General features: G+C 37.2%; 3 protein-coding genes across 3 annotated transcripts; 2 read left to right on the top strand and 1 right to left on the bottom strand.

Moving 5' to 3' along the window:
- Positions 1-39230: 39230 nt before the first annotated feature.
- Positions 39231-60219, bottom strand: LOC140146764 (cytochrome P450 27C1-like). The gene is made up of 12 exons (XM_072168640.1): positions 60144-60219; positions 57691-57969; positions 51216-51468; positions 49451-49606; positions 48220-48410; positions 45641-45844; positions 44589-44755; positions 43849-44015; positions 42309-42387; positions 41734-41887; positions 41073-41116; positions 39231-39987 (listed from the first exon to the last, which is right to left on the bottom strand). Exons 2-12 carry the CDS (start codon positions 57797-57799, stop codon positions 39880-39882), a joined length of 1632 nt encoding a protein of 543 aa, XP_072024741.1. The 5' UTR covers positions 57800-57969; positions 60144-60219; the 3' UTR covers positions 39231-39879.
- Positions 60220-74830: 14611 nt separating this feature from the next.
- Positions 74831-94747, top strand: LOC140146760 (origin recognition complex subunit 6-like). Its single transcript, XM_072168636.1, has 7 exons — positions 74831-74994; positions 80995-81133; positions 83976-84139; positions 84595-84690; positions 89186-89298; positions 92087-92155; positions 93984-94747. The coding sequence occupies exons 1-7, from the start codon at positions 74930-74932 to the stop codon at positions 94112-94114; spliced, it is 777 nt and encodes a 258-aa protein (XP_072024737.1). The 5' UTR covers positions 74831-74929; the 3' UTR covers positions 94115-94747.
- Positions 94748-101735: 6988 nt separating this feature from the next.
- On the top strand, positions 101736-140344 carry LOC140146759 (uncharacterized). The gene is made up of 13 exons (XM_072168635.1): positions 101736-101921; positions 107649-107903; positions 112286-112372; positions 113497-113636; positions 114033-114158; positions 122230-122352; positions 128921-129086; positions 129769-129864; positions 130635-130802; positions 132541-132713; positions 134635-134837; positions 136914-137146; positions 138579-140344. Exons 1-13 carry the CDS (start codon positions 101816-101818, stop codon positions 140225-140227), a joined length of 3525 nt encoding a protein of 1174 aa, XP_072024736.1. The 5' UTR covers positions 101736-101815; the 3' UTR covers positions 140228-140344.
- Positions 140345-144179: the final 3835 nt, after the last annotated feature.

Below are 144179 nucleotides of genomic sequence, written 5' to 3'. Positions count from 1 at the left end.
AGCCAGTGCTAAACCGGGGCTTGGTCATAGAGTGACAAGGGCCATAGCTGAAAAAAGAATAAGATATCATATCACAGAGACATCAGGTCCGAAAGGGCTTGAGCAAGTCTAGTATTCAGTAGGTAGAAGAAAAAACCACATGCAATCAAAATTATAAAGCAAAACAAAATGTAGCAACATTTGACATTTTAATTTGATCTTCAGAAGATAGCAGTAACATGATTCTATAAAATATCGCTTTTGGGATCATATACCACTAAATCCGCCTGCGAAGCGGTTTCCGGTAAAAGTTTATCACGCCTATAGTCCCAAACTTCATTGCATAAAAATTCTAGAAAATCGGTACAATATTAACAATTTTAGTGTTGAAAATCGTGTTTTACTAGAACTTGTGAATGTGATCTCTACAACCCGGGGGGGCACTCAAACTTTGGAGGTGACGCGTATGTAGGGCTGTTAAGACCCCCTTTTTCAGCATCGCTGTCACCCAAAGACCCCATATTTTTTTACGAACACATGCTCTGTCACCTAAAGACCCCCTATTTTTCCATTTGATCTGTCACCCAAAGACCCTTACAAGTTCAATTTGAACAGCAACTTTCATTTATCACTGATTTTGTTACTTATTTTGAAAAAAACGATAAAATTTGAAGCCATTTAGACCTAGAAATTCGTTTTTCGAGGTTTTTGCGGCGCTGTTTCGGCTCTCACCCAAAGATTCCATTTAAAAAAAAGGTCATGTTCTCACCCAATGACCCCATATTTTTTACATTTTGCTCTCACTGAATGCCAAAATCATGCTCTCACCCAATGACCCCATATTTTTTACATTTTGCTCTCACCGAATGCCCCTTAGTGCGAAAGTGCCAGCCCTACACCTATATCCATTTCATATTGAAGTGCCCCCCGGGCTCTACAAATTTGTAAAGAAAATGCGAAAATTTGAGTGATAGGCCTATTTACGATTATATGCAAAATTTTGTTCTAGTTAAGATGATATCAAATATATATTTCAAAGTTGGACGTAACTCGTCTTATGGCCAAAACGCGTGACCCCTATTTAGCACGCACCTCTGGAAAGCTTTTCTGTGGTATGTAAGCATACCCTTTATCTCGTTGAGCAGACAAAAACGACAACCAACGGGCATTTAAATTTGAGCTATCTGCAGTTGATAGCAAAATCACACTTATCCGACAAACACCAAAATGACATAAAACAGATAGAGAAATGTAAAAGCTTTATTTCAAAGTTTGTTTCAGTGTCATACAGTATTCGGTTCTTGAGATATTTCAATTTTAATATTACCCATGTAAATCAATGCAGGAGCTCTATAGACACCGGCACCAGAATCGAGCAAATTACGGCATGTCTCGCCACATTTTCTTTTAGTATAAAAATCGGCACTAGGCCGAATGCAAAGCTATAAAGAAATATTAAAATGACGAAGCTGACCAAAATTGCTATCTTCAGAAGAAAGCAAGCAAAAAAAAATAAAAAATTATAATATTAAAAACAAAACAAACAAAAAACATTGCCTAGCACGCGTTGTAGATGATGATTCAGTACGGCGCGAAACGGTAAAACTGCATTGAACGAGGTTACGCGCTCAGAGAAAAATCGGCATGCCGACTGCAGAGCTAGCTACCCAGCCAACACAAAAACGTTTTAAAAACATTGTAAATAAGTTATATTTTGGCTTTTGGTTTAGGTAAAAACGTTTTAATAACATTAAAATGTCGGGTTATATAAAGGTCATGATAACATTTTAAAACGTTTTGTATGAAAACACACTACAAAAAAATGTTATTGTAAACTATTTTTGCAAACATTTTTTTGCCAAATATTATGTCAATACTTAAATAACATTATGTTAAAATATTTGAACCCAGCAAACATATTTAAATGTCGGGTTATATAAAGGTCATGAAAACGTTTTTAAAACGTTATTGAAAATATTTTGGGCAAACATTTTTCGCAAAATATTGTTTCAACCCCAAAATAACATTCTGTTTAGAATGTTTTGTATCAAGTTTTCAAAAATGTTTTTGGAATGTTATCAAAACGTTTTTATACCCTTTATATAACCCGACATTTGAACGTTTTCTATAAAATATTTTTGTTTGCTGAGCAGTAATTATCATAAAATGGTTTTTTAAGGTTATGAAAACGTTTTATACTCTTATATTACCCTTTATATAACCCGACATTAAACGTTTTATGACAACCTTTTATAACCTTTTGCGAACGATGTCGAAAACGTTTTGTGTTTGCTGGGTATAAAGAAATGTAAAAATAACGAAGCTGACCAAAATTTTAAACGGCACTTATAAAGCAGAGATTATCATCTGCCTGTTTCTCTATTTTTACCTCTTTTTATCTCCCTTTTTTTAATAGCGCGGCATAGGGCCTATAGGCCAAATGCCGATTTTTTAATTCGGGCAGAGTAACCGTGCGAGTTTTAGGATTTTTTCGCTATATCTACTGAAGACAGCATTTAGAATCTCATCCCGATTCATTGCATCTTTCTACTCTAGAAGTAATGTTTTACATTATTTTCTCTAAATTTTACTTCATCATGTAGCGGCGAATTTTTTTTTTTTTTTTACATTAGTTCCGATCTGAAAGTTTAAAGCGATATTTACAGACTCATCACTTTCCGCATCTGACTGTTTCTCTATTTTTACCTCTTTTTTTTTTTTTTTTTTCTTATAGCTTGGCATATAGGCCGAATGCCGAGAAAGATCATTTGGTATATTTTATTTATATTTCATGTTTGTTTGTCTGTCTGTTTGTTTGTTTGTTTGTTTTTTATCTACCCAAGATACCATTTACGATGCGATTCGCAAAACGGCACCCGTTGCGACATGCATCATCCTCTGTGAACACGCGAGAGCCCACTTCCGGCATGCATCATTTACGATCTGCATCATTTTCTCGGAACGCGCCCGTAAAAGGCTACCTTCTGAAGATAGCATTGCAGGCCTAATAAATAAATAGCATTTAGAGTCTCATCCCGATTCATTGCATCTTTCTACTCTAGAAGCAATGTTTTACATTAATTTCTCTAAATTTTTACTTCATTATGCGGGGAATTGTTACCTCTTTTTTTGCCCCCTTTTTTCTTATAGCTTGGCATATAGGCCGAATGCCGAGAAAGATCATTTGGTATATTTTTTAATATTTCATGTTTGTTTGTCTGTCTGTTTGTTTGTTTGTTTGTTTGTTTGTTTATTTACCCAAGATACCATTTACGGTGCGATTTGCAAATCACCCGTTGCGACATGCATCATCTTCTGTGAACACGCGCGAGCCTGTGCTTACGGCATGCATCATTTACGATCTGCATCATTTTCTCGGAACGCTCCCGCAAACGGCTATCTTCTGAAGATAGCATCGCAGGCCTAATAAATAAATAGCATTTACAATCTCATCCCGATTCATTGCATCTTTCTACTCTAGAAGTAATGTTTTACATTATTTTCTCTAAATTTTTACTTCATCATGTAGCGGCGAATTTTTTCTTTCTAATACATTTGTTCCGATCTGAAAGTTTAAAGCGATATTTACAGACTCATCACTTTCCGCATCTGACTGTTTCTCTATTTTTACCTCTTTCCCCCCCCCTTTTTTCTTATAGCTTGGCATATAGGCCGAATGCCGAGAAAGATCATTTGGTATATTTTTTTTTATATTTCATGTTTGTTTGTCTGTCTGTTTGTTTGTTTGTTTGTTTGTTTTTTATCTACCCAAGATACCATTTACGGTGCGATTTGCAAATCACCCGTTGCGACATGCATCATCTTCTGTGAACACGCGCGAGCCTGTGCTTACGGCATGCATCATTTACGATCTGCATCATTTTCTCGGAACGCGCCCGCAAACGGCTATCTTCTGAAGATAGCATCGCAGGCCTAATAAATAAATAGCATTTAGAATCTCATCCCGATTCATTGCATCTTTCTACTCTAGAAGTAATGTTTTACATTATTTTCTCCAAATTTTACTTCATCATGTAGCGGCGAGTTTTTTTCTTTCTAATACATCAGTCCCGATCAGAAAGTTTAAAGCGATATTACAAACTCATCACTTTCCGCATCTGCCTGTTTCTCTATTTTTACCTCCCCCCTTTTTTTTTTTTTAAATAGCGCGGCATATAGGCCGAATGCCGATTTTTTTTAAATTCGCGCAGATTAACCGTGCGCGTTTTAGGATTTTTTTCGCTATATTTACTGAAGATAGGCCTAGCATTTAGAATCTCATATAGTCCCAAATTAACGCATATAGTCCCAAATTAAACCAAAACAAAATGTCGCAACATTTGCAATTTTAATTTGATTCTCAGTAGATCATCACCAGTAGGCCTATAATTCGATTCGAAAATATATATCTCGCGCAGGGGACAATGAAAACATAGGCCTGCATTTTATTTCAGCTATATAGCCTACTAGTATTCAGTAGGTAGAAGAAAAAACCACATGCAATTAAAATTATAAAGCAAAACAAAATGTAGCAACATTTGACATTTTAATTTGATCTTCAGAAGATAGCAGTAACATGATTCTATAAAATATCGCTTTTGGGTTCATATACCACTAAATCCGCCTGCGAAGCGGTTTCCGGTAAAAGTTTATCACGCCTATAGTCCCAAACTTTGCATAAAAATTCTAGAAAATCGGTACAATATTAACAATTTTAGTGTTGAAAATCGTGTTTTACTAGAACTTGTGAATGTGATCTCTACAAATTTGTAAAGAAAATGCGAAAATTTGAGTGATATTTACGATTATATGCGCATGAACAAACGAGGTCAGAAAGCGGTTAGCAGTCGGATGTAAACACAGGAAAATGTGACCTTTTATATAGCACTAATTTTCTGAAAATTAGTCGGACCTAAAATTTGTAGTCATTTTCAGAAATGTTATGCAGAATTTTGTTCTAGTTAAGATGATATCAAATATATATTTCAAAGTTGGACGTAACTCGTCTTATGGCCAAAACGCGTGACCCCTATTTAGCACGTAAAGTCTCTGGAAAGCTTTTCTGTGGTATGTACCCCACACCGTCGACGTCCTATACGATAAATATAAATTTAATACTCCGTTGGTGAGCGACGGGCGAGTGGTAGTGAGCGACAGGCGAGTGGTATTTCACTGAACGCAAGAAAAGGAGTTCTATCTGATTGGCTAGCAATCGATCGCTTAGGTCGCTCAGTAGTCAACTACAAACTCATGCATTCAATTCGATTGAAATCGATTATTCTATTATTGACGAAGATAAAGAGCGTGATAGTGTGTCAATAATGTACATTGTATTGCACCTGGCTTTACCAGCATTCCTTTATAAAATAATTTTCTCAAAGAGTTGAATATTATCAAAATTTTTACCCAGGATTTCAAATTTTTACCCGCAAATTGCAGTTAAACATATCCACAGCAAAATACCGGTCCTCACTAATTAGTACATTTAATTTCCAGTTAGTACATTTAAACGAAACCTGTGATTTACGTGACAACAAATAAAATTTTCTTACAATAGAAATATCATATGGGATACTGATATGGTAGGCCGCAACCGCCACAACGTGGAGCTGCTACGCGTAGCTGACTTTTTGTTCCGTGGAGCCAAATTGACCAATCATGTTAGAGTTTTTCATTACTCGGAGGTAAAACTGACCAATCAAGTACGACTTACTCATTACGTGAAGCGAATTTAGTCATTAAGAATTTGCCAGACGAGCTTCACGTAGTTGCAAGATATCCTCGGTCACGACAGTTATGATTCAAAAAGTAATTTATGAAAAGTACGAACCGACTTATTATTAAGATGGACATGCACTCACAAGAAACTCATACAGTATTGTACACAACTATATAGCTAGGCAGAGTGGTGGTAAACCATGCACACAATTCAGGCTGATTTGTACATCTTGCGCGGCGTGGCCTGCGGAATTCGACCTTCAGCAAACCAGTTCGGATTTACTTTATATACTAGTAGTAGGCCATACATACTGTAGTTACGGTACTGCCCGTTTTCCTATACACAATACTCAGTGCGCTCACCATTGACGCGTGACCTAGTGTATGTTAGAAGTATTATGCCATTGCCTATATGACGTCACTGTGTAAAAAATAACCAGTCAATATTTAAAGTATTCTCTGAAATTCTAGAAAATATAGTTTTGTAACATTTCCTAAATTTTTAGCTAATTTAGGTGTTTGGAAATATTGGTACTTTTGTGTTTTAGGAAGGATATGTAAACGACAGATAACACCAAAAAATATGAACAAATTATTTCTAAACCGTGTTAAGTCTGCAAACCATTATGCTTCTCATTTTCAAGAACGCTGGTTAACAATAAGCAGACTATTGTCTCATTTCGTAAACAAAAGCCCAGACAGTATTGTTACCTTGCGTTCGCTTTATAATCATTCACCCAACTGAAACTATAATACCAGCTCATTGTTCATTGCACAGGTAAAACAGACACAAGTGCAGTGTGTATTTAACCAGAGAAGATCTGATGTAACATAGTTGAGCTGTTTTCATTGAGTGTTATCTTGGTTTAATAGCTTTTAATGGGGTTTAAGTCCTTCAAAGGTCGTGGTGAATTCTACTGTAGACATGACTGCATCATGATTATTTTAAAGTCAACAACATTCAACAATATGATCACCGTGATAGTATGACAGTATCAGTACCGTGGGTGTCAGTGATCCTGGCCTGACACAGTAGACAAACAAACAAACACGCCACACACATGGCACATGCATGCAAGGTAACATTGACTATACACTAATCAAACAATGGTATTGATCCTGTACAACTGTTTGTGGTTTATTTACATTCGATTCATTTAAAATCCACATAGTAAACATTAATTTTGGCAAGAGTTTTCTCTCTGGAACGATGATGCATCAACTGGCTCCGCGTAATGAAAAGATCTAACATGATTGGTCAATTTAGCTCCGCGAAGCGAAAAGTAAGCTACGCGTAGCAGCTCCACGTTGTGGCGGTTACGGCCAGCCATATACTGATCATGCGAAAATCGTAAAACATAGAATAGAAACAGTGTGGCCGGCTCTCAAAATCTCAAATTGTATGCATAGCCTGAGTCGCACGGCCTATCTCAAACAAAATAGCTCAAAATCACCATGCGTAGTTGTTGAAAAACGTGAGGATTTATCGTACTACCACGGCAATTTTTAACACGAAGATATAGGGATGTCGACGGTGTGTACCCTTTATCTCGTTGAGCAGACAAAAACGACAACCAACGGGCATTTAAATTTGAGCTATCTGCAGTTGATAGCAAAATCACACTTATCCGACAAACACCAAAATGACATAAAACAGATAGAGAAATGTAAAAGCTTTATTTCAAAGTTTGTTTCAGTGTCATACAGTATTCGGTTCTCGAGATATTTCAATTTTAATATTACCCATGTAAATTAATGCAGGAGCTGTATAGACACCGGCACCAGAATCGAGCAAATTACGGCATGTCTCGCCACATTTTCTTTTAGTATAAAAATCGGCACTAGGCCGAATGCAAAGCTATAAAGAAATATTAAAATGACGAAGCTTACCAAAATTGCTATCTTCAGAAGAAAGCAAGCAAAAAAAAAAAAATAAAAATAATAATATTAAAACAAAACAAACAAAAAACATTGCCTAGCACGCGTTGTAGATGATGATTCAGTACGGCGCGAAACGGTAAAACTGCATTGAACGGGGTTACGCGCTCAGAGAAAATCGGCATGCCGACTGCAGAGCTATAAAGAAATGTAAAAATAACGAAGCTGACCAAAATTTTAAACGGCACTTATAAAGCAGAGATTATCATCTGCCTGTTTCTCTATTTTACCTCTTTTTTCTCCCTTTTTTAATAGCGCGGCATAGGGCCTATAGGCCAAATGCCGATTTTTTATTTCGGGCAGAGTAACCGTGCGAGTTTTAGGATTTTTTCGCTATATCTACTGAAGACAGCATTTAGAATCTCATCCCGATTCATTGCATCTTTCTACTCTAGAAGTAATGTTTTACATTATTTTCTCTAAATTTTTAATTCATCATGTAGCGGCGAATTTTTTCTTTCTAATACATTTGTTCCGATCTGAAAGTTTAAAGCGATATTACAGACTCATCACTTTCCGCATCTGACTGTTTCTCTATTTTTGCCTCTTTTTTGCCCCCTTTTTTCTTATAGCTTGGCATATAGGCCGAATGCCGAGAAAGATCATTTGGTATATTTTATTTATATTTCATGTTTGTTTGTCTGTCTGTTTGTTTGTTTGTTTGTTTTTATCTACCCAAGATACCATTTACGATGCGATTCGCAAATCGGCACCCGTTGCGACATGCATCATCCTCTGTGAACACGCGCGAGCCCACTTCCGGCATGCATCATTTACGATCTGCATCATTTTCTCGGAACGCGCCCGTAAAAGGCTATCTTCTGAAGATAGCATTGCAGGCCTAATAAATAAATAGCATTTAGAGTCTCATCCCGATTCATTGCATCTTTCTACTCTAGAAGCAATGTTTTACATTAATTTCTCTAAATTTTTACTTCATTATGCGGGGAATTGTTACCTCTTTTTTTGCCCCCTTTTTTCTTATAGCTTGGCATATAGGCCGAATGCCGAGAAAGATCATTTGGTATATTTTTTTTATATTTCATGTTTGTTTGTCTGTCTGTTTGTTTGTTTGTTTGTTTGTTTTTTATCTACCCAAGATACCATTTACGGTGCGATTTGCAAATCACCCGTTGCGACATGCATCATCTTCTGTGAACACGCGCGAGCCTGTGCTTACGGCATGCATCATTTACAATCTGCATCATTTTCTCGGAACGCGCCCGCAAACGGCTATCTTCTGAAGATAGCATTGCAGGCCTAATAAATAAATAGCATTTAGAATCTCATCCCGATTCATTGCATCTTTCTACTCTAGAAGTAATGTTTTACATTATTTTCTAAATTTTACTTCATCATGTAGCGGCGAGTTTTTTCTTTCTAATACATCAGTCCCGATCAGAAAGTTTAAAGCGATATTACAAACTCATCACTTTCCGCATCTGCCTGTTTCTCTATTTTACCTCCCCCCTTTTTTTTTTTTTTAATAGCGCGGCATATAGGCCGAATGCCGATTTTGTTATTCGCGCAGAGTAACCGTGCGCGTTTTAGGATTTTTTTCGCTATATCTACTGAAGATAGGCCTAGCATTTAGAATCTCATATAGTCCCAAATTAACGCATATAATCCCAAATTAAACCAAAACAAAATGTCGCAACATTTGCAATTTTAATTTGATTCTCAGTAGATCATGCATCACCAGTAGGCCTATAATTCGATTCGAAAATATATATCTCGCGCAGGGGACAATGAAAACATAGGCCTGCATTTTATTTCAGCTATATAGCCTACTAGAATTCAGTAGGTAGAAGAAAAACCACATGCAATTAAAATTATAAAGCAAAACAAAATGTAGCAACATTTGACATTTTAATTTGATCTTCAGAAGATAGCAGTAACATGATTCTATAAAATATCGCTTTTGGGTTCATATACCACTAAATCCGCCTGCGAAGCGGTTTCCGGTAAAAGTTTATCACGCCTATAGTCCCAAACTTTGCATAAAAATTCTAGAAAATCGGTACAATATTAACAATTTTAGTGTTGAAAATCGTGTTTTACTAGAACTTGTGAATGTGATCTCTACAAATTTGTAAAGAAAATGCGAAAATTTGAGTGATATTTACGATTATATGCGCATGAACAAACGAGGTCAGAAAGCGGTTAGCAGTCGGATGTAAACACAGGAAAATGTGACCTTTTTATATAGCACTAATTTTCTGAAAAATTAGTCGGACCTAAAATTTGTAGTCATTTTCAGAAATATTATGCAGAATTTTGTTCTAGTTAAGATGATATCAAATATATATTTCAAAGTTGGACGTTACTCGTCTTATGGCCAAAACGCGTGACCCCTATTTAGCACGTAAAGTCTCTGGAAAGCTTTTCTGTGTGGTATGTACCCTTTATCTCGTTGAGCAGACAAAAACGACAACCAACGGGCATTTAAATTTGAGCTATCTGCAGTTGATAGCAAAATCACACTTAACCGACAAACACCAAAATGACATAAAACAGATAGAGAAATGTAAAAGCTTTATTTCAAAGTTTGTTTCAGTGTCATGCAGTATTCGGTTCTTGAGATATTTCAATTTTAATATTACCCATGTAAATCAATGCAGGAGCTCTATAGACACCGGCACCAGAATCGAGCAAATTACGGCATGTCTCGCCACATTTTCTTTTAGTATAAAAATCGGCACTAGGCCGAATGCAAAGCTATAAAGAAATATTAAAATGACGAAGCTGACCAAAATTGCTATCTTCAGAAGAAAGCAAGCAAAAAAAATAAAAAATAATAATATTAAAAACAAAACAAACAAAAAACATTGCCTAGCACGCGTTGTAGATGATGATTCAGTACGGCGCGAAACGGTAAAACTGCATTGAACGGGGTTACGCGCTCAGAGAAAAATCGGCATGCCGACTGCAGAGCTATAAAGAAATGTAAAAATAACGAAGCTGACCATAATTTTAAACGGCACTTATAAAGCAGAGATTATCATCTGCCTGTTTCTCTATTTTTACCTCTTTTTTTCTCCCTTTTTTTTAATAGCGCGGCATAGGGCCTATAGGCCAAATGCCGATTTTTTAATTCGGGCAGAGTAACCGTGCGAGTTTTAGGATTTTTTCGCTATATCTACTGAAGACAGCATTTAGAATCTCATCCCGATTCATTGCATCTTTCTACTCTAGAAGTAATGTTTTACATTATTTTCTCTAAATTTTTAATTCATCATGTAGCGGCGAATTTTTTCTTTCTAATACATTTGTTCCGATCTGAAAGTTTAAAGCGATATTACAGACTCATCACTTTCCGCATCTGACTGTTTCTCTATTTTTGCCTCTTTTTTGCCCCCTTTTTTCTTATAGCTTGGCATATAGGCCGAATGCCGAGAAAGATCATTTGGTATATTTTATTTATATTTCATGTTTGTTTGTCTGTCTGTTTGTTTGTTTGTTTGTTTTTATCTACCCAAGATACCATTTACGATGCGATTCGCAAATCGGCACCCGTTGCGACATGCATCATCCTCTGTGAACACGCGCGAGCCCACTTCCGGCATGCATCATTTACGATCTGCATCATTTTCTCGGAACGCGCCCGTAAAAGGCTATCTTCTGAAGATAGCATTGCAGGCCTAATAAATAAATAGCATTTAGAGTCTCATCCCGATTCATTGCATCTTTCTACTCTAGAAGCAATGTTTTACATTAATTTCTCTAAATTTTTACTTCATTATGCGGGGAATTGTTACCTCGAACTTGCCCCTTCTTTCTTATAGCTTGGCATATAGGCCGAATGCCGAGAAAGATCATTTGGTATATTTTTTTTATATTTCATGTTTGTTTGTCTGTCTGTTTGTTTGTTTGTTTGTTTGTTTTTTATCTACCCAAGATACCATTTACGGTGCGATTTGCAAATCACCCGTTGCGACATGCATCATCTTCTGTGAACACGCGCGAGCCTGTGCTTACGGCATGCATCATTTACAATCTGCATCATTTTCTCGGAACGCGCCCGCAAACGGCTATCTTCTGAAGATAGCATTGCAGGCCTAATAAATAAATAGCATTTAGAATCTCATCCCGATTCATTGCATCTTTCTACTCTAGAAGTAATGTTTTACATTATTTTCTCTAAATTTTACTTCATCATGTAGCGGCGAGTTTTTCTTTCTAATACATCAGTCCCGATCAGAAAGTTTAAAGCGATATTACAAACTCATCACTTTCCGCATCTGCCTGTTTCTCTATTTTTACCTCCCCCCTTTTTTTTTTTTTTAATAGCGCGGCATATAGGCCGAATGCCGATTTTTGTTATTCGCGCAGAGTAACCGTGCGCGTTTTAGGATTTTTTTTCGCTATATCTACTGAAGATAGGCCTAGCATTTAGAATCTCATATAGTCCCAAATTAACGCATATAATCCCAAATTAAACCAAAACAAAATGTCGCAACATTTGCAATTTTAATTTGATTCTCAGTAGATCATGCATCACCAGTAGGCCTATAATTCGATTCGAAAATATATATCTCGCGCAGGGGACAATGAAAACATAGGCCTGCATTTTATTTCAGCTATATAGCCTACTAGAATTCAGTAGGTAGAAGAAAAAACCACATGCAATTAAAATTATAAAGCAAAACAAAATGTAGCAACATTTGACATTTTAATTTGATCTTCAGAAGATAGCAGTAACATGATTCTATAAAATATCGCTTTTGGGTTCATTATACCACTAAATCCGCCTGCGAAGCGGTTTCCGGTAAAAGTTTATCACGCCTATAGTCCCAAACTTTGCATAAAAATTCTAGAAAATCGGTACAATATTAACAATTTTTAGCACTCGAAAAGAGTGAAATTCGCTCCAAAAGAGTAAAATGCCCATTGCCCATACTCTCTAAGCCTACGGAGCCACATGCTCATTATAATAAGGGTCAACTCTCCGAGGCTTTGGTCTGGCCCTCTGGCTCCTTGAAATAGTGGAATTAAAAATGAAAAAGCAATTTTAAATCTAAACTTTTAGGACCATAATTATATAGCCCTGTCATTATAAGAAAACAGTGGAATCTACAGAGAGTAGCCTATACCAATGAGCTTTACACTTGATTGTAGGCTTATACGCGGTATTTTCTTTCCATCCATTTTACCATCTGTCGTATTGAGCTTATATGGAATCACATCAAAACATTGCTATGTCATTTCATCATGTTCAAGTTGGTAGCTTGATACCTCTTTACTCATTTTCCCACCATATCATCTAAACCATGAAATGGTATCAGTCTATATAATGTGTAATAGTGTATGTTACTATAGCTTACTTGCTTATGAACTGACTAACTAACCTTTTGGTCTGAAATGGACATAGGCCTATCTCGAAATGCCATGAAGGTATGACTCCGAGTGGTGTCATGAAAGAGAAAAAAGTAAGGAATATTACGAAAATTTTTCCCTGAAAATAATTTCCCCACCAGGGTGCCCCCACCCCACACGGACGGACTAAGCTTTCACTGCAGCCACATGATTCAGTGCGGTATAATCACTATAGTTTTAAAACTCCCAGGATCTAAGAGACCGTTCACAAACCCTTGTTAGGGGGAAAAAAAAAAAAAAAGGGGCCCTGAAATTTTTTGACCCTCCTATAGGAGGGTCAAAAAATTAAAAAATTACCACAAATTTTCCTGGAAAAATTGAGTTTATATGGTTTTCTATGGGTTGACCCATAATTTTCATGTCAAAAGGGATGGCCTGAAATTTTTGAGGTCTGTAAGGGGGGCCGAAAAATTTTCGCGATGAAATTTTTTGCATCAGCCCCCCCCTTACAAGTGTTTGTGAACGGTCCCAAAGGTCTGTGCTCGACATCATGAAAAAAATGCCAACAAAAATTCCTCCGTATTTTTCAGAATATTGGATTAGACCCAGTGACTAGACCTCCGTGGATGCAGTTTTGTTACTTTCGATCACATTAAAGGTCTATTCAGTCATTTTCAGTGATTTGCTCATCCGGAGAATCGTAAAAATCATCCTAATTCAGATTTTTGGACCTTCGGTAGGGCCTATAGTGTTAAATAAGATGTGTTTTCGGTATTCAGTGGTGTACCGTGGCCGCTCCTACCCCGGGGGGCTGAAGAAAATTCAATTTTGCCGCCCCTTTCTCAACAGCTCGAAAAGGTTGACCCCAAAAAATTTTTCGGTGCTTTGAAAAAGTGAATGGCAAAAATAAAGGATTATAGGCGCTAGTGCCTCTATAAGCAACACATTTTGATGTATAGTACCATTTTTTATACTTTTTCAAATTTTGTCCGCCCTTTTTTCTTTACTAATACTTTTTCCCGCCTCTTCTTCGTTTTGGCCGCCCCCTGCTTTTACCCCGGGGGTTCGCGCCCCCAAAGCCCCCCCCCCCCAATACGCGCATGGTAACGTTAAATAGGCCTAGGGACTCAATTAATTAATTCAGTGACTCATCACTAAATGCCAGCAGAACCATTTTAGACAAGAAAAAATGTTCTGTTTAAGGCCAAAAAGCCGGGCCAAAAAGAACCATGTTGGGATTCTTGCAATTGCCAACAACCCTTTTCTCTATATCGACTGTTCAGTGCAAGAAGTGGATAAGTGCAAAATAGATGCCATGTTGTGTACCTACTTTAAGTTACTTTAATTCAGAGTCATTTTTCCATCGGTTGTAAAGGGTAGTATACGTTTCATTATATCTCCATATTTTGTATTGGCATTTGCTCCTTATTTTTTGCACTTCAGGCTTAGTCTTTCACATGGTATTTTAGTACACCACTGGGCATTTACAATTATGCAAAAAGAAGAAATTCAACCAATATTGAGGGCGTCGCAGTGTAGTAAATCACACATCAGGCGGTGATGGAAGCGATATCGCCAATTTTGAGGTCGCCATTGGATTAACACATAATCATGAAATCTTCACAAACAATTCTAAATTTGTTAGTTTGTGTCAAAGCAAAATTATCTTACTCTAAAACCGTTGGGGTACGACCGTGTACCACACTGTAGGTATGTTAATTTTCCATTTGTAATTGCTAACCGTGTATTTTGAATGGGGTTGTCGGCCCTGTATCTTCTCCAGCCTCGTACGTCACGTGTTGCGCTTCCTATGCCGCCTGTCACACATTGTGGCTTTAATGAAGTGGTTATGCCCAGGACTGTATCTCTAATCTATTTTACCATGACATCATTAATTTTTAGTGACATGTTTTGGTTATTTTTAATGAATATAATGAATATAATAAATGAATATATCAATTCTGTTTTATCATGTTTACGTTTATTTATGTACCGGTGTTGTTAGTTTTTTGTTTTTTTTTTATAATAGCATTTTTAAATTATTGATGACATCAATACACATGATGCAGTAGTTACCATCATGCAGTTATTGTTAACTACATGTATGTACACAACACAGGGGCACTCACAATAGGCAATTGAACCCTACTGGTAGCGCTGTGTTGTAGATATAGTAGATGAACTAGTTAGCGTCATATATCAAAAAGTATAAAAGCTATGATTTTAGTACTTGCTCTATGTTTCAATGACTTCAAGTTATTCTTTCCAAAATATCTGAATTTTCATCCCGGTACAAGCTTTAATAACGGGGGACCATACATTTTATGAGAAAGAAATCCTACCAGCTATTCAAACTCCCGTGTTATTCCAATGCACATTTTGCTTCACCGGGCAGCCCTGGCTTGGTCGTATTTGGAAGATTGGTGTCACGAAACCGTAATAGGTACAAATTTAGTACTTTCTGTCAATCAAGTATGGTTTATTCTCTACATGTCAATCTTTAAATAATTAGCATAGTCCCTTGATGAGTAGGCTAAATGACAGCAAACCAGTGAAAAATACCCCAAAACTCGGTCAGTGGAGCTCCGGTCGTACATGTCAATAGCGTCATTATCGATTGGATTAGTCGACCGTAGCGGACAATTCGATCGCTCATTGGATTAATATTATCATGTGGTAATAAATTTGCATTGGACAATCGATTACTATAATGGTTTAGTACTGCATATATCGGTTTAATCTTCACTAAGCGGGTTTATGGCTGGAAAGGTCACGTGAATTTGCCGTGGACATAACTGCACTATATATCTCTTTTGTCGTGTTTATCGACATGTTTCAGGGTGTTTTTAGAGAATTGGCCACATCATAAACATGTTTATATAATTTTGGTCAACCACTTGGTAATGTGTATACATACGGAAATCCGATTGGTATTCTGACATTGGGAAGGTAATTGTATAATTATGGTGGAGGTGACGTCCTTAACTTATAAAAACTTCATTATGGGCCCGAAGTAATAATCCATCATATACTTCGTGTACATCAGTTATAATAAAACAACAGGTCATCTTTTCGTTTGAACATTTAGAAATGGGCACTAGAAGTATAGCTAGAGTTACATTGACATGATCAAATCATCTGTTATTGTTGTTGTTGAATTGACTAGCCATGGGGAAATAATAACAAATAATAATAAAGACAGATTTAATATAGCGCCTAAAGCAAATGCCTCTAGGCGCTTTACACAACCAGAAATATCTTAAACTACAAACAAAGAAAATTTAAGGGCCTAACAATTACATGTGCCCAATAGAAGGGCAAAATTCAAAAAATTACACAGAGTGGTACATTTTCTTCATAATGTTCGGGCCCGGCCCCGGCGGGGTCCGGGTGCACACCGTCATCATCCCTATATCTTCGTGTTAAAAATTGCCGTGGTAGTACGATAAATCCTCACGTTTTTCAACAACTACGCATGGTGATTTTGAGCTATTTTGTTAGAGATAGGCCGTGCGACTCAGGCTATGCATACAATTTGAGATTTTGAGAGCCGGCCACACTGTTTCTATTCTATGTTTTACGATTTTCGCATGATCAGTATATGGCTGGCCGTAACCGCCACAACGTGGAGCTGCTACGCGTAGCTTACTTTTCGCTTCGCGGAGCTAAATTGACCAATCATGTTAGATCTTTTCATTACGCGGAGCCAGTTGATGCATCATCGTTCCAGAGAGAAAACTCTTGCCAAAATTAATGTTTACTATGTGGATTTTAAATGAATCGAATGTAAATAAACCACAAACAGTTGTACAGGATCAATACCATTGTTTGATTAGTGTATAGTCAATGTTACCTTGCATGCATGTGCCATGTGTGTGGCGTGTTTGTTTGTTTGTCTACTGTGTCAGGCCAGGATCACTGACACCCACGGTACTGATACTGTCATACTGTCACGGTGATCATATTGTTGAATGTTGTTGACTTTAAAATAATCATGATGCAGTCATGTCTACAGTAGAATTCACCACGACCTTTGAAGGACTTAAACCCCATTAAAAGCTATTAAACCAAGATAACACTCAATGAAAACAGCTCAACTATGTTACATCAGATCTTCTCTGGTTAAATACACACTGCACTTGTGTCTGTTTTACCTGTGCAATGAACAATGAGCTGGTATTATAGTTTCAGTTGGGTGAATGATTATAAAGCGAACGCAAGGTAACACTACTGTCTGGGCTTTTGTTTACGAAATGAGACAATAGTCTGCTTATTGTTAACCAGCGTTCTTGAAAATGAGAAGCATAATGGTTTGCAGACTTAACACGGTTTAGAAATAATTTGTTCATATTTTTTGGTGTTATCTGTCGTTTACATATCCTTCCTAAAACACAAAAGTACCAATATTTCCAAACACCTAAATTAGCTAAAATTTAGGAAATGTTACAAAACTATATTTTCTAGAATTTCAGAGAATACTTTAAATATTGACTGGTTATTTTTTACACAGTGACGTCATATAGGCAATGGCATAATACTTCTAACATACACTAGGTCACGCGTCAATGGTGAGCGCACTGAGTATTGTGTATAGGAAAACGGGCAGTACCGTAACTACAGTATGTATGGCCTACTAGGCCTACTAGTATATAAAGTAAATCCGAACTGGTTTGCTGAAGGTCGAATTCCGCAGGCCACGCCGCGCAAGATGTACAAATCAGCTCCCGGCGATACACTGCAGATCGCAGAATTGTGTGCATGGTTTACCACCACTCTGCCTAGCTATATAGTTGTGTACAATACTGTATGAGTTTCTTGTGAGTGCATGTCCATCTTAATAATAAGTCGGTTCGTACTTTTCATAAATTACTTTTTGAATCATAACTATCGTGACCGAGGATATCTTGCAACTACGTGAAGCTCGTCTGGCAAATTCTTAATGACTAAATTCGCTTCACGTAATGACTAAGTCGTACTTGATTGGTCAGTTTTACCTCCGAGTAATGAAAAACTCTAACATGATTGGTCAATTTGGCTCCACGGAACAAAAAGTCAGCTACGCGTAGCAGCTCCACGTTGTGGCGGTTGCGGCCTACCATATCAGTATCCCATATGATATTTCTATTGTAAGAAAATTTTATTCGTTGTCACGTAAATCACAGGTTTCGTTTAAATGTACTAACTGGAAATTAAATGTACTAATTAGTGAGGACCGGTATTTTGCTGTGGATATGTTTAACTGCAATTTGCGGGTAAAAATTTGAAATCCTGGGTAAAAATTTTGATAATATTCAACTCTTTGAGAAAATTATTTTATAAAGGAATGCTGGTAAAACCAGGTGCAATACAATGTACATTATTGACACACTATCACGTTCTTTATCTTCGTCAATAATAGAATAATCGATTTCAATCGAATTGAATGCATGAGTTTGTAGTTGACTACTGAGCGACCTAAGCGATCGATTGCTAGCCAATCAGATAGAACTCCTTTTCTTGCGTTCAGTGAAATACCACTCGCCTGTCGCTCACTACCACTCGCCCGTCGCTCACCAACGGAGTATTAAATTTATATTTATCGTATAGGACGTCGACGGTGTGGGGTGTATTCGTGGGAAACGATTTTCAAGCCGAATCGCATTGTAACATCTAATCATCCAAGTTGTTTCCATGATTAATTTGGCAGGTTCACCCCGGTTTATCTAATATAAAGTCTTCATTGTATTGAGGATGATAATAATTGTGGCAAAAGCAGACTTTACAAGTAACATAATTCAAGTGAAATATGTATTAGGCCAAAAAAAACAGGTTTGTTTCCTGTAGCGCGCGCATTTCGTTTTTGACGGCTTTTTTGCGCATTTAGATTTTTTTTTCACTTTTGAAAAAAAAAAAAAACTACTGGAGAAAACGTCACACATTTTTTTAATACCTTTTTAAATCTGCAGGTTGAAAAGGGATCATAAATATTCTTGAATATGAAGAAGTATGATTTTTGTGGGTGTGTGTTTCAGAGAGACCAACTGTAAATTTCCATTCCAATTTGCAGCAAAAAGGTTTTTTTTTTTTCATTTGAAGACATGGATTATAAAAAAATAAAAATAAAAAACCGCATTTCGCATTTGACTTTTTTGACCTGCTACAGGAAACAAACATGTTTTTTTTGGCTTTATAGAAAGTACGCAAGTTACTGGTCAAAGGCTGTCTTGTTTTGTTGCATGTCTTTTAACTTTACGTTTCGTTTCACGGGGCACGCTATACTCTCCCTTCTTTGATTTTTGTGGGCCGTAAAAGAGCAAAAAAAATGTAGTTCACAGCATCTTGCGAATGGTAGTGAGCTTTAGCAAAAACTGCATTGCTCAATTCATAGCGAGTAGAAGAATTCAAATATCACAGATATACTTTTGTAGGTCCTGTGGTTCTTGAGTTATGTTGTAAAGAGGGCTGAAAGAACAACACTAAATTGTAAAACGTACATAACTAATTAACAACAATAAATTAAGGAAGTTTTTAAAGTATATGATTTGTAGAATGAACTTTTGCAAAACACCAAAGTGTTATTTTCAACAATATATTCATTCCTAGCTATGGCAAACTATTCTGTTTTTTAATTGTTTATAGAAGACGAAAAATTTGAGACTATTTTCATAGAAATCGGAGTATTTTTCAGATTTTGACCTTTGACCTTTCTGCTTATATCTTCAGAAGGGAATGTCTCAGATAGGTATGCTTTTTCTGGATGGAAATAAGAGCAATAATTGGGGAACTGTTCAACAGTATTTGAGAAATTTGAATTTTGACCTCTGTGTGAACTTTGACCCGCCATATCTCAAAACTCTCAATGCTGACAGAGTTCCAGTGAACTTATTTTTGAAGTTGGTGAGCTTGAGAAGCAATATCCATCAAAATCAAAACTATGGACACCAAAACAACGTCAACCCCACTGGCAGCCGGACTATACGCTATGGGGATCATTCCTGTGTGTCTCTCATCGTTTTACGCCCTGCCAAGGTGAAGCACTCTTGTGTGACGTCGCGTCGTTACGCCCTGCCAAGGTGAAGCACTCTTGTGTGACTCGCATCGTCTTACGCCCTGCCAAGGTGAAGCACTCTTGTGTGACTCGCATCGTCTTACGCCTATGCCAAGGTGAAGCACTCTTGTGTGACTCGCATCGTCTTACGCCCTGCCAAAGTGAAGCACTCTTGTGTGACTCACATCGTCTTACGCCCTGCTAGAGTGAAGCATTATTGTCTCGTGCCCTGCTAGAGTGAAGCATTCTTGAATGTCTCGCATCGTCTTACGTGCCCTGCTAGTGAAACATTATTGTGTCTCTCGCACCCGCTCTCGCACCGTCTTATCTTGCGCCCTGCTAACGTGAAGGCGTGAATCATTCTATTGTGTCTCGCATCGCCTTACGCCCTCCTAGGGTAAAGCATTCTGTATCCCGCATCATCTTACGAATTAAGGTGAAGCATTGATTCTTGTGTGTCTTGTATCTTCATGTGAAACATTCTTGTGGGTCTCGCATACCCGGTTCGCATATCGTACACCCTGCTGGGTAAAATAAGCATGTGAATAAGCAGTCTAGTCCCTCTCTTTACCCCATTAGGGGTGGTGCAATAATTATGTGTACCCCCGGGTGAATTCTCAAAATGGTCTGCCAAAATCGCTTGCCCCCCCCTCTGGCCGTGCCAAAAATCTTTGCCCCCCTTTCGACGTGCCAAAAACCTTTGCCCCCCCTTTGATGTGCCAAAAATCTTTGCCCCCCCCTTACACATGCAAGATTTTGGGGAACCCGAATTTAAAACCTTAAATTGTCTTATCATATAGTGCGAGCGCAGCGAGCAGGAAATTTTGCATTTGAACGTGTTCCTAACGTTTTCCTACGCCTTTTAGGGCGTAATATAGAAACGGTGCCCAAAATATCTGTGCCAAAAATTGCTTGCCCCCCTTTTGACCTGCCAAAAATCGCTTGACCCCCCTTTTGACCTGCCAAAAAATGCTTGCCCCCCCTTTTGGCCTGCCAAAAATCTTTGCCCCCCCTATTCACCCCCAGGGGTACACATAATTATTGCACCACCCCTTATTTTTCTCATTACAATCATATCCCTTTTATCATTGTCTATAGTCTGTGCTGAAGTATGTTTTATATATATGATATGTGACCGTAGAATGAGCCGTAAATTCCTCCCCCGGTCAATTTAGTTTTATTTCATGTTTAGAAAATATATATCATAAGCTTTAAATGATATACCATTTGACTTCAAACGATATGGGGTTATGGTTTGTTGAACTTTGCTCCTTCAACAAAATAGTACCTTTTTTCGGTTCTACGTGTGTCTCTTTTTCCACGTTGCTGGTAATAAATATCAAACAGTCATAATTGGTGGTCGTTTCAAATCATACCCAAGTCAACGTGGTCCTCTCTGGTTAATTGTTGGTTATACATACCTAGACAAAATACAATGCTTTGTAATCCACCACTTGAACAGGATTTAGGCAAAGCAAACAAAGACCAGAGCTATTTGAAAATTCTATAGAAACAGGTAGAAGCTTATTATCCTCTTCAGTAATAGGATTATTGATTGGTTTAAAAGATGTTTGACTAGAGCTATTAAAATCAGATACTTGTCGCACCAACTTGAGGTACCGTAGTACCATAGTATGAATATGACCTTAATGCACATTTTACACTATAACTCAGAATACAATTTAGGACATTTACGGCTCATTCGTCGTGTACGGTCACATATAACAAAAAAAGTCAGTGAAAAGTGGTACTACATTGGGTTAAAGGACCGGTACTACATTGGGTTAAAGGACCGGTTACCATGGTTACAAGTCGATAGTCCGAAGGGCCATTAGTCCGAAAATATTAGTCCAATATAACTTAGTAATAAATTTGATAAAAACAGACCACCACATTAATGTAACGAGTTTCAGATATAAAATACACAGATCCTTGTCTTAACACTCGTGCGAGTGTGTTCAAATTATCCTTTAAAAACGGAAATTATACATGAATGTGACCTATAAAATATACCAGCACCACGGTACCTTAAAACAGTTGTAATTACCCCATTAGCCTTTTAGGGCGAGTTTCCCGACAGGAGTCTTATTAAGCCGTAGTCTTAAGGTGGCCTTGAGGCTACTAAGCCTAGCCCGCTCTCGAAGCCCGAGTCTTAACTCTAGCCGGATTTCTTCAACGCAAATTCAACCTAGTCTTAGTGGCCTGGCAGGCTTAACGCATGACAACCTCGTCCCTTTCAACCAGCGACTTAATTGTATAGGCTGTTGGAGGTATAGATGTACATAAGCTGTGGTCCTCACGGTTTACCGTACTAACAAGGTTGCCGTCTCATTATCGCAATGTTCCCGGCGCAAAGACTAGCCTGGACCCACGGTCTTGTGCTTGGGCTTATACCGTACACAACTTGATGCAAGAATATTGTGTCTGTTTTTGTGTCTTTTATGTATTATTTTATTTCCACTTGACCTTTTATGAGTCCAACTTGTATGAATGATAGGCCTACGAATATGCTTTATACTCGTGGTTTTTTCTTTGCATCCCAAAAAGGGTAAAACTGTTAAGCCTAATGGAAAGGAATCTGTGATTACCCTAAAAAGGAAAGCAATCAACGTGCTATCTACTGCTGATATCAGTAGTCTTCTCAGATCTCACATGAAGTTACTGTTGGTACAATATTTGTAATTATTTAAGTAGAAGATATAGCAATATTATATGCATCTTATCCGTAAATTCAGTTTTAATACTGCATGCATTATTAATTCGTGTCAAATATTTACTATATCTTTACCAATTTTGTCGTTCTTCTATTGTATTAAATTGATGTCCAACCTGGTATAATATAGGCACTCCAAAATAATATTGAATAGGCCTACTTATGAAAAGTACGAGTATCAAACTATTAAGGCTTGGATAGGGACAGGTGGTATCATATAGGTCTTCATGATGATGATGATGATGATGATGATGATGATGATGATGATGATGATGATGATGATGATGATGATGATGATTATGATGATGATGATCATGATGATCATGATGATGATGAAAGATTTTCTTTAAAATTATATTCGTTGTTAAAAAAATCATCATTCATTTGGGGGTGGGGTGGGGAAAGCGGGGAAAACATAATAAATGAGGGCAGGCATCGTTCATGCTGTTTGGGTTTGTAAGGGGTGGAGTGGGTCTGAGGAGTTATGGGATCTGCTTGGAAAGTGTCCCCGGAACATTGGCGTGGGGGAGGTGGGATTGAAAAAATGGTACAAATGCCCGGGGGTCACTCCCATTGTGGCCTGTACACCATCCGCGATAATGAAAACGCGTAAAAGGGTCGTTTTTCGTGGGTAGGCACGATACGCGCGTATCGCGTTTAGGGTGTCAAAAACATGAAAAATTGGAAAAAAAGGGTAGCAAAATTGCAATTTCTAAATACGCGGAAATGAAATTTATGGTATGAAATTTGATGTTAGGAATGAAATCCTTGTTTAGGGTGTCGTTTTAGCCAAGGGTTAAATCCTTGTTTAGGGTGCTTTTCAAAAGTTGATTATCGCGGATGGTGTACAGGCCACAATGGCAGTGACCCCCGGTACAAATGCCATATTTAAGCTATTAAAGCTGGTGACATATAGGCCAATGGTACAAAAGTGGGATAATGTAATTTATTTAACCTTAAAAATTGAGTTTTTAAGGTTAAAATGACCAAATATGAGGTTTTATAACTCTCAGAAGTATAAGCCTAATTTACCAAGAGCTCCCCGCTCCACCCCCCTAGTTACGCGACTGCTTACTCATGTTAATTGAAAGACCGTCAAAATATGAAAGATACACTTTGCGTTACAATTTAAATAATTTGTAAATTGAAATAGACCAAGGCTTACGACCTAAGACCTGCTCTGAGGCAGGGCCAAGAAAAAAGCCGCTGTAAGCCTGGTCTAACAGGCTTGCGAAGACTACGGCTACAGAAGACTGATTTCGAGAAATGCAAATTTTACTAAAGCCTGCGGCTAATCCTACAAGCCTGGCCCACGTGCTAACGAAGCCTCGAGGCTATGGTAGCCGTGCTTCGGGAAATACGTTTTCAGTTAAGCCTGGTCTTACGACCTCTTAAGCCTTGAGGCTAGACAAGCCAATTGCTAAGCCACCCGTCGAGAAATTCGCCCTACGAAGTATGGCGTACACAAAAGGGGTGCAGTCCGAGTTCAATCTGGTTAAAACCCGGCAAATTCAAAAGACTTTACCCACTTCGTGCAGCGCCATCCTATTATGTCCGCCATATCTCGAAAAGGCTAATGGCTTGAAGCAAGGACTACGTATGACTGCAAACGACTTATTGATGAATGTTGCTATCGGATTATATTTTACGACCTTCGATTACACGCGAGTTGCGCGTTGAGCCGAGGTCGCGATGTTCGATTTCTTAATGTTGCCTTTCGAAATGCCGAAAAATCAGCAAGATATTTCAATATTTTCTAAAGTTATGTCAAATTGTGTTAAATCCCTACGATTTTTCGCACATAATTCCTGTGTAGCGTTGAGAATCATTTACATAGGATTTGGGAGACAAAATGTGATAATTTTTGGGAAATATGCTAGAACAAACAAATTAAATATTTTCCTTTCCTGGAATGTGTACACCATGCACCATACTCTTTCTGTTCCTATTGATTTCGATACTGAAATAGTTCTTGAAAAAAAGTTTTGCGTTTTAAAATGTTAAACTCCAGATCCATTAATTATCACTCCTTTATCTGCAGTTGCATAACCTTGAACATTTCGCGAGGGATTGGTGCCTGATGGTCCTACCCAGTCAGCCAGCAGGTCACACACACACAGTCGAGGTCACCGATTTTCTAACAGCGAGTTCGGTATAATCAGTCGCTTTGCGACTGGACCAAAAGACTATGTCTGAACTTTTGAGGGCGATTTGTGACCCCTACCTGCAAAAGCTGTCCTATAGACATTTGACAAAATATTGTACACAATACCGTAAAACCTCGTCTACAAGCATATAGAGTGTTTTTGATGAAAGCTAAATTAATACAAAACAGCCGTAAATATGCCAATCCCCCGGGGGGGGGGGGGCACTCCCTATCTGAAATGGCAGGGATGTGCCTCGGCCATGTTAAGTAGGGGGCATTCAGGTCAAATGTACAATTACAAAAATATGGGGTCATTCAGTACACAACCTGAATAAAAATGGGGTCATTCGGTATGAAACTTTGAAAAAGGATGGTCATTGGGGTAACAAAAAGTAAAATGGGAGTCATTGAGTACAGGATTGCCAAAAGAGTATCATTAAGTACACATAAATAAGTACCAAACTGCGTAAAAACAACTTGGCCACCTTGGAAATGTGAAAAATCTCATTATTTCGGGAGGAGAACACAAATACCACCTAAATTTGGGAATTAAAAGGGGGGTCATTGGGTATAGCAGGAAATAGAAAAAGGGGGTCATTGAGTACATGATTTTTTTTAAGGGGGTCATTGGGTAATAGGTAGGACCATAACACAAAAAAGGGGGTCATTGGGTACAAGCCGGTTTGAAAAAGGCGGTCTATCCCGAGGCACATGATGCATATCTGTCATGGAAGTGCCCCCCCCCCCCGGGCCAATCCCATACAATAGATTGGTCTTACAATAGTATTTATTTGTATGCTTGTATCGGTAATTTATTTGCTCAAACTCCATAATATTATAATTTTGTCAATGGATGGCGCCTTGATTAATTTAGCTTTCTTCAAAAGCACTTTATATGCCGACGAGGTTTTACGGTATAACAGCTATTGCAATAGGGCATTCTTTCCATAAACTCTTATGTATTTTTGGCATAAGATAATATCGAGGGTTTAGAACCAGAAAGCCGTAGGTCACCATGACCAGCTCTCACAAAATGGGCATAAAGTTGGCTCCTTGCTTTGGTCCTGAATCAATATTTCCGCCACAAGGTCTTTTGTTTTCTATTGAATTTTGTTATGATTATGGACAGTATCTTCTATAGTGCACTGGCGACTTTGTGCTCATTTTGTGGGAGCAGGTGATTGTGAGTTGAACTTTCTGGCGCTCATCCCTCGATAATGTAGGAGATATATATAGTAGAAAATAAGAACAAACATTGTGTTTGCTAAGGCGCATCGTATGGTGTCCGGCGTTATTTCTTTCTGCAACCATAATGGGCCGCAATGCGATAACACATAGTACATACGTGTAATTTAATAGGCCTATGAGGCTAGATATAACACGAGTTTATTACCATTATTATTTCCTCTTACTTAATCAAATAAAAAGCAATCGATAGAATTAAAATTCTAGAAGGGTTTACCTGGGGGTTCGAACCCACAATCTATGTATCCATAGTCTAATGCCTACACGACTGTGCTATGATTCGTTGTGCCAGAAAGGTGTTTGTTTATGATACTTATTGATTACGGAATAAAGTACATACACACAATATACTATTAGTAGTATATTAGTACTAATAAATACGTATATAATCCTAACCCTAATCCTAACCCTAATCCCTAACCCTAACCCTAACCCTAAACCCTAACCCTAAACCCTAACCCTAAACCCTAACCCTAACCCTTACCCTAACCCTAACCCTAAACCCCCCCTATCCCTAACCCTAACCATAACCCTAACCCCTAAACCCTAACCCTAACCCTAACCCTAAACCCTAACCCTAACCCTAACCCTAACCTAACCCTAAACCCTAACCCTAAACCCTAACCCTAAACCCTAACCCATACCCTAACCCTAACCCTAACCATAAGACCCTAACCCTGACAATAATGAACCTTGCCTCGGACTATGCGGTTAGTGATATATTGCGGCCCATTATGGTTGCAGAAAGAAATTAAGCGTGCGGGATGGTGTGGTTCTATATAAAGCTATCAAGCGCACGATGACACCGATAGCATATCTGTCTCAATAGAACCGTATAGTGCTTAGGCACTAATATAGCAAGAAGTTGAACATTATAAATGTTGAGGTTTTTGCTATTAAAGTTAATGTTATAAGTGGCACTTACACAACATGATTATGTGTCATGATGGGTAAATGTGACGCGATCAAGGAAAATGGAACAGCTCAGTATTTTTACATTTTGATACAATACCGTAAAACCCCGTCTACAAGCATATATAGTGTTCTTTATAAAAGCTTAATTAATTCGAAGCAAGCGTTAATATACCAATACAATAGATCGGTCTTAAAATAATACTTGTTTGTATATGCTTGGATCCGTAATTTATTTGCTCAAACTCCATAATGCATAATGGCGACTGGATTAATGTAGCTTTCATCAGAAGCACACTATATGCTTGTAGACGGGTTTTACGGTATCGACAGTTTAAAGAAAAATATAAGCGACCAATCTTATTATGTGAAACACTCAGCCTGAAAAGAGTGTCATTCACTATGGACCACAATGGCCTCATCCTAAAGGCATGGTTAAATAACATCAATTAAATAATCATAGTGCAAAGATTGACCTCAAGTTACAGAGTATAAGTTTTTGTACCCAAATTTTCAAACATTCAATGAATGTGCATATGTAGACTATGTATTGGAGTTAAAGAACTGTGTGCCCTTATAGATGAGCATGTTGTGGATCCTAGTGATTTACTTAATCTCCACTCTGAATAAAAGAAGTACGTGAGTATAATGATCAGTCGTATGGCCCTTAATAGCGGCCCTTTTAGAGTGATTTTAACTGTTATACATTTAGAGATAAAGTCCACCATCTTTGTGTACTACCAAAATTGCTGAAGAAGTAGATATCGGACATATTGCTGTAAGGATCATCGGCACACGTCATCAGAAGGTTGTCAAAATATCGTTTACATATTAAATTTGACTTAATTACTGACTTAATAGACACATAAGTTACGTTTAACAGTGCAGTATTGTTATAATTTTTCTTATTCCATTAAAAACCGACGCAAGAAATCCGATGGTTGTGGGATATCCTTAAAGCGACACTTGAATATAGCTGCAAAAATCTCTGTGAATTGCGGATGAGTTAAAGAGTAAATTGCAGGGTTGATTGTACTGTTGATGATGGTCAGCAATGACGTATATATAATCCATCGCTGTGGTATTCCTTCAATGGATATACATATACAGTAAGGAGTAATACAGATAAAGAAGGCACACACTATCAGGAATAGTCTTCCTGTAACCTGCAACTGCTGACGCCTGACTTTCCTCTGTTTCCGTTCTTGCCTATTAACTGTATTATAAGCTGTACTTATTGTGTCAACATCCGGGGCTTTGCCATTATTAAGTTGATTCGCACTATCCTCACGGTCATTCTCTGAAGTTGAAATATTTGTCATATTGATATTTTTGGCGGGAATTTTAGAATGCTTTGAATATGTGTTTTGTTGCGCGTCTGCGTTACCATGTTGCTCAAGATCCAATGAATAGTCTATGCTTACTGAAATTTGTTGGCTTTTCTTAATGTTCCGTTTTTGGCGCTGAAAATGTCGTTTGACGTGAGAGAAAATTAATACGTAGCAGACGACGATTCCTACAATAGGAAACACACTGACGATAACCTGCGCCCATTGATAAGCTTTCGCTCCAGGACTTGCATCAATATCTGTACATCCATTCCCTCCGAATTCATCATACCCAAGCATTCCAATACCGGCTAATGGTAATGCAAGAACTATCGAAAATGGCACCAACCAAGATACGCTTACCAAGATACAAATATTCCGCACTGAAAAAGTTTTTGTAAAAGTCTCAAAAGTATGACATACTAATATGTACCTATTAAATGCAATTGAAGCAAGATTGTACATGCTTGTAAGAACGCAGGCGAATACCATGAATGCAGACGCACTACAAAGCCATTCTGCGTCTCCTAATGGCCAACCGTGTCGACTTAACAATGCAACCGCACTCCATGGTAAAAACACACAAGCTAGCAAATCACAAATGGCCAGATTGGTGACGAAGACATAAGTTGAATTTTGAAGTTTTCGTGAGAAAGCAACAGCTAAAATGACAGCGGTGTTGCCAATGGACCCAGTTAAAGAGACTATAATTACAACAGATGCGACGAAGATCCTCTCTGCGTAGGTATAAACTTCTGGTGTAATCTCAGAAGGCGGCGTTGTTGAATTGGTTTGATCCATCGTTGATTTCAAAATGATAGCAGTCTATGTTCAATCTCAGAAGAGTTGTGATCAGATTCTGCTAGGATTACCGATCATTAAATTCCATTATTAAAGCCAGGTTTTGCTGGGAATTGTGGTGATGATGTTTTTAAAAAAAAATACAAGAGCGTCTTTAGTTTTTATGTGTAGTTCAATAACGTAGCAGATAGCACGCATTGCATTAAGCTATGTCGAGACCAAGATGATCGTAAATTATGGTAATACTTCACAGCATTATGTTTAACTGCCTTTACACAGTTTGTCGAAAGCTATTACTGCATCGTCCACTTTTGAAATCCGTAATTTAACTTTTGAAATCCGTAATTTAATGTTCTGAAAGCAAAACTCACATGAAGTTTTTCCTCGAGGTTCGATACCGGTCCGGTCCCGTGCATCTGTTTCAAAGTATCCTTTAACTATGAAACAAACCCTCTGATGTAGTTACTAGTAATCGAAAGTTAAACTCCGTTGCAGCAAAACGCATGCACCTGGTTCTGAGAAAAATGAAGTACATGTACACATGCAATGGTAGTTAGTCAGCAGTAGTGAATTCAGCATTAAAAGTGAGACAAAGTAAATCTACCACCCCGCAAAAATATCACAACTGTTCCCGTTGTAATTTTACACGTTGTCTTTTGTATGCGTGATAAAAGAAGCCTTGGCGAACTTAAACCACGAGTTTCCGCGGGTATAGCGTGTTTTGATTTTGACAAAACAACGTTGCTCATGACAATGTAGAAAATAACTATGGTATTGGTAACCCATGCCGCGCCGAGGTGAATTACCTTAAAGTCGCCCAATTATGGAGCCAGGGCAAACTTGGGAGGAATGCCAACCAACTTACTTGAAATGTTCAATATGGTGGAAATGGTTATTATTCATTGCACTTTGCAAAAAAATAAAATTAAAATAAAATAAAAAAATAAATAAATAAACCAACTTACTTTTAAATAATATTTAAGGGTTTTATATACTTAAGGGATCGAATATAGCAACGTTTGCACAGTATATTTTTGTGGGACATGAGAACACATCAGACACGAAATAACAAATCATAATTATAATGGACAACTTTTCCTCCTAGCTACATACATGTTAAGTACATAATCATTAGGCCTATATATAAAATATATAAATTTTTAATTTTCCATATTATATCGCGATTAAAAAAATCTAAATTGTTTGATATCAGAAGGACATTCCTCGTATTCAGAATTCAATTTGGTGTGTCTGGTGTGCTCTCAACCCTACAAAAATACTGTGCAAATGTGGCTGACCAACCCCTTAAGAGCATAAAGCAACTGAATAAAACCCTGTATGTACGGGCGGATGGATTTGCCAAATAGGATCGGTCTATTAATCAAACCTTTGATTTTCGGAACTATAGTTCTTTCGCCTATAATTTATTCCATCTCTTTGTCATTATCCATCTCTTTGTCAACATCCATTGTATCCCTCTGGGTTTTCTGTATATGAGTCATAACATCTGCTCGCTTTTTGTGCCCTCGAATTTTGGAAATTTTGTGCCCTAACTGCTAAAAGATTGGTATAAAGTATATAAAAGTATACATATTTAGAATGGCAAAGACTTGATGAATTCTCCTGTGAGGTTAAATTTGGGCCAAAATGCTCGTTTATGGAGAAAATAAAAAAGGCTTTTTTTTGCCCAATTTCTTTTCGGACCACGTAAAAAATATTGACAAGTAAAAAAAAATATTTATTTTAAAAAACTAGATAAAAATATCTGGGAAACGTTCTTTTATTTTTTTGAATTTTGACCAACTTTGAGTAATTTGACCAACTTCGAGAAATTTGCACCAAAAATGGTTGAAAAGTGCTCAATTTAAAAAAACAAAAACATAAAAAGCCTGATTTTCGCCCAAATTTCAATAATTTTTCTCAAACCTCACAAATGAATTCGTCAAGTCTTTGCCATTCTAAATAGTATACTTTTATTTAATTTAGACCAACAATTTAGCAGTTATGAGGCCAAAAGATTCCAGGGTTAAGACACTAGGTTAAGACCACCCTTAAGGGTATACGATGTATTGTTGGTCGAAGCAGCAAAACAAAATGTAGTTCACAGCATCTTGCGAATGGGAGTGAGCTTTAGCAAACATTGCCTTACTCAATTCATAGCGAGCGTGTAGAAGAATTCAAATATCACAGATATACTTTTGTAGGTCCTGTGGTTCTTGAGTTAGGCCTATGTTGTAAAGAGGGCTGAAACAACAACACTTTTGTAAAACGTAGATAACTCATTAAAACAATAAATTAAGCAAGTTTTCAAAGTATATGATTTGTAGAATGAACCTTTGCAAAACACCAAAGTGTTATTTTTCAATAATATATTGATTCGGATAATGAAAATCATTTTTTTTTCTGCTTCGACCAACAATACCTCGTATATACCCTTAAACTCACAACAAAAGACACGACACGACACCAATTACTGACGCCCTGCCGATACCTGTCAATCAAATCTGGTAGCTCAACAATAGGCATGATAGGCGTCAATTAATTCTTATGAGACAAAATAATGTTTTCAGATTAGCCATATGCACTACAACAAATTTGAACCAATTCACTGGGTTCGGTTCAAATCTTTCGTTTTGCATAACAATGGTTTTTGTAACAGATTTTGTCTCCTTTTGTTAGGATGTAGACTGTACTATCTCCATTGAAGTGTTGGGCTATGTAAAACGTCTCAACTTAAGGGATCTAGAATGAGCGTTTATGGCGTTTCGACAGTATTTTTTGTGGGACATGAGAGCACCTCAGACGTATCGAATTGTATTCTGAATACGAAGCATGTCTTTCTGCATGATATCAAATTATTTTCATTTTTTGAAAATCACAATATAATACAAATTTTATGACAAATTATAAAAATTTGATATTTTTTCAAATTTTTGATATATAACAGTCCTCGAAATAAATTTTTATAAATCTATAAATGATATATTCTTAAAGTGTATGTAGCTGGGAGGAAAAGCCGACGATCAATTGAAAATTTTGACCTTTTATATTAAAGATATAGATTTTTTTCCCAAAAGACCTATTTTTTGGTGTTTTGGGGAAAAAATCCATATCTTCAATACGAAAGGTCAAAATTTTCAATTGATCGTCGACTTTTCATCCCACCTACATACACTTTAAGTATAAATCATCAGATTTATAAAGCTTACTTCAAGTACTGTTAAATATCAAAAATATAAATTTTTAATGATTTGCCATAAAATGTGTATTACATTGCGAATTTCAAAAAATGAAAATTATTTGATATCAGAAAGACATTCTTCGTATTCATAATGTAATTCGATATGTCTGATGTGCTCTAATGTCCCACAATAAGCGGAATTTTGTAACTCATTTCTTTTGTCATGACGGAGTTTTCTATGTGGGAAATTAAATATGAGAAAGGTCGGTAACCCATGCACTTTTGTAAAGTATTTTTGACGTGCCATAAATTATTTGCCCCCTCCCCTTTCGACCTGCCAAAAATGCTTGCCCCCCCCCCCTTTTGGCCTGCCACAAAATCTTTGCCCCCCGCCCCCTATAATTCACCAGACCGGGGGTACACATAATTATTGCACCACCCCTAAGAATGATGGAATAAATTATGAAAATCTTTGTTTATTTATAATGAGGAAAATTACCGCAGACTTGAACAGAACCTCTGAAAATGTAATGACATTTCTTTAAATGATTCATGATTTTTAACACTTGCAAGAATAGCCCAATCGGGTGTAAAACGGGTGCCACATGGCAACCCATTATTTTCATGTTGTTCTCACACCCAATATTTCTGGGTTACGGCGTAGGTCAATGGTAATCGAAGCTATTTCAATCCTCTACTTTACGTAGTGAATTCACTGCAACATGTGTCGCCTGGCTTTCCTAGGGCTATATAATAAACGGGTACATTAAAATGAAATCAGACCGCTACAGAAAGGATTCAACTTTAAAGGAACATCAGAAAGTTACACATGTAGTCAAATACAAAGAATTAAATAAATATATGAGCGGTTTTTTTTACAAAACAGCAGCAAAATAACAATATGGCAACATTATCGCAAGCAGCAACATGGTAAGCAACAACACCACCACCCCCAATAAAAACTACTTTATAGTTTTAACTTAACGTAACTTAACTTGTTAAAGTAACTTAACTTTGTAACTTAACTTACCTTAACTTTAAACTTCAGTTAACTTAACTTAATAACTTAATTAACTTAAATTAACTTAACTTAACTTAACTTAACTTAACTTATATTAACTTAACTTAACTTAACTTAGATTAGATTAAAGGAAAGCTAAACTAAACTAAACTAAACTAAACTAACATGACTAAACAATTCCTAAAAACTCCCATGAGTCACGAATATTTCTGAGTAATTCTTTAAAAAATTCTTTAGATTGCTTGAATGTGTGAATAAGTTTAAATATTTCAAAAATTAGAAAGTACTCGCTGCTTACCATGCTTTACAATACTGGCATTGTTGATAAAAAATAAGAAAAATAAAGGGGTCCCAGGGCAGACCCTGGGGGCACACCAGATACAACAGGAACAAGGAGATAGGAAGCTGAAACGACCCGGTGAGAGCATGAAAACCCTTAAAAACACGGGAATAATATAATAAACGTAAATGTTACATTTTAGTCACAGTACCGCACTGCAAAAACAAGTGTTTATATTTAAACACCATATTGTGTTTATCAGAGCAACACTTAATAAACACATAATTCATGTTAATGGTCTAACACTAATGTTAATGGTTCTAACACTAATGTTCATAAATTAACACTTGGTGTTATATTACAAACATTAGTGTTTGTAATATAACACCAAGTGTTAATTTATGAACATTAGTGTTAGAACCATTAACATGAATTATGTGTTTATTAAGTGTTACTCTGATAAACACAATATGGTGTTTAAATATAAACACTTGTTTTTGCAGTGCGGTGAGAGGATTAAAATCACAGGGGAATAAAAACGCGGTAATGCCAGGTATTCAATATAAACACTTTCAAAGACATTACAGCAAAGACATTCTGAAAATCGGAAAAAAAAATCATATTTTTGCATTTTTGCTACCATATAAGGGACGCACCATTAGATTCTCAGGGGGGGCATGGGAGTTTGGGTCAGGCAGAATTTTTTTTTTCGCCGCCGAAGGCGGCGGAATTTTTTTTTTTCGCTTCCAAGAGCTCAAAATTTTTTTTTTTCGTCGCCTTCGGCGGCAAAGTTATTTTTTTTTCAATTTTAATGTACATTTTTATACAAAGTTGGGTGGGGAAATTTTTTTTTTACTCATCAGTGAGGCAAAATTTTTTTTTTTCGTCTCACTAGTGGGCAAAGTTTTGGTTTTTTTTCACTAGTGGGCAAAGTTTTTTTTTCAAAAACTCCCATGCCCCCCTGGAAATCTAATGGTGCGCCCCTAAGTGACAAATAAGCTAAAATGTTACATGTTTTGTAAATGAGTGAGTTTGTCCTTACGGACACGTGTAGTTAGGGACCGTTCACAAACACTTGTTAGGGGGCTGATGTAAAACAAATTATCGCGAACATTTTTCGGGCCCCCCTTTTCAGATCCAAAAAATTTCCGCCCCCCCCCCCCCCTTGACATGAAAATTATGGGTCAACCCCATAGAAAAGCATATAAACTCAATTTTCCCAGGTTAATTTGTGGTCATTTTTTCAGGGCCCCCCTTAGGAGGGTCAAAACTTTTAAGGGCCCCCTTTTTGCATCAGCCCCCCTAACAAGTGTTTGTGAACGGTCCCTTACACGCGATTGAATATAGATCTTCATATTTATTAACACTGCCGTTTCTTCGTTGTTTGCATATTTTTCATTATGAAACAACTACCTATAAGGCCCTAATGACAATTTTATTGACTTTTTTTAGCTTCATTTTTATTCATACACATTTTAAATTTGTTTACGCTTTCGTTGGGATCACTATAATAGTGGCTTAATGGGCTATTCCAGTAAATAAGTGCAAACCCTTTATAGAGAGGAGTAACTATAACTAACTTTTCAATAAAAGAAATGTCTGGATTTTCTAGGTTGCTTAAAACGACTGGAATTCCAGTTGCCAATGTTACTGAAAAAAGCTTGGAAATTCAATGAAATGGATGAAAAATCACGGAATTGTCCAAATTGAGCTCTCAAATCGGATTTCCGATTTTGAACTATTTGTTTACTGGGTTTTTTTTCACCTTTGGACACTTTAAAAGTCTGGTTTCCAACAATCATGATTGGACAAAAAGTCTGGAAATTCAAACTCGACCTTTATAGGGGGTGTGCATCTATTTTCTGGAATAGCCCATTTATGCCTAGAGAGTATCATTTTATTTACAATATAGGCCTACATGTAAAGCTAACTTTATACTCCATCGCTGAGCGACGAGCGATTGGTATTTGACCAATGAGGTAGCACGCTTTTCCCAACGTAACAAAAAGCGCACTACCACATTGGCTAAAAATCAATCGCTCGTTAGCTGTAAAATACTAGTATAAATTCAGCTTTAGTCGCTGTACTACTAGCTACTACTAATACTAACACATTGAATTCCTGGACAGAATCTGTAGAATAAATAGGCCTATGTCAAAAGAAAGCATCTTCGAAACTGTGTATAAAACGATAACAGGCCTTATAAGGAGTCGCGTGTGTTACCATCCAAGCACGCGACCGAGAAATCCTAAATGCAAACCAGCTGAAAACAACATTTTCTTCTTTGAACAACACTTTTGTTTTTCAATCTTAAAGGCCCATTCAGTGGTCTCAGTAAAAGTGTATAAAAATTGTGTATCAGCTCCTTAAAAGTATAGGATATACTATTTAGAATTGTTAGGTATTTATCAAATTGAAATTTGGCGATAAAACCTGATGAAAACAGCAGTATTAACAAAGTTGAAGCCTCCATTCAAATGGAGTACACTCTATTTTTTCTACTTAGGCCTAGAGATATTACATTTTCATATTAATGTCCTATTTTGTCTTTAATACGCGGCTTTCAGCTTGCTACTAAACATGCCAAAAAAGTGCAACAAAACTGAACTTTGATGATTTTTACGATTTTTCAAATCAGCAAATGGCTGATTATAGGCTTTTAAATGTACGTGACCAAATTGTGGTCCGATTTTAAAGGGTTGTGCAATGATTATGTCATTCGACGTGCCAAAAATATTTCCCTATACACATGCTATATCATAATTTAAAACCTTAGTCTTGTCCCACAGTCCTGCGATGCGAGCACAAAAGTGCACACTTGAACGTTTTCTATGCTTTTTTACAGTATAATATCGAAAAGGTGCCCCCAAAATAAAAATAAAAAAGATCGTACATAATTTAATGTTGCACAGACTAGCAGAATCACAATGGGAAGGTGTCAAGTAACAAACAATAAATCTATTTATATTTAAATATATTGGTATGCATTACGAGTATGTTTGTTTCTGTTTGAACATGTTTAACAGATGTGTAATTATGATAAATCCTCATCATGCATGTTTAACATTGACTACATGACAACGATCTCTCCGTCAGTTCCGATCAAGGTAACACTTATATGTCTGTACACCTTATACATGGTATCATGGTATAGAACATATGTCTGACATTGAATGATTCACCCAGGTTGAATAAGAAATAATAAACAAAAGAAACGAAAGAGACAGAAGAGAGGGCAAGTGAACACTCATGAAACATGTTTGCGTTTAATGTACAATTTTTATTGTATACGTGCAGTTTTTTTTTATTTCGTTATAATTATCTTTATCACAATTATAAAATATACCTAATACAACTCATTTTTATATCCGTATAAACTTAGCTCAAACCTGTGATATTTTTACACCGAGGCGTTTAATGCCAGTTGGCACTCTTTAACGAAGTCACTGATGAAAGATTAAACTGGTTTTAACAAGCTATCTAATTCATGTAAACCTGTTTAAAATTCATATAATCAAGATCATTTTTAGAAGGCTTCATCTACATGTATATAATATGTGCACGCTATTGATCATGTTGAGTTGAAACCAATGTCATTTACATTTGGATATATGGTAATATTATATACAAGTATATACAATAACTATATCCCAGCAAACACAACACGTTTTACATAAAGCGTATAAATGCCTAGTAAATGCCCAGTTATATAAAGGGTATAAAACGTTTTAATAACATTTAAAGATATATTTGAAAATTTGCTGCAAATATTCAACATAATGTTTTTTTACACTGAAGTGTTTTCAAAATTTTAATATTATAAAATTGTTTTGCCAAACAAATATTTACAAACATTTTGACATTTTTACAATGTTGTTGTGTTTTTTTATACAAAATGTTTTAAAAACGTTTTTATTACCTTTATACAACTTGACATTTAAATGTTATTAAAAGCGTTTTGACTAAAAACAAAACACATTTTTAACGTTTTCAAAACATTTTTGTGTTTGCCGGTGCCTTACCGGCTAAAAATGTAAATTGCACTTTCTTGTAGAACTAAAGATAACCTATTATTCATATTATTATACTTACAATCTTATATTATAATTTTAACACGTTTATTCTGTTCAGTTCTAATTAAGAAGTGGTATACAGGCGGCGAGTGGCATGATAGAGCCGGCAACTTGTGAAACCGCCCGGTTGTATGGCATTTTCCATATACTCGGTTAGTTTTGTGGGGTTCATTATCGAACCCCAACGGTTTTAGCTTGTATATATATTATTTATTAACATAGGCATATTTGTTTGTGATATTTCAAGCATTTTAAAATGTCAAAATAATCCCATTCAATTACACGGTTGACGATGAAAATTTACTGAATTTAGATAATGCACGGCGACCACCACCTGGTGGTATGCCCTATCATTAGCGCCAATCCTGCTTGAAATAGGGGTGTGTGTGGGGGTGTTAAAAAGTGGCTGAAAAGAACAAAAAATGGGTCATTTTGCCGAAAGGTGGGGGACACGTCCCCTGCCCCCCCACCCCAGGATTGACGCCCATGGGCCCTATAACACCGGCAATGTACAGTCGCCAGACAACAGCACTGTGGAGGGCAAAAATTACAAATCCACAGCAATTCAGAATTTGAACAAAGAACCTTCATCACCTTTAAATGTGTTTGCTGGCAATGTTAGCAAAAAAACCCGTTTTACAGTGGCGGGTCCTGAGACGAAAATACCTCTGTAGGTACTCAGGCGGGACCATAATGTTATCCGGACCGGCAAAGTTAAATCTTGGGGCAAAATTCCACAAAAGTGGGATTGTTGGTTCTTGCAGAGGTAGGGTAAGTTGGGGGGGGGAGGGGGGAAGCTCGAGTGTTTTCATTTCAGTGTTGTGTAATATTCTAATCTTTCTTGAAAATTAACAAAGTGCACATAAATCATGGTTCTACATTCTCATTAACTTTACTAAAATCCTAAATGGACAGCACAATTTTAAAATGAATTTACATATGTACATTTTAAGTTCTTTGTATAAGACCAAATTGTTTTCTACATAAAAGTACACAAAATACTGGAATGTTTAAGAAAAATTAAAGATTATTCTACAAATTTGCTGTAAAAATAGAGAAGTTGTCCAGAGGCTATTAAGAGTGAAGTGACAATATACCTCAAGCATGTCGATAGACCAGTTCCTAAGGGATGAAATCAAAACTCGACCGGCGGACGACCGTCGGTTCCGGGCGGTTCAGTCCGGTTGAAGTACATACATCAAATGTATGGAGCCGGTATATAAACCATCTTGTCCAAGTAAGGCTTGTCCAATTGTCAAAAGCCATAACTCGCACATACGATGGGTGTACGGTTGGAGCCGGTTTCTATTGTTCTAAACAATGGAACGCGGTTCAACCGCCGGTCAACCGCCGGTCAACCACCGGTCGAATTTTGATTTCATTCCTAATCGTTGTTTATTAACACCGCAGTGAGATAGTCACATCATCTTGAGTTGTTGTTTTACTCAATACTGATAATTGGTTTATTTTCTGTCAATGAATTTCAGATCCATTTCACCATCAGGTGTAAGGAATAAAGTGTGTTTGCTTCCCACCTCCTTAGTGTTCTCAATGTGGATTGATTCGGTTTATTTTCTGTCAATGAATTTCAGATCCATTTCACCATCAGGTGTAAGGAATAAAGTGTGTTTGCTTCCCACCTCCTTAGTGCTCTCAATGTGGATTGATTCGGTTTATTTTCTGTCAATGAATTTCAGATCCATTTCACCATCAGGTGTAAGGAATAAAGTGTGTTTGCTTCCCACCTCCTTAGTGTTCTCAATGTGGATTGATTCGGTTTATTTTCTGTCAATGAATTTCAGATCCATTTCACCATCAGGTGTAAGGAATAAAGTGTGTTTGCTTCCCACCTCCTTAGTGTTCTCAATGTGGATTGATTCGGTTTATTTTCTGTCAATGAATTTCAGATCCATTTCACCATCAGGTGTAAGGAATAAAGTGTGTTTGCTTCCCACCTCCTTAGTGTTCTCAATGTGGATTGATTCGGTTTATTTTCTGTCAATGAATTTCAGATCCATTTCACCATCAGGTGTAAGGAATAAAGTGTGTTTGCTTCCCACCTCCTTAGTGTTATCAATGTGGATTGATTCGATTTATTTTCTGTCAATGAATTTCAGATCCATTTCACCATCCGGTGTAAGGAATAGGCCTATATGTTTGCTTCCCACCTCCTTAGTGCTCTCAATGTGGATTGATTCGGTTTATTTTCTGTCACTGAATTTCAGATCCATTTCACCATCAGGTGTAAGGAATATAGTGTGTTTGCTTCCCACCTCCTTGGTGGCCTCTATCTGGAACTGTTGCATGATCTGTGGAAAGATATACACATATCAGGCATGGATTTTAGAGACATGGATACTACCGTAAAACCTCGTCTACAAGCATACAGACAGTTTTTGATGAAAGCTAAATTAATCCAGGCGCCCTCCATAAACAAATGAGTTTGAGCAAATAAATTAATTACCGATACAAGCGTATATAAACTAGTATTATTGTAAGACCAATCTATTTTATTTATTTACGACTGTTTCGCAATTTAGCTTTCATCAAAAATACTCTATAATGTTGTAGACGAGGTTTTACGGTATACCGTTTATATAGATCTTTTAATTTGATTTGTGTAGTTAGAGATTTTGATTTGTGTAGTTAGGGAGCACGGTGGCCAAGCGGAACGGGTTCCGACTCACAATCGGAAGGTTGCGGGTTCGAGCCCCGGCGACGCCATCGTGTTGTGCCCTTGAGTAAGGCTTGAGTAAGTTTTTATGGAGATTGTCCAAAGCTATGATGCTTACTAAACTTTCGGCTTCAGTTTTTAACCGTTTGCGACAGACCAAATCTGTATTTGCTTTAACCAGCATATCTAAACAACCAAAAATCACATTCTAATCAAATAACTTTTATTTTGTAGCCAAGATTAAAGAGTACAATCATGGGTAATTTTAATATTAGAGATGTGATGATGGAGGTAGAACTTGTTAAATGACCACGATGGCCCTCGTATTTTGGTTACTCCTTCATGTAATTATACACGAAATTAGGGTTAGGGTTAGGATTAGTTTAGAGTTAGGATTAGGGTTAGGATTAGGGTTAGGATTAGGATTAGGGTTAGGATTAGGGTTAGGATTAGCTTACACGAAATAATTACATGAAGGATCGACCCATATGTTAGACTTACTTGTAATAATATATTTATGTATTTCCTATTTTTATAATCCTCCGTTTTGTATGGAACCAAATAAAATCACTCACTCACTCACTCACTCACTCACTCACTCACTCACTCACTCACTCACTCACTCAATCAATCAATCAATCATTGCCAAATGAAGCAAAGCTAAATCCTAATCCGTATTATTATTATTGACAGTAAACATGAAATTAATCAGTTACTTACTCTGGTAATAATGAGGTAAAGTTCTTGTTCTGCAAAGCGTCGACCTGCAGAAAACACACACCAAAAACAAACAAATTCATAAGTACTTTGTACTTTGTTGTAAAATTACCTATTTCCTAAAGGAAGAGGCTTACAGCATCATTAATTTGATCTCGTGCACTAGTTTGTAATGTTTGTAATGTTTCTATGTTCTAGTGTATGATGCGTAAGCCTCTTCCCTTGTTATAGTTCTAACACTTTGACATTTTACATGACTGAACTCAGTGCCAATCTTCTTACTGGTCAGATGATTCACCATTTCCCCGCATTTTCTTCTTTGTGTAAGGACATTAAGGTTCATCAAAAAACGTCTCTTCCTTCAATAAATCTGTCCACCGTTTTAAACTTTACTATTATTGTAGATATTACACCGTGGTTCCTTATTCGTTGTTCCCCATAGCTCATTCGTTTTGTACCTCTTAATTGTCTTACGCTGAGGAACACCAGTGAAGACAGTCAGACATGTACACATCGCGCGTGTAATTTCTACACACCCTCTACTTCCGGCAGTATAATAGCCTGTTAATAAGTTTGAAATTAGTAGCATTGTGTATTTTTATTATGTTTATTATGAAGACCTGTGCTATAACAATAATTACGTCCAAGTAGGCGTACAGCTTACCAATGCACATCCTGATACCAAACCCGAATGGTAACGTTGCATAGGGATGATACTTCTTGCCTCCCTGCAGCCATCTCTCTGGCCTGAACTCTAGTGGATCGTCAAAGTTCTTCTCGTCTCTTCCTGATGCTACGGTTAGACAGTTGATAGTGTTCTACAAAGGAATTGGATATACCGTAAACATTCGGTAATAAGCATATATTAGCAGTTGTTGGTGTTCACAGTTTATACGTCAATGATTCACGCATGCACAAAACAATTCAGATCATCATTATATTTCGATCGGTGAACACAATGAATAAAACCGGTATCCTGGTTTAATATAAAAACTCTTAAATTTTACTGTAATTAAAGCACTTGAAGTTAAGACTAAGTTAGTCTTATGGTATTTTAGTACAATCGTGTAAAAAGCAGAAATTCGAGAAAAATGGAGGGCGTCGCTGGGGAGTAAATGACACATTTTGGCTTTCAATGTCGGCATAAACAAGTCTTCTTATAATCTTCACACTGTTCATGTGCCTATTGTTCATGTGTATCTCAACAAGTTTTGGTAGAGTTCTTTTTAATAAACTTACTCCTGCTGGCACATTGAATCCTTGGATGACGATATCATGATCCAGAACTCTTGCAACACCTGGAGCAACAGGGAATATTCTGCCAAAAACAATACACAATATAATTAGTATCACATGGTTATAAACATGGGATGCTGGTTATTCCACCCTGGTTATTCAGTCCTCTGGAGTAAATCACCCCACATTAAGGTCAGTTATTTTTTTCAGTTTTAACCATTTAACTAAAATTGCAGTGTATCTAAACTTCCTAATATTAATACAGGGTGTCTCATAAAAAGTGGGCCCCACCGAAAGATGTGATATTTTAACATGTGGTTTCACCAACCATTCAGTATCAATGAAAACCATATCATCCCAGCAAACACAAAAACGTTTTAAAAACGTTTTAAATAAGTTATATTTTGGCTTTTGGTTTAGGTAAAAACGTTTTAATAACATTAAAATGTCGGGTTATATAAAAGTCATGATAACGTTTTAAAACGTTTTGTATGAAAACACACTACAACAATGTTTTTAAATGTTTTCAAAAAATGTTATTGTAAACTATTTTTGCAAACATTTTTGCCCAATATTTTGTCAATACTTAAATAACATTATGTTAAAATATTTGAACCCAGCAAACACAGAAATGTTCTTAAAATGTTTTTTTCAAAACATTTTAATAACATTTAAATGTCGGGTTATATAAAGGTCATGAAAACGTTTTTAAAACGTTATTGCAAATATTTTGGGCAAATATTTTTCGCAAAATATTTTATCCACCCCAAAATAACATTCTGGTTAGCATGTTTTTTATCAAGGTTTCAATAATGTTTTTGGAATGTTATCAAAACGTTTTTATACCCTTTATATAACCCGACATTTAAACGTTTTCTATAAAACATTTTTGTTTGCTGAGCAGTAGATTATCAAAAAATGTTTTTTAAGGTTATGAAACCGTTTTATACTCTTAATATACCATTTATATAACCCGACATTTAAACGTTTTCCGACAACCTTTTTTAGCCTTTTGCGAATGAAGTCTAAAACGTTTTGTGTTTGCTGGGATTTAGCTATCATTTGCAAAAAACAACTAATTTGATTTTGCTAGTGCATGTGAGCCTCAAAGGGTCAAATCGTTCATTGTAAGTAACAAATAATGATGGTCAACCTATTGTATTTCCTAGCCAGAGAGATTAGGCAAGGACTGGTCTCAATTACCATTATAGCTGTCGCTAAGAACTGCTCCTGTGAAGAAACAAATTATGTTTTCTTAAGGCGAATTTTGTACACATCTCTAGGGGACTGGTATTTGGTAATATCACCCGTGACCGTTAATACAATTTACAAGAGAGTACAGCTTTACTCTGTGACTGTATGACGTTACAAGTTAAGAGATTGCGATTTTTACGCCAACTCTAACGTCTACGCCAATTGATCAATTCAAAATCACCCTACTGTGATAATTGATCATAAGTCACCGTAGAGTGTTTTGAATTGATTCAATTGGTGCACGCATAATCGTAAGCGCAAGTTCTCAATTACGAAATTGCCCACTTACCTAAGTGACTCTCTGATGACGCCCTTCAAATATGGCAAGTGATCGATATGCTCTTTAGTAGGCTGTGTTCCTTTAGGTACTGTGTTACATATTTCTTCATATAATTTCTGTTGTTTGTCTGGGTTGCGACCTAGCAAATATAACGTCCATAGTACTGTGTTGGATACCTGCAGATAAAAGTAATAGAAATATAACCTTTGGAGCAAGAAGATCAAGATTAATTCCTTCCACAGTTAAGCGGCTACATTTTACATCATTATTTTGGCTTAAGATGATCAGAAAACCTCATTAACCACTGTTAACAGTTATTACTAATAATTGGCAAAGAATAACAAAATTAAAATTTGACCAAAATCATGCGTTATAGCTTTAAAGCTTTTAACACTCTCACCCTCCTGGTTAAAGTAATATAGACGAATCCAACGAGCCAAGTCATGGTCAGGATTTGGTCGGCCATTATTGGGTCCCCGCAACACCAAACTGGTGTTGTGACTGCCCAATTGGGAGCTATTGGGTGGATTAAAGCCGCTTAAAATTCGATGTTCGATTCTTTTGTGTTGTAAACTGTCATCATTCTTTTGTCTATACGTGTAACACGGGTGATAGAATGCAGTTTAACATACCCTCCAAGGCCGCATCATTTCACATTTTAGGTGAGATGGAGCCGACGGGGACCCAGCTAATGGCTGCCATTGAGGTGTAGGAATGCGTGAAATTGGATTCGTCTATAGCACACTTACTGTATCTATAGCAGCGGAGAACATTTCAGTCAGACTTGAGATGATTTCCTCGTCGTTAAGCTTCCCCTCTCTTACTAGATATGCTACAAAACTCTCTTCCGTGATCTTCTCACCAGCGGCTACCTTGGTCTCCAAATCTCGGATTTTGTCACCGACATATTTTTCGGCTGTATAAAAGTGGAGGCAATTATTTTAAAAGTAAATGAATAGAACTCTTGGTAATTCCCGAAAGTATTTGCAAATTTAACCAAGAATAGCTCAATCCTCCATGGAATTATTTCATGTATTCTAATGAAGGAATAACAGCAGAAGACGTCATCACCCGTCATCCCCCCCACACCCCCACACACCCCCATACACCCACACACAACCCTGACCATCCGCAGCTTTGGCCTTTTTGTTTCTAACCCAAGTACGGTATGTTACAGGTAGGTCAAACTCTACTTTTTCTGATATTGAGACACGGGAAATATTTTGGTGTGGATTTAAACCAAATTTGAGACAGTTAAAAATTCCCCTGTGTTGGGGGTTACTCCTTTACGCGGCTACCACTTTTTAATTGGGGAACTTGTCAAATCTGGGAATTGACACCCTTAGCAGTTCAAAACAATAGGTGTCATGATATCCCAGAGGGGTGCAAACTAAGCCCTCACATTCACTACTTGCATGGTTCCACCATTATGCACAATGTGCGAGGAGAGCCTCGAACTGGCAGCACACATGAATGAGAATCGAACCAGTCATATTACATTGTGCGTAAAGTTATGTAATTATCCTTTCATGTGATGTCAGTTCGAGGCTCTCCTTACACATAGTACATAATGGCGGAACCGTGCAAGTAGTGAATAGGGCGATTTCACGAAAGGTCATTAGTTCAAATCTGCCTTCAGAAGACATGACACATGCATAAAGCACAAATGAAATCCCCGGTTGAAGGAATATTGATTGACTCATTTGCTTTGTACTTGTTCCATGAATCATGTCTTCTGGAGGCAGATTTGAACTAATGACCTTTCGTGAAATCGCCCTATACATCCCCAAATAATACTCACCAATCTCAAATACTGTGTCCCATGCCCCCAGCACCTTCTTGTATGGTCCTGAATTTAATCGCCTATGCCAATGGATGGGTAAGGCCATAGCATGAACTGTGTCATGCGATAAAGAGTGCACACTTTGTATGAAAGCTTTTCCTTCTGGTTGGAGGTGACTGGAGAGAAGGTTGAGTTTACGATCAAAGAATACACGACTGACGGCTGTAAGAAAAGGAGACACAACATTTTAAGTGAATCATTGGTGAGTGATATGGGTCAGAAGTATTGCATGAAGGGTGTCTAAAGTGTTGAGATAATAAAATGGACACTTTGGATGAATCCTTCGGGTTGGAGGTGACTAGAGGAGATTGAATTTATGGTCAACGAATACACGGCTGACGGTAGTAAGAAAAATAGAAAATACATTTTGATAGAGTTGCTTGTGAGTGATATTGGTTAGGTGTATTGCATGAAGAATGTTTGGAGATAATAAATGGACACTTTGGATGAATCCTTCGGGTTGGAGGTGACTAGAGGAGATTGAATTTATGGTCAACGAATACACGGCTGACGGTAGTAAGAAAAATAGAAAATACATTTTGATAGAGTTGCTTGTGAGTGATATTGGTTAGGTGTATTGCATGAAGAATGTTTGGAGATAATAAATGGACACTTTGGATGAATCCTTCATGTTCGGGTTGTTGGTGACTGGAGAAGAGAATGTGTTTACCATCAAGGAATACCCGACTGACGATGTAAGAAAAAGATATACATTATTTTATTGAATTCCTGGGGAGTGATATAGGTTAGGGTATAATTGTATGAAGAGTGTCTTGATGTAATATATGGACATGTTGGATGAATTCGTCGGATTAGAGATGACTGGAGAAGAGGTTGACTTTGCGATCAAAGAACACACGACCGACGGCTGTGAGAAAAAGATGTACAACATTTTGATTGAATTACTGGAGAGTGGTATAGGTTAGCGGTATTGCATGAGGAGTAGAATGTCTTGATGTAATAGATGGACATGTTGGATGAATCCGTCGGATTAGAGATGACTGGAGAGGGGACTGAGTTTGCGATCAAAGAAAACACGACTGACGGCTGTAAGAAAAAGAGGTACAACATTTTGATTGAATTACTGGTGAGTGATATAGGTTAGCGGTCTTGAGATAATAAATAGACAATTTGGATGAATCCATCGGGTTCGTGGTAACTGGAGAGCAGATCTATCGCGAAGTGACGTAGTCAGGACTTTTTCAGAGGTGGTGAGGGGGCAAGACAACTTTCAAGGGGGTTGAGGAAAATGGATTATAAAGTACCAAAATGCATATGAATCTTAAATAGCAGGGCGGCCAGTATCCCGCGAGGGGAGGAGGGGACAAGATTTGACTTCTCACAGGAGCGGCCATCTACCCCCCCCCCCCCCACACACACACACCCGCATTGTCCCTTGGCTATGCCACTGAGTGATTCATCATGCAGTTATTGTTAACTACATGTATGCACACAACACAGGGGCACTCACATATGTAATTGCCCGTACTAGTAGCGCTGTGCTGTGGGTATAGGTGATGAACTAGTTAGCGTCATATATCAAAAAGTATAAAAGCTCTGATGTTAGTACTTGCTCTATGTTTCAATTACTTATTCTTTTCAAAATATCTGAATTTTTAATCCGGTACAAGCTTTAATAACGGGGGAGCATGCATTTGTATGAGAAAAGAAATCTACATCTTATCCAAACTCCCGTGTTATTCCAATGCACATTTTGCCAAACCGTAATAGGTACAAATTTAAGACTTTCTGTCAATCAAGTATGGTTTATTTTCTACATGTCAATCTTTAAATTATTAGCATAGTACTTATAATAACGGTGGAGTGCCTTGATGAGTAAATGATAGCAAACCAGTGAAAAATCCCCAAAACTCAGTCAGTGGAGCTCCACCCGTACATGTCAATAGCGTCATTATCGATTGGATTAGTCGACCGTAGCGGACAATTCGATCGCTCATTGGATTAATATTATCACGTGGTAAGAAATGTGCATTGGATAATCGATTACTATAATGGTTTAGTACTGCATATTTCGGTTTAATCTTCACTAAGCGGGTTTATGGCTGAAAAGGTCACGGTGAATTTGCCGTGGACAAAACTGCACTATGTGTGAATAAATTTAACAGGCGTACGTGTTACAGTTAGATATCTCAACCTCTGCTATTCCAGTTGATATCCATACACCCCGTCACCATGGTCACTACACTGCAAAAACAGTGTGAAGGCAAGAATGTGTTTAGAAACGTTATGTTTAAAATATGGATGTCAGATGTTTAGAAATTGAACACACCATCATTGACCAATGTTCAGAAATTTGACACATGTTTAGGTTCTAAACGTGTTTATACAAAGTGAAGGCAAAACTGTTTTTGCAGTGTATGGAAGACATGACCTTAATCTCCCACAAGTGGAGTCCTCCATCCGAGTAATTCGGGTACGGTCACACTCTCTCTCATTGAAACGGATTACGGTCATGTGCTAGGTGTGTGGAATGTGGATCTCAACTAGAATGTTCCAATGCCCAATCAAATACGTACATTCCATAGCCCATTTGAAGAGCTCTTCATCTAGGTTCTTTATAACCAAATCAGGTTGTCTTGTCAGTCGCATCTTGCCGACGAGGTTTGTGATGACGTCATTCATTTCTTCTACATATCTCCCGATTTCTACAGGGCGGGAAATACGTTTGCCAAGAGCACTGCGGTGCTTATGCCATGTTTCCTGCTCTCTGTGTTAAAAAATGACAAGAACATTTGTTATTCTGTAAAACATTCCTTCTTTGTGGGTGGAACAACTTACGAGGCAGTTATAGCAAACTATTTTAAACTGTTGCGATTTGGTAGTTCACATCATCTTGCGAATGGTAGTGAGTTTTGGCAAAAATTGCATTCATCATTTCATAGCAAGTATGTAGAAGAATTCAAATATCACAGATATACTTTTGTAGGTCCTGTGGTTATTTTTATGTTGTAAAGAGGGCTGAAACAACAACACTTTTGTAAAACGTACATAACTCATTAACAACAATAAATAAATAAATAAGTTTTTAAAGTATATGATTTGTAGCATGAACTTTTGCAAAACTTAAGTGTTATCTTTTCAATAATATATTGATTTAGATAATGAAAAATTCTATCAGGCGATAGAGACACGGCTTGGTTTGAAACAAAACTTCTATTCTCTATAAGCTCACGATGGTCTGAATCCATCTGTTGTAGAAATGACTATTGTAGATGACGACTGCTCAGTGCCAGAAGTGGGTACGTGCAATAGCTGTCATGTGTACTGTGTGTAAATTGCCAAATGCTCACAGGGCAGCTATATTGCAATTCTGGCACTGAACAGTCGATGAGTTAACCTATGATGTCACATGTTCACATTCATGACGCCCTCTGCTGTTTAAAAACCAGTAGTGTCTGTGCAGACCATAAAACTAATTGTCAAAACACAACGTGCAAAACCTTTGTTATTTTAATTTTGTGATATTATGTAGCACCTGTAAACAAGTTTGTTAACATTTTCGGTATCATTTTCATACATTGGGGTCAATTGATGATGTATTTTCAGTTTCATTTGCAAATTTGAATTTCGTTAATTACCGAAATGGTCTATTTACTGACATAATATATTGACGTGGAAATGGTACAAAATAATGTTAAACTCCATCAGTATCTGTCTAATTTTATGTTGTTTTGCCACTATATCAGAATTCACCAAATGCAAAGCAATCGCGATGTCTTTTTAAAGACATTTCTTGTTTTAACTTACCCAAGTAGCACTCCTACTGGTTTACCTCTGACTTCTCTATGTTCTACCCATATATCTACTGGTATTCTACTGGGATATTTGCCTTGTTCGTGAAATACTGTCTGAAAATCATCTGGACTGTTGATGCAAACTAACCAACCAGTGGCCATCTGCTGTCTATCAAACATCGAAAAAAATGAGAATGTCATTAGCCGGAGATTGGTTAATTAAGAAGAAGGGTTTAGTTAGGAGAGGGGCAGCAAGGAGAGGTGGTCTCCACAGAGGTTTGAGAGTGTTTCTTTGTCCATTTAGGGGTGGTGATTCTGAATCTTGAATGTGTACTTTCATAAAAATGGAAGAAATGAGTCGTCAAATAACACAGTGTTCGAATCTCAAAGTTGGTCAATTTTGGTTAACAACTTGTACCAAGGGATCCGTGTACATATGTGTATCACTATTTTGTGCCTGGAGTCGGAGTGATCGACCCTGTAGTAGAGCTAGGGTGACTCAATAAATGGAATCAGGGTTACTCTAGAAGCAGAGTCCAAACACTGCGCGACTCTATGTCTAAAATGACTCCATTGTGGGAGTCATCTGACTCCCTTGAAGAGTCACCGTTGATGATTCTACACAGACTCCCAATATAGAGTCATTTATAGAGTCGCAGAGTGGCTGGACTCTGCTTTTAGAGTCACCCTGACTCCAGTTTGGCTTTCATTGAAGAAAAATAATAGAAAATATAAGCACCACCCTGGAGGCACTGACCAATTAACAGTCCCCTTTGACATAAAAGGCATTCTTAAACACTTGAGAACGTTCCTGCAATCTCATTGGTTCTTACCCGTGTGATATGACACGATATCACACGGGTCGGCGCGTATGCATCAACGCGATACGTGTGCTCGCTATTTGAACCAATCGGGGGCGCATAGCAACAACGGGACTGATCGATTTTAAGCCCAAGGTAGTTCCTTGTAAAATGTAGGATTTACTTACAATATTTCTATTTGAATTGAAGTGTTTAAGAATGAGAATAAAGGTATTGGTTTTAGCCACTGGAGTGCATCTATCGTCTCATATAACACGGGCGACATCATTATCTTAAGTAAAACAACGAGGCGAAGCCGAGTTGTTTTACGCCAAAAATAATGATGTCGCCCATGTTATATGAGACGATAGATGCACGACAAATAGATAATTTAAATAGATAACTGTGCAGAACATTGATTTATAAATCTGCCAGAGATACTCAAGCTGTGGATCTGACCAACATTGCCGGGGGACAATTATCAATTAGGCAATAAAAACAAAATAGTTCGATCTTTCGATCGAACAGCAATGCTTGGTCGAGCCTTATTATTTATGAAATCAATTAATTAACTATTGTTAATTGTGATAACATATGACTATTTGCCTGTATTGATATTGACCAATATCAATTTAGCATTAATTTTGATTAATTAGTTGATAGTTCGTTCATAGCAAGCATCGAAGCAGCATCGACGGTCGAGCCAAAGATCGTGGTTCTGGTGCCTGACACTAGGATTCACTACAATCTCATCTATCAGGCCACAGTTCTTTAACCCCAATACATATTGTGCATTCACTGAATGACCTTTGACAATTTGGGTATAAAAACTCATACTCTACAAGTTGAGGTCAAATTTTACACTGTGATTGTTTAATTTCAGTTATTGTACTATGTCATTGGGATGAGGTCATTGTGGTCCATAGTGTGAGTGGTTTTGCTCACTTTGCTTATATAGAGTGGACAGACTATACTTACTTAAATATAGGTCCTAGTTGTTCAAAATATCGCAAATGTAGAGCTGAAGGCAAATCAAAGACACTCTTCCATCCCTTTGTCAGAAATCTATACACCATAGCAGGCAGACCACCAGGGATCTTCACGCTTGGAATTTCATCGAACGATCTGACTGTGTCTGTGGAGGAGACTGATGCGGCCACTCCTGAAGCCTTTCTGGTTACTGTTCTGTTTTGCTCTGGTTCATATGGGCACTGGTTGTATAATGCTTTGCCTACAATTGTATAAAACAAAAATACCAATTACTAATTATTTTTTGCAATACCCTACAGAGTACAGACAGAAACAAACATACAATAATACACATTGCGTTTTAACGGGGAACGGTGGCGCAGCGCAGCGGTTTAAGACTTCAACTCTTAATCGCGAGGTATCTCGAGGTCGTGGGTTCGCGTCCCGCGGCGTCAACATAGTGTGTATATACATCGGCCAGGTTCTCAACCCCTATTCTTCACCCCTATAGTGTCTCTCTCTACCAGGTGTCCCGGCCAGGTGTACATTGAGTGCAGGCTTTTGCCCAAAGAGCAATGCTATTAAATTGCTCCCCATGAAGGGGCACAACACTAAATCCTTCCGCATTTAGTGCAACCCTGCATAGTCCCGGTTAAAAATAGCGCCTGATCGAATTATATCAGCCTCTCCCCAGCTAACAATTTTTCGTTGTTACAACGTTGTCTAGTAAAAGTTATATAAAGTCATAAAAACGTAATATATGGACGTTGTAAGTACGTAAATCTGTGAACTCGTATTCGTGTAGTGACAACGTTATTCCCGAACGTTAATGTAACATCATTATGAAGTTGTTTCGACGTCAAGTTGTGAACGTCGAAACAACGTCACTATGACGTTATATCAACGTCCAAAAATCACAACACGAATACGAGTTCACAAATTAACGTACTTACGACATCCGTAGATTACGTTGTATCGAGGTCAGACCATGACAATTATACGTCGTTGTAATAACGTGCTTTATACGTCGAAACAACATCATAAATTTGCGCACTAACGACGTCCGTAGATGACGTTGTATCTGAGTCAGTTCATGACTTTTAAACCACGTTTCAACCACATACTTTATACGTGGAGACACCATGATTATGACATTGTATTAACATCCGGCAACAATGATGCTCAATCTCAAAAAGGGAGTGCGTATAAAAATTCAACTTCAGGAATAAAGGCGATCGTCAGACGACATGATGGAGACATTTAGGCTGGACAACAATCTCCTTGGAATGGAAGAATTTACATTCCATGGTGTCAACATCTAAACTATTTTTCAGATACGTATTTGTGTACGTTTTCTGAACGTATTATTCAAACGTTGTCACAAGGTCTGGTCAAACATTGCATCAACGTCGAAACAACGTCATTACAACGTCATAATGATGTTATATCAACGTCCAAAATCAACGTCGAAAATAACGTTGTCACTACACGAATACGAGTTCACAGATTTACGTGTTTACAACGTAAATGACAACCTAAGTCCAACGTAAGCGAACGTCGTGAATACGTAGTGTGTTAGCTGGGTCGAGGGTACCGAATTTAAGAGAATCGTGCTTTCTCTTATGTGAAAATCATAAAGTAGGACCTCTACATTAAAAATCTTATTCAAAACATGTTTCAAATCGATTGTTAATAAGTGACAGGCTGTCGGAATAATATCAAGGCCGGAACTGGTAAGGGGCGAGATTGTCGGCTGAAATTCGCGAGGGGCGCTGTTCAGATGCCCGTAGCTCAAAAGTTTAACAATTTAAACGAAAATATCAATTCTAAATGAACCATTGGGGAGATCGGAAGTCTTGATTTAATCTACAGATGGTGCTAATTAAATTTAGACATTTTTAAAAGTCAATATCCGAGCATGTTGCAACAGATGGGAATTGAACCCGGGACCTCATGCAACAGAAGTGATGCCTGATCTAACCACTGAACCACAATTTTCAAAATACATGACCAATGACCATTGAAAAATATTGGATACTTTGTACCTATAGTGTTCCATAAATACCGTGAATATTGGGATTCACTTATGGCGCACATGGGATCCCTTGACATAACTGGATTTTTAGGCATAAACTATAAAAGGTGCCCTCTCGAAAAAATCTTACCAGCAAATAAGGTCACGGACTCTTCGTTCTTGTTTGAATTTTCAGAGGAGGAGGCTCTCTATTCGGGCGTGAGATTTACCCTAAGGCAAAGAGCCCATGTGCGCCATTAGGCGAATCTTTACGGAATTTGTTGTTTGTAAATTTTAATGCAATGGTGAGTCCAAATATGAATCAATGAACCATATTCAATTAGTATATTAATCAAATATGGGACAAATACCTGCAAACTGAACTACATATAGACTAAAGGATTACAGTTCACCTCTAATTGCGTGTCAATATTGATCGATTATCGTTACACAATAGTATCAGGTTAGTTTAAATATATTAAGGGGGTACTACACCCCTGCCCAATTTTGTGTCTATTTTTGCATTTTTCTCAAAAATTACAGAGCATTGGTGACAAGTAAGATATGTATATTTAAGGGGCAAGGACTACAACTACTGCACTGGAAATTTTATTTCAGCACAGACAACAGTTGTGGAGTTACAATCAAAAATGAGGGAAAACCAATATTTGATCAATAAATCAATAACTACTTGCTTTGAATTGCTCAATTTTCAGTACAGTAGTCCTTGCCCCTATAATATACATAAAACTTGTCACCAATGTGTTATAACTTTTTAGAAAAATGCAAAAATAGGCACAAAATTTGCCAGGGGTGTAGTACTCCCTTAAGTTGGCTCAAAATGTGTGTACTATACTAATTTGTTATCACGGTTGTTTGATGTGATCATTTATTATTTTTTCTAACAAAACATTATTATAATGTTCAATTCTAGACCTGAATAATACCAAAAGCTATCACAATAATAAACTGTATATACACATGGCTAACTCCATGAAGTTGGGGCACAAAGTGTGACATAAGGGTCAAAATTTCAAAATGACTTAATTCTAAATGTAATGTGTGTTTTAGTTACTTCAACTATCATACTTCAACAAAAAAGTGATCTTTTTACATTGGAAAGTACAGAATTTCTGTGGTAATGCTTTGTTGTTCAGTAGTCAAGGCAAATATCACAATGCTACATGGACACCATTTTATACTAGCTCTCTCTATTTTAAACATACTGTCCATAACATGTCTTAATAAAATACTTTTTTATGATGTCCTACCATGTATATATTTTGTAGCAATTTTTAACGTAGATTTCCGTTTCTATATCAAATAATTCATCTTTTTCTGCTTTTTTGTGGTAATTTAAATTCTATAAACTGTACATTTGTGTGCAAATTGAGGGCGCTATTTGCATATATTTTAAATTTGAATTAGCCAAATAATATGAATTATACCTTACATTTCATGATAAAATGTTTTTTGAAAATTCCCTTGTCATTTATTTTGTTTGCTGATGTTGAGGGATTTGTTTGGCACATCGACTTAGGTCAAAAAGGAATTATCCCACGGATTCTAGGAGGCAGACATTATGCATATGTATTTCTTTACCTCTCCATGAGGAGATGGTTAAAGAATTTTGAAAAGAAAATATTAAGAACTTGGGAGCTTTTGGATTTCCACGTTGAAGCCTATAATTATGGCACGCACACGCACCATGGACCGTAATATGGACCGCAAATACACCCCCGAATACACATAACCTTTAGGGTTTATATTGGTAAGGGTTTAGGGTTAGGTTATAGGGTTAGGGTTATAGTTAGCATATTGCGGATTATGTTTGCAGAAAATAAGTAGGCCTATCCCAAATTCCATGCCTGTAGCCAATGTAAGATATTTAAATTTGGGATAGCATCATTGATAAATAATTTGAGTAAACAAAATCTAAAGGTAAACAATATTGTGGGAGTTGTCACAAGTCGGCACATTGGCCTTATTTCAACAGTCAGATATTGATAACATACTAACATCTTCGGTCAATATTATTATTTAGGCCTATTCTTTATGCCAGCCTTTTTGGCATATCCGCGTTACCGCGTATCGCATAGTTTCTTCCAAGTACCCGGATGGCCACAGACTATTTTGAAAATATTATATGCGCGGATGATGTGTGCGCGAGTAGTATATACGGTACATTCGGCGTAAAACGAGGAAAACATCAGTTTTGACAAAGTTGAAGCACCGCAAAGCCCACGGCTTTCGGCTTTTACTAGCTGACTATATGTTAGCACATCTAGGCCTATATGCTTAAAATAGGGGTGGTGCAATAATCATGTGTAGGCCTACCCGAGCTCTTACCCGGGGCGGTCGATTATAGAGGGGGGCAAAGATTTTGTGGCAGGCCAGGGGGACAAGCATTTTTGTCAGGTCGAAAGGGGACAACCGATTTTGGCAGGTCGAAAGGGGAAAGGAAAAAGAAAATGGTGTAGGAAAACGTTAGAAACATGTAGGAAAACGTTAGGCCTATATATTATAGGGACATGTTGCAAAATTCCCTGCTTGTATAATTATAATGATAAGACAATATAGGCCTAAGATTTTAAATTTGGGTTCCCCAAAGTCATGCATGTAAAGGGGGGAGGGAAGCGATTTTTGGCAGAATATTTTGAGAATTTACCACCCCGGGGTACACGTGATTATTGCACAGCCTAAACAGAGCTGAACAAATGGATTTTATGATTTTCTGAATGAGCAAATCAATGAATAAGCCTATAAATGATAACCATTGTACTTCAATGGTTTTGTGTAGGCCTAACTATAATAGTATAGGCCTACACAAGACCATTGAAGTACAATGGTTATCATTATAAACTTATTCATTGATTTCCTCATTATCATAAAATCCATTTGTTCAGCCGCTCTGTTTAGTGCAGTATAATACTGCATGGAAAGGTTTTCGATAAAAAAAACCCGATATATATATATATATATATGTATATATATACCTTAGGGTACAGACCTAACCCCAATGCTCTTTTCAATCATTGAACCACGCAGAATACTCACGAGTGAAAGCTTGTATAATAGTCTATACTTGTATGTGAAATCACTTTTACCTTTAACTCAGTAACCTTTTTTAATGTTTTTTGTGCATTTTGTCTTGTAATTCATTTTCCTCTAAATTTTCGTTTGCAAGATTATTTCTACTCCCACTCGCTAGGAGTTCAATGTGTTTCATGATTTTATGAGATTCAATAATTGATAACGCTGGCTTAAGGTGGTACTACACTCCTTGATCAATTTGTGACTATTTTTGCATTTTTCTCAAAAAATAATAACACACTGGTAACAAAAGTTGTGTATAATAAATATAGGGGCAATGAGTTATACACTGGAATTTCAGTGATTCAAGACAAGCGGTACGTTATTTTTGATAAGAAAAGAGGTACCGCTAAAATGTACCTCATTTCTATATAGGCTACATAATGAATCACTGAAATTTCAGTGAAGTGATTGGATTCCTTGCCTCTATAATATTATACATAACTTTTGTTACCAGTGTGTAGTTAATTTTTGAGAAAAATGCAAAATTAGTCGCAAAATTTATTAGGGGGAGTAGTACCACCTTAAGGACATGAAATTTCAATAAGCTTTTTACAGGTCGAAAGGGGAAGCATTTTTGGCAGGTCGAAAGGGGAACAAGCGATTTTCGGCACAGATTTTGAGGGCATCTTTTCGATATTATACTGTAAAATGGCATAGAAAAACGATAGGAAAACGTTATATGCCTATTATACATGTTATATGTCAACTTTCCCGCTCGATGGGATTGAATCACATGATTGTTTATAAGGGTTCTCCGAAATCTGGCTTGTGCAATTGGGGGGAGGGGCAAAGATTTTTTGACATATCGTAGGCCTATAGCTGGCCAAATATTTTTTGGCACATCGCCAGGGGTGACAAGCGATTTTTGGCGGACTAATGTTGAGAATTCATCCCGGGCCGGGGGTAGACCTATACACCAAATTAATGCACAGGCTCCTTTAAGGGGGTATACTATACACCCCTAGCCAATTTTTTTTACTTATCTTATTTTTGCGTTTTTCTCAAAAATTATAGCGCATTTGTGACACGTAAGATATGTATATTAGGGGGCAAGGACTACAACTACTGCACTGGAATTTTATTTCAGCACATACAACATGTGGAGTTACAGTCAAAAATGAGGGAAAACCAATATTTGATCAATAAATCAATAACTACTTGCTTTGAGTTGCTGAATTTTCAGTGCAGTAGTTGTATATAGTCCTTGCCCATATAATATACATATCACCAATGTGCTATAATGTTTGAGAAAAATGCAAAAATAGGCACAAAATTGGCCAGGGGTGTAGTACACCCTTAAAGACAAGTATTATACATCGTATATCATGATATAAATTGAATGAAAATGCGAAGAAAAAACTACTTTATACTTACACGTCGATATATTTCTCACATGTTGAGTAAAAACACGCTCTACAAAATTTGTTGGAAATCTCTTCAGACCTCTGCTCCTTAAACTAAACAACATAACCTTCGACGCCATTGTCTTCTTTAAAGAATATCTTCTCAATTTGGTGAAAAATGCCTGCTACGTCCTATTCCATAAATAATTCTTTTTCAAGAAAATAATTCCCAATTCGGTGAAAAAACAAGTAGACTATACCACTCAACATGCCACGTCTCGAAAACTGCGTCTTAGTCCAAAGAGAATATCTGAAAATAATATTCAATTAAACGAACGAGCAATGAACCTATACACAAGACACTAGGATCCACAACATGCTCATTTATCAGGACAAAGTTCTTTAACCCCAATACATTTGTACATTCATTGAATGACCTTTGAAAATTTGGGTACAAAAACTCATACTCTGCAACATGAGGTCAAATTTTGCACTATTCCACTATGCTTGTTTAATTGAGGTTTTTGAACTATGACATTGGGATGAGGCTATTGTGGTCCATAGTGAGAGACACAACAATTCGTCGTGTGTGTGCAAGAAAGACGTAAGTGCAATGGCTGCCACATGTTAAATTTTGAAATTACATTTGTAGAGCAATCCTAAACCCCCCGGGGGGGGGGGGTACTCAAGTTTGGTTTTGGTAGGGACGTGCCGCTGAGATTTTGGAAGTAGACCCATAAATATACCAATTTTTCAAGAAATTTGGACCCATTGATACTGCCAAAAGTCAAAATTTTCGGCCGAATTTACCCAAAATTGTCTTAGTTTTTACAAATTTTCCCAAAATTTTGGGAAAATTTTGAAAATTTTAGCTAGATTAAGGAAAAATTGGACTGTTTTCCGAAAAAATTGAGAAAATTTTGAAAAAAGGACCCATTCATATACCAAAATAGGCTTTGAAAAAGGGGTCATTGATATACCAGAAGGCTGAAAATGCTACCCATGTTTGCGGCACGTCCCCGTATGGTCATTTGTACTAAAACTTGACAAAAATGTTATCTCATTACGGCATTGACTTGCATTGTTCATAATGATCAAAGTTGGTCCAAGGAGTATCTTATATAAGTCCCACTACTTCAAGAGTTGACGCCATAACTCTCTTTATAAGGGGGTGTCGACTGCATATACGACAAGTTGGAACTTTCAACATCTGAAATAAATTCAAAAATTTCAGAATTGTATATTTTCGTGACCATGGAATCAGCATGACAAATGCAGTAAAATGAGTACAAACAAGCTTAGTATTAGTTCAGTGGTTATTGAGATAGCTCTTGTTATTTTGAGCAAATATCTCAATAGCCTACTTGAACTTCTAATGTGGAAATCTTAATCTATACGATATATAACCATGCAGCACGCAGCAGGGTATTAACAGTGCTACATATTTTAAACTGCAAAAAGCAGCTATTGCATTTAGACTTTCTCGCACTCACAAAACAATTATCAATTTGAATAAATATACCAGTGCATGCGCACAACACTATGCAAATTTATCTATCAATTTAAAGCGTATTGATAAGAACGTGTTCTTTAATCGTCATCATCATCGCAGTACGGTGTGCAATTTGGTAAGAGTCTGTCAACGTTTGCATAATGATTTTTGATTAAGTTAAGCCGTCATTAGAACATGAACTTTGGAATTGCAAATTAATGAATGATTGACCACAAACAAGCAAAAACTGCTTTTAACGAAATAGCAAAGTACTAACATGGTATACAGGACGCGTTGTCCTTGGTCTAGACTGAGGGGGAGATTGGCGATTTTTGGCATAAATATTTGGGCACCGTTTCGATATTATGCAATACGTTCAAATATGCAACCAAATTGGGATTTACCCCAAATTGGGTGCCTTTAGGGCCTGGCTTTAGGGACACTTTTGCCCAAATGCACACTGGTTTTCACTGAAAACCCACCCATCGATATACCAAAATTCCAGAAAAGGTACCCCTAAAACCGTGGCACATATCACATCCCCGTATACCTTCTTCAACCAGCTAGGCGAACCGCTTCGGGGTTCTATCCATGGTCCACTATAATGATGATACACATTTATTTTTTTGCTTCTCGAATCCAAATCACTGGAACTCAGGACCTGGAATAAGAATGTTTGGATGATGTGGCTCAATATAATCGGTAGAAGCCATCGACCTCTTACAAAATGTTTTAGTCCTTTTTAATATCATGAATAACAAACCCACTGGTTTTCAGTAAAAACACTCAGTGCATGTAATGCAGGAACTTGATTCATGATATTGTGATAACACACTATTACCTGCATCACTGCGCGTATATAGTGGTGACAACTGCCACCTTTAATGCCGTGACAACTTTTAAATTCCTGTTAAAACAGGAATTTAGTTCTCTACGAAACAAAATCATCTTCAAGAATCTATATAGAATAATCAGATAATAGTGATAATTACCCCTGGAAATCAACTGAAAAAGCTTGAAAATACTGTTCCGTCCTGGCCAGCAAAAACACAAACAAACGAATCAAACCTTTGCAAATAAAATGCGAATGGTAGAGAATCAAGTTCCCATCATGCATCATGCTTGTTCAAGTTATGTCTTGACTAGACTATTAGAGGCCTACTGACGACCTTTTGGATGATGTTCTATGAGTAGGCCCCGGGGAGTAGGCTAACAATGGAATAAGGAAACGTGGTTCCGCGATTGGGGTACAGTAGCGGGGGTGGGTTGCCAGGGGGCAGAGTGCTCCCTAACAAAAAAATGAAAGAGAAAGGTGTCCCTCTCAGTGTCACAAAAAATGAAAGAGAAACTCGGCAAGGAACCCGTCTGATCCACCAAAATTCACCCCGATCCGTTGGCCAAAATAGTGTAAAATATAACATTTTTGTACGCTACGCGCGCACGTTGTTCAAATAAAGCCCTTTCACCCCAATCATGCGCCAAAATAGTGTAAAATACAAACTATTTGCGTTGTCCCAATAAAGCCGTTCAGTTTTGGAAGCTCAAAGACTTTTATAGGCTACAGTGTGTAAAAAAACGGTATACCCTCCGATAATACCGGGTCATTAGGAAACGAATTTGGAGAAAACCGTAATAAAATACTATGCTGAGCCACCAGCCTGCGTGGCTCACGATCCAGTAATTTCAGATGATTGAGCTCAGTAATACATCAAAGAATGTCTTCCAATTCATGAAAACAAATAGATAATCAGCTTATCGGATTAAAAGGTTATATGCTCACCCGCGGAGAGATGGTGCATGCATGGGTCTTCCGGGGGTTCAACGGTGTATCGGTATATAAAGGGGGACTGGCTTTCAGAAATTCGGAGCTGCCAAGTTTCATAATCAAGGGTCTCACCCGGGGGAGGGGGCACTTCAATAGCTTTCAATCAAGTAAGGGACATTCGGTGAGAGCATAATTTTGAGCATGCAACATTTCCTAACATGTTTCTACATCTTTTTAGGGCGTAATATCGAAACTGTGTCAAATATCTGTGCCCCTCCCCTTTTGGCCTGCCAAAAATCTTTGCCCCACCCCCATAATTCACCACCTCTCGTACACACAGTTATTATTGCGCCACCCCTAATTTGTGCAAAGTCCCTGTCTCTCGATGCAGATGGTGGGCAAGGGGGGGGGGGACCTTTTCGGGGACAAACTTTGACGAAAATGGTCAAAAAGGGGAAAAGTGTTTTAAAAAAGGCCTAAAAAATTTATTATCAGGGCGGCCAGCATCCCACAGGAGGGGGCGCAAGGGGAGACTTCTCACAGGGCCCCCCTTGGCTACGTCATCACTGATGTGGTCTTTATCTAGGGGCCTACTAGTATTTGGATCTAGATCAATGTCAACGCAAAGCATCACGGGAAGAGCTGAATTTCTGCTGTGTATAGAATATTAAAAAGGGGAACCTGAAACTTCTTGGGTCGTTGCTTTTCAATAGGCCTATAAATTATATGGGTAACCATTTGTCGTTTTGACGTCATAGAGTATAGTTTCAAGTTTACGGTCATAGCATTCTGTGAATTCATACATCGTGAATGCAGTAAAATTGTATTATCTGTCTGAGTGGATTTGCAAAATAATCGAGCCCGAGCTAGAATCTATTCATGCATTGTAAATTAACTCTTTCAATGCAGGCCTGTAATATTGCGGGTAATATTGGTGCACAACTTCGTCGTGTCCTTTTTATTTACAAATATTAAGGTTATAGCAACTAAACATCTAAAAAAAGTAACTAACCCCCCCACCTTAAATAATGGCCATTATTCAAAAGGGTTATTGTAATACAACTCTGTAAAATGCGTTGAAAGCAGAATTCATTTCTGCGCATTATGACACCTCATTTGATACGATAGCCCAGAAAACAATAAAACACCGGTCAGTTTAATGTAGTGAGGTCCATATTTAAAAGTTGCACTTACATACAAATTTCTACAATACAAAAACACTCAGATATCATTAGGCCTACACAGATTTCCTTCCATTACACTGAATGCAAAATCAATAGAATTTACTGCAACTTTCAAATCTTGGGCTACATTGATTCAAATGTACGCTGTAACGTCAATATTTTGTTAATTGCAACTTGCGAATGATAGTGAGCTTTGGCAAAATTTGCATTGATCATTTTCATATAGAGTGTGTGTAGAAGAATTCAAATGTCACAGATATACTTTTGTAGGTCCTGTGTTCTTGCCTTATGTTGTAAAGACGGTTGAAACAACAACACTTTTGTAAAACGCACATAACTCATTAATAACAATACATCAAGCATGTTTTCAAAGTATATGATTTGTAGAATGAACTTTTGCAAAACATCAAAGTGTTATTTTTCAATAATATATTGATATAATATAATGAAATTCGATATTTTGGCTATTTGGACCAATAATACCGCGTCTACCCTTAAGGGGTGGTGCAATAATTATGTGTACCCCCCGGGGGGTGAATTATAGGGGGGGGCAAAGATTTTTGGCAGGCCAAAAGGGGGGCAAGCATTTTTGGCAGGTCGAAAGGGGGGTCAAGCGATTTTTGGCAGGTCGAAAGGGGGGGCAAGCAATTTTTGGCACAGATATTTTGGGCACCGTTTCTATATTATGCCCTAAAAAGGCGTAGGAAAACGTTACGAACACGTTCAAATATGCAAAATTTCCTGCTCGCTGCGCTCGCAATATATGTTAAGACAATTTAAGGTTTTAAATTCGGGTTCCCCAAAATCTTGCATGTGTAAGGGGGGCAAAGATTTTTGGCACGTCAAAGGGGGGCCAAGGTTTTTGGCATGTCGAAAGGGGGGGGCAAAGGTTTTTGGCACGGCCAAAGGGGGGGCAAGCGATTTTGGCAGACCATTTTGAGAATTCACCCCGGGGGTACACATAATTATTGCACCACCTCTAAGCTAAAAGGAATCTACAAAATGAAGTTAATTTTTGATAATTTGCCACAAATTTTGTATTTAATATATCAAGAATTAAAAACAAATGTAATTTTTTGATATCATCAGGACCGGGATCAGGACATTCCTTGTATTCAGAATTCAATTTGGTGTGTCTGAGGCATGACTTGAAGTTCTCCTTCAAAATGGAGCTCATAATATTATAATATTTCTCAGAATCCCAGTAAAATTTTAGGCCTAAAATATATTCCGTTTAGATGTTATGAACGAAAAGGTGACAGACTCATCCCCAATTGTGGTATACCACACATACCGTGAAACACGCTTTACTTCTAATATCAAGTGTGCAATACCTCAAAACTTGGGAATTGGATTATTTTGGTATATCATCAGGCCTCAATGTGAGATACAAAACACAATACGCAAAAATAAATCTGACCACCTACCTTTAAGGGATCTGGAATCAGCGTTTTAAACGTTTCGAAGGTACTTTTTGTGGGACATGAGAGCACATCAGACGTATCGAATTGCATTCTGAATACGAAGAATGTCTTTCTGATATCAAATAATTTTCAATTTTTGAAATTCACGATATACCGGTAGTACACATGACAAATTATTAAAATTTGAATGATATTTTTCCCATTTTTGATATATAACAGTCCTCGAAGTAAATTTTATAATCTAATGATATATTCTTAAAGTGTATGTAGCTGGGAGGAAAAGCCGACGATCAATTGAAATTTTTGACCTTTCATATTGAAGATATGAATTTTTTCCCAAAAAGACCTAATTTTTTTGGGGCGTTTTGGGGAAAAAAATTCATATCTTCAATACGAAAGGTCACAATTTTCAACTGATCGTCGGCTTTTCATCCCACCTACATACACTTTAAGTATAAATCATCAGATTTATAAAGTTTTCTTCGAGTACTGTTAAAATATCAAAAATATCCATTTTTAATGATATGCCATAAAATGTGTATTATATTTCAAAAACTCAAAATTATTTGATATCAGAAGGACAGTCTTCATATTCAGAATGCAATTCGATATGTCTGCTGTGCTCTAATGTCCCACAATAAATACTGTCCAAACGTTCATACCCCATCCCTTAAAACAAGAACAATTGGATACTTAGGCCTATAATAAGTCATTTCCACTAGCCTAATAATGTATGATGATATCACATTATTTACATTGAACTAAATCAACAATCTAATTTTGTCTCTTTATCTTAAGATCTAACAAAAGTTTTCTTTAAGGTACACTGTTTAAATATGCCCTATCATGCCTATGGTTGCCCTTGCCAAGAATAGTTCCTAACTACTATTTCTGTATTTTCTTATCAATCTAAAATATATTGAAGGCTAACACTTTGATTTGAGTACATAATCAACATGGTCATGCCCCTGGTCATGCCAAGATTAGGCTACATGTGGTTTTTGTGTCTGTCTTTCTTTCCTTCCTTCCTTCCTTCCTTCATTGATTCATTAATTGATTCATCATTCATTCATTCATTCATTCATTCATTCATTCATTGATTCTTTCATTGATTCTTTCTTTCTTTCTTTTTTTCTATTTTTCTTTCTTTCTTTCTTTCTTTCCTTCCTTCTTTCTTTCTTCGCTCCTTCCTTCCTTTCTCCCTTTCTTTTTTCTTTCTTTCTTCATTCCTTTCTTTTTCTTTCTTTCTTTCTTTCTCTCTCTCTCTCTCTCTCTCTCTTCTTTCTTTCTTTCTTTCTTTCTTTCTTCTTTCTTTCTTTCTTTCTTTCTTTCCTTCCTTCTTTCTTTCTTTCTTTCTTTCTTCGTTCGTTCGTTCCTTTCTTTCTTTCTTTCTTCATTCCTTTCTTTCTTTCTTTTTCTCTCTCTCTTTCTTTCTTTCTTTCTTTCTTTCTTCAGTCTTTCTTTCTCTCTGTCTCTCTCTCCTTCTTTCACTTTCTTTCTCTTTCTTTCTTTCTTAAGTTTCTTTCTTTCTTTCTTTCCTTCTTTCTTTCTTCGTTCCTTCCTTCCTTTCTTTCTTTCCTTCTTTCTTTCTTCGTTCCTTCGTTCCTTAACTTCCTATCTCTCTTCTTTCTTTCTTTCTTTCTTTCTTTCTTTCTTTCTTTCTTTCTTTCTTTCTTTCTTTCTTTCTTTCTCAAGTTCGTTCTTTCTTTCTTTCTTTCTTCGTTTCTCTTTCTTTCTTAAATTTCTTTCTTTCTTTCCTTCTTTCTTTCTTCGTTCCTTCCTTCCTTTCTCCCTTTCTTTCTTTCCTTCTTTCTTTCTTCGTTCCTTCGTTCCTTAACTTCCTTTCTCCCTTTCATTCTTTCTTTCTTTCTTTCTTTCTTTCTTTCTTTCTTTCTTTCTTTCTTTCTTTCTTTCTTTCCTTCTTTCTTTCTGGCGTTCCTTCCTTCCTTTCTCCCTTTCTTTCTTTCTTTCTTTCTTTCTTTCTTTCTTTCTTCGTTCTTTCTTTCTTTCTTTCTTTCTTTCTTCTAATATGTAAAAATAATATAAAAGCAATTTGAACGAATTACTTTCTTTTTTCTTTCTTTCTTTCTTTCTTAAGTTTCTTTCTTTCTTTCTTTCCTTCTTTCTTTCTTCGTTCCTTCCTTCCTTTCTTTCTTTCCTTCTTTCTTTCTTCGTTCCTTCGTTCCTTAACTTCCTTTCTCTCTTTCTTTCTTTCTTTCTTTCTTTCTTTCTTTCTTTCTTTCTTTCTTTCTTTCTTTCTTTCTTTCTTTCTTTCTTTCTTTCTTTCTTTCTTTCTTTCTTTCTTTCTTTCTTTCTCAAGTTCTTTCTTTCTTTCTTTCTTTCTTTCTTTCTTTCCTTCTTTCTTTCTAGCGTTCCTTCCTTCCTTTCTCCCTTTCTTTCTTTCTTTCTTTCTTTCTTTCTTTCTTCGTTCTTTCTTTCTTTCTTTCTTTCTTTCTTCTTCTAATATGTAAAAATAATATAAAAGCAATTTGAACGAATTACCGTAAATTTTCTCTTTCTTTCTTTCTTAAGTTTCTTTCTTTCTTTCCTTCTTTCTTTCTTCGTTCCTTCCTTCCTTTCTCCCTTTCTTTCTTTCTTTCCTTCTTTCTTTCTTCGTTCCTTCGTTCCTTAACTTCCTTTCTCTCTTCTTTCTTTCTTTCTTTCTTTCTTTCTTTCTTTCTTTCTTTCTTTCTTTCTTTCTTTCTTTCTTTCTTTCTTTCTTTCTTTCTTTCTTTTTTCTTTCTCAAGTTCTTTCTTTCTTTCTTTCTTTCTTTCTTTCTTTCCTTCTTTCTTTCTTTCTTTCTTTCTTCTAATATGTAAAAATAATATAAAAGCAATTTGAACGAATTACCGTAAATTAAAGATTCAAAGTTAAACTGGATCATCTGAAAACGAAGGTTATAACTTCGCAGCACTGTGAGAAGTTCTTTTGTCTGCTAATTTTGTAATACTATTCAATCCTCCAAATATTAATTATTCATAACTCTCAAAGTTATTATAATAACCCCACCAACCACTAAACCTGAAAAACATACCCCAGTCCGCAAACAATCCAACCCCCTAAATATATATATGGTCGAATCCAACCAAAAGTGTCCACGGGCCAAAAATAAAAGTCCGAAATAAAAATGTCTCCACAATTTTTTCCTTTTGCCCATTGATTGATGACATATTGGCCTTATAGGAACCAAAAGTGCCATTACTAATCTTGAAAAATAAATCCAGGACGTGTGATAGTAAATGTGACATCAAAACCCAATGTTACCTACGAATACCACTAGGATGCTTTCACTATCGCAATACTAATCAACCTAAAACAAATGGAATATTCCCATTAACGCTTTTTTCGTGTAATGTAGACCACAGGGTGTCAGGAAAATGCTAGCTCAACCAGAAAATATTTGTTTTTATTTTTATAACGCGATCAATATGATCTTAGTCAATTTATGCTAGTTTATTTTTGAAAATGAAGTTTAGGTCAGTTTCTGTATTTTATTTATCAAATGAGTGTGAATCAATTTACACATTGTATAAGAACGTGTAGGATATATGTTTTCAAGAATATTCGGAATTATACGCATACATCTAACGCTTTATACAATGAAAAGGTGAAGAAACCCGGGTATTCGTAGGTAACATGAGCGATTTAACAATATCTATATTGAGTTTAGAGGTTTAAATTTTGCTATTATCGTAATGAATTAATAAAATGGTAGTTTTTAGATCTCTTTCAGATGGTACATTCAAATGAATAAATGCTATTACCTTAGATCAAAAAATTTTGATGCTTTTAACAAGATTTTGACCACTTCATTTTGATATACAAGTAGTTAATCAGCAATTTTACATAATAAATAATTGTTGAATGAATCCGTATATCATGTGTATATGGGTAATAATAGTGTCCTGGGGTACCGCTTAAAGTTTTTGACAATTAATTTCCATTGGTAGGGACACTTCATTACACATGTCATGTATTATGCTGTATTCGTAAGTAACATTTCAGTATTTGTAGATAAGAATTAGACTTTTGGTGGATATCGCAATCAAAACTTCATTTTATAAAGCACTTTGAATGTATTATTTTCTTTATGTGCGTTTATTGATACATTAGACCCTATCATGTATTAATAATGTCGGTTCACAGCGGTTGAAAGAGGATTGAAGTAAGAAACAAAGGCACTAAGGTGACTTTAATTTGCTTAATTGCACACAAATCGCTTAAAACCGTTATTGCAGACTTGTGAATTCCATCTTGGAGTCAGTTACGTCTTGTGGCCTTTCGTTTGAGGGCAACTACAATTAGCTTTATACTAGGGTCCATCACTGTGTTGTCTAGATCATGAGACAATGAGAACAGTCGTTTTTCCATGGTATTCGTAGGTAACCTTAGCGAAAACGTCAAAAGTTACCTTCGAATAAATCAATTTGGACACAAATTACTCAGAAACCAGAAGGTCGGTAAACATTTAAAATGAAGCACACATGACAGTTGACAAATCCAAGTATATATCCCCTTCTAATCTACTTTGAATCTGATTTTTCTTTCAAATGAGCAGACGTCGTCTATTTCAGTACATATTTTTCAACAATTAAGCCGTATTCAGTTTGGCATGGTGGGCATGTATGTGAATTCGCAACTTTCATTGACATATGCTTTGATAGCAAACATACAGGCCTTCGTTATGTACCAATATGGGCATTGGCATGAATGGCGGTGTTTCACAATACTGTCATGATGTCAAATTGTATTCGTAGGTAACATTCGGTTACCGAAATTTACCTACGAATACTTGCTTTTATTTTGACATCTCAGAAATATTTAAACGCAGACTATTGAAACTTGGTAGAAATAAAGAGTGTATTACCCTGCACCTATTGCTTAACTATTGTTTACTATTCTCTCACTTTGTGGAAATGACACAGCGTTTAACATGTATTCGGAGGTAATGCATATCTTTTACCAAATCTACCTTTGTGCCATTTAGAATTTCTGGTAGCTAAACACAACAATAAAGATGTCCGAATGCAATGCATTTCAGTATTGGACATATTAAAGCTTATATCAATTGTGCATTTATTAGTGATTTCCATTTTTTAAAGATATATCTAGTGCGATGAAAAATTGTATTCGTAGGTAATGTAAAAAAATGCCACTCATAAAATTATCACAAAAAATTCATAATTATGTACACATATGTGAAAAATTGAACATGCAATCTTTGAATACACACCTTTCAGGAAATCAATTTAGATTCAATCCAATGACTTCTTTTCATAACTGATTTAGATGTTTTTAAAAATACTTTAAGAAATATTTTGAAAAAATGGGTAAAAATAGCATGTTTTGGGGTCTCTGTGTCTAAGTTTTTCACAGAAGGGGGTCTTATTATATATGGCGCGAAGCGTATGATCAAGGCGAATAAACACAATACAAAAACGAATGCCAATTGATTAATACTTTTAAGTTATGACCCTGAACATGCCGTGTACACTTTTCGTTGGATTCGACCATATACGTACACACACCACATGCCCTGGACTAAGTACAACCGGAGCCAGGAAAACTTACATTATATAGCATTATGTAGGCGTAGCCTAGGCCTAGGCCCATGAGAATACTGATATCACGATAACTTTAAAAAACATGTTTATCAGTATATAGTTTTACGTTGTTTAGTGGTATTATTATCAATATTTTGCATAATACGCTGATGGGGCAGGTCCGCCCTCCAGTTTGGGGTAAGTCCGCCCAGAGAAGATAGGGCGAACATGCCCCATCCTCAAAAGGGCGAACATGCCCCTTGTGCACATTTTTGTATTTTCTTCAGGATATGCAAATTACAAATCGAATAAGGAGTTTATAACTGCATTAAATCTTTGACAAATCCCATATGTTCCCAATACAGATTTCCATTAAAACCATGCATCTGTATTAAGCCATCAATGATAGGCTAAATACAACATTATTAATGCAAGAAAAAATTACGTTTTGTTTTATTTTTTGTTTGTTTGGCTGCAGTCGATGAACGTACACGTCCCTCGCGTAGCTAATATGAGAAGTTTATAATGACCTATATGTCACCTAATTTTGCCATGGCACTCCCCGCTCTCCCCTACTGTATAAGTACGGTGGCTGATAAGCCTAATAATCATACTTGAAAACCTTGTTAGCTACAGCAGCAGTATTAAAACGTAACGTTGTTTTTCCTACGACAGCACCGCCTTTTATTAACTAAGCTATTCCGTTTGTGTACGGTCCCTATATCATTCTATCACTGGCCGATACATTTCACCAAGTTCACCCCGGTTGCATTTAGGATAACAGAATAATAATCCCGTTCTACATGTACTAATCGAGTAAATCAGTAGGCCTACAATATCTCACCGAGTAACCTATGTGTAATCATCACCGTGTGATCTGAAAATAAATATTGATCATCAGAATATTTCAAAATATTATTTTGATAATCATAAATAAATATTCTACACAATGTAATCGTTATCATTGCACTCAAACATATTGACTTCGGTGGCTCGACTGCAACTCGGAAGTGATAAGCATGATAAGGCTTAGTAGTATATCTGGGCCTACATGTAATATTAATACTTATAAACATGCATGATAAAGGGGGATGTGCAAAATAATTAAGGTCTGCCAAAAATCCGCTCCCTCCCTTTGGCCGTGCCAAAAAATCTTTACTCCCCTCTTTCGACTTGTTAAGGAATCTTCCAATTTTTTTACCCAAAACTGCACTTTTTAACTATATAATATAGTTTTGAACGGAAATGGTGTAGAAACTCTATAATGGTATGTAGCACATGACACATCAGCATATGGAAAGGGTTGGCTACGAAAAATACAACCGATTCTTTTATAAACGCATCTAAATTTAAAGGATTTAAAATCAATCCTAAAGGATTGTGATTAGGGACCAATCAAGTATTAGATTTAAAATTAAATCTTACAGATTTAAAATTAAATCTTTAAATTTAAAATTCAAATCTATAAGATTAATTTTTAATCTAAAATTGATTGGTCCCTAATTACAATCCTTACAGATTTATTTTAAAATCCTTGTAATTTAGAGTATGCACAGTTTCCACCTCGATACGCACACAAAATTTGTCCAAGTAAAGTTAGCCAGCAATGGCATGCAGTCTTTGTTTACACTACACGGTTGAGTATATAGCATCATAAGAGCTGTGTGAGCATCTAGCTGGTGACTATAGTAGGCATCTGTGATTGTTGTTGTTTTTGTCAAAACCTCAAGTGTTCCCTTCATCCAATCAGAACATATCAATTTGTAAGTGCACTGCAAAGTTCATTGAATTTACAACCGTATATGACAAAACATGCGAAAACAGTATAACTTTTTTGCACAAGATTTGCAATTTAAAGAGAATTGGCCATTGCTCATTAAAATGAAGCTATGGACAATAATGTGCTTTTTCATTTGAAAAATATTGTAAGGATTAGGAACACCTTGAGGTTTTGACTTTTAAAACCTACATTTGGTCAAAAACTGTGCTGGGATAGGCCTTTTTCAACAGTTTTGTCACACTCGCCTTAATTGCTATAAACATTGAATTCCGTTATCTGTTGACCTAATGAAAAAAGTGTTTTAGGGGAAGTGTTATAGCTTTCGTTCGCTATAAAAAAATGTGATCGGATGAATGGAACACTTGAGGTTTTGACAAAAACCAATCACAGATTTCTATTTTCCACTAGATCTCACACCGCTCTTATGATGTTATGCACTCAACCGTGAAAACACAGTCTGCGCAGAGTCTAGAAAATTTCTGTGTACTCGGATGTATCGAGGTGAAAACTATGCGTAGATGCATTTATAAGAGTATCGTTTATGTAGTCAAAATCAAACCTGTTCACATATCGAACGAAAGCTAACACTTCCCCTAAAACATCTTTTTTTTTTTTTTTCATTACGTCAACAGGATAACACAATTCAATGTTTATAAGCAAGGCGAATGTGGTTAATCTGTTGAAAATGACCTATTGAATTACAATTGTTTGACCAAAATGTGGGTTTTAAAAGTCAAAGTCTCAAGTGATCCTTACAGTATTTTTCAGATTCTATGTCATTAAATAAAGAGAATCGAGAACTCTTTTATTGTCCATATAGGCCTACTAGCTTCATTTCAATGAGCAAAGAGCAAAACCAATCTTGTGCGAAAAGTTACTATTTTCGCCTGTTTTCAGTGTCATGCGGTTGTAATTCAATGACTTTGCATATAAGAAGGCTTACAAATTCATGTTTTTTATTTTTTTTAAATATGATGTAAACAGCGGATGTTAAATGCCTATATCATCAAAAACAAAACATTAAGGGACTGTGCAATAATTATGAGCCCGGGGGGTAAAATTTCCTATAAAGCCTTTTTAGAGCGTTTTATTTAAAAAGCATCCCATAATAATAATGCGTGCCAAAATCGCTTCCCCCCTCTCGGCTGGCCAAAATTGCTTGCCCCCCCCCTTTCAGCTCGCCAAAAAATTCTTTCCCCCCAATTTTAACCTCCCCCGGGCTCATAATTATTGTACAACCCCTAACAAAGACGGTCAAGAAAATGAGAACAGTCATGGAAACTCAATTATTTTTAATGAGGTTTATAAAAGGGAAAAAAAGCAACGCGCCCCAAGATCGTGATTTTTCGGTCGGTCGGGAAAGGGCAAACAAACTTTTTTTTTTGGCCTGAAGCAAATTTTATTGAAAAAAAATTCTGAAAAATCAACTGATTTGACCACATATGGTCGAATCCAACCAAAAGTGTCCACGGGCCAAAAATAAAAGTCCGAAATAAAAATGTCTCCACAATTTTTTCCTTTTGCCCATTGATTGATGACATATTGGCCTTATAGGAACCAAAAGTGCCATTACTAATCTTGAAAAATAAATCCAGGACGTGTGATAGTAAATGTGATATCAAAACCCAATGTTACCTACGAATACCACTAGGATGCTTTCACTATCGCAATACTAATCAACCTAAAACAAATGGAATATTCCCATTAACGCTTTTTTTCGTGTAATGTAGACCACAGGGTGTCAGGAAAATCCTAGCTCAATCAGAAAATATTTGTTTTTATTTTTATAACGCGATCAATATGATCTTAGTCAATTTATGCTAGTTTATTTTTGAAAATGAAGTTTAGGTCAGTTTCTGTATTTTATTTATCAAATGAGTATGAATCAATTTACACATTGTATAAGAACGAGTAGGATATATGTTTTCAAGAATACTAGGAATTATAAGCATACACCTAACGCTTTATACAATGAAAAGGTGAACAAACCCGGGTATTCGTAGGTAACATGAGCGATTTAACAATATCTATATTGAGTTTAGAGGTTTAAAGTTTGCTATTATGGTAATGAATTAATAAAATGGTAGTTTTAGATCTCTTTCAGATGGTACGTCCAAATGAATAAATGCTATTACCTTAGATCAAAAATTGTTTGATGCTTTTAGCAAGATTTTGACCACTTCATTTTGATATACAAGTAGTTAATCAGCAATTTTACATAATAAATAATTGTTGAATGAATCCGTATATGGGTAATAATAGTGTCCTGGGGTACCGCTTAAAGTTTTTGACAATTAATTTCCATTGGTAGCGACACTTCATTACACATGTCATGTATTATGCTGTATTCGTAAGTAACATTTCAGTATTTGTAGGTAAGAATTAGACTTTTGGTGGATATCCCAATCAAAACTTCATTTTATAAAACACTTTGAATGTATCATTTTCTGTATGTGCGTTTATTGATACTTTAGACCCTATCATGTATTAATAATGTCGGTTCACAGCGGTTGAAAGAGTATTGAAGTAAGAAACAAAGGCACTAAAGTGACTTTAATTTGCTTAATTGCACACAACTCGCTTAAAACCGTTATTGCAGACTTGTGAAGTCCATCTTGGAGTCAGTTACGTCTTGTGGCCTTTCGTTTGAGAGCAACTACAATTAGCTTTATACCAGGGTCCATCATTATGTTGTCTAGATCATGAGACAATGAGAACAGTCGTTTTTTCCATGGTATTCGTAGGTAACCTTAGCGAAAACGTCAAAAGTTACCTTCGAATAAATCAATTTGGACACAAATTACTCAGACACCAGAAGGTCGGTAAACATTTAAAATGAAGCACACATGACAGTTGACAAATCCAAGTATTTATCCCTTCTAATCTTCTTTGAATCTGATTTTTCTTTCAAATGAGCAGACCGTCGTCTATTTCAGTACATATTTTTCAACAATTAAGCCGTATTCAGTTTTGCATGGTGGGCATGTATGTGAATTCGCAACTTTCATTGACATATGATTTGATAGCAAACATACAGGCCTTCGTTATGTACCAATATGGGCATTGGCATGAATGGCGGTGTTTCACAATACTGTCATGATGTCAAATTGTATTCGTAGGTAACATTCGGTTACCGAAATTTACCTACGAATACTTGCTTTTATTGTTGACATCTCAGAAATATTTAAACGCAGACTATTGAAACTTGGTAGAAATAAAGAGTGTATTACCCTGCACCTATTGCTTAACTATTGTTTACTATTCTCTCACTTTGTGGAAATGACACAACTTTTAACATGTATTCGGAGGTAATGCATATTTTTTACCAAACCTACCTTTGTGCCATTTAGAATTTCTGGCAGCTAAACACAATAATAAAGATGCCTGAATGCAATGCATTTCAGTATTGGACATATCAAAGCTTGTATCAATTGCGCATTTATTAGTGATTTCCATTTTTAAAGATATATCTAGTGCTATGAAAAATTGTATTCGTAGGTAATGTAAAAAATACCACTCAAAAATGATCACAAAAATTCATAATTATGTACAAATATGTGAAAAATTGAACAGGCAATCTTTGAATACACGCCTTTCAGGAAATCAATTTAGATTCAATCCAATGACTTCTTTTCATAACTGATTTAGACGTTTTAAAAAATACTTTAAGAAATATTTTGAAAAAATGGGTAAAAATAGCATGTTTTGGGGTCTCTGTGTCTAAGTTTTTCACAGAAGGGGTCTTATTATATATGGCGCGAAGCGTATGATCAAGGCAAATAAACACAATACAAAAATGAATGCCAATTGATTAATACTTTTAAGTTATGGCCCTGAACATGCCGTGTACACTTTTCGTTGGATTCGACCATATACGTAGACCTACTGTAACATGCCTCCCCGAGAAAAAAAACCAAAATAATGCAGGACGACTGGCCAAGAGGTTATGATTCTGATCATATGATCAGTCACATGACACAAACCCGCGTACTATGTTTTCATTATTTTTTTCAAGAAATATTTATTTTAGTGACGTGCATTTCGTTTCGATCTGGTATTTAGATAGTTTTTAAGGATTGAAATGGATAGTAAAGTTGCAAAATCACTTGCTGACAAACTGGGCGTTACTTCTCCAAAGATAGTAAGGTAAATTATCGTAAAACAATCGATTAATTTTGGTCTAGCTAATTTTATTTCATTATGATTTTAAGCTTACATCATGTACATCTGAAGTATAACTTTAGTTTATTTATCATGAAGATTGAAGACATGATATCCATGATATCAGGGCTGTCAACTCTCACGCATTGGCCGTTCTTATTTAAACTGGGGTGACCAATGCACTGGCACTGTTCTCCCATGGACGGTCCCCAGGTGGCACAGAGGCATTCATATAATATAGGTATGCCAGGTGAATTCAAATTTGCCATCAAACTGCATCATTTTATATATCAAATTTTGAAATTAAAGCCCTTGAGTAAAGAAAGCCAAAACTGAAAACCTTTTTGTCATAGCACTTTCCGTAGCAAAGTTACATCTTGTCAAAGATTGACTTTCATCAAAAAGATTCTGCTAGCAAAAGGGTCTGTTTCTACCCTGTGTAAAGATAGTCACTTGTGCTGAGCATGAAATTGGTCACTTATCACTCACTGTTCAAAATGTGACATCTACACCAATTACAGTCCCCGAAACTGTCTACTTTTTAGCCGACCTCAATTCTGAAACATTTAGTGATAGTTAAAAATGCGATCCCCAACCCTTTGGTTACCTTTGGACGAATTTTTCGAAATCTCCGCGGAGTCTCCGTGTCTGAAATTCCCCGGTACAAACATCGAAAATGTCGCAATTCTCAGTTCTCGGTGATGATACTATATCCGCATCGCTGTTTTCATACATGAATATGCATATCTCTGACCCTGTAAGGTCAAAAAGCGTGGCGTTGATTTCAACCAATCCGATCCACCGTTTAATAAGCAGCTTGATACTGACGCGTCATATCTGAGGTGACCAGGAGGCAGGAGCTACCATTTTGGTAAACTGAACTCGACCCGTGCGTTCTTTTGGTTCACATAAATCGAACAAAATTTTCAATAACGGGTAATAGTATGATTTCAATTTTTTATTAATGAAGTTACTTGTAGTTTTGAGGAATGACAAAGTTGTTTTTGGAAACTTAGATGTTTGTTTCAACTGATGATGTAGGATCGCAAGGTGAGTGAATTCGTGAAGAGATTTGCTTGTTTGAGTGATAGTAGGATACGGGATGTAGGCTAGTCCTCTGTGTTTGACCGGCTCCGGCGTCTCAATTCACAACGTCTCAATTGCATACCTGCTTACCAGACAGCAATACTGCGTATTGCTGTATGGAACCAGATATAGGTCTGTTTCAAAACTGGTCACCATTATGGTTCAAATTTAAATTTGGTCAGGGATTGTGGAAATGACTATTTTTGTGTGGTTTTACATCTCCTCTATTAAAATACACCCAAAAAATCTCCACTTTTTGTCGATATTTTATATTTAGGTGTTGTTTTAACAAGAATTCCAATTTACTAGCATGTCGGAAGGAATTTTCAGCAATTCCAGTTTCAAGCCCATTCAGAAGTTATAAACTTTATTAAATTTGAAAAGTTTTAATATATGTAATTAGAAGTACATAATGCATATATGAATAAACCAATTAAGAAAAGTTCAGTTTGCATATTAATTTTTATCCAATGCAAAATATGGACACAGAAAATTTTCCATCCGACATGGTCATAATACTTTTAAAGTTTTTTATCAAAACAATGACAAGTTTTCCTAATGAAATTCTACTCTCAGGTATCAAGGATTTTAGTACTCTGTTGGAATCCACATTACTTTAAACTTTGAAGCTATAAATAAAGAATATATAAAAGCCGAGATTATTTTCCATCCGACATGAATTCTTGCATGTCGGATGGAATCTATTTAATTCAAAGAGCCAATCCAGGAATGTGCACCGCTTCAATATTTTTTTTTTTGTGTGGTGGTAGATATTGGTGAGAAAGTAAAATCCTGAAAATTTGAGCTTCATACACCATTTTGTTTCCTGTGGCAGCAATTTGAAATTTAGGGGGGGGGGGGCCAGTATAAAAAACACATCATAACGTGAAAGACAATGTTTGGAGGGCCATAAATGTATAAAGGGACCCCCATACAACTTTGAAAAATATGTATCCTAGGGTATTTTTTGTGTAGAATTCAAATCTGCCATCAGAAAACTTGTACGTCCTTTACTTTAAAAGATATGGGGCCCTCAAAATGCAACTTCGTCCATGCAGGACCAACTTCGAGGGGCGGGGGGCAGAACTCCAAAAGTAAACATAATTTTAGTGTCCATTTTTTGTCAGTCAGAGTCCTTTGGTGAGACATTCCTCTTATCCCATATTGAGCCTATTAATTAGAATACTTTTAGTTGAGATATTACCCATGCAAAATCCCAAATTGTACATTTTTGTACATTTTGACCCCCACCCCCCGAAAACCAATGTTAGACATTTTCTCCATTCACTTCAGGTATGTTGAAAATATGTCCTTGGGCAACATTTCTGAGAAATATTGGCTTGGGGACTTGATGTTAAAGTTAAAATTTAATTAAATGGATGGGGTAACCTCAAAATGTTTGCTGTATACAGCATTTAAAGATATGACATAACAACACAACTCAATACCCACTGAGCTCAGCTATATGGAATCATTTAGTTATCATGCGGTCCTAATCAGTTGGGTGTGGAATTCACATAATTTGAAAGCTACTCTCAATGATTTTCACATTTATCTGGTCCACAGATTGATAAATTACGGTATATAGCTAAATAAGTTCTTTTTAATGAATTTAGGCCGTAATTTTAGCAAAGTGCAGGCCTGTAACTAGGTGAGGGGCAAGGGGGGAAGATGCCCCCCCCCCAAAATGGGCAAATGCCAAAAAAGTCCCCTCTTCTGACCCAAAAAATTCCCATTTGCGAGCGTAGCGAGCTAAAAAATTTTTTTTTACCACTTTTTTTTTACAAAAACATCCACTTTTTCAAAATCCGCCCCAGTCCACCTTTTAAAAATCAGCCCCATCCAAATAAATCCTGGTTACGGGCCTGGCAAAGGGCATCTTGAAATGCGAGCATTGTGGACAAGTTCAGTTGTTTCCTCTGTATATTTTGTGAGTTGTTTTGAACATTTTATTTTAACTATTCCACGTTGTGTGTGTTTTTGCCATGGAAAGCCCCATTTTTGGTACAGAATATTGTGGTGGTACTAAATTTTAAGTGACCTCCCATGTGTTAATAATATTGTCTATCAATGTGTCTAAGACTTTGCAATAAAAATCAACAATGCAAAATATTTCAATAATTACATAGTTTGAATCAACTCCAAGCCTTGCTGAATGATGAATTTGAATTGTAAACAGTATTCTAAAAGCATGTCGGAAGGAAAAAAGCATATGTCGGATGGAATTTTGTCATATTTTTCACTGTGAAACCTTAATGAAGAAATTAAAAAAATTCTTTCACACAGAAATTGAAAGTGCATTGCCAAAGCATATTTTTGATTAACAAATTGAAAGTAATTAATACAATACCCCATAAAGTCAACATTGGCATTCCATCCGACATGCCCAATTCCATCCGACATGGATGTATTTTAAGAGGGCGCTGTTCTGAAATCATTGCGATTTGAATAAATTCAATCATTTAGTTACAATCAATGGTTGTTTGTCTTGTAATTAAGTGTTCATTTTGGTTGACTTTACTAATACTTTCGATAGAAAAACCATGTATGTATAAAAAGATGGGGAACCCTATTTCTATTGATTCCATCCGACATGGTCAGTTTTTGTGACCATGACGAAATATGTGGGGGAAATTTCTGGATTTTATGTTATGACATAATATACCTACAAGGTAGTCAACTCCATGTGAACCAACAGTTACTCATTCCTTTTAGATCAAAAATAGCTGCCACTTTTTGTATCAAATTCCATCCGACATGTTTATATAGGTTTTGAAACAGGCCCAAAATTCCCCAAAACAGCATTTCGGTGGTGTTTCTAGATCTTTAGTCTCATGATGATAGCAGCTTTTTTTTTATGGAACTGCTATCAAAATCCCTCTAATATTCCATGTGCGATTGTCTTATCACCATAAAAAAATCATATATGTGTACATCCATATCAAAAGGATGCACTTGTCGGCTGCTACATGTGTCTCTTTTTACATTTAATAACTATGAATAAATACCATAGGCCTACTCATCTCAACTGGAGGTCACTTCGAATCATCCCAAAGTCATGGTTTAGGGAATGTTCTAGCTGTACTCTCAAACCATGTGACTTGGGGATGATTTGAAATCACCTCCACTTGAGATTAGTCTCAAGTGTTTTTGTTCCTAACTGATTATGTAAAAAGAGACACATGTAGCAGCCGACAAGTGCATCCTTTTGATATGGATGTGCACATATTTGGGTCAAGTGAAGTATAAAAAACATATTTATGTAGGTTTCCTTGACCAGCCTGTTCTTTTAAATTTCCATGTAAAATATGTATTGTGTTCTAGGCGAATTTGGTTGACTAGCAAATGTGTTTTAAAATTAAGGTTTGCCTGGCATACACCCACCCCCCTCTATATATTAAATACACAATAAAAACGGCATATGAAACATTATATCAGCCCTTTTTTCTTTACTAATTCTTTTTGCCGCCCCTTCTTCTTCCACCGCCCCTTCGTTTTGGCCCCCCCTGCTATTACCCCAGGGGGCTGGCGCCCCCAAAGCCCCCCAAAGTATGCCCATGAAAATGTTGCGCTAAACATAACATTGACTTTCATTAGCCTAATGGACCGAGGTTTGAAGGAATATTTGTATCAGTCCTTGGATGATTGTGGTTGAATAAATGACTTGCTGTGCGAATTGCGGGTGAAGCGCGCTACCGGGTGCAGTAGGGTTCGAACTGGGACGGCTAGGTGACCTTTGTGTGGGTAAAAATCTGAGGGATATCACGGCCAAGCTCTCACAGTACTTCAATGGTGACAAACTTGAAACTTTGCACTTTTAAAAGAACCTTTTTTGATTTTTTTTTCAATTGTTGGATCTGATTGACTCCACAGAACTTTCATTTCAATAAACAAAGATAGTTTAAACCTACCAATGTTGTAAATGAAAAATAAAATCAAAGGAATTCACAATCAGTCAAAGTTCATTCCCACAGTTGTGAATTGTGTTAGTATATCCCATTTCCCATCCAAGAATTTTATGCACTCTTGTTCTCAATTATTGAATTTAGCTTATTGTTTTAATACATTTGAAAAATTGGTGACAATTGAATTGAGTGACTGAAGTAGTTATACTATAGTTCCATCTCTATCTCTAGCCACACAGTACAGTACCATAACTATCATGTCATCCAGTTGGTGGGCACCGTGCATTCTCTAAATTCAGTAAATTTCCATCGTCAACCGTGTAATTGAATGGGATTATTTTGACATTTTAAAACGCTTGAAATATCACAAACAAATAGGCCCTATGGTAATAAATAATATAAATACAAGCTAAAAATTGATAATGAACCCCACAAAACTAACCGAGTATATGGAAAATGCCATACGGCCGGGCGGTTTCACATGCTGGATCGATCATGCCACTCGCCGCCTGATGTCATCCTGGATAGTAGATAGATTTCTGGATCAATACCATGACATTATTTTGTGATTTAACCACAAGCTTAACTTTTAACTCTGGTACTAGAGAAGATATTTTACCCTTCCCAGAATCCTTTGCGATGATGAATCACCGTACAGTAAATGACATTCCTAATGTTACTTTAGACAGGTTCCCTTTGTTTTCATGTTGATAATAGACTGGCTAAACATTGGTCAATAGTCAAGAAATAAACATGTTTTACAAGTGCTGTACTTTCTCTGTTCATTGAGGTACATTTTGTTACTATTGACCCATGTTGCACTAGATAGCAAATCAGAACAGAGAATTAAAATGGAAGAAATGCATTGTGGGAAGTTTAAGATATCTTATCTGGCAGGTTTCTGTTCTGTGTCAAGGAATTTTCCTGATCCATGTCTAGCAATTAGATGTTTAATTTAGTTTCTTCAAATTATTATTACTTTTTCTTCATGCAGAAAAGCCAGTGAATTGAATCGTCTGTGTGATGTGCGTTGTACTTCGGGCAGTCTTTCGAATCTAGGCCTTAACGAGACCAGTCGTACTGTAATGTGTATAGAATTAGCTGCTACCAGCTTGCATCACCATGTAGATAGAGTAAGTATAAGGATGGTGTACCTGAGAATAGTGGTGAAGCCAGTGGGGGTGGGGTTGGTATCCCCAGTAATTCACAATTTTTTGTGTATACCAGCACTCCAGGGGAGAAATAAAGCAAAATTTTGGCACAATTAAGGGTAGACGAGGTATTGTTGGTCGAAGCAACCTAAAAAATCGATTTCCATTATCTAGATCAATATATTATTGAAAATTAACACCTTGATGTTTTGCAAAAGTTCATTCTACAAATCGTATACTTTGCAAACTTGCTTAATTTATTGTTGTTAATGAGTTATGTACGTTTTACAAAAGTGTTGTTGTTTCAGCCCTCTTTACAACGTAACTCAAGAACCACAGCACCTATAAAAGTACATCTGTGATATTTTAATTCTTCTACACGCTCCCTATGAATTGAGCAATGCAGTTTTTTGCCAAAGCTCACTACCATTCGTAAGATGCTGTGAACTACCAAATCACAACAGTTTAAAATAATTAATAACCTTAAGAGAACTATTTGCTAAATGTTAAATGTGCATTTCTTGTGGATTGTGTGATAATGCAAAGGCAATCCGGTCAAAAGTAGTTTGGCTATTCACCCCCAACATTTTTTACATTCTTGAGCGCCTTGGGAAAAAAAAGAATGGGGTCAACAATTCACAATTTCAGTCAGCAAAGAATATTTCCGTCAATAGATTCACAAGTTTGTGCCCTGTTCTGAAAACCTGGCTTTGCCACTGCCTCTGTAATTCATACCAGACATGACATAAAGCCAATATCGTCACTGGGCGGGAAAAACCTCACATGTACTTTTTGCCCTTGAACATGGATGAAGCAAACCATTCAATATAAAGTCTACACCTACAAGGCTTTATCCATTTTCAAGGGCTAAAAGTAAATATGCAGTGTTTCCTGCATGTACTTTTGGCCCTTGAACATGGATGAAGCAACCTCTTCAATATAAAGTCTACACCTACAAGGCTTTATCCATGTTCAAGGGCCAAAAGTACATATGAGGTTTTTCCCGCCCAGTGACGATATTTTTCTGTCTACTCTATTCATGGGTTTCTTTAACAGATGCACAAATTTTTTCCTTCCACACATTCATGTGTGAACTCAAGTACTACATTGTAAGAAGCCACAATTTTAAGGAATGGTTTTCTTATTCCTATATTACATCTTTTGTTCACCTGATCCTCAATTGATACATTAAAAAAAGACACTTTCATCACGGCAGTCGGGAAAGAAAATTGGAACGTAAACTCTATCGCAGGCATTACTAAACCCAACAAAGAACGCCAGATTATGGGTTTCTCTAACGGACTTAAAGTCTTGCAGAGAAAGTTTTTGTCTTCCCTGGCCTGAAAATCCACTCGCTCGCAAAATCTAACACGACCCTGAAAATTAAGTGTTTTTCTTGCACAGCCAGACACCTTCCCATGACATGTAGTCCGATCTGACCCGACACTGTACTTTCAGTATGCAATGTGCTAGACTAAGGGCATGTTAAGTGGGGTGTATTGCATAACAATAGAGGCATCTTGGAGCTTAATCCATGTCATCCAATTATGCTTATTGGAATTTGATGTTGAAGTGACGTAATAATCTCCTTAACTACCATAACAATAGATGAATACAATTTTTGACTATATCGCCCTGCACTACAACATTCACACAGTACCTATGCATTGAACCATATCACACTGATCACTTGCACCTGTAAGATTACTATCTTTGAAAAGAGCAGTATTGTATTCAATCTGTGATTGCAGACATACACAGGTTATGAGTGCAACCTGCTTGTAGTGCAGGGCGATATAGTCAAAATTGTATTCATCTATTACGTCACTTCTACAGCGAATAGTGGAAAGGAATTTCAATCAAACTGTCTTCCAGAAGAGAAACTTAAGGTCCCACATATTGCAGACTCCCAAGCATATATTCAACGATTTCAAGATGATGAGACCCCGGATGAGACCTGTCTTGTGAAAGCTGAGACGATCGAATATAAGTTATATGAAATCATAAGTTATATTTGTCTCGGCTGAAAGTACAGTGTCGTGTCAGGTCAGATCGGATTACATGTACTGAGGAAGATATATATTTAATTTTCTGGCTCGGGTTAGATTTGGCAGGAGAGTGTCAGACCAGGGCTCCATGGTGGGATCCAGTGCTAGTGACCTGAAGAGACGGAAAGCTCTTGCTTGGACAGCCTTCTGGAAATTAGAGCAACTGTGGAAAAGTCCTACCATCCCAATTTCCACCATGGTTAAACTGTTTCACACAACCTGCGTCACAGTTTTACTATACGGCTGTGAGTCTTGTGTTATCTCTAAGGATATGGAAAATAAAATCAACTCATTTGACACATCCTGCTACCGTATTATGCTGAACATCAACAGAGTAGACAGAGTACCATACTACCATCTACAACAATCTGACAGAGACAGCGCCACTTGTTGAGAAAGCCAGGACTTTGCGAAACTGAAATTTGTAGGGCATATACTCTGCTTGCCTGACGACGAGCCAGTAAAAGAGTAAGCATTGTATGTCCCAACTCATGGCAAGAGGAAACCCGGACGGCAAAGAATCTTGTTCTGGAAATACATCCAGTGTCTTTTGAGGGATATGGACAGCATGCTGAGTCAAGATCAACTATCAGCAATGGCTCAATACCGATGTAGCTGGAGGAAACTTGTAGTCGCCTGCTCTGCAGCCGATGTCAGGCCAGGGAAGATAAAACCTTGTGCTGGGCTTTAATTCAAACACTTTTGTTTTTAAGTACCGGTATAAACAATTTAATTAGGGTCTTCAAAATGTCTAATTTGGTTTTTTTTGTGCACAGAAAGAAGCAATTCGACTTGCAGGTGTCAGCAAGAAGATTTATATATCATCCTACAAAACCCTGGAGAGCATGCTAGACTTACAACAAGTCCATGGCATGAGAGATTTGGCAGTACAGTTTGGTTGCATTGGAGCTGTAGATTTGGCACGAGACATTCTTTCAAGGTTTGTAGTTAAATTGCTGTGAAATCCTGTCATTGACAAACATGTTGAAAGAAAATTAATCTCTTTGAATTCAACTAGTTTTTTATATTGATTGAAAATAATGATCGGTATGGAGGAGGAATGATGGTAGTTGATAGTGCTATCAGTCCGCCATATGAGATGAGACTATAAAGTAGTCTAACTCAAGGGTAGACTAAACATGGTCGATCCTTCATGTAATTATTTCGTGTAAGCTAATCCTAACCCTAATCCTAACCCTAATCCTAACCCTAAACTAACCCTAACCCTAACCCTAACCCTAATCCCTGATTAAAAGGGAAATATGGCAAACTATGTTTCCTATCACCCCAAACCTACAGGTAACCATTACTGAGGAAAACCAGTTACCCTATTCCCCGTTATAAACCATGTACCAATTTCATGTTAAATTCATATTGTTTGTTTTTGTCCATCAGATACAAGTCTGACTACATTACAAGAAGTGGTAGTGACAATGATATAGACTTTAGTAAACCAATGTTCACATTAGCTGCATTGTATACTGTGTGTAGGTAAGTGACAATGATATAGACTTTAGTAAACCAATGTTCACATTAGCTGCATTGTATACTGTGTGTAGGTAAGTGTGATATAGACTTTAGTAAACCAATGTTCACATTAGCTGCATTGTATACTGTGTGTAGGTAAGTGACAATGATATAGACTTTAGTAAACCAATGTTCACATTAGCTGCATTGTATACTGTGTGTAGGTAAGTGACAATGATATAGACTTCAGTAAACCAATGTTCACATTAGCTGCATTGTATACTGTGTGTAGGTAAGTGACAATGATATAGACTTTAGTAAACCAATGTTCACATTAGCTGCATTGTATACTGTGTGTAGGTAAGTGACAATGATATAGACTTAAGTAAACCAATGTTCACATTAGCTGCATTGTATACTGTGTGTAGGTAAGTGTTATATAGACTTCAGTAAACCAATGTTCACATTAGCTGCATTGTATACTGTGTGTAGGTAAGTGTTATATAGACTTCAGTAAACCAATGTTCACATTAGCTGCATTGTATACTGTGTGTAGGTAAGTGACAATGATATTGACTTCAGTAAACCAATGTTCACATTAGCTGCATTGTATACTGTGTGTAGGTAAGTGACAATGATATAGACTTTAGTAAACTAATGTTCACATTAGCTGCATTGTATACTGTGTGTAGGTAAGTGACAATGATATAGACTTTAGTAAACCAATGTTCACATTAGCTGCATTGTATAGACCACTTGACATGTGACGTCATTGCCCGGCAGTATGCGCACGCATTATGGTATTTTCCATTGTTCTTTGCCCTGCAGTGTGCGTGCGCATCGTAGTCTGCTGAGGGCATGTGTATTTTAAATCTCCCACCACATTTCATATAGTACAAGAAAGCCATTGAACAGTGACGCGGCTCATTCGGGCATATCGACAGACCAATCCCTCGCCTTTGTTGATAAACAATAATGTAAAGTGGTCTATACTGTGTGTAGGTAAGTGACAATGATATAGACTTTAGTAAACCAATGTTCACATTAGCTGCATTGTATACTGTGTGTAGGTAAGTGTGATATAGACTTCAGTAAACCAATGTTCACACTAGCTGCATTGTATACTGTGTGTAGGTAAGTGTTATATAGACTTCAGTAAACCAATGTTCACATTAGCTGCATTGTATACTGTGTGCAGGTAAGTGACAATGATATAGACTTAAGTAAACCAATGTTCACATTAGCTGCATTGTATACTGTGTGTAGGTAAGTGACAATGATATAGACTTTAGTAAACCAATGTTCACATTAGCTGCATTGTATACTGTGTGTAGGTAAGTGACAATGATATAGACTTTAGTAAACCAATGTTCACATTAGCTGCATTGTATACTGTGTGTAGGTAAGTGATAATGATATAGACTTTAGTAAACCAATGTTCACATTAGCTGCATTGTATACTGTGTGTAGGTAAGTGTGATATAGACTTCAGTAAACCAATGTTCACATTAGCTGCATTGTATACTGTGTGCAGGTAAGTGACAATGATATAGACTTTAGTAAACCAATGTTCACATTAGCTGCATTGTATACTGTGTGTAGGTAAGTGACAATGATATAGACTTTAGTAAACCAATGTTCACATTAGCTGCATTGTATACTGTGTGTAGGTAAGTGACAATGATATAGACTTTAGTAAACCAATGTTCACATTAGCTGCATTATATTGTATACTGTGTGTAGGTAAGTGTGATATAGACTTCAGTAAACCAATGTTCACACTAGCTGCATTGTATACTGTGTGTAGGTAAGTGTTATATAGACTTCAGTAAACCAATGTTCACATTAGCTGCATTGTATACTGTGTGTAGGTAAGTGACAATGATATAGACTTTAGTAAACCAATGTTCACATTAGCTGCATTGTATACTGTGTGTAGGTAAGTGACAATGATATAGACTTCAGTAAACCAATGTTCACATTAGCTGCATTGTATACTGTGTGTAGGTAAGTGACAATGATATAGACTTTAGTAAACCAATGTTCACATTAGCTGCATTGTATAATGTGTGTAGGTAAGTGACAATGATATAGACTTCAGTAAACCAATGTTCACATTAGCTGCATTGTATACTGTGTGTAGGTAAGTGACAATGATATAGACTTTAGTAAACCAATGTTCACATTAGCTGCATTGTATACTGTGTGTAGGTAAGTGACAATGATATAGACTTTAGTAAACCAATGTTCACATTAGCTGCATTATATTGTATACTGTGTGTAGGTAAGTGTGATATAGACTTCAGTAAACCAATGTTCACACTAGCTGCATTGTATACTGTGTGTAGGTAAGTGTTATATAGACTTCAGTAAACCAATGTTCACATTAGCTGCATTGTATACTGTGTGTAGGTAAGTGACAATGATATAGACTTTAGTAAACCAATGTTCACATTAGCTGCATTGTATACTGTGTGTAGGTAAGTGATAATGATATAGACTTTAGTAAACCAATGTTCACATTAGCTGCATTGTATACTGTGTGTAGGTAAGTGACAATGATATAGACTTTAGTAAACCAATGTTCACATTAGCTGCATTGTATACTGTGTGTAGGTAAGTGACAATGATATAGACGTTAGTAAACCAATGTTCACATTAGCTGCATTGTATACTGTGTGTAGGTAAGTGACAATGATATAGACTTTAGTAAACCAATGTTCACATTAGCTGCATTGTATACTGTGTGTAGGTAAGTGACAATGATATAGACTTTAGTAAACCAATGTTCACATTAGCTGCATTGTATACTGTGTGTAGGTAAGTGTAAGGCAAAATTACCACTGGATTCTCAGTCTCTCATGGAAAATGAAAATCCATTTTCCAGACTGGGGAAACTCAGATTTTAAGAAAAACAGTCAAAATCAGGGAAAACTTAAAGTCATATTATAACCTTTGCTGAGGAGAATTTGCCCTCAAAAACGTTTTTAATTCTGTTTTTTACACGATTGTAATGTACTTAAGTCAATAAAGTCACTCTGCAAAAATCAAGACTTTAGGTGCTGTAGTTTTGTCAAAATCCGAGATTTTGCATAAAACAATGGCACCGGCGTTTTATTATTACGATGGAAATATTAGTCGCACACGTATGCACAGTACGTACACGGCGTGCGGGATACACATACACACACACCCTGAGGATCGTACCGCATTACAACCGCGGGAGTAACATGCATGGGCGCTAGTAGTAAATTCCCATTTTCTATGCTTTACCTCACTTGTTCGGCTCAAAATTAAAAGGGACATATCTGACAGTAAAAGCTAACATTTTATGGAAAATAAATACTAATCTATTTTTACAGAAATGTTATAATATGGCTTTAAGGCGTTTGAATGTCCCCAGACAGCGATTATTTTCAACCGACTAGCACCCACTCAATGTAAGCACCCCTCCAAATAGTGGAAGTCCATATTGGGCTATTCCATTCAAAATCCACACTACCTCTGTGGAAATTTTGTAAATATCTTGAACAGGGGAAGTATGAATTTCAAATCGAATGAACACATTAGGCAGCTCCAATTGAAACTCACCCTCTCTCTCTGTGGAAGATTCAGGTTGAATCTTTATCAGAGGGTTAATGAAATTCAAATGGATCTGCCTGATGGACATGTTCATTCCATTTGAATTCATAATCCCCCCCTGTTTAAGATATTTCCAAAATCTTCCACAGGGGTAGTGTGGATTTTAAGTGGAATAGCCCATTTCTCATAGCTGGATAAAAGAGGTTGGACTGTACATGAATTCCAGTTTGACCACAATTTTGTCATCGCACCATGTTTCCCCAATGAAAGTAAGTTCTGTAACAAAAGCAGGACATGAAATTGATGCAGTTGCCTAACGTATATGATCATGTGACCTAAATTATGCTATAATGTTTAGCAGAGTTCCTTTTACAAATTAAACATACTGCTAACCGTCCAGCGGGTATTATTTTGCACAAGGTCTTATGCATGTACACGCTTGACATTGCATGCATATATATGCGAGGACAAATGCTTAAAAAGAAGCTTGCAAAATATAAAAGATGTTAAATTCACTTAGTAACGATTGAGTTACCAGCTTGGTGAAGCGCGGGGGTACTCAAAATGAAATGACCATATGGGGACGTGCTGCAAACATGGTTAGCATTTTCAGCCTTTTGGTATAACAATAACCCCTTTTTCTAAGCCAATTTTGGTATATGGATGGGTCCTTTTTTCAAAATTTTCTCAATTTTGTCTGAAAATAGCCCAATTTTGCCTCAATCTAGCTCAAATTTCGAAATTGATCAAAACTAACACAATTTATCCCCCAGGGATGAAGCATATTTTTGTCTATCTTTTTGAAATTTCCCAACTCAGAAAAATAAACGAACAAGGATCAGAAAAACAAACAAACAAGGCTGGATTAATGAGCATGACTGACTCCACTGATCGTTTATGGTTGTAGCTTTTTTCTATTTTCCTTTCATCAATACAGGCATCAAAAGGTCAAGGTAGACAAAACCAAAATGGTGGCCACCGCTGGGGTCAAAAGGTCAACCTTTGATCAAACATGTACAGATTTAGAAAAGTATGCTACACAACTCATAGGTGAGTAATTTATTTGTTACCATTGTAATTGATTATTGCAAGTGTGTCTTCTGTATACAATAACCTCAGCTGTAGTATACTTGACCCTTGGGTCCATATGCACAAAAGAGTTGGACCGAGCCTAAAGTTAGACCTGGTATAACTGGAATTAAGTTCCACCAGGAATGGTCCTTTGCTCTTATTTCCTTCCTAGAGTAGGAATATTTTAATGCAGTGTTCAAAAATAATACAAAATAACTTCAGCAAATGTAAAGGAAAATGTCCATTCTCATGGGACTAGATTCCACTTAGACCAGGTCTAACTTTAGACCCGGTCTAACTAGTTTGTGCATATGGACCTTCTTCACACCATTTGTAAATGAAACAGGACTAGGCATGTTCATAAAATTTTGAAATCAAATAATTTCAGCTAATTTAATTGAAAAGAGACTCATACCGGTAATGTCTGTAGGCCAACAATTAGCAATATTAGGATAGGAGTAGCTAGTAAAACAATGTCACCTGAATTGGCCCAAATTTTGTGCAGCAGAATTGTCAGTTGCTTCCTATGTCTGAACATTTGTTGATGTATTTTATGGCTAATTTTTTAAGCATGAATGGCCATTAAGGGATGGGGTATGAACGTTTGGACAGTATTTATTGTGGGACATTAGAGCACATCAGATATATCAAATTACATTCTGAATACGAAGAATGTCCTTCTGATATCAAATAATTTTGATTTTTTGAAATTCGCAATGTAATACACATTTTATGGCAAATCATTAAAAATTGATATTTTGGATATTTAACAGTACTCGAAGTAAACTTTATCAATCTGATGATTTATACTTAAAGTGTATGTAGGTGGGATGAAAAGCCGACAATCAATCGAAAATTTTGACCTTTCATATTGAAGATATGGATTTTTTCCAAAAAAACCAAAAAAAATTAGGTCTTTTTTGGAAAAATCCATATCTTCAATATTAAAGGTCAAAATTGTCAATTGATCGTCAGCTTTTCCTCCCAGCTACATACACTTTAAAATATATAATTATTAGATTTATAAAATTTACTTGAGAACTATTATATATCAAAATGTGAAAAATATCAAATTTTAATAATTTGTCATAAAATTTGTATTATATCGTAATTTCAAAAATGAAAATTATTTGATATCAGAGAGACATTCTTCGTATTCAGAATTCAATTCGATAGGTCTGATGTGCTCTCATGTCCCACAAAAAAATACTGTCGAAACGCTCAAAACGCTCATTCCAGTTCCCTTAATGTGCTCATGTTTCATGAAATGTGGCTAACACTTCATGATAGTATCAACTTATTAGACACAGTTTGTACTAAAATGTTAGTTTGCTTGAAGTTTTTTGGGTAAAAATTCAAATTGTCTTCTTATTGGATTACACAGTTAAGACAGGATCCTGGGTCACTGAAGCCTGCCCTCATGTTAAAAATATGATCTTCCCTAACAGAACTAAATGTGTTTAAGGGGGTACTACACCCCTGTGGTAAATTTTTTACTATTTTTGCTTTTTTTCTCAACAAATAATAAGACACTGGTAACAAAAGTTATGTATATTACTGGGGCAAGGAATCCAATTACTACACTGAAATTTCAGTGATTCAAGACAAGCGGTTCAGTATATATGATAGAAAATGAGGTACATCCTATCGGTACCTTATTTCTTATCATAAATAGCGAACTGCTTGTCTTGGGTCACTGAAATTACAGTGTAGTAATTGGATTCTTTGCCCCTATAATATACATAACTTTTATTACCACTAATGTTATTAGTTTTTGAGAAAAATGCAAAAATAGACACAAATTTATCGAGGGGTGTAGTACCCCTTTGATTGGGGCAATGAGAAAAATATGAGTTTTCTTCTGATACTAAATTCTCAGTTTTGAGGCGGTAAAGTGAGGGGGCAGGGATGGAGCTTTCAATCTGGTCAACCTTGCACATTTAAGGCCTCCAAATATTGTTTGCTTGTTGTCGTCCGACCGACCCTATTCTTGAATGTCAGGAAAATGTTTTTTTACTGTACAAAGATTACCGACACTACAGTTTGTTTGGCTTATATCAGGCGGAAAAAATAAGACCCATAACGCTGTGTATTGATATAGAATGGCTTACACACTGTTGGGCACAATGCTTACGCTAGGTGTGCGTTGCGTAATGCGTAACTAGCGCACGCTTATGTAAATTTACGCGAGCGTGAGTTGGGACTTTATTGGGACGTGTGCAGTAATAAAAGCCGAATAATTTCCGCCTTATATAAACCGAACAAACTTTAATTTTGAAAATGCCAGAGTTGTGTTTTCTGAAGTGATACAGTGGAGAAATATCCCAAATTGTATATTCAGGCTTTTTTTTTAAATTATGCCTATGTTTTGGCTATGAAATTTTTTTTTTAAATTGAACGTCCGACCAACCCTGTCTTGCACTGAGAGTGGGTGGCAGGGTCAGATCCAGGAATTTTTGATAAAGGGGGCGTCTTTTGATCGATGACGAAAAAAAATGTGTTATAGGGGGTTACCCCCTCGAAAACTCAACGGTTTTGGCCCATTGTTTGCTGTTCATGGCGAATTGGTTCCTTTTTTATATTTCTTACAATTTTGTATTTTTAAGTTATACGGCGCCCTTTGCTAGTCAAAAAATAGAGGGGGTGCGCGCCAGCTGCGCCCCCCTAAATCCGCCCCTGCGTGGGAGGAGAAGCTAGCAATTATTGTTTTTTTGTTGCCTAATGAAAGACTTTTCTTTGTTTCCCTTTCATGTTTCTTTCCTTGTAGGTGACAACAAGAAAACTGGTAAAGGAAAACAAAAGTATTGGTTAGATGACCTGGAAAAGTCATTTGAAGGTATGTTTGATATTATTCATTAATGTTATGTCACTCTTGGGTTACCAAACCTGCGATTTTGGTAGCCCAATTACCGTATTTCGTCAAATAGTCGCCCCCCCTCAAATAACGCCCCCCCCCCACCAATTTTTTCATCCAAGATGTTTCAAAAATGCTGACGGATATTTCCATGCTATCTTGTGTAATAAGTTAGTGTTTCTAGTTCATAGTTCGTCATTTTAGCATGTGTTTTTAGTTTACCTAATGATTTTAATGGGAATTATTGTTCTAAAATTGTCCTTGAATAAATGCCCCCCCCCCCCTTGGGAAAATGTAACACCCCCGGGGCGTTTATTTGACGAAATACGGTGGGTGACTTTTGAAGATTTTTCCTGCCCCATCTAAAACAATGCCAACTAGAAACCACAGTTGTGTTTGACCAAACACGAATATCTATGCCCGTGACCACACCTAACCCCCCTTCCCCTATTCTTAAAACGAAAACTTATACCCCTTGGTATAAGCTTTAATTGATATAAGTATCATCCTCATAGCCAAATCCAAAGTTGGTGACCACCATGTGGAAGCCCTTGTTATAAACTTTAATTGATATAAGTATTATCCTCATAGCACCTTAAATAAAAAGGCGCCCACAAATCTAAAAGTTGGTGACCATTATGTGGAAGCCCTTTTTATAAGCTTTAATTGATATAAGTATCATCCTCATAGCACTTAAAATAAAAAAGCGCCCAATTGGGCGCCAAATCTATAAAAAAATTTTTTTACGAACCGTGACAACCCTTAACCCTCCTAACACCCATTAACCAACCACACGCCATGTCCCACATTGACAGCCTTTTGAGGTGGTCCAACTTAGGCACCAATATCAAAATGCCTACACATTCCCTTTTACGGGAATTTTTGTCAAGTGATCAATTTCCTTGACTTACGATTCGGGCCGTTATCATTGCAAACACGGGTAGCTAACAAAACGCTACCTATTGTGCTACACTGTGTTAATAGGTTGTACCTAGTTTGCTTTTTAAAGAATTTGAACTTTGACCTCTGGGGTTGCGGCTACCACAGAATACATCTAGGGTCATGGGCCATCATTGTACCAAGTATGAACCCTGAGGGCGCTGTAGTTCTTGAGCTAGAGCTGTTTGAAATTTTACACAAATTGCTCACTGTAGCCCATGACCTTTGACCTCTGGGGTCGATGTTACTGCAGAAAATATCTAAGGGTCATGGGCCATCATTGTACCAAGCATGAACCCTGAGGGCACTATAGTTCTTGAGCTAAAGCGGTTTTAAAAATTTACACATATTGCTCCCTGTAGCCTGTGACCTATGACCTCTGGGGTCGTGGCTACCATACGTTACTTTTAGGGGTCATGGGCCATCATTATACTAAGTATGAACCCTGAGGGCGCTATAGTTCTTGAGCTAGAGATGCTTCAAATTTTACACATATTGCCCCCTGTAGCCCATGACCTTTGACCTCTGGGGTCAAGGCTACCCCAGGAAATTTCTAGGGGTCATGGGCCATCATTATACCAAGTATGGGCCCCGAGGCTACTTTAGTTCTTGAGTTAGAGGAGAAAACTTTTGGTTGACATATTCTCGCTTACAGGAACTACGCCATTGCGGCAGAACACTTCACGCACACAGGACTACCATATTTGCACATGGCATGATTGAGCACTGCCCCTGCGCCCCTATGATGCAACACCATTGCTATTTAGCCTCACCTAAAGGATGGGTAAAAAGCATTTGTAATGGACCCCATAAACAGTTCTACATTGTAGTTGTTTTACTCTATCATTGAATCACTTTTTTCCCTGTATAGAGGAAGAAGAAAGTCCCATCAAGAAAAAGAAGACAGAAACAACAAGTGATGAATCTGGTGCTACAGATGACTATGAAGAATGGAAGAGGAAAATCTTAGAGGGCGCTTCAGCTGCAACGAGAAAGAAATGATGTTAGCATCATACTTTATCTGTAAAGATGACATTTTATTTGATATTGGGCTATTGCAGTTGAAATTCATACACCCTCAGTGGAAGACATGACCTTAATATCCCACACAGGGGGTGTAGATTTCAAAAGAAGTTGCCCATCGTCAATTAATCCCACTTGAAATTCACACCCCTGTGTGGGAGATGGTGTATGGATTTTAACAGGAATAGCCCATTGAAGAAACTATTCTACCTCTGGACAAAATGGAAATGACATTGTTGAGAGTTTTAGAAAAGTTAGAACTCTCAAATCATTAAATTTCATTTGGCACCAGAACCAAATTTGTGCGATCTTTGGATTGACCGCTGATGCTGCTTTGATGCTTGTAATTTTAAAATGTACTATCACTAATTAACCAGAATAAATGGTAAATTTATTGGTCAATATCAATACAGGCAAAATTCACATTCACATGTTATCACAATTAACAATCTGCAATCATAGGCGTAGATCCCGGGGGGATGGGGGGATTTATCCCCCCCAATATTTTGCCAGGGGGGGATGGTCCATACAATCATCCCCCCGAATGTTGACGCCTGATAATGGGTTTCTGACCAAATTAACCTCATATTTGCACATTTAGCCCCAAAAGTGCACATTTTCGCGCGCTTTGCACGCGCATTTAATCTACTTTTACACCATATTTCATCAGTTTAGCTTCAAAATAGCAAAAATTTTCGCACGCTTCTCGCGCATTTATATCATAAACTAATTTTGTCGCCAAAGGGTGCTGGATTGACTATACTTCAAGATTTTTTTCCAACTTCATCCCCCCCAATGTCAAAAAAGAAATCTACGCCACTGTCTGCAATTAATTGATTTCATAAATAATAAGGATTGACCAAGCATCGATGGTCGATCGAAAGATCAAACTTATTTGTTTCTATTGCCTTAATACCCAACTAGAACCATCATGTGACCAATCAAGAAAGCCAAATAACAATAAAACAGGCTGCATTTCGAATATTTACTCGTTGTTCAGGAGTAATTCAAGTTTCCTTGGAGGTGGCATTAAGTTGGTGACATTTCCCAATTGGTTTAGTGACAATTTTGCAAGTGATGTTAAACACAAGCATTGTTCTAGGGCGGGGGGGGGCACTCACATAAATGGTCTGTACGCATGCATGACCAAAAAAACAAGTAAAAGGGGTGTTTTTTTTAAGGCAAGGCAAGTTAAGCGTGATGCATTTGGGGTCTAAAAAACACTGATTTTCAAGAATAAGGGTAGTTTTCTGAATCTGAACAATTTGTTTAGGGTACCTTTTCAAATTTTTGGTAAATTACGAGTCCAAAAAGGGCATTTTTTACTAGCCAAAAACTCATTAGGGGGTAAATTCTATATTCAATTATCTTATTAAGGGGCTAAATTTGCTGGTAGGGTAAAACTCGTTTAGGGGGTGTTTGAAAAAAAGTTGGTCACGCATATGCGTATATTGTCATATTTGAGTGGACCCCCAGGGTTCTAGTCCATTAAAACAGCACAATGTGGGCATTTTGGTATCTAGTCGGATTTCTTAGACCGGGGCTAAGATTTAAGTCAAAGAGACAGACAAATATAAACATGGGATCAGTGAAAATCAGGCAGCAAAGCACATACACCATGAAGAGAGATGAAGGGCAGTATAACCTCGCTCACATATTTGACTATCCTCTGAAGAAGAAATCGGCGAAAATCAGGCTTTTTTCTCAAAATACCATGAAAAAAGTCGGGAATAAAAAAATTAAAAAAAATCGCATTTCACATTTGTTTTTAAATTTCTCGTGAGCTTTGAGACAAACCTTTTTTTTTGGCCTAATAAGAAAATTTTGGAAGTTCACTTTCTATTAAATAATGCAGTTTGTTACAAAATAAAGATGTTTTTGTTATCACATTTGTGTGTTATTATGATTTGTATAATTGCTGTAAGGCCTTTCTTTATGTCCGAAATATGATGGCATGCAAATAAAATGTGGCGGTGTGTTATAGAAAACAGGGAATACTGTTTATTTTATAAATATATGCTGCTATCTTTATCCATCCAATCCAAAGCTGACAATTGGGCTATTCCATTTAAAATCCACACTACCCCTAGAAGATTTTGGAAATATCTTCCACATGGGGAGTATGTTTATCAAATGTAATTGGTCAGGGTTAATCATTTTGAAACCCATACTCCCCCTGTACTATGGCTTTACCTATATCTTCTACAACTGGAGTGAGTATTTCAAATGGAAGTTACCCAACTCTATTCTATTCAAAACTTGTATTCCCTCTTTGGAAAACATTGGCTAATTCTTCCACATATTTCTGTTGTCACAGTTTTGATTCACGTGCTTAATGTTAACCGCACAGAGCACACACATGCGTACAAGGGTGGTTTGTCGGTACGCTTGCAACAGGGAAAAAGCATTGACATAACTACCGAACTTGAGGTGAACTAAATAATAAAAGGTTTGTTATGAAAAATTGGTGTAATTTGTTTTTTTCTGACATTTTCAAGTACTTAACTGCCAATAATTATAAGACCTCCTTTTTAGATTAACTAGCGGGAGACCCGCGCTTCGCGCGGGTCCCCGCTAGTTTCCTGGATCCGCCACTGTTTCCTAGCTTCCTGGATCCGCCACTGTCTCAGAGAAGCAGTCAGTCACGTACCCAGACAAACAAGAACCTAGACCTATGACTTTGACTCGCGTGAGTGAAGCCGACACTGCTTGGCAACGAATTTGACAAGGACGCATACCCGGACGCAAACAAGCAGACATGTTCGCGTCTATGGAACATGTTGCATTTGACGCGGCGATAACGGCGCAGTAATCACGCCAACGAGCGCCTCAAACATGTATGAGATATTTCTCCGCGCCTAGTAACCCCGTCAATCCGTCAATATCACCTTGGATACGGGGCTTCACCTCCCGCTGTGGTAAAGGATGGGCAGTAATAGGTCTAGGTGGTATGTCTATGGTCACGTACACATACGTAGGCCTACGCGCGGTAAGCCAACATTAAGTGCGTCCATACCATGCGCCACAATGCGCGTGAAACCATGGGGCCATGTACGCGCAGGTGTGTGACTCGCCACTTACCGCACGTGTTGAACACCGCTTGCATTGGAAGCGTTGCTGTCATGACCTGACCCATAAGGTTATTGACCTCAATGGCCTTGCAACCGACCATTTTTTTATTATTTCCATAGTGATTGAAAAGTTTTGCAAAAATGAACGTCAGATGGTTTAATGGCAATTTGTACCCGATCAATGTACGAATAAATCAGAGCTGAAAGTGAAAGCATCTCGGAGCCTGCTTCTGGACAAGATTTAGCGACTTCCTTTTATTTATATAGAAACGTATATATTAAGGTATAATACAGGGATGTGCCGCTCTAATGGGTCGCTTTTTTTTGCAAGCAAAATCCGTAAACATGGGTCACAATTTGAGAAAAATTGGCCAAAAACTCAAATCAGCCGTTTTTATGTAAAAAAAAATCAAACATGGGTCCTGATATGAGAAAAAAAAAATCCTTAAACATTGGTCCCGATTTTTTTAAGGTAAAAAATATGTAGATATAGTCCAAAAATTAGGTCTTTTGGGGAAAAAAATGTATATCTTCAATGCGAAAGGTTAAAATTTTCAATTGATGGTTGGCTTTTCATCCCAGCTACATACATTTTAAGAACTTGATCATTAGATTGTGCACGAAATTTTTGGAATGTGCATGCCGTGTCATACATTTTACCCCATACTATTACCCTCAACATTTTTTGATCCCCCTATTAAGAGATCTGAAATGAGCGTTTCGACAGTATTTTTTATGGGACATGAGAGCACCACAGGCGTATTGAATTGCATTCTGAATCGAATAATGTCTTTCTGATATCAAATAATTTTCATTTTTGAAAATCATGATATAATACAAATTTTATAGCAAATTATAAAAATTTGATATTTTTCAAATTTTTGATATATAACAGTCCTCGAGTAAATTTTATAAATCTGATGATATATTCTTAAAGTGTATGTAGCTGGGAGGAAAAGCCGACAATCAATTGAAAATTTTGACCTTTCATATTGAAGATATGGATTTTTTTTGGTGTTTTGGGAAAAAATCCATATCTTCAATAATGAAAGGTCAAAATTTTCAATTGATCGTCGCATTTCATCCCACCTACATACACGTTTAAGTATAAATCATCAGATTTATAAAGTTTACTTCAGTACTGTTAAATATCAAAAATATCAATTTTAATGATTTGCCATAAAATGTGTATTACATTGCAATTTCAAAAATCAAAATTATTTGATATCAGAAGGACATTCTTCAGTATTCAGAATGCGATTCGATATGTCTGATGTGCTCTAATGTCCCAAAATAAATACTGTCCAAACGTTCATACCCCTTCCCTTAAGGAAGCAGATAGCAACATTTGCACAGTATTTTTTGTGGGACCTGAGAGCACATCAGACAAATCGGGATATCAAGTCCTTGAAGTAAATTTTTTGGATTCACCATTACCTACTTTTTTTTAATGATATGTACTTAAAATGAATGTAGCTGGGATGAAAAGCCGGCCGTCAATTGAAAATTTTGACCTTTCATATTAAAGATATACATTTTTTCACAAAATAACCAACATTTTTGTTGGTGTTTTGGGAAAAAATCTATATCTTCAATACGAAAGGTCAAAATTTTCATATGATGAACAGCTTTTCATCCCAGCTACATACACTTTAAGTACATATCATTAGATTTATACAATTTACTTTCGAGGACTGTTAAATTAAAAAAATATCAATTTTTAATTATTTGCCATAAAATGTGTATTATCGCAAATTTCACAAATCTAAATTATTTGAAGGATATTCATCGTATTCAAAATGCAATTTGATATATCAAAAAATATGTGAAAACGTCACTATCTGAGACCTTAAAGGCCCATATAAAAACAACAGATGTGGAAATAGCAGTATAAACTGACCACAAGATACCAGTTGTAGTCCAACTAATTCATGGCATATAAGATGGCCTAGGGGAAAGTTGGCCCATATTTGCAAGACTATCCTTGCCTTCAAGGTGAAACAAACCTACTCATGTTACCCTCTGGCCATGGGCTGGCCTGGTGCAAAACTTTTAGCCAATGAGAAGTTGTATAACAATCGTAATGAGAAGTTGTATAACAATCCTAATGAATACTTTGATGAGGGTTGGAAAATATAGAGGATCAACAACATTTTGGGTCCTAAAATGGGAGGGGGAACAGAAACAGATAGCAACATTTGCATAGTATTTTTGGTTGGACCTGAAAGATATCAGACACACCAAATTGCATTCTAAATACGAGGAGTGTCCTTCTAATATCACAAAATTTTGATTTTTTGAAATTCACGATATAATACAAAGTTAATGGCAAATTACTAAAAAATGATATTGTTTATATTTCTGATATTTAACACTGCAAAAAGCCATACTCAAAGTAGCCAATATCTAATGATATCATGTTGTTAAACAGAATGTCCTGCATCTGTTCCCCCTCCCATTTTAGGACCCAAAATTTTGTTGATCCTCTATATTTTCCAACCCTCATCAAAGTATTCATCAGGATTGTTATACAACTTCTCATTGGCTAAAAGTTTCATTCCTCCAGAGGGCGACATATCGTCATCCCTATTTTTGCCTCAGGGGATTTTACTTGCGGCAGCCTTTTCTGATTCAGCCATGGACGTATAATAGAGCACGAAGTGCGATGATTCAGCTTGTCAACACATGTGTCTGGTATGTAGCTGCCGTTTGTATTTTAGTCTCCGATATTGATAGATTGCTCTCACTGTTTTTGGCACTGACAGTGAAGGCAGGTCGTAGACATATTATTGAAGCTGAAGCTGTTATAGCGGCAGCTGATGGCTGAACAATACGTGTAAGGTGGTAAGTAATGAAGTCGAAACATACCTTTTTAGCAGTGGTCAACGTGACAGTAGTGTTATTGTTAAACTGAGAAACGCCCACGTCATGACGGTAAGCTTACTGTCATCAAAGACATCATCATCATGACTTTAGTCTTTACACCATCTTGATCATTTTACTAAATTAATCATGCCATGCATGATACTGATAGTGATAGTGAAGATAGTCACACACGTGTGCATTTGCAATCCCGGGTATGCAATTTGCATTTGCTATTACTGTCTGTATAACTTGCTACACAACCACTGTCTCTAGACTAGGGCGCTTGCTAGCATGCTAGTGCTACATAGTTTTCAGCTTGACACATGGCTCTATTGGTTCCTTCCTCGCCATAGGGCCATGACTTCCGTAGTATTACAAAAAGCGGGGCACACAGGCAGCCGAACCGTGAACTCATGTCAATGATGTCATAATTTCAAAGGTTCACTCTGCATTAATTAATAAAAATACGGCATGTTCAGTTTTGACTTTTGTGATATACATGTATAATCCTTAAAAATAACACTATGTCAAAGACTTCCTGTATCTCTTTTCTTCATTAAATCTGCATTTCACAGCAAAAAAATGAAATTTCTTCGCCACCATGGCCACCGTGTTATCTCTATTTATATGAGACATTAATTTTTGTTATGGTGACGATCGCTACGTTCACAAATTTGGTCATTTTACAGGTTCTTCAAATGTACCCAAAATTTTCACTCATGCACCAAACAAATTAATTATGTTTTGTTTTAGGCTTATCTTCACGTGAGGAACAGTAAGAAGTGATATTTTGTTAATAAAATTCGATACTGTGTATGTACCCTGGACCAGATAGGCTCAGGAGCCTCAGACCTTCGTACGAAAAAAAGGCCAGTGTTAATCGTAGTGACGGAGGTGTGAGTACGGTAGGCCTACCTCGGGCTATTCAGCGGTCTACCAATTTGGCACAGTTTATGGCGTATACGGAAGTGGGGTTCTGATTGGCTAATTGAATGACGTCATCATCAATCAGCGCCTCATTCGCCAGTCAAAGTGCGTAGTATTGCGTGACCTAGTTCTTTTTACACAATAATCTGAGCAGGCGGACACCGCTGAAGTAATTTGCTGAACTGAAGTGAACAGGCTATCACATGCAGGTTACAATTACAAATTATATTTGAGTATATACTTTTCTTTTGGATGTTTGCAAAGATCCTTCGCAGCTTTTATCCCACCTCTTACGCTCACATAAATTGTAGTTATTTTGATGAGTCAACTGTATCTTCCTTTACCGTTGCTCTATAATATAGAGCAACGGTTGTCTATTTTGAACAGTGTAAAATTGAGTTGAAGTGCAATTTTATTTTTTATTTTGACAACATTTTTGATGTGATCGCCCATTGTGATTGAGGTTTAAATGACTATTGACTTTGCATCAGTTATATATCAGGCTCCGTATCCTGAACCTAATTCTGAATATTATCTTACCCAGGCACTCTTGCAACTTTACCCATAGCTGGGTTTGGGGTGACTCCTTTGTACCTTCAACAAGAAAGGTAGTACCGGTATAGGTCCTACTATTAAGTATTATAAAACTAAACTGAACTTTTATTAGGATTATATAATGCCCACTTATTCCTTTGAGAATATGATCTAACCCTGACACTTTTTGTTTTTTAGATGGCTGTTAACAAATTCAGATGATCGATGCAGCAACCATTCCATCTGCAGTCAAGGCTTCTTTACCACTGACAAGGATTGAGACATGGGATCCACATGTTCCATGTGTAGGGTAAATAAAATAGAACATGGCACTGTAGTGGAGAAGGATGGTGTGGCTAGATGGCTGGGTCATACACTCTATGGAAACGGTAAGGATTACCATATTTCGTCAAATAGTCGCCCCCCTCAAATAAATGTCCCCACCACTTTTTTCAACCATGATGTTTCAAAATTGCCGATATTTCCATGCTATCTTGTGTAGTAAGCTTACCAAGTTGCTCACATGGTCGATAATAGCGTCAATAATTGGCGAAAATCTGGATTGGAAACCCGGAAGTGAATTAGAAGTCAGTGTTTCTAGTTCATAGTTCGTCATTTTAGCGTGAGTTTTAAGTTTACCTAATGATTTTAACAGGAATTATTGTTCTAAAATTGACCTTGAATAAACGCACCCCTTGGGAAAATGTAACGCCCCCGGGGGCGTTTATTTGACGAAATACGGAAGGTCACCCAGCAAATGCAAAAGCCTTTTCCAGAAATTTTTTTAATTTCGAGGTAACCGGTATATAGGGTTTAAAACATTTTAATAACATTCACAGAACATTTTTGAAATTTTCATGCAAAACATTGTTTTTAAGTGTTGCACAATATTTTGCAATTTAATGTTTGCCAAAAATTATTTTGCAATAACAGTTTGACAAAATTTGTAATAATGGTTTTTCTATGTAGCCTGACATTTAGATGTAAAATATTTTGACTGCAACCAAAACATGTTTATAAATATAATATAAAAAACATGTTATGTTTTATGGGGATTGGGGTGATCGAGTAATGGAAGAGAACATGGACATTTTCCAAGTTCATTATTTCTGAATTTTAAGTCCGAAGTATATAAACTGTAGAGTTTTCGAATGGAAACAAAAATCCTATGGTGATGTCGGATTTACCCAAAAATCTTGTTGTGAAAATCACATTTGCTCTTGTTAATGACAAACCAAATGCGACATGACTGTGTTGGACATACACCCAGATTTGCACCTCGTCAGATGATGCAAATCATGCACGTAATCACAATATTTTGCATTTGCACATTCCTGACTCGTTTTTACTGCCAATTTACTTCACCTGCCTTGAGCCATGTGACTTTTTAGAGTTGGAAAGAGTGAAATGATGTTTCAATCAAGAAGAAATGGAAGGAAATAATTAAAAAGTTGTATTTTATCAGTTTCAAGTGAAAGAAATTCATATTCAGGTCAGGTGTGGATGATTGATTGTCTTTTATAAACTGATATCAATATTGGCACAGATCACACATATTTACGCATTCACATACTTTGCGGACCCCTTCAAATCAAAAGTCAAACGCGTACAAAATCTTGAAAACGTACATTGTTCAAATATTGCATGATTTGAATATAGAAACACTTGTTATGGAAATAACCCAATTTTGCCTCACTGTAGTCAAAGTTGTTGAAATTTCCCCAAAATATGTAAAAAAATTTAATTTTGGTATATCGATGGGTCCAAATTTCTTGTAAAAAAAGTTTTATTGAAAGGTCCATTTACGAATTCACAGCGGCACACCCCTACACAAACAAACTTGAGTACCCACCCACCAAATTACCAATGCCTACTAAAGTGGTTCCATTTTCATTTGGGGTGATGTTTTGGACCACTTCAGAGGAAAAATTCACAATTGAAAGGGTCCAAAATATTTGAAAATACCCCTTCAGCAAAATGCTTAAAGAAAACCTTGGAGCAGTGAAGGCATTAATTGGTTTCTATGATCACTAATTAAAGTACACATACCCTATTGCATAAATTGAATGATTAAATACAGGTAGTTAGGCTTGATTGGCATTGATTGTCTTCTATATTAACTGATATCAATATTGATAGTGCAGCATTTATATTGACAAAAATCCTCATTGCTTCTGAGTATTTTAATTATGATCTGTTGTCCTCAATAATTGTGATTACCGGTACTTTTCTTAGCGCTTAAGGCTGCTACAGACTCCAAGTATTTGACGTAGAATATTTGTTGTAGCATATCTATGTTATTTAGCCTATTTCCATTCCATGTTCGAGGTCTAACAAATGTTTTTAAAAAATCGTTAATATGTTACGTAGAATATCTGGTAGAAATATACTGTCAATTTTACAACATCAAAGTTCAAACAAATTGTTAGAACTTAAGGGGTAAATACACCCTGTGGTAAATTTGACAATTTTTTGCATTTTTCTCAAAAATAATAACACACTGGTAACAAAAGTTATGTATATTATTGGGGCAAGGAATCCAATTACTACACTGAAATTTCAGTAACTCAAGACAAGCGGTTCCGTATATATGATAGGAAATGAGGTACATCCTAGCGGTACCTTATTTCAGTATCATAAATAACAAACCGCTTTTGCCTTGGGTCACTGAAATTCCAGTTTAGTAATTGATTCCTTGCCCCAATAATATACATAACTTTTGTTACCAGTGTGTGATTAGTTTTTGAGAAAAATGCAAAAATAGAAACAAATTTATCGAGGGGTGTAGTACCCTCTTAAACATTACTGGGAATAAATAATGTAGATAGGTTACATTAAATATGTGTCCACTAAAAAGTATGTAGGGTCCTTTAGCCTGGACCAAAAATATTAATGTATTTCTGGTCAGCCGACCTTGTCCTTCTCTACACTCTCATTCAAACATAATTATCAAGTGCTGGAACAAAAATAATTGATAAATTCCTGTTCCCAACCGACCACAAAACATACACCTGAGTTAAAACATTAAAGCTTAGATGTAATGCTTACTGGTGTAGCTGTCAGCTGATACTGGAAATATAAACATTTTTATTCAGTTTTAGCTTGTTTGAGACCAATATTTTTGATTGGTTGAATTTGCTGTCTACTGAAGATTGCACAAATTGATTGGTTTAATTTGTGCTGTCTACTGAAGATAGCACAAATTGCCAGTGTAATTTGTGCTGTCTACTGAAGATAGCTCAAATTGCCAGTGTAATTTGTGCTGTCTACTGAAGATAGCACAAGTTGATTGGTTAAATTTGTGCTGTCTAGTGGATAGCACAAATTGATTGGTTAAATTTGCACTGTCTAGTGGATAGCACATATTTATTGGTTAAATTTTTGCTGTCTATTGAAGATAGCACAAATTGATTGATTAAATTTGCACTGTCTACTGAAGATAGCACAAATTGATTGGTTTAATTGTACTGTCTACTGTCAAGGTGCTTTCTACTGATGATATCAAAGAGCACAAATTGTTTTGTTGAATGTGTGCTGCTACTGAAGATAGCACAAATTGATTGGTTAAATCTGTGCTGTCTACTGAAGAAAGCATAAATTGATTGGTTAAATTTGTGCTGTCTACTGAAGATAGCACAAATTGATTGGTTAAATTTGTGCTGTCTACTGAAGATAGCACAAAGTGATTGGTTAAATTTGTGCTGTCTACTGAAGATAACACAAATTGATTGGTTAAATGTGTGCTGTCTACTGAAGATAGCACAAAGTGATTGGTTAAATTTGTGCTGTCTACTGAAGATAGCACAAATTGATTGGTTGAATTTGGGCTGTTAACTGAAGATAGCACAAATTGATTGGTGTAATTTGCACTGTCTACTGAAGATAGTACAAATTGATTGGTTGAATTTTTGCTGTCTACTAGTTTAGATCACAAATTGATTGATGTAATTTGTGCTGTCTACTGAAGATAGCACAAATTGATTGGTTAAATTTTTGCTGTCTGCTGAAGATAGCACAATTTGATTGGTTAAATTTGCACTGTCTACTGATGATAGCACAAATTGATTGGTTGAATTTGTGCTGTCTACTGAACAGGGTTCAAATTCAGTCAATTTTTTTGCATAGCTTTTTGTGCGATGCAAAACACATGTTTGTATAGCAGTTTCCAAATTTTGCATAGCAGTTATTTTGCTATGCAAAAAAGAAAAATGCGTAGCATTTTGCGATGCAATATTTGTATTTGCGTAGCGAATCTACAACTTCTGTCATTGTCAACAAATCTTGGCTATAACTCCCCCAGACGATCACATGTCACGCTCGAGGGCAGAGTTTGAGGGCAATTAGCAAATATAATTATATGCACGAAGCAGGATCATAGCTTTTGAAAAAAGGGTAGGCCTATACTTTTACCGAGAGGAATGAGCATTGAAAAATAATGTTGCAATTTTGCAAACCTGGTAAAGTCGGTCCACAACCATAAAGAACAGCAAAAATACCACAGACGAAAAAAACCTTCAAAAACGATAAAACCAGATTAGGTCTTCAGTAAACTCTTCACCTAATTTTTGTTCAACAATATCTCGACATTATAAAATATTGCAAGCTTCCGAAGGTCGCTGATCTTATGGTTTTGGTAACTCCCTTCACCAGGAACACTTGTTATGATTTTGTGTATAAATAGTACAATGGCAACATTCTCTCGCATAATTGGGGGGAGTAACACTAGTAAACATAAGCATGACATATTAAGCAATCAACCACAACATATTCCGCAATATGGTACCCAACATTGCTTTGTCTTATTTTTGCAACGGAATATAGCATAATTATCTTAGATGTAACGAGAATGAGGAAATACTGACTGTGTGATCAGGCCCGTACGCAGGGGGGGTGCGGGGGGTGCGGCCGCACCTCCCCAAATTTGCAAAAGTATACAAAAAGTCCCAAAATTGAAGAATTTGCGGCGTAGGGAGCAAAAAAATCAGGTTTTTACGCTTTTTGGTCAAAAAGGTTCAAATTTGGGGAAAAGTCCACTTTTCACAAAATCGTCCCCCCTTTGGAAAAAAGTCCACTTTTTCAAAATCAGCACCCCCAAAAAAAAAAATCTGCGTGACGGGCCTGTGTGTGATGTTTTTGATTTTCGGGGAATTCCAGATCATCCAGATGTGTCTTGAGGTAAATGCGACGTGCCGCAAATAGCGATGCATTGGGGGACTTTTGAGGCAAATGCGACGTGAAATTTAGCTCAAATTTATGTATAGCACTTTTTGCAATGCATTTCGGAAAAGTGCATAGCAGTTGATGGAAATTGCATCGCAAAATGCGATGCGATACCATCGAATTCGACCGCTGCTACTGAAGATAGCCCAAATTGATTGGTTTTAAAATCTGTGCTGTCTACTGAAGATAGCACAAATTGATTGGTTAAATTTGTGCTGTCTATTGAAGATAGCACAAATATATTGGTTAAATATTTGCTGCCTACTGAAGATAGCACAAATTGATTGGTTAAATTTGTGCTGTCTATTGAAGATAGTACAAATTGATTGGTTCAATTTGGGCTGTCTACTAAAGATAGCACAGATTGATTGGTTAAATTTGTGTTGTCTATTGAAGATAGCACAAATATATTGGTTAAATATTTGCTGCCTACTGAAGATAGCACAAATTGATTGGTTAAATTTGTGCTGTCTATTGAAGATAGTACAAATTGATTGGTTTAATTTGGGCTGTCAACTGAAGATAGCACAAATTGATTGGTTAAATTTGTGCTGTCTACTGAAGATAGCACAAAGTGATTGGTTAAATTTGTGCTGTCTACTGAAGATAGCACAAATTAATCCCCCCGAGACAACAAAACTGACAAGCAAAAAAAAAAAAAAAAAACATCCTAGACCCTAGCTTTTAGATGCAAAAGTCATAAACACAGCTCTTCAGCTGCAAGGAGGGTGGGTCCAAATGCCAAATGTTTGTGCCCCCTGGTTCTTACCCCATCTGCACTTGGATCAGGTGGTGTATTACTGTCCACATTTTTGTTACATATGTAGGGGTGTGTATCTTGAATGGCTCGTCTATTCATCTTTACAAAACGTTCACTATTTTTTTGATATTTTTAGGATTAGATGACTCTGATTCAAGCATTGATGAAGCATCACCGACTCGCTTACGCATCTCGGAAGAAGTGAGGGCGCAGTATACAAACTACCAGCCCACAGTTATCACAATACTTCATTTCAATGATGTCTACAATATTGAGGAGAGGAAACAGGAGCCTGTGGGGGGCGCTGCACGTTTTGCGACAGTTATCAAACGTTTCCAGCATGAGAATCCATTGGTGTTTTTTAGTGGAGATGCGCTTAATCCATCAATAAGTAAGTATGGTATGGTATAAGTACAAATGTAGAACAATAATAATGACTTGCCTAAAGGGGCTGTCACGTATTAATTAATTCTACTAAAAATTGGTAGATCCTTCGAGTAGTTTGTGTAAACTAATCCTAACCCAAATCCTAACCCCAGGGGTGTGAGAGTTCCTCTTTTCAACCAATTTCCTCTTTTTTGTTGCCAAAATTTAAGTGTTTTCTTTTATTTTTAGCCCATATTTGGCATTTTTGCCCTGATTGTATGTTTTTTTTTCAGTGTTTTTAGTAATTTTCCTTGTTTTTGGTCTGTGGCCTCTCTCACCTGTGTAACCCTTATTTTGTGTAAAATTACAATTGTTCACCCTCTTAAAACAGGTGTTAGAAATCTTTGATCCCCTTTCAATGTGCCAAAAATCGTTGATCCCCTCCTTTGCACAGAGCAAATTTTTGGGAACCCAAATTTATAACATTAAATAGTCTTATCTTGTGATGTGACCTCCACGTTGAGGAAATTTTGCATATTTCAATGTTTTCCTACCGTTTATGAGATTGAAATAAGAGAAATCTTTAACAAAATATATCTGTTTAACATTCAATACTTGTCTTTGGGGCCAATTAGTGGTCATAATTTTGCAGTAATGATAGTCGCCATATTGAATATTTACACCTTTCATTCATTTGATGACTTCTAGATATGCTAGTATCTCAAAGTTTAAGAAAATGGAAAAGAACACAGAATTTGACTATTAACCCTATTCTATTACCCCTATCAATTTCGTGCCATATGGCACGAAATGGCTTAATATGCATGTAAAAAAATTATTTACACAAACAAGGTCTTATCTTTGGAATAGTTTGGATAATTTATCACTTCTCTATCAACAAAACACCGTTTTTCCTAATACAACTACCATTAACACATCATAAAATGGTTTAAAATGTTGGAAACCTGCATATTTTGACCATTTTTAGGCCAAATTTTGCCCTAAAAATAGCCCAAAAATGTCCATAAACTTTTTAAATATGGTCCAAAGTAACTCGGATTTCTTTTTATTAGAAACACGGCAGTGTATTTAAAACTGCATAAAAATGCCACATTGATCATGTTGATGTACTCATACACTTCAAAATTGTAAATGAAAATAATTTTTTGATCATATTTGGCTATGAGCTCATTAATTATTCATGAGCTAATTTGCATAATATTTACATAATTAAATATTAAACTTGTTTTTCTCAAAGCTTAAAGTCCAAGCTTGTCAATGGTATGCCACTTATTGGTTTTTACCCAACCAATAACACTGCGACGCAGTAGTTAATATGATACCTCCACACCACTCAAATATACCACTTTTGTGGGGTAATAGAATAGGGTTAAATTAAGAAAATGGAAAATCACCACTTTAGTAAAAGACCTACATTTAATAAACCTCCTACATGGCACTGTTGTACAGTGTGCTATATATTGATTTGTCTTGATAGATCATGCTATTCTAGTGTCTGGTTTATGCATGACACAAGGAAGTCAAAAGGAAGCTGCATCAGTCATTGTGGGTGGAGATTAAATTGCGACCTTTTTCACAAAACCTGGTTGTACCACAGAGTTTAAAATATTTGAGTGGAGATCAACATTTCATCAGAGGGAGGGGCACTCACTAAAGATGAGAGATATGTGTCCACATATAATTTGGTTCACCTCAAGTTCGGTAGTGATGTATGTGCATATTTTTCTTACCGCAGTATTGAATCGCGCATGTAAAGTTAAACGCGCTGAGTGTACACGCGCGCATACAGAGGCGGTTTATTGGCATGCTTGCGGCGCATCCATGAAGAAGCAATGACGTCACTACCAAGCTTGAGGTGAACCAAATTATAGTCACCCTTTTTTCAACTTTCTCTCACCCATTGACCCGGGAGGGGGGATACTCAGCTGGGGCGGTGCCAGGGTTGAATATTAAGGGGGGGGGCAAAGGCATAAATAGGGGTTCCAGGGGACTGGCCCTCTGGTGGGGGTCCAGGGGGCAGAGACCTTTGTTGGGGGTCAGGGGGCAAAGCTCCCTGAAGCTGTCGCTTTTTAATGAACAATATTAGGTATAGAAAACCAATACAATTGTCACAATTTAACCCCTGTTTGACCAAATTCTGTTTCTTTTTTCTTTCTCTTTCTGATTTTTTTTGCCCTTCTTCTTTGGGGGAAATTGCCCATGCTGCCCCCCCCTCCCCATGGCGTCACCCTTGATACTCAGTACAAAATGACCATGCGGGATGTGCTGTATTTTCAGCCATTTCAGCCATGGCCTTTTTCCAATAAATTTGTGCTATCTTCAGTAGACATCACAGTTTTAACCAATAAATTTGTGCTATCTTCAGTAGAAAGCACAAATCCAACCAATCAATTTTCTGGTATTTGGATGGTTTTTCATTTAATTTTCCAATTTTTTCTGAAAAAAAATTTCCCAATTTTGCCAAAAATTTGAGAAATGTTATAAAAACTTTGAAATTTGCATCCAAAATGTTGACTTCTGGTATAGCCATGGGTCCATTTTTTTGTAGAAAAATTGGTATGGATGGGTGATCATGGGTCCTTCTGAGCCAAAATGATCTCTCTCATCTCCAATGGCAAAGTTGAATAACCTCCAATCAATAGTTGACCTCAAGTTGTGTGAGTATGAGTTTTAGTACCCAACACACCCAAAGGTCATTCTATGTATGTATTGGGGTTAAAGAACTGTGTACTGACAGATGAGCATATGTTTGTGATCCTATGAGCTAGGCCAGTCTATACCAGGAGCACAGAGAAGATATATCTTACCCATCCCAGAATCCTTTGCAACATCACCTCATGAAACAGCAAATGACACTCCTATTACTTTGTACAGGTTTCCTTTGATTTCATATTGAGAATAGACTGGCTAAACAAGGGTCGATAGGCATATTTTGCAAGATCTGTGTGTGCTCTGTTCATTGAGATATTTTTGTCACTATTGACCTATGTTGCACTGTGGTCTTTCTACCTTGAGTCACCAGCACTAGCTTTGAAGCTCAGCGTGTGCTGCGTTGGCTTGGTGTTGTTTCTTGCATGTACATACGTGTCACTTTGATCGTGCACGTAAAAGTATGTACATGCACCAAGTAATGCTAAGCTAACACAGAACACGCTAGTGCCAGTGACTCGAGCTAGAAATCAGTACAGAAAATTGAAGCGAGAGAAATGCATTGTGGGAAGTATAAGATATCTTCTGTAGTACTTTACCAGGAGGATATATGGAAGAAAAAGCAGATGTTACTATGTCTGGTTTGGTCAGGATATTTGTAATCAATCAATAGCAATAGGCATTTTTGTCTCGCCTTGTATAGATAGAAGAAGCAATTATCAGCTGTAGTTTAACTTAGTTTAGCTTTATTGAAGGAAATGTGCAAGAAGGGTAATATGCGACAGGATCTGGTACATGCAGGTCTTTATCTCAATTTCAAATTTGCCTCCTTTGGCCTCCATGGACCAGATTGTGTCACATATATGGCTCGATTGGACCTCTATTTCATTTTAGTCTTTTGATACAAAGGAATGGAATTTAGAAATTAAAAGAAAACTTGTATTAAAGAAATAAATCCCTATCCTCTACACCCAAATAATGTGTCAGAGGCAGTAAAAGCATATATAATAAATGCGGCGTAGCCGAAACCAGAATTTATTTTTACTGATGAGGACTTTTATTTTTAAGCAGAAACCTTTATTTTTATTCTTTCACTGCAAAAATAGTGCGATTTAAAGAGAAAACACTTTTTGTCAAAATATTTGAAGTTGCTTTTAAAGCACGTAAGCAGCAAAATTGTATGCGTAACCTCACATTCCTAAACTATATGACTTGGGGATTATTTGAAGTGACCTCCACTTGAGATGAGTTGGGTATTTATTCCTAGCTACATGTATATATTTAAATTTAAAGAGACACATGTAGCATCTGACAAGTGCATCTTTTTGATATTGATGTATTAGGCTGTATAAAATTAATGTTTTGGTTCTTGTCCAGAGGATTTTCATGAATTGATGAGGGAGGGAGTTTTATTTTTGTGTAAAATTAGCATTGTTAGTAGTTTTAGATCTTTTCCAACAGTGCTCGAGGAAAGGAGAAGGCAATTTTGTGAGATTCTGATGGGTAAATCCCCTGGAGTACCACAAAAAGTCTTGGTAATGGTCCATGTTCTCTCGTAAAGTATTCCAAAGTAAGTCTAAAAAAATTGAAAAATCTTTAAAAAAAAAAAAATCTGACAAATCCCAGAAATTGCGGAGGGAGGGATGAGAACCAAAACATTAATTTTATTCAGCCTTATGTATACATACCATACCAATTTCCTTATGCATGAGACTGTGTTTTTGCTCCCTATTTTAGTGAGCAGTGTTACAAGAGGACAACAAATGCTACCAGTACTGAATGCTATGAAAATCAACACAGCTGTGTTTGGCAATCATGACTTTGGTAAGTGTGTCTGGGGAGGTGTGATGTACTCTTCACACCCCCCCAAAAAAAAGCCAATCCAAAAAAAAGCCACTTTTTTCTGTAAAAATTTTGTGAAAATTTGCCCTTTTAGCCAGGGTGTCTGGGGAGGTGCAATGTACTCTAACCCCCCCCCCCCCCACAAAAAAAAGCCAATCCAACAAAAAATCAACTTTTTTTTCTGTAAAGTTCTCTTGCTAGAAGTTGTTATCAAAATTGAAAATGTGAAAAGGTATCTGATCCACTCATACAAAAGTTGGAAATGTAGAAAATTGAGTTGTTACAATACCATACTTGCTCCAAACCTAAGCTTACTGATGCTGACATCATGAAGTCTATGGTAAAATGGGTTGCGAAGTTCCAAACATTTTATATGTTCATTTTCTTATGTTTTTTTTTAAATTTCTTTATTGTTTTTGCTCCATTTTTTGCCTGGTATTAATTTAATTTTTGTAGATTTTGGTCTCATTTGATCAGATCATGTCACATGGCAAAACGAACCATTTTTGGTGACAAAAAAATTCAACAGATATTAATAAAGGAAAAATAATTACAGGATTACAAAATCATGCAATGTGCACTATGGTAGTTGTGCGAACATGAAATGTGCCAGGATGAAAGGATGCACACACATGGAATTGGAAGTCATTGTATCTCGTAATCCCTCACTATGTAACGTCACACTTGGAAGTCATTGATGGATGTCGATATATCAATAACTGCCACGCCTTTATGCGTACATGTCATCTAAAACAAGCAATTTGATTGGGATGCACATAGATTTTGTGCATTTTGCCCCACAGCGACGCCCTCAATTTTTTTGGAATTTCTACTTTTTGCATGATTATAATGCCCAATGTTGTACTAAAATACCATTTGACTAAGACTAAGCCAGAAGTGCTTTAATTACAGTAAAATTTAGAGTTTTTATAACAAAAATGGGGATCCCTAGTTTTATTTGCCAATATTCCATCATAGAGCTCCACAGCTAAGTGACTAGGTAGTTATCATTCATTTTACTTCATTATTTCAGCCTAAGATGATCAGAATAACAATATCACACATTATGGCTTTAAGTATCAATCCATTGTTTCTTTGACTGTTAGATTTTGGTGTTGATGAACTGCAAGATTTTACTCGTGAGAGTAACTATCCATGGATGTTGAGCAATGTAATAGATAACTTTACTGGAGAACCTCTGGCTGATGGCTTAGTGACTAGGATGATAACTTACAAAGGCAAAAAGGTAGGATTTATGCTATTTTGAAGACAATGTGATGATGTAACGATATAAAAGTTTGTTCCAGCATGAGTAACTTTCCATGAATACTGAGCAATGTTATAGATGACTTTACTAGTGAGGCATGCTCGGTGTCTAAAGTTTGTTCGGCTTATATAAGGCGGAAATTATTAGACTTTTGTTACTGCGCGCATCAATGATGTTCCAACTCGCGTAAATTCACATAAGCGTGCGCCAGTCATGCATTACACAACGCACAACTAGCGTAAGCATGACAGAATGATGAGCAATATTATATGATAGATAACTGCTGAAAGTCAGTCTAAACTTTTGGAAATTGTTTATCACCAGCACATATGAACTTAGCTGAACTTATTAGATCATCCTTTTTTCCATGTACAGATAGGTCTGATTGGTTTGGTAGAGGAGGAGTGGCTTGTTACCTTGACGACCATTGACAGGGAAAACCTAACCTATATAGATTATGTTGAGCAAGGAAGAAAATTGGCTAAAGAACTTAAACAGCAAGTAAGTATCAAGTAGAAAGGCACTATGCCAGCGCTTCCCAAACTGTGGGTCACAACGTTTTTTTGGGTTGCAGGCCATTTCAAAAAGGGGTGCGACTTGCGAGTTAAGGAACACCCTTGCAAAAGAAAATCATGAAGATAGCTTGTAAGGGAACAACCCAAAAGTTTGATGAAGCCCTATAAACGAAAGTCCTTTCGTTAGAAGGCTAACCCCCTCCCCTCTAACGTAAGTGTCAAATATCGAAAATTCCAACCTTTTGGGCACAGGGCCGTCGCTGTGGTCGATGGAGTTGTGGAGGGGTGCGATATTGCTAGGATATTGATCACGTTTAGGAAACAATAATTCTATTTTATTTTGAAATATTTTTCTTCATAAAAAATTAGGACTTGCTGGATTTTCAAATAAGAAAGAATCAAAGTGCGGTACAACTGCTTTAAAAAATTATTGAACTTACAAGTTGTAGGTTGCGAGTACTGCACTCTATATTTATTTGAAATCATTTTGAAGCAACCACTGTAAAATGTCAATATCGTACTTCAGAAAATACTAAAATTTTACAATTATATATTAAATCCTTAAAAAAAGATCAACTTTGACTGATATTTTAACTACTTCTTTACAAACGTAATCGGACTTTTTGACCCCCTTTTTCCCTAACGAAAGGACTTTCGTTTATAGGGCTTCATCGAACTTTTGGGTTGTTCCCTAAACATAAACATCATTGAAAATGTAGCCCCGACTTTAAATGAAGTTTTCTAAAGTTGCATCGTGTATGGTGTACCTGATTTCAAATATTTCCTGTGCTATGTTGAAGTAATTTGAAGTCAAGCGTCATATTATTTTGTAAGTTAACATTGCAAATTGTATGGGATTCATTTCATTTGTAAAGTTGGTACTACAGTGGAAATTCCAATTGAATGAACACAGCCTGACATAGCATGACAATTTTTTGCATACACTGCGTGATGCACACCAGCATGTACAACTGTGCGTGGATAACGCGGAAGTGAATCCAACCATGTCAACACACTTGTGATTGTTAGTATTGTTGTACGTTCGCGTTGTAGTTTGAAATACGCAAAATACGATCACGGTTGGATCAAATACAGCTGTTGAAAGCTGTGTTCATTCAATTGGAATTCCAACTGTAGTATGTTTAGTGAGCTAAACTCAAACTTTGGTTTCACACACGTCCTCCAACCTTTGTGGGTTACGACAAATAAGCCAGGCAAAAATTAAGTCGCTTTATAAAAAGTTTGGGAACCGCTGCACGATACCATACTTCATCCCAGTGATGTGAGTCAAGACCTCTAAATCCAAAACAAAGACTAAGCTATACTTCCGAGATCAAGACGTTCTCTTCCGACACCAAGTCCACTTTGGGACCAAGATCTTGAAAGTCCAAGACCACGACAAAACAGTGGCATGCTGGACTTTTTTTCAGGGGAGAAAGAAAAAAAATGCCCAATGAGCATTAATTTGGCTCAATCTTATCAGGATATCTGCATAATTCAGTTTCATACTATTTGAAATAAAAGTTGATACACATTGGGATCATTTTGCCCAAAGTGCAAAAATGGGTAATTTAAATTATTTCAAAGTGTTTTTTTAATTTACATTTTCAAAAAATGTGTTTGGCAAGTGTGCAAAAGTACAATTTCCCCTAATCAGTTCGAGTCACCATAAACAATTTAAGGTTTGTCTGCCAAATTCAGAAGAGGGTCAGAGGCCTATGGTGATGCACAAGGAAACATGCTGCCTGCTTGGGTAGTGTTTCTTGGCAGTTGGACCATACTGTCTATACTCTGATCAGCTCGTAATAGGCGGGGCTCATAACATCGTGGATTGATATAGAATAGCGTACACAGAGCTTGGCGCACCACCTATGAGAACCACGCTACTGACGCACGCCCAAGGTCTTAGCCAGCCATGCGTCCACCAGTCTTTAAGACGGCCTAATCTAATTTTAGACGGGTGGATTTAATGGATTTTACAGATGTGATAGCTCTATAAAATAAAAACAGATGATTTTAAGGTTATATGAACTTGAGACTAATTCAGAGTGACATGTAAAGGCCAAATCAGGACATATTTGACCCTAGTGACCCTTCCATGGGTATAGACAAGTTGTTTTATATTTGAGGGTCAAATTTTGGTGTCTGCTTGGACAGGTGGTTTCTGATTTCTGGCTAAGACTCTGCGCACGCCTTTGTGAATGTACGCAGGCGTAAGTTGGAACTTTATTGATGTGTACAGTAATTTAAAGACCGAATAACTGCGGCGATTACAAGCTGATCATAGTATACGTCCTCCGGACCCAGTGCTGTACGGTGCAATAACTGATTGAGGAGCCAATGGCTCCTAACTTTATCAATTTAGGCGCCCAAATTTTGTTCCCAAGTAAAAAAACAATTTTAAGTTTTTTTAGGCTTACTTCCATTTCCAGTTCCGGGTTCCTAGGTTCATTAAAAGTATCAACTGCTGTTGGATTCCCTGATTTAATTGTTTCATCGTCATCCTTCTTGTTTCCCAAAACCTCCATCAAATTTTTTTTATATTTTGACGCCATCTTGAGTGCTTAAAAACAATCAAAACCTATATTATCATCCATATGTACCCGGTACATCTTTTGCATTTGCTGGCGATTAAAAGCTTCAACATTTGGTCGCCATTGGCGCCATGGATTGAAGGTTTAGTCGCATCAGAAAAAATCTAGTCGCCAATGCGCCTAAAATGGTCGCACCGTACAGCACTGTCCGGACCTCACTTTCTGATGTTGGCAAAAATATACTCTTCTGCTGTAGCCTTTTAATATAATAGGAAGATTAAACGAGAACTTACCTTAGTTCGAAGTTTGATCCTTATTTTATGAAGATATGGTGAGTGGAGGAATAAAATGAGAATAGAAACACCGCGTGCGAATCAGCCTTGAAAGTAATGAGGCTAGCTTGATAATAATAATGTAAAAACCAAATAGGTAACCTCACAAAAGGTGTGTTGTCTTGCTTATTGCATATTTATGAAGACTTGGGTGTGGGAGGGAGGGCATTTTATTCCTCCACTCACCATATCTTCATAAAATAAGGATCAAACTTCGAACTAAGGTAAGTTCTCGTTTAATCTTCCTATTTTATTTCGATATACGTGTCGAAATAAAAGGAGACTTTAAAGCAAGTCTAGCCTCATAGCACAACAACAAACTGAAAACAATGGTAAGTTTTCACCAACAACAAGTCTTTAATCATACATGCAAAAGTACATCAGAGTATTGTCCTTCTTGGACAACTTGTAATATCAACCATTACCAATTTTTGCTTGTTTATACACAATACATGTTTACTTTTTAATAAACATAGTAAGAGCCTTGGGCTACTTGTAGAATGTAGAGTTTCTTTGTTTTCTTTACGTGTCTTACTCCAACACCGCATTAGCAAATTCACTTTGTTTCACAACAGGCTTATTGTAATGTTGCTGGAAAGTTTTTTCCCCAGACCATCCTGCTGCAGCTAGTATATCTGTAATATTTACATGTCTAGAGTTTGCCGCAGAACAAGATGCTGCTCGTGTTGAATGCGACTTGAATACCTCTATATTGACACCTGCTGCTTTCATAGTACGTTTTATCCAGCCTGAAATAGTGTCCTTAGTAACTTTACCATGTGGCTTTCTAAAACTAATCAGCAATTGTTGCTCATCTCCTCTTAAACTTTTAGTAAACCTAATATAGTGCTGTAGCACTGAAAGCACACATACACGCTTATCTACATTATATGATTTGAACTCAATTTTCATTCCTACATTACCAGGCCTAGATTGTTTAAGCAATTTTGAGCAATAAAATGTTATGTCGTTACTGTGAACCACCATGTCTTCTAAATTTAACATGTGAAGTGTCTGTACTCTTTGCCCTGTAGTCAATGCCATCAGCATTGTAAGTTTGAATGTCAAATCTCTCAAACGCAATTGATTGGTTGGATGTAGAGATTTCAAATAATTCAACACAATTGTGACATCCCAAACTTCACTGTATCTTGGTAATGTAGGACGAATTTGAAATACACCCTTAATAAATCTTGTTATTAAGGGATGAGTACCAGCTGTGTGAGCTCCTGGTATAATAAGAAATGTAGATAGTGCACACCTACATGTATTCATAGCACTATAACTTAAATTGAAATTGCTGAACTGTTCAGTAAGAAAACGGAGAACAGGGCCTACATCCGATTGCATAGGATTAGTGCCCCATCTACTGCAAAAGTCAAGCCATCTTGTAATATACACATGGTACTGTTTAGCTGTCGAGGGTCGCCATGATTGCTCAATAATGAGCAACGCCTCCTGCGGAACTCCTTGCTCTTGCAGTGATCTCCGGACAATCTGCAACACAAAAGGCGTAATTTATGAGTGAGTGGGTGTTTTACCCCTGATATGGGCTGAGAGATGACACCTTTGGGCAAGAGAATGGGCTGGGCAACCAGCATGTGCAATACTTTCGCAAACCATGGCTGAGTAGGCCATTTAGGAAGTATAATAATGCCTTCTGCTTTTTCCATTTCTATTTTCTGGAGGCAAGTATAGATCAAACAGAATGGAGGGCAAGCATAAAAGAAAAAAATTTCCCCAATTGACTGTAAATGCATCAGTCGCTTCAGCATCTGGGTCAGGTTTCCATGATATGTACTTGGTTACCTGCTTGTTCAGTCTAGATGCAAATAGGTCAATATCTGGCTGACCTAGCCGACTGCACAGTTCATCAAAAACACCCTTGTCCAGCATCCATTCCGTTTGATCTTGGAATTTGCGGACCTTTGATCTGCGATTACATTATACTCTCCGGTAAATAAGATGCGGACAGCCACAAATCATGCTCAATGCACCACTGCCATAACTCCTTTGCCAAAGCATTGCACCCAGTTGAACGAGTACCCCCCATATTATTGATGTAAGTCACCGCTGTTTGATTGTCACATTTAACATGAACATGTTTGTTTTTCATTTGTTTACACAATGCTCGCACCGTAAAAAATGCAGCTAGCAACTCCATGGTGTTAATGCCTGATGACTCAAACAACTGCTGTTCCTGGGCATTCCATTTACCACCAATCTCATCAATACCATTTGTACCACCCCATCCTAAGCCACTGGCATCACTTTCAATCTGTATATCTGCATTAGGTACCTGAACCTGTGCCCTAGTTGTTTCCTGATCAATGTTGCAAATCCACCAATCCAGATCATTTCTAGCAGATTGTCCCAAAACAGTTTTTGCCTCAAAATTACCAGCATTATGCTTGAGAGATACAATTAATGTAATTTCCAAAGCTCTGTAATGCAGTTGGGCATATTGAACTGCAGGGGATGCTGCGACTATTTTCCCAACAACTTCAGCTATTTGTCTAATACTTGGTTTTTGTTTACGCAAGAGTTCAATACACCTGTTCTTAATATCAAGTCTCTTGTCTCCTGTTAATGACACTGTCATGTCACTTGAGTTTATCACAAAGCCCAGGAATTTAATTTGTTGTGTTGGCTCAAATATTGATTTTCTTGGGTGAATAATAAACCCCAGATTAGACAAGACATTGGCTGTGTGGTGCACTGCCTGTTCTGCTTCCTGTTTTGATGGAGCAATAATGAGGGTATCATCTATGTACCCAACAATACAGTAACCTAGGCTCCTCAATTTGGAAAAAGGTGGTTTTAACACCTTGGTAAATAGCCTTGGAGCTGAGGAAAGTCCATTTGGTAGAGCTTTATACTGATATAAAACACCATTCCAAAGAAATTTCAGGTATTTCCTATGCTGTTTTGATATGGGTACTGAATAATAGGCATCTTTGAGGTCGATTGAAGCCATGTAGCAATCATGAGAAATTAGCTTTCTGCAACTTCAAATGTATCCATTTTAAAGTGCTGATAGGTCAAGTATTTATTTAATTGGGATAGATCTAGTATCATACGTCTAACTCCGTCCTTCTTGGGACGTGAACAAATATTTGACCAAAAATCACCCTCTTCTGGTTGAGTACGTTCAATCACATCCTTCCGTAATAAGGATTTCACTTCCTCATCAATTGCATTTGTTTCCATTTCTGACAAATTATATGGATGTGGCTTAACAGTTTGATAAGGGGGCAATTCTTTAAAATCTAATCTATAGCCTTGAACTGCCTCTATAATCGAAGGATCCGATGTATATTTATACCATTCAGATACACATGACTTCAATCGACCACCTACTATATTTGCATCACTGCACTCACCTACCTCTGCAGGTTTTACTACTGGCTTGGTCTGGTTTGAGTAGAGGGTGCTTTCCCTCTGTTGTACAGTTTCTGGGGAGGCAATGTTTGCCGCCACTGCGGTTGCTGATATCCCTGACGGTACAGCGGTTGCTGGCGTGTAGGGTGCCTGCATCTGGGGTGATCTGTTCCCTAAAAAGGTCCAGGGCGATACTGTCCCTTCTCTGATGAAAGTTGGATTGGTGCATGCCTTATGTAGAATAGGGGTGGAACCTTGATTCTTCCCAAAGCCTTATATGGCTTCCCCTGTTTTGTGCACATCATGACAGCCTTTTTCTCCTCTGTAATATCTTTCACATTACGTTGGAGATCATCTCCAAACAGGAAATCTGACCCAGTTTGAGTCTGGCACAAGTGGCCATAGGCCGGGTTTAACTGAGGTTTAATGTGGTCCTTCCGAGCATTGCTCAGTTCATAGTTGGCGTTGCACAGCAGTGCAACCACCTCTTCCAGCTCTGATGTAAGCTTGTCATCTCCAATGGAGCGCATAAGAGCACACATTCCACCAGTTAAAGAATTCTGGATTCTTTGTAAGCGTATGTCAAATGCACGTGCCTTAGGAGTCATTGATGCCCAAATGGGCGGGTTTACCTTGGGCGATTTAAGCCGAGACAGGTTGGAGGGTGCAATATGTTTTGCAAGTAACTCTGCGATCTTGTTTTCTTTCAGTTTCATCTCCAACATGGTATTGATCTCTGTTGTCAATTCCCCATTAAGAGGAGGCCCCACCTCCGCAACATCGGCAAATTTCCTTGCAAAGCCCGTGGGCTTTGCTGCTGGAGGGGTGTATCTTTAGACACGCTTTTGTTTCTCAGACTCTTTCACCAAGTCACTAATAGTGCTCAGCACCTGCTCATTTAGTTCCTCTGGGGCAGCAATAGCACCAGTGCTATCATCATAAGCATGAGTTTCACTCATAGCGTCACTAGTCATATCCATGACATCATGTTCACCCCCGCCATAATATCCATAATTTGGATAAGCATTTTCACACTGTTCACCGCTTATTGAGTCGGAGTCATGGTACATATACTGCATATTACTATTGCTAGCATATTCTTTCTCTAGCTTGTCAATTCTGGCTGTAAATTCAGCCTTTTGCTCACGTGAATCTCTATGCATCTGGATCAAGAGTTTCTCAATTGAACCCAGTCCATCAGATTCAGTATCACCAGTCTTATTAGAACTAGTATTGCCCTGGGGCTGCTGTTTGCCTGGCTTCTTTTTAGGTACAGCCGAAGGAGCTGGCAAATCTTTTTTGCTTGTTTTGCCCTCACCACGTGTAGAGCTATGCTTGTTGGCAGCTGCCGATTGTATCGACGCTGACTTAGGCGACATACCTGTCGAATTCTGCTCCGCCATTCTCACGCATGCGATAAAAGTGGATGAAAATGATCCTATTTCGCCGTGATAGCGTAAACTATATAAATATCGCCTCCCGACAATGTCAAATAAAACGACAAAACTGTTTTTGTCAAAGAAATGTGATTTTGGACCGCAAAATCGTCAAATTATTCGGAGCTCACAGCTTCCGACGCGATCCCAATGCACAGCAAATGTTTCTCTGATTCGCACGCGGTGTTTCTATTCTCCTTTTATTTCGACACGTATATCGAAATAAAATAGTATTTTTAGTGAATATGTCACACTAGGCCTAAATGTAAGATGAAAAACACAATAAGAACAAATGGGAACACCCACCTTTGTTTTCTTTATTATTGATAGCTTATGAATTAGTATTTCTCCATTTCTGGTTTTTTTTATCTCAGGGAGCAGACTTTGTGATAGCTTTAACACACATGAGAATGCCAAATGACATCAGATTGGCAGAGAATGTAGAAGATATAGACTTGATTCTTGGAGGTCATGATCATGATTATGATATACAACAGGTGAGATTATGTAGCAACTGTGTTCTGATAGTAGCACTATATGTGATGTGATCAAGCAAAGTCAGTTGGAAGTCGGGAATATTGATTTTCAGATACAGCCAAACAAAGAAAATTATTTTGTTTTGGAAACACTTCAACTGTTCATATCTTTAGAAATAAATGTTTGATTTCAATGGAATTTTATGCAAAATGTGGCTTTGTACATGTTTTATGAAATCAAGTAAGTGAAAATGCCTAACTTCAGACTGATTTTGCTGAGGTAGCATACTGCATGGATTTAAAACAATGCTGCTATCTACTGAAGATAGCATGCTGTGTGAGTTAGAAGTACTGCTATCCACCACTGAAGGTAGCATACTGCATATGGATTAACAACACTGCTATCTGCTGAAGATAGCATGCTGCATATGGCTTAATAACACTTCTATGAACTGAAAATAGTATTGTCATATGGTTGGACAACAGGTTATCTACTGAAGATGCCATGTTATGGGTTAACAACGCTGCTTTCTACTGAAGATAGTTCGGCGGTATGGGTGAACATTGCATGATGTGTGGGTTAACGCTGCTATCTACTTAAGATGGGATGCTGTATGAGTTAACAGCACTGCTAGCTATTTACTGAAGATTGCATGATGTTATGCACTTACGATGACACCCTCTATGGGTTAAAACACTGTTATGTACTGAAGATAGCATCCTGTATGGGTTAAAAACTCTGCTATCTACTGAAGATAGCATGCTGTATGGGTGATTAACACTGCTATCTACTGAAGATAGCATGCTGTATGGGTGATTAACACTGCTATCTACTGAAGATAGCATGCTGTATGGGTGATTAACACTGCTATCTACTGAAGATAGCATGCTGTATAGGTGATTAACACTGCTATCTACTGAAGATAGCATGCTGTATGGGTGATTAACACTGCTATCTACTGAAGATAGCATGCTGTATGGGTGATTAACACTGCTATCTACTGAAGATAGCATGCTGTATGGGTGATTAACACTGCTATCTGCTGAAGATAGCATGCTGTATGGGTGATTAACACTGCTATCTACTGAAGATAGCATGCTGTATGGGTGATTAACACTGCTATCTACTGAAGATAGCATGCTGTATGGGTGATTAACACTGCTATCTACTGATGATAGCATGCTGTATGGGTGATTAACACTGCTATCTACTGAAGATAGCATGCTGTATGGGTGATTAACACTGCTATCTGCTGAAGATAGCATGCTGTATGGGTGATTAACACTGCTATCTACTGATGATAGCATGCTGTATGGGTGATTAACACTGCTATCTGCTGAAGATAGCATGCTGTATGGTGATTAACACTGCTATCTACTGAAGATAGCATGCTGTATGGGTGATTAACACTGCTATCTACTGAAGATAGCATGCTGTATGGGTGATTAACACTGCTATCTACTGAAGATAGCATGCTGTATGGGTGATTAACACTGCTATCTGCTGAAGATAGCATGCTGTATGGGTGATTAACACTGCTATCTACTGAAGATAGCATGCTGTATGGGTGATTAACACTGCTATCTACTGAAGATAGCATGCTGTATGGGTGATTAATACTGCTATCTGCTGAAGATAGCATGCTGTATGGGTGATTAACACTGCTATCTACTGAAGATAGCATGCTGTATGGGTGATTAACACTGTTATCTACTGAAGATAGCATGCTGTATGGGTGATTAACACTATCTACTGAAGATAGCATATCTGCTATCTACTGAAGATAGCATGCTGTATGGGTGATTAACACTGCTATCTACTGAAGATAGCATGCTGTATGGGTGATTAACACTGCTATCTACTGAAGATAGCATGCTGTATGGGTGATTAACACTGCTATCTACTGAAGATAGCATGCTGTATGGGTGATTAACACTGCTATCTACTGAAGATAGCATGCTGTATGGGTGATTAACACTGCTATCTACTGAAGATAGCATGCTGTATGGGTGATTAACACTGCTATCTGTGAAGATGGCATGCTGTATGATTAACACTGCTATCTGCTGAAGATAGCATGCTGTATGGGTGATTAACACTGCTATCTGCTGAAGATAGCATGCTGTATGGTGATTAACACTGCTATCTGCTGAAGATAGCATGCTGTATGGGTGATTAACACTGCTATCTGCTGAAGATAGCATGCTGTATGGGTGATTAACACTGCTATCTGCTGAAGATAGCATGCTGTATGGGTGATTAACACTGCTATCTGCTGAAGATAGCATGCTGTATGGGTGATTAACACTGCTATCTGCTGAAGATAGCATGCTGTATGGGTGATTAACACTGCTATCTGCTGAAGATAGCATGCTGTATGGGTGATTAACACTGCTATCTGCTGAAGATAGCATGCTGTATGGGTGATTAACACTGCTATCTGCTGAAGATAGCATGCTGTATGGGTGATTAACACTGCTATCTGCTGAAGATAGCATGCTGTATGGGTGATTAACACTGCTATCTGCTGAAGATAGCATGCTGTATGGGTGATTAACACTGCTATCTACTGAAGATAGCATGCTGTATGGGTGATTAACACTGCTATCTGCTGAAGATAGCATCCTGTATGGGTGATTAACACTGCTATCTGCTGAAGATAGCATGCTGTATGGGTGATTAACACTGCTATCTACTGAAGATAGCATGCTGTATGGGTGATTAACACTGCTATCTACTGAAGATAGCATGCTGTATGGTGATTAACACTGCTATCTACTGAAGATAGCATGCTGTATGGGTGATTAACACTGCTATCTGCTGAAGATAGCATGCTGTATGGGTGATTAACACTGCTATCTACTGAAGATAGCATGCTGTATGGGTGATTAACACTGCTATCTGCTGAAGATAGCATGCTGTATGGGTGATTAACACTGCTATCTACTGAAGATAGCATGCTGTATGGGTGATTAACACTGCTATCTACTGAAGATAGCATGCTGTATGGGTGATTAACACTGCTATCTACTGAAGATAGCATGCTGTATGGGTGATTAACACTGCTATCTGCTGAAGATAGCATGCTGTATGGGTGATTAACACTGCTATCTGCTGAAGATAGCATGCTGTATGGGTGATTAACATAGCTGCTATCTGATTAACAAGATAGCATGCTGTATGGGTGATTAACATGCTGTATGGGTGATTAACACTGCTATCTGCTGAAGATAGCATGCTGTATGGGTGATTAACACTGCTATCTGCTGAAGATAGCATCCTGTATGGGTGATTAACACTGCTATCTGCTGAAGATAGCATGCTGTATGGGTGATTAACACTGCTATCTGCTGAAGATAGCATGCTGTATGGGTGATTAACACTGCTATCTACTGAAGATAGCATGCTGTATGGGTGATTCTAAAGATAGCATGCTATTAACACTGCTATCTGCTGAAGATAGCATGCTGTATGGGTGATTAACACTGCTATCTGCTGAAGATAGCATGCTGTATGGGTGATTAACACTGCTATCTACTGAAGATAGCATGCTGTATGGGTGATTAACACTGCTATCTACTGAAGATAGCATGCTGTATGGGTGATTAACACTGCTATCTACTGAAGATAGCATGCTGTATGGGTGATTAACACTGCTATCTGCTGAAGATAGCATCCTGTATGGGTGATTAACACTGCTATCTGCTGAAGATAGCATCCTGTATGGGTGATTAACACTGCTATCTGCTGAAGATAGCATGCTGTATGGGTGATTAACACTGCTATCTGCTGAAGATAGCATGCTGTATGGGTGATTAACACTGCTATCTGCTGAAGATAGCATGCTGTATGGGTGATTAACACTGCTATCTGCTGAAGATAGCATGCTGTATGGGTGATTAACACTGCTATCTGCTGAAGATAGCATGCTGTATGGGTGATTAACACTAACAAGATAGCATGCTATGGGTGATTAACACTGCTATCTGCTGAAGATAGCATGCTGTATGGGTGATTAACACTGCTATCTGCTGAAGATAGCATGCTGTATGGGTGATTAACACTGCTATCTGCTGAAGATAGCATGCTGTATGGGTGATTAACACTGCTATCTACTGAAGATAGCATGCTGTATGGGTGATTAACACTGCTATCTGCTGAAGATAGCATGCTGTATGGGTGATTAACACTGCTATCTGCTGAAGATAGCATGCTGTATGGGTGATTAACACTGCTATCTGCTGAAGATAGCATGCTGTATGGGTGATTAACACTGCTATCTACTGAAGATAGCATGCTGTATGGGTGATTAACACTGCTATCTACTGAAGATAGCATGCTGTATGGGTGATTAACACTGCTATCTGCTGAAGATAGCATGCTGTACTGCTGTACTTATATAGGCCTATATCATAAATGTATGCTCAAAGAGTCAACACTGATATCTACTGAAGATAGCATGCTGTATGGGTGATTAACACTGCTATCTACTGAAGATAGCATGCTGTATGGGTGATTAACACTGCTATCTACTGAAGATAGCATGCTGTATGGGTGATTAACACTGCTATCTGCTGAAGATAGCATGCTGTATGGTGATTAACACTGCTATCTGCTGAAGATAGCATGCTGTATGGGTGATGAACACTGCTATCTGCTGAAGATAGCATGCTGTATGGGTGATTAACACTGCTATCTACTGAAGATAGCATGCTGTATGGGTGATTAACACTGCTATCTGCTGAAGATAGCATGCTGTATGGGTGATTAACACTGCTATCTACTGAAGATAGCATGCTGTATGGGTGATTAACACTGCTATCTGCTGAAGATAGCATGCTGTATGGGTGATTAACACTGCTATCTACTGAAGATAGCATGCTGTATGGGTGATTAACACTGCTATCTGCTGAAGATAGCATGCTGTATGGGTGATTAACACTGCTATCTACTGAAGATAGCATGCTGTATGGGTGATTAACACTGCTATCTGCTGAAGATAGCATGCTGTATGGGTGATTAACACTGCTATCTGCTGAAGATAGCATGCTGTATGGGTGATTAACACTGCTATCTACTGAAGATAGCATGCTGTATAGGTGATTAACACTGCTATCTACTGAAGATAGCATGCTGTATGGGTGATTAACATGCTGTATGGGTGATTAACACTGCTATCTACTGAAGATAGAAGCATGCTGTATGGGTGATTAACACTGCTATCTGCTGAAGATAGCATGCTGTATGGGTGATTAACACTGCTATCTACTGAAGATAGCATGCTGTATGGGTGATTAACACTGCTATCTACTGATGATAGCATGCTGTATGGGTGATTAACACTGCTATCTACTGAAGATAGCATGCTGTATGGGTGATTAACACTGCTATCTACTGAAGATAGCATGCTGTATGGGTTAAAAACTCTGCTATCTACTGAAGATAGCATGCTGTATGGGTGATTAACACTGCTATCTACTGAAGATAGCATGCTGTATGGGGGATTAACACTGCTATCTGCTGAAGATAGCATGCTGTATGGTGATTAACACTGCTATCTACTGAAGATAGCATGCTGTATGGGTGATTAACACTGCTATCTACTGAAGATAGCATGCTGTATGGGTGATTAACACTGCTATCTACTGAAGATAGCATCCTGTATGGGTGATTAACACTGCTATCTGCTGAAGATAGCATCCTGTATGGGTGATTAACACTGCTATCTACTGAAGATAGCATCCTGTATGGGTGATTAACACTGCTATCTACTGAAGATAGCATGCTGTATGGGTGATTAACACTGCTATCTACTGAAGATAGCATGCTGTATGAGGGGGTTAACACTGCTATCTGCTGAAGATAGCATCCTGTATGGGTGATTAACACTGCTATCTGCTGAAGATAGCATCCTGTATGGGCTAACATCACTGCTATCTACTTTAGATAGCATGCTGCATATAAGAGTTAAAACACTGCTATCTACTGAAGATATCATGCTGAATATATGGATTAACAACGGTGCTTTTCTTCTGAAGATATCATGCTGCATATGGATTAACAATTATACAGCTATCTACTGAAGATAGCATGCTGCATGGATTAACAACAATGCTATCTACCAAAGATAGCATGCTGCATATATGGATTAACAACGCTGCTATTTACTGAAGTTAACATGCTGCGTGGGTTGAAACACTGCAATCTACTGAAGATAGCATCCTGTATGGGCTAACAACACTGCTATCTACTGAAGATAGCATCTTGTATGGGCTAACAACACTGCTATCTACTGAAGATAGCATCCTGTATGGGCTAACAACACTGCTATCTACTGAAGGTAGCATCCTGTATGGGCTAACAACATTGCTATCTACTGAAGATAGCATCCTGTATGGGCTAACAACACTGATATCTACTGAAGATAGCATCTTGTATGGGCTAACAACACTGCTATCTACTGAAGATTAGTTGGTATGGTAACCATATTTGTAAATAAAAAAAAACTGGAAGTCAACAGTAACATAGGAAAAGTTCCAGTATCCATAATAATCACAGTGTATTGTTTTCATTATTTTCTATATGCAGGTCAACGGTCATTTTATAGTGAAAAGCGGCACCGATTTCAGGACTCTGTCCAAGCTAAATATAGAAGTTGGTTGTTATGGTAACCATGTAGAAATTGACAAGCTGGAAGTCACAAGTGAAGTTGAAGAAGATCCTCATGTCAGAGACATTGTGGAACAATTTAAAGGTACAGGTTAAGATGATACTATTTTTATTATTATTATTATCACCTGACTTCTGCCAAGAAGATGTCATGTGGTATTGTATTTCTTCTGTGAATGTGTGTCAAAAAAAAGCACAGTGATTTATAGTGCACTACACACAGGCACGATGCTTAGACATTGAGCCATAAGCCTCAGCACACTTTAAAGGTTGTCACTGACCAGTATGGCCCATATCATTCCATAAACCATTAAAAAACAATTCAGGTACTTTGCTGCTAAGAAGTGCACACCCTAGACATTCCACAATGACCTTAGCTACCAGGATCAGCTCCTCAAGTTTTTTACGGGTTAAAACAAGACAATTAGCAGTAAGTGCCTTGTCCAGGGGGATATCAAGCTCACTCAATTTTTCCACAAGAATGTACTAAAACACCATCAGGATTCAGACCCGCAACTTCTTGCAGCATGGTCAAACCATTTCACTAATGCGGAAAGGTCCGGTTATCTCCAAACCCCACTCACCACAATGCCAGTGGAGACTGGCTCTTCAGACTAGGTGTCAGAGGGGACATGCCATTGCATTTGGACTACCGTTTTTCCTTCTTAAAAATTAATATTGGGTGGAAAAATATAGGTCACGTTTTGGAGAGAATCTGAACTTTTAAGTTGAAATATTACTTGCTGTATTTCTTGTTTTCATTGCAGAGAAAGTGAGCAAGGAAATGGAGGGAACATTGGGATATATTGAAGTAGACCTTGAGGCTAGATTTTCTATCATAAGGACACAAGAAACTAACTTAGGTAAGAATGGGAAAGATGAAAAGGCATCTGTAAGTCGGTGTGTGTGTGTGTCTGTCTGTCTGTCTGTCTGTGACAAAGTGAGAAAGTGAACAAAGAAACAGAGGATATAACATGATGCGATCAAGCTAAGGGAGTCTAAGTGAGTCGTAATTGTTTTTAATCTCATTACATCAGCAATTCTCAGTGCTTTATTTTGCTAAAATCCCCATCATGATTAGACTTATGGTTCCAGAGATATAGTCATTTTAGTGTTGCTCAGAACAATAAAATACAAAGGAAGTTGAATACTATTGATGCCTTTATCTCAAACTCAATATTCCCGACATCCGACTCATTTTGCTTGATTGCATTTACATATTGGGGATATATTGAAGTAAACATGGAGGCTAGGCTAGATTTTCTAAATAAGGACACAAGAAACTAACTAAAAGAGAGACATTTTGAGCTTTTTGAAAACTACTATTAATGATAACTGCTAAACTTTAATGAGCATTTCATTAAAGAACAGCAAAGTATGTTTTGGGTCCTCAATTTTTAATGTGTAAGGTCGCCTTTGGCAAATGTTTGGCTAAGCCTACAAAAATACAGGATGTCTTTTTCAAATTTTTTCATGACATTAAAAAATCCAAAAACAAATCTGAAAGTTCAGGAAAAAAAAAGCAATATATGCAAAATTTCAATTTTGAAAACTCTATGAATGTGATCTTCTAAGACAAACTGATTTGTAGCCTAATATTCCACACTTTTTATTCTATTCTTATTTTGAACAGGAAATTTTGTAACCGATATCATGCTGTCAACAACTAAAGCTGATGTGGCGCTTCTCAACTCCGGGACATTCCGTACAGACGCAATCATTTCTGCTGGAGAGTTCAAGAGACGTGATTTGATGACTATGCTACCATTTATTGATTCACTTATGGTACTGCAAATAACCGGTAGGTGCAGTACCCTTATTACTCTTCAATTAGATATGCCATCACAGCCAGGATAAGGTTATTGAAGCAATAATACATGAGATGTTATTTGACTATGCTGCCATTTATTGATTCACTTATGGTACTGCAAATAAACATAGGTGGAGTACCCTCATCAAGGGTGTAGCAAACTTTCTTGGTCAAGGGAGGAAGCCAAAAAATTCTAAACTCGCCTCCAGTTCAGTCAGTATTTACATGACTCGGGCGGTATTTTCTCGTATCACACTCAAAGCCATCCAATATTATATAATTGGTTCATTTGTGCAGTGCCTTAACCCTAACCCGCCAGGGGCTTTTTGGCGACGGGAAGGGAAAGAAGAAAGGAATAAAGAGAGAAAACAAAGTTTGCTCCGGGTGGGATTCGAACCCGAACCCCTCGCATGCCAACCACTGGCTCGGCGACACTTGCCATGGGTCTTTGGCTTCGCTGGCCAGCAAAACCATGCCTATATATAATACTTAGGGTGATTGCGTCATCACACCACGTGGGATGCACGCGCGAACAGCACGTATATCAAGTAGTATTTTGTAGTACTCGGGCGTGTTAGGGTTAAGAGCCACTTTTCTTAAATGTTATTTTGGTCCAGTCTTTGTGACAGCAATATATTCTAGAAAAAGCCATGTTTGCTCTAAAATAATGAGCTGACATTGCTTTTGAATAGCAAAGTAGTGGGACTCTAGAAGTAGAAATTTTGGCACTGCATTTGTTTTGGCGCTTTTCACATTCCAAAGCAGCTACCATGAAAAAAAAAAACCACACAAATATATTCTCTTTGTGTATAAATGGTATAGTTTGATGTAAGGAATCTTTACCCCAGCTTAGAGTTCACAATTGGCAAGTCGCATAAAGGGGGTCAAATGAGGTCAATGTTGATTTAGGGCACCAAAAGTTTACATTAGGGCAATTTTCTCGTTGTATAATTTCAAAGAGGGACAGTTGTCACTTGAAAGATGTCCCTTGAAAATTCCACAAGAGGTGCTTATTACAGGGATGCCAACTAGTACGATTTTGCCGTATTTTGTATGATTTTTTGTTTAAAATACGATTTTACGTTTTCCCCTAAAAAAATACGATTTTACGTTTAGCCTATTGAAAGAAAAAAAAACGTAAACGACTGACGGCTGGTATATGAGACTACAGACAGTCTGCGGTATATAGAGCCCTGTGAATTACTACGTTTTGTTTTACACAAGGCGGTCGATCACATCTCTGAAAGCACGATTGTGATTGGTTGTGGGGTGTAAACAGCCCGGGTTTTCGACCAATCGTAGTATTCCACACAAAATTGGTTAGGCTGTGGGTCTGCATCAACATTTGGTAGCCATTTTTGAAACATTCACGGAGCGATAGTTCGAAATTGAACGTGATAAATTATCATTTTATTATCATTATGGCGTCTACTTCGAAATCGACGTAAGGAAGCAATGCTACAAGCGGGAGTATTCTGAGAAGTGGAAAGTTATCGAGCCATCGAAAAATGGGGAGAGTTTTGCACGATGCAAACCGTTACAAGTGAAATTACACATGATCTCAAAAAAATACAGTTTTGTATGGCAAAATACAGTTTTTGGGGTCTGTGAGTACAATTTCTTGAGTTGCAAGGTTGGCATCCCTGTTATTAGGGGAGGGGTGCAAATTTTTAATTATCATTTTGAATTTTTAAAAAGTTGCATTAAGTTTCTTGTTTTCATATTACAGGTGAGCAGTTGTTGGAGTGTCTTGAGAATGGCGTGAGTCAACATCCTAAGAAAGAAGGACGATTCCCTCAAGTGTCTGGTATTCAATTTGGATATCACCCATCTACTATACCAGGCCATAGGGTGGACCCTTTCACCATATTAGTAGATTCTCAACATATACTACCAAGAAAGGTAAGAAAGATTGGGTGCATTTCAAATTTTTAAAAAAAAGGCAACATTTTTTTAATGATATTTAGGTTATTTTGACAAAAAATTAACAATTTTCTGACTCCCAGGGAAAATACCCCCAGAATGGTCAATAGTGTCGCAATTGCCCTCAAATATGGCATGAGATCCCCCATCAATAACCTGGATCCAGCCCTGCGGTAAACACAGTGTGTAAAATAGAGCCACTTAGGCTACTTTGTCTTCAGACATGATATTTTTCTAACAAGTCCATCCGACGGATGCCATAACTAAACTGGCCTCAAAAAGAAACTTATCATTTTTCACAAGGTCATATCTTAAAATCCTGTCCATAAAAATGAACAGAAATTACACACAGGATTACTTCAATACTCTACTCTAAACACTGGTCAGTAACCAAACAGTTGTCTGTTTGATAGCAGTCAAGTTAGCTCAATCGATAAGGCGTTCGACTATGGTGCGAGAGGTTGCGGGTTCGAACCCCGGCGGTGCCTATTACGCTCTCGTGGAAAAATTGAGTTAGCTTGAAATTCCCTTGGACAAGGAACTTACTGCTAATTGTCTCGTTGTAACCCGTCTGAAACTCGGGAGCTGATCCTGGTTGCGAAGGCTATTTGTGGAATGTCTAGGGTGTGCGCTCTTGAAGCAGCAAAGTCCCTGAATTGTTGTTTAATGGTTTATGGAATGTTGTGGGGCCGTAGTGGTCAGCGACAACCTGTAAAGTGTGCTGAGGCTTGTGGATCAACACCTAGGCGTTGTGCCTGTGCGTAGCGCACTATAAATCACTGCGATTTTTTTTTGTCCAACTGACACAACAGCAAAATGCACTAACATGGAACACCTTCCTGGACCACATTCACAGCCCAACAGATTTCTTTTGCTGGGTTCCAATTATTCGCTTGTACATGAACAAAAATTACACACAGGGTTATTTCAATACTCTACTCTAAACACATGTCAGTAACCAAGCAGTTGTCCAACTGACACAACAGTAAAATGCACTGACACGGAACAGCTTCCAGGACCACATTCACAGGTGAATAATTGGAACCCAGCCAAAGAAATCTGTTGGGCTGTGAATGTGGTCCAGGAAGGTGTTCCATGACATGCTTTACTGTTGTGTCAGTTGACAACTGCTTGGTTACTGACATGTGTTTAGAGTAGAGTATTGAAGTAATCCTGTGTAATTTTTTCATTTTTATAGCCAGGATTTTAAGATATGGCCTTGTGACAAATTATAAGTTTCTTTTTGAGGCCAGTTTACTAATGGCGTACCGACCGCAGAAATACCAGGACAAAATTGACCAAATATTTGGTGTTTATCTTCCATTTGGCCTTTTCAAGCAACAATTATCCTTATAAAATGTTAAATTTCCGCAGGATTCGTGTGCACTCGTCCCAGTCATGTCTCTTTTTGATAATTTTGCCCACCTTGGAAATTCTGTCCACTGGTACCTAGACACTAAGACAGCACCAATACATCAAAACCAAATCTGAGTAACAAATAAAATATATGAACGGGTTACTTTCAGGCTGGTTGAACAGGTTAATTTCAGGAGCAACCTGTCATGTGGACTTGTTGCTTTTTGGCTGAATTTAATGCTCTGCGTGCTAGTCATATTCATAAGCTTCAACATAAAAAGACCAAGTTTTGAGAAATTTTCTCAAAATATCAAGAGCTATCTTAAGAACCACTGAACCAATACTAGGCTTGTTTGTACTCATTTTAATGCATTTTTCATGCTGATTTCAAATATGGTCAATAAAATTTACAAATCTGAAATGTTCGAAAAATTCAAATAAAATTTGAAACTTGTCGTGTGCAGTCGACACCCGCGTGGAGAGAGTTAATACACACTGGGTACACACCATCCCACTAAATATATATTTTATGTTTGCCTGACAGCTTTATAGAATATGCACCAAACAGTACCTTGCAGAAGGAAAGGATGGCTATGAAGTCTTCAGACGTTGTCCCATCTTAGTTGATCAAGAAGAGGGCCCAATCCTGTCAACTATTGTACAGAATCATTTCACAGCTGTTGAGATGGTGAAAGGACTCAAGCCTTGCAGATCTGGGCATAGACAAAGCTTGATTAGTTTGACAAAGTAAGTTATGCATAAGAGGAACCGTGCTCATGTCTATTGTACAGAATAAGGCCTAAAAAATTGTTTGATTGGTGTTACCCCGACTGACCCTAAAAATAGGTCAGACCCTAGACTTTTTTCTTATTTTTATAATAAAAAAAAAAAATAATTAAAAAAAAATTTCAAAAAAGTTCCAAGGCCTTTATCATAATTATGCAATTTACAGCTTAAAATGTGTGTTAAAAAAATTGCCAATTAACCGACCTACCCTAATTTTTTTTATGTTACTCCAATCAAACGATTTTTCAGGCCTAACTTCATTGCTTTGGAAATGGTGAAAAGACAGATCTGGACATAGACAAAAGCTTTGTTAGTTTGACATAGTAAGTTATGCAAAGTGCAATGCCACTGCTATCACACTGCCGCCATCACCACCTCTTCAATCATCATCATCATCATTGTTATCATCATTGTTATCATCATCATCATTGTTATCATCATCATCTTAAATGGGTTGTAAAAAATGCTGAGGCTTATGGATCAACGTCTAGGCGTTGTGCCTGTGCATAGCGCACTATAAATCACTATGGTTTTTTTTTACCATTTGAAACCTGCCATACCCCTGTGGAAATTTTATGATGTCTTACACAGAGGGAGTATGTTTTTTTTCAAATGGAATTGCCTAGGGTTAATTTGAAACCCATACATCCCTGTACATGACTTTACCTATATCTTCCACAGCTGGAATGAGTTTCAAATGGAAGTTACCCAATTGTTTATTCTATTTGAAACTCATACTCCCTCTGTGGAAGACTAGCTAAATCTTTTACAAGGGGAGTGTGAATTTTAAATGGAATAATGCAATTAGTATCTGTTCATTGTCATGGATCCTGAATATAGGATTAGGCCAGTGTTCACTGGAGGGGCATGAATACCAGCACTATAGACCACTTGACATGTGACGTCATTGCCCGGCAGTATGCGCACAAATTATGGCACTTTCCATTGTTCTTTGCCCTGCAGTGTGCGTACGCATCGTAGTTTGCTCAGGGCATGTGCATTTTAAATCTCCCACTAACATTCGAGCATATCGACAGACCAATCCCTCGCCTTTGTTGATAAACAATGTCAAGTGGTCTATAGGAAAATAGTAATACCTATTTCAATGCATCCAATGAATTAATGAATGAGGTGTCACTCATGGGCGTATTTTGGGGGAGCTTTTGGGGTACGAGTCAAAAAAGAAGGGGAGGCTGAAAACGAAGGGGCAGCATAAAGAATTATTAAAGAAAAAAGGGTGATGCAGAAGGGGCGGCAAGACAAAAGTGCAGAAAAATAGTATAGAAAATGTTCACAAAAGTTGTGCAAAGAATAAAAATATACCTTTATGGTTGCCAGAGGGTCACCGCTCGAGGGGGTGGGGGTTATTGGGGGGCATGTGTAACACCAATTATTTAATATTAAAAAAAAATGTTGAGAAAAATTTTGATCCTCAACCCCACTCTTCCCACTTTTTAGATTCTTTTCAACTGTTGCTGCAGGGGTCAGCAAAATTTACCTTTTCTGTAGCCCCCCCGGGGTACGAGCGACCACGATACGCCACTGTCACTGGAAGCTACTGGAGATGGAATGGATAAATAACTGGTTGTGTCAACGATTAACATAAGATGGCAAAATTCAGGGTGAAGACAAATTGCCATCATATTTCCCCAGAGAGTCCCTATGAAAATTACTTGCTTACCATTTAAGCAACAATGATGTTTACCATAAAAACTTGATAGTTAGCATATGTGCTTACTATCGATCGCTTTTGAAAACATGAAATTTTACCAGAGTCTGGTTCTTTACCAAATGAGCTAATCAGGTTGAGACACATATTTGCAGGTTTACTTGTTCGTATTTAACTATGTGTATCGATGATTTGCTCAAAACCATTTACACTTTTGTGTATTGAGCTTTTCATGTTTGCATGTTTTAAAAGCACTTGATAGTAAGCACATATGCTAACTATCAATGTAGCAAGTTTTGACGGTATATGTTCAATGCTACGTACTCGTGAGCCATTGTTAATTCTTTATATATTTGTTCATTATGTAGACGTCATAGCTTCTTGGATCAAGCGGAGATATCGCAAGCAGAACAAGCGCAGAGCAATATAGCGCCCTCAGTAGAAGGACGTATCTTCCATTTAGACGACAAAGATGTGTGCGATCTACAGAGACATAGGGAAAGATTTCTTTCTGCTACAGACGAGGAACTTATTGAAGAAATGCAATGTTGGGAGGAAAATAATAATTATGTGGAGAAAAGGATTATAAAGAAACAGAAAGGTGAGCAATGAAGGGGCATTGGGCTATTCCAGTTGAAAACCTAGACTTGTCCAAGTCTTTTTGACATTCTTAAGATAGTAAAATTTAATCAATGAAAATTCATGAAGGCCTTATGCCTTAATTATTAAGGTATGAGGGGTATGTGGCATACTATGGTAAAATAGGCCTATATGGTTAATATACTTAATTTATGTAGGCCTTATAAGATACCAAAATTAAGTCAAAATATCTTGCATTATGAATTATAGATAAAGGTATACATTTGTACTTGCCAGGGCACTTTACTTGGTCCTAAAAAGACCAATTGTTGGATATTGAGTTTGATCTGTTAAGTTTAAAGGGCCTATGAGGGCACTATTTATCCCGATTTACTTTGTCCTAGACCATTTTGTAGAATTGCAGTTGATCTGTAAACTTTATGTATGAGGGCACTATTTATCCCTATTTACTTTGTCCTAGATCTAACACCATAATTATGTTTAGGCCAGTTGTCTAAAAAGACTTGACCAATTTGTAATCAAAACCAGATTGGTGGGCAACTATTAGAAGTGGTGCTAGGTGCAACCTGGGCTCCATTATAGACTACCTATTACACAGTGATAAATATCCAAGAAACCACTGTGAGTTATCAGCACATTTGTTGGTGATTGATCAATGCAATGAGGGGGTTGTATAATATTGGGATATACTTTGGTACAAGCAATGATGATAGACCTATAATATCTGTCACTTAGAGCCCCCAAGTCTTGGACCAAGGCTATTGAAAACCCCCTATGGAAGACATGGCCTTGTATCTCCCACACAGGTGTAGATTTCAAATTGAGTCGCAGGTAATGTAAATTTCAAATTCACACTCCCTGTGTGGAAGATTAAAGTCATGTCTTCCATCTTAAGGGGGTACTACACCCCTCGATAAATTTGTGCCTATTTTTGCATTTTTCTCAAAAACTAATAACACCGTGGTAACAAAAGTTATGTATATTATAGGGGCAAGGAATCCAATTACTACACTGGTTTGTTATTTATGATAAGTTTCCTATCATATATACTGAACCACTTGACTTGAGTCACTGAAATTTCAGTGTAGTAATTGGATTCCTTGCCCCAATAATATACATAACTTTATTACCAGTGTGTTATTATTTTTTGAGAAAAATGCAAAAATAGTCACAAATTTACCACAGGGGTGTAGTACCCCTTAAGGGGTGCATCGATTTCAAATGTCAAATTTTCAAATTTCCTCTAAAACGTTCAAGAAATAAGATCCAAAAGGGCGTGTTTTTTAAGTTAACTAATGAGTATGAGTACAGCGGGTATACAGAGTGCGGGGACCGCAATGTGCAGTGAGTTGGGAGGGGATGCTTTTACCCATAGGAGTACTGTTAAAATGAAAGAGATGTAAAAACTACAATGTTTTTGTTCATTTCACCAGATGGCCATTATCACCATGACATCTGCACAATACCAGAAGCTACTGTGTCATCGCCTGACTTAAAGCTCCATAAAACACCGATTGCTGTACCATCAGCCTCCACTGGCTTCATCGCAGGAGCCTCAGAAAGGACAACCTTCTCACCTAATGAAATGACATCAGAAATCAGTTGTCATGAGATGTATGAGAGATCAGCTAATGTCACTCCTTTAGCTTCTGTAGATTTTGTTAGAGACCAAAAAAGAAGTGTTTCGCCAGATGACGTGCCATCCAAAAGCAATGATCAACTATCAGATAGTGATGTGACTACGTTTAGATCTTCCAGTATGACTCAATATAGGAGTCCATTTCCGGGTGATGCCATAGCTCTTGCGTGTCATAAACAGAGGTCTGAAGGTGAGGTCACTTTGACTCAAGACAGGACTTCTTCTCCAGACAATGAAATAATGAAAACAACTCAAGACAGAACTTCCTGTCCTCGTGAAGGTACATCTCTCTCATGTCAGGGACAGATGTCAGAAGGTGAGGTCACTTTGACTCAAGGCAAGGCTCCTACAAACACTGAAATAATGAAAACAATTCAAGACAGAACTTCTTGCCCTCATGATGCTACATCTTTTGCATGTCAAGAACAGAGATCAGAAGGTGTGGTCACTCTGAATGAAGAGAGGACTTCTCCAGATAATGAAATAATGAAAACAACTCAAGACAGAACCTCTTGCCCTTGTGATACTCCATCTCTTTTGTGTCAGGAGCAGAGGTCAGAAGGTGAGGTCACTTTGCCTGCAGACATGACTTCTTCTCCAGACAATGAAATAATGAAAACAATTCAAGACAGAACTTCTTGCCGTTATGATGCTATATCTCTTGCATGTCAGGAACAGGGGTCAGAAGGTGAGGTCACTCTGACTGCAGACAGGACTTCTTCTTTAAACAATAAAATAATGAAAACAACTCAAGACAGAACCTCTTGCCATTATGATGCTATATGTCAGGAACAGAGGTCAGAAGGTGATGTCACTCTGACCGAAGACAATGCTCTCTCTACAGATAATGAACTACTCAATACAACTTCCAGTGATCTCGATGAGAATGATGCCATGTTTTCAAGGTGTGATGATCACGGTACAGTACCATTTCAAACCTGCTCCCATGCAGCTACTCTGATACACAACTGTAGTAAGAGTGGTGTTGCACACTCAACTTTGTCCAGTGCAATACCAGAAAGCAGCATAAATGAAATCCTGATAGATAGCATTTCCAAAGAGAACACAAATGCAGCTGCCAAATCTTGTTGTTCACCATCTTTTGATAGGACTCACACCCAAGACCTTAATCAAAAGTCAAACATTAACATTAAGAATCAAACTGATATCAAATTCACAACATCAGGTGAAATGATATCTTGTGATATTGAAGGAAATCAAAATTCATCAAGAAGACCTCTTTTCCAGCAAGATGTAACTCTGGACAAATCTCATGCGGCAGGTACTTACACAGAAGTACACAATGCCATACATACAGAAATGAAAGGGACCACACCTGATAAATGTGAGACTGGAAATGAAAGGAGGATTTTAGACTCTGGGATAGACCCTGTGTGTGTTTCTATACATGGATTACAACAAGATGGCGACAAAGAAATATGACACAAGTTTTGTAGATTCTATAAAATAGTGCCATAAATCTATATCTACCTCTAGTCAACTCAGCGGCACTAGCTTTGAAGTTCAGCGTATTCTATGTTAGCTTAGCATTACTTGGTGTGTGTATACGCGTACGATACGATAGAAGCAAGAAACAATGCTAAATCAAAGCAGCACACACTGAACTCCAAAACTGACTGGAGGTAGATAACTAGCTAAGGTTGCATGACTTCAGCATTTTTAGTTGTCAAATAGTAGCAACTATATCGAGGTCAAAATTTAAGTACAAACTCAAGATAACTTTCATGCCCAAAATGCATAAACATATGTAAGGTATGTAGGTTAAAAATTATTGCAGCAGGCAATATATATATTCTATAAAGTCACACGGTCTTGAAACAGACATTACAAAACTTGTTTTTACTTTTTCTGGAACTTACTCTCTCCATGCGGGAGTCGACTACAGACGACAAGTTAATTTTCAATTAAAAAATTGTAGAATTTCCATGACCATATTTGGAATTTCATGAAAAATGCATTAAAATGAGTACAAACAAGCCTAGTTTTATGTTTTATTGGTTCTTCAGATAGATATTAATATTTTGAGAAAATATCTCAAAACCGGGGACTTTTTAGGTTGAAGCCTATGCAGTGGCGTAACTAGACATTTTCATTTGGGGGGGGGGGGCAAGCGGGGGCAAACATAATAAATGAGGGGAATCCAGCACCTTTTGGCGACAAAAGAAGTGTATGGTACAAAAGCGCGCGAACATTTTTGGCATATTGAAGCTAAACTGGTGACATATGGTAAAAAAGTGGAATAAAATTTGTGTTTTTTAAGGTTAAAATGACCAGATATGAGGTTAATTAATAACTCTCATTTTTCATATTGGGTGGGGGGGGTGGAAACAGGGGGCAAGGGTTCAAAATGGGGGGCTCCAGCTGCCCCCGCTGTTTACGCCACTGAGCCTATGGCTAACATGCAGAGGATTAACATATTTGCTCAATGTGAGTATGCAAAAGTTTTAACGTCTGAACTCTGAACCCTAACAGTCTTCTTTGTCAGTGTAATCAAGATTCCATTTTTAATTTCAGTAACATTTATATCAACTTGATCACTGTCAAAACGCTAAATTTTTTGGCTTTGTAGTCAATAACAACTTCATTGATGAAGGGGACACTCAATGCAATTCACACATGCATTACTCCACCACCCCTCACGCCCCCCAATGTATTTGACCAAACCTTGCTTTGGGAAAAATTGGATTTGAAGTTTTCTTGTCAGAGGGATATATGGCTAAACTTGTACAGGGAGTATTGTGAGGAATAAGTGGTATGTGTATGCTATTATATTTCATGCAGCTGCAGGAGTACACTATCATACCTGCCCCCTCCCCAATAATTGTGGTCTGCTGATCATCAGCAGAAGATGGATACTTCATCAATTGTAATAACAATCATTGAGACTCAGTCATTGCTTATTTGAAATTTTGGTAAATATCATGGAATAAACATGTTGTGATAATACATGTAGTTGACCTAACCTACATGTGAATGCATGTATACATATGATATGAATCTTAATCTTATAAGTGAAACAACATGGTTGCTAGTTGTAGTAACTACAAATTTCGAACGTTTGAGGACTTGTTCTCAAGTTGTAGGTACTCCCGTAGGGTGCCTCCAGGGTTTTATTTTGGCAAGTTTGCATTAGTATATCTGGTAAAATACTCACTTTAGAAACCTGTGTTACTGATGTATGTCATCTGTGATTGCTAAACTTATTCTATGCATCAGTTTTTGTCCAAAGAAATATTTAAAAAGACAATTTGAGCGATTTTTATGAGCAGTGAAAAGTCCACTCCACGACTATGTACATATGTGAATGGTGATGAATTAGAGAATAAGCGATAGAATTTTTTATTTTGCCTATCCTCTACCGTGTGATAGGCGACAGGCAGGTCCAATATTTTGAGTAGTGGATGCCGGCGCAGCCGTATCCACTACGATAAAAATATTGGACCTGCCTGTCGCTCATCATAGGTAGAGGATAGGCAAAATAAAAATTCCTATCGCTTATTCTCATTCTTAGTCAGTTAAATATTATTTTAATAAAATAAACAAATTTTTTAAGCAAAAACTAAGTTACCGTCATAAAAACTCCCCTCATTATAAAATGAACGAAACTTGTTTACAACTTCACATATTCTGTTGTGCGTATTGCTAGCGAGTTCGCGTATTCCGCACTGGTCTACGCATCCAGCGCGATACATACGCCGCACTCTACATGCGTGTTACATTATTATCAAGACGCACGATGACGTGGGGTCGCTTCTACGGCCTGATAGACGGCACCAAATCATGCGATTGTCCAATCAGAAATGTGTCTACGAACTAGACCACTCCCACTGACTAAGAATGCACGCTAAATTGCGTTGGCACATACACATAGCTCCTTGGAACTCACGGTCGGAGCCGTGAGTTGCAATTATTGGAACTACATGGTTGCACACTTAAAGACTGTTTTTGCGCCGTAAGCGTGTGGTCTTTGCATAGTATCACACAAATATCTGTGCATACCCAAGTTGGCTCTCATGTAGGTAGGTATCTACTGGTGATATCAGTATTGATGAAGTAGCTATCTACTGGTGATATCAGTATTGATGAAGTAGCTATCTACTGCTGATATCAGTATTGATGAAGTAGGTATCTACTGCTGATATCAGTATTGATGAAGTAACTATCTACTGCTGATATCAGTATTGATGAAGTAGCTATCTACTGCTGATATCAGTATTGATGAAGTAACTATCTACTGCTGATATCAGTATTGATGAAGTAGCTATCTACTGCTGATATCAGTATTGATGAAGTAACTATCTACTGCTGATATCAGTATTGATGAAGTGGCTATGTACAGCTGATATCAGTATTGATGAAGTAGCTATCTACTGCTGATATCAGTATTGATGAAGTAACTATCTACTGCTGATATCAGTATTGATGAAGTAGCTATCTACTGCTGATATCAGTATTGATGAAGTAACTATCTACTGCTGATATCAGTATTGATGAAGTGGCTATGTACAGCTGATATCAGTATTGATGAAGTAGCTATCTACTGCTGATATCAGTATTGATGAAGTGGCTATGTACAGCTGATATCAGTATTGATGAAGTAACCATCTACTGCTGATATCAGTATTGATGAAGTAGCTATCTACTGCTGATATCAGTATTGATGAAGTATCTATCTACTGCTGATATCAGTATTGATGAAGAGGTATTTACTGCTGATATCAGTATTGATGAAGTAGCTATCTACTGCTGATATCAGTATTGATGAAGTAACCATCTACTGCTGATATCAGTATTGATGAAGTAGGTATTTACTGCTGATATCAGTATTGATGAAGTAGCTATCTACTGCTGATATCAGTATTGATGAAGTAACCATCTACTGCTGATATCAGTATTGATGAAGAGGTATTTACTGCTGATATCAGTATTGATGAAGTAGCTATCTACTGCTGATATCAGTATTGATGAAGTAACCATCTACTGCTGATATCAGTATTGATGAAGTAGGTATTTACTGCTGATATCAGTATTCATGAAGTAGGTATCTACTGCTGATATCAGTATTGATGAAGTAACTATCTACTGCTGATATCAGTATTGATGAAGTAACTATCTACTGCTGATATCAGTATTGATGAAGTAACGATCTACTGCTGATATCAGTATTGATGAAGTAGCTATCTACTGCTGATATCAGTATTGATGAGGTAACTATCTACTGCTGATATCAGTCATGTCAGCATATATGAAGTGGCTGCTGAAAAGTTCTATAGTTTTATTAGGAGTTAGTTACTTCATAAGTTCATCAATACTAATATAAACAGATAGCCATAATTATTAATAATGATATCAGCAGTAGATACCGGTAGGTACT

This window comes from Amphiura filiformis, chromosome 2 (assembly GCF_039555335.1).
Source record: "Amphiura filiformis chromosome 2, Afil_fr2py, whole genome shotgun sequence".
Lineage (NCBI taxonomy): Eukaryota > Metazoa > Echinodermata > Ophiuroidea > Amphilepidida > Amphiuridae > Amphiura > Amphiura filiformis.
This window is presented reverse-complemented; position numbering and strand designations above follow the sequence as displayed.

Excerpts from the sequence above, each read along its gene's own strand:
- LOC140146764 (XM_072168640.1), bottom strand. The coding sequence starts at position 57,799 with ATGGCGTCGAAGGTTATGTTGTTTAGTTTAAGGAGCAGAGGTCTGAAG. Across the intron at positions 49,607-51,215 it reads CAACTAGGACCTATATTTAA|ACAGCAGATGGCCACTGGTT; the intron begins GTAAGTATAGTC and ends GATGTTTGATAG. Across the intron at positions 44,016-44,588 it reads TCTCCGCTGCTATAGATACA|GTATCCAACACAGTACTATG; the intron begins GTAAGTGTGCTA and ends TTTTATCTGCAG.
- LOC140146760 (XM_072168636.1), top strand. The coding sequence starts at position 74,930 with ATGGATAGTAAAGTTGCAAAATCACTTGCTGACAAACTGGGCGTTACT. Across the intron at positions 74,995-80,994 it reads ACTTCTCCAAAGATAGTAAG|AAAAGCCAGTGAATTGAATC; the intron begins GTAAATTATCGT and ends TTCTTCATGCAG. Across the intron at positions 81,134-83,975 it reads TGCATCACCATGTAGATAGA|AAAGAAGCAATTCGACTTGC; the intron begins GTAAGTATAAGG and ends TTTTGTGCACAG.
- LOC140146759 (XM_072168635.1), top strand. The coding sequence starts at position 101,816 with ATGGGATCCACATGTTCCATGTGTAGGGTAAATAAAATAGAACATGGC. Across the intron at positions 122,353-128,920 it reads ATGATTATGATATACAACAG|GTCAACGGTCATTTTATAGT; the intron begins GTGAGATTATGT and ends TTCTATATGCAG. Across the intron at positions 132,714-134,634 it reads AACATATACTACCAAGAAAG|CTTTATAGAATATGCACCAA; the intron begins GTAAGAAAGATT and ends TTTGCCTGACAG.